At 40.2% G+C, this 144,179-nt stretch overlaps 4 protein-coding genes across 4 annotated transcripts; 2 read left to right on the forward strand and 2 right to left on the reverse strand.

Moving 5' to 3' along the window:
• The first annotated feature begins 27,892 nt into the window (after nt 1–27,892).
• On the forward strand, nt 27,893–43,913 carry LOC149285467 (protein SSUH2 homolog). The gene is made up of 8 exons (XM_089495384.1): nt 27,893–27,941; nt 28,634–28,732; nt 30,414–30,474; nt 40,377–40,463; nt 40,812–40,904; nt 41,539–41,644; nt 41,910–42,017; nt 43,773–43,913. The coding sequence occupies exons 1-8, from the start codon at nt 27,893–27,895 to the stop codon at nt 43,911–43,913; spliced, it is 744 nt and encodes a 247-aa protein (XP_089351510.1).
• A 1,909-nt stretch (nt 43,914–45,822) lies between these two features.
• On the reverse strand, nt 45,823–54,347 carry LOC149285468 (protein SSUH2 homolog). The gene is made up of 13 exons (XM_089495385.1): nt 54,320–54,347; nt 53,245–53,322; nt 51,937–52,009; nt 51,268–51,362; nt 50,594–50,674; nt 50,297–50,375; nt 49,747–49,876; nt 49,308–49,407; nt 49,098–49,222; nt 47,732–47,811; nt 46,792–46,897; nt 46,532–46,639; nt 45,823–45,963 (listed from the first exon to the last, which is right to left on the reverse strand). Exons 1-13 carry the CDS (start codon nt 54,345–54,347, stop codon nt 45,823–45,825), a joined length of 1,224 nt encoding a protein of 407 aa, XP_089351511.1.
• Nucleotides 54,348–71,210: 16,863 nt separating this feature from the next.
• On the forward strand, nt 71,211–77,960 carry LOC149285469 (caveolin-3-like). The gene is made up of 2 exons (XM_089495419.1): nt 71,211–71,321; nt 77,619–77,960. Exons 1-2 carry the CDS (start codon nt 71,211–71,213, stop codon nt 77,958–77,960), a joined length of 453 nt encoding a protein of 150 aa, XP_089351545.1.
• A 4,966-nt stretch (nt 77,961–82,926) lies between these two features.
• Nucleotides 82,927–99,913, reverse strand: LOC149285470 (mesotocin receptor). Its single transcript, XM_089495415.1, has 2 exons — nt 98,998–99,913; nt 82,927–83,177 (listed from the first exon to the last, which is right to left on the reverse strand). Exons 1-2 carry the CDS (start codon nt 99,911–99,913, stop codon nt 82,927–82,929), a joined length of 1,167 nt encoding a protein of 388 aa, XP_089351541.1.
• Between the last annotated feature and the right edge of the window lie 44,266 nt (nt 99,914–144,179).

Here is a 144,179-nt window from a genome sequence, read left to right on the forward strand (position 1 = left end):
TCAACGTTGACATTCCTTCTCCTGTTGGTTCAGGTGAACTATGGTTAATGTAAGTATACAGTATGTTATACTGTATGTGTTATAACACTGAGTTTGCTCCCAAGGTTCCACAGCTAATCAATGGTCCTCTGGGTTATATTTCTGTTCATGAGTGAGGAAGTGGAAGTTGGGTCTACCTTCTCCCTGTCCCAATATTATTACTGTAACCCACAAAGATAAGGGAAGGGAGAGCTGCTAGTCAACAAGCCAATTCATTATCTGAATAAAAAATAACTAATTATTTCTAATTATAAAGAAGAAAATAAGTGTCCAAGAAAGATTTTAAGTTAGATATGAGTAGTGCCAGTATGGTAGCACCCGACACAGATGAGTTGGGAATCGACACCATGAGCACAGCAGGCTGGATACACACGGCAGCTTGCTGTGATAGTGTAAGAGCGTAGAGTGTGGCCGTGTGTATGTAGTAGACAGCTGCACATAGCTCATTTATCAACCCCTATCTTAAAGTTTCAGGGTCATTTTTAATCTTAATTTGGCTTGACCCACATCCAGACGTCTACCCCAAATTGCTGGTCCTCAATGTATCTCAGCATTAAAAAAATGCATAATACAAATGATCCACAAGGTCTCACTACTTTACAGGCAGATCGACAATGCATAGTTGCCATGCTTTCACACTAACATTCCTAGAATTTAATGCGGGCATTGTAAAAAAAAGTTTTCAAGTTAGGGTTGTTAGAGTATCACTGATACATAATTAAAATCAATATGACAACAAATATCAATATAAAATAAACACTTGTGTAAAGTATTGAAGATCACAATGATGTTTATCAAAACAAGATTTAATAAGTAATTTATTGCATATTTTATTTTGTAAACTTTGGTCCGAAGTCAAAGTCTTCCAAAAGTAACCCAAGAAATATCAGTCCCAAGTAACACCAAGGTAATTGGATACACAGGACAGAATATATCTGTTATTTACATGAATTCGATAATCTCTATACTACTATGAAAATACCACAAAAATGCAACTCAATTTTGTAATGTATTTTAACATTTAACTACCTTCTCAAAGAGAGATCTGAGTATTTTCAAATAACATAGCAGTACATATTCAAATAGCAATGTATTTAGTGAATAAATATTAAATATATAAATACGAAATTATAATTTATGAAAGCAACACAAAGAGAGAAAACTCAAGACACTCAATCGTATTTTAGAGAATTCCTCCAAAACGCTCCAGAAAGCTGTAGACAGTGGTGTGAGTAACATCCCAACTATCACAAGAAAGTATATCACTTCTCATCTAAAAGTGCAAGGAACAATCAAAAGGTGAGGTCTACATAAAGTACAAGAATTTATTGGTTCATGGACTCTATCACATGCCATAACACCAACATTCAGCAGGTCATGTGGCTTCATCGCACCTTCGATCCGGGCCGGTCACATTACCCTACAGCAACACCTGATTGGATAGGAAGCCGTATGAACTTGGTTGTCTTTTCCATATACAAAGTAGCTGAAGTCTTTCTCTTTCCAGGTGTAATCCACCTTGACAAGAGGCATCCACTCAATGGTTTGTCTCTAAGAAGAATAAGAAGGATGAAATATAACAAAAAAAAAATTCTACAGAAATACTGTAGATGATGCTGGTAAGAAATATGGAATGGCAACGTGATATTCAAAGTTTTTGCTTGGAGTAGATGGCACTGTTGAGGAAGCGATGTACTACTAGACATTGGTCAAGCAATCAAACAAAATCCTACTCAGGATATGTATAGGGGTAACTGGAGTGAGATCTAAATTGTGACTTACATACACTTGTCAGTGGTAAAACACTCATGGTGAACTGGCTGGGTTCCATGAACCCATCATTCAAGAGGGAGGTCGAGTAATCCTAGCATCTCTTGAAATAGGTATAATGCGGAACTTAATAAAATAAAAATTGTTTGCCTGATGCTTTAGGCTACGTGACCACAAACATACCTGTTTCAGTACACGGTGAGAGGAAGATAATTCGGTATGGTGCTGCTGCAAAGCCATCTGTGAAACGGTATTAATGGTGGACACTTGAGCATTTTGCAGAGGAGCCAGCTAAGGGTAGAGATATACAAACGTTATTATACAACTATTTAGGATAATCAATTTAGAACAGTAACTACGCATTAAAAAAAATATTTTATTTAGAGAGCTGCTGTAGACATCTACAATACCCTATGGCAGGGGCGCCCAACCTGAGGCCCTCTAGCTGCTGCAGGACTACATCTCCCTTACTCCTCAGCCGGCCCCTTAGCTGAAAGAGCGTTATGGGAGATGTAGCCCTGGAGGGCCGCAGGTTGGACACCCTTGCCCTGTGGTCACCTAGTCGACCTATGCTAGGGCTGAACTCTATGCATAGCTAATGACTTTAGTAGAGGACCCAAAACACTTTGGCAGGTACGGTATCCATGCATACACTTCTTAAAAGTGTGTGATTCAAGAATGAAACATTCCACCCAGTCTTTCAACCGTATTGGTAGCAGTTTATAAAGGATATTTAGTTGCTTTTAACAGGATCATTACTTTCTTTTCTCACAATGTTTATATAACTAGCCATAAAACAAAAGCCATCATCTCACAAGTTCCATGGTCCATTCTTAGCTTAAAAAGTGGTGTGTGTTCACACTACTCTTATTAATAGTGTGATGAGTCCCCACTAGCTGGAATACATTGTAAAGATCAGTCAGACACAAAGGATCGGGGATTCTGTAGTGGAAACACAAAGCAGATAATACTATGAGAGAATCTTACCGCTTCTTGCTCATCCCCATAGATGTTCTCTCCCACAGCTTTCTTGAAAAGCTCATTTGGAAAATCTGAGTAATGTTCATCAATAAACTCACAGACGTTGTTCGTCCTCAAGAGAAAAGTAAACAAATCCAACACTAAACAACTTATCTGCTTTCAAATGGTCCCTACCAGGATGGGTACCATCCCCTTACACAGAGAAATCTTGTAGGCATGAATTAGAAGTATAAATAAGAGCGGAGGAAGCATTCATGAAGGATTGCAAGGGGGTAAGATGGGAATGAGGGAGACCAACTAAGACAGAGTTATAGTATTCGAGATGGGAGATGACGACAGCATGAACAAGAGCTTTAGTTGCATCCTGCACTAGGAATGGGCAAATTCAGACAATGTTTTTATCGTATAGACTACAGTTTTTTGAGACTAGGCTGATGTGCAGGGTGAGTGAGATGTCAGAGGTGACACCAAGGCAGTGAGGGTATGGGGACAGGGTGACAATTGCACCATTTACATTGAGGGATAATGTTGAAGAAACGTTAGCATTGGAAGGAGAGAAACTAAGAAGTTCTTTAGTAGAGAGATTGAGTTTTAGGAATCCAGGCACCCTCTATAAGGGAGTAAGATTGTGTGAGGATAGGTAGATCTGAGTGTCATCAGCATTCAGGTGGTATTGAATCCAAGAATGAAATTAGTTTTTCAAGGGAGGTAGTGTGAAGTGGATGTCAACATAATTATGTGCTTTCCGTATTCCAGATTGCCCTGTGCTCCACCGGCACTGTATGCCCCAAGCATGTTACCCAACATAGAAGGGACTTTGAAACACTTTGGCAAACATAATAATATATGTATATAAAAAAAAACAAAAAAAAAACAGATTCCATGAACATGTTACATGCGCTTACCATTTGATGGTTAGTTGAATGTAGGACAACATCTTCCCATTCCCAGAGCAGCCTATGCATGGCGTATTATTTTGCTGGCACATTCTACAACTGTTTGAAATAAAGTTATAATTACAAACTATGATACTTTATATACTTTATCCTGAAGCAACACGAGAACCTGAGCTGAACTCTAATTATTCGCGCAAGGAAAAGCTCAGATTTCAGACTTTAACTCATTCAAATAATTAAGTAAAGATTGTAATTAGGTATTTAAAAACACAACATGAACAACAATTATAGCACACTGCAATTAAACTAAGTATCATTCAAAATAAAGTGACTTGTAAGAAGCTGAGATTACTGCCAGGTGCCTCTGGATCGATAGATTGGGGCAATGTGTGACGCTGTTGGCCAGTGTCCTACAGGGCATTTGCCTGGTATGCCAGATGGGGGCCTGCATGAATTTACATTAAACAGGCAAGTCATATTTTATTTTGGGTGCCCCTGCTTCCCTTAAACACATTAATATGGGCTAGAGAGTAATTGTAAGAACCTTGGCACTATACAGAACAATACTTACCTTTCTGCTCCATTTCCATAGCAATTTTGGCACATCTCCATCTGCATACGTCGCCCAGTCCCGTTACACACCAAGCATGGCACCTGTGCATTCCACATGGGAAAGAAGAATTAGAATGTGACAATTAGAACGGTGACCATTTGGTTGTTTTAAACCATACAATAAAACTAAAAACCTTAAATACTGATTATTTAAAAAACAAACAAAAATAATGGATAATTATCAATACATATTGATATGGCAACAGCCGTTGGATAAGGATGTCAAGATATCCTTATCGATCAAGATAGGTTTCTCCTTAAGGGGTACAACATTAATACACAGTGAGCAATGGCCGTTGGACACTGAGGTGACTTACTGTGAGCTTTTGAGGAATACATTGACCTCATTAAGATATCCCCCCTTAGCCAAAAACCAACCTGTTTCAGATATATTCCACTCAGAGCCACCACAAGTCAAGCTTCTAACCCTCCTAAGATTTCAGAGTGTGCATGACACCAAGAATGTTTCATCATATCAGTAACAATATATTCTATCCAGTAAGGCATTTTCCTAAACCTTTCTACTTACTCTACTGGTTCCATGACATTTCAGACACAAATCTCTGCCAAGGCCCATGCACTTCTGACACGTCTGTGAGAGAAAGAGGCGAAAGGTTTTACCGAAACAGCTGGTTCCAAAACATCAAATTCTCTGAATTTCTCATATGTGTGCTCTCCTGTGTGTGTATTTTTACCTGTACGGAGGCTGTATGAGGAACCTTTACTATGTGAGTCCCATCTTTGAACAGAGATGGAGCATGCGCTGGTATGTCCCAGGGTTGAGGGGCCGTTCCATAGGATGAAGAGTCTACCAATTGCCCTGCACACAAAACAGTGCAATATCATATACACAATCCTTACACAGAATGGGAACCCATATTTCTGGGATGTACGATACTAGAGTCCTGTCTATATCGACACCATTACTGACCTGCATAGCTTTCAGTCACCCATTTACAGGCACGCGACTCAGTGAAGGTTTCAAGACGATACTGCAAAGAAAAATAAATACAAATCGTAATACATAGTTTACAGAATATACACTCACACCATGAGTGTAAGAGTTTAGAGTGCAGCCTCATGTACTTCATCTATCGGATGCTGGCCTTAAAGTGCCAGCGATGATTTAAATTCCTAGTCTGGCAACAGTGGGTGGAATGCTACAGTTTTCAGCTTTTTTTAAATTATTACAGACAGACGGCTTCTGTTGCCTAGGTAACTAAACATCACAAAAAAAAAACAAGACATCAAAAGCTGCAGAGGGTTCTTTGAACAAGAAGGCATGGTTTCAAGTTAGAAGGTAAAAACCTAAGGAGAAATCTATTAAAGTTATAGAAACAATCTGTAAAATCTAGAAATAAAATTCATGGATGCATGTGCATAAAGCTACACCATATTAGATTATAGATTATAGTTATTACAAAAAAATTAAAAAATTTTTTTATATATATATATATATAAATATATATATTTTTTTTTTTATTTTATCTTGACCCAGTCACGGCTGGATGAAATATTCTAGGAATTATATGCCTTTTCCTTAGAATGCAGAGCTTCCTTAAAGTAAGTAAATCCCAACCACATACCCTATAAATATTAAAGGGCTTAAACTCCCGGACGGTCATCTCCCTTGCTGGAGCTTTCGGATAACAGCATTTGCTGTTGGCGTATTTTAGAAAAGCCTCCTTCGCCACAGCTTCGGTGATCGGTTGGAAGCTGCCAAGCAAGGAGATAGCAGTAAAAAGTCATAGAAATATCTGCATGTGGTACATGAATTACAAAGCTGCCACAGCAAACACTTTTATAGTTATGGTTTCAAATGAACCCACCATATTAGAAAATCCAGGGCATGAATAGTTCCACCCAACGGATGCTATCAGAGTTTTAAGGAGACGATTAAGGCAGGTCTTTCATATTGATGAATATAAGAGATTCCAAAATGAATCATATGAATAAAAAGAAAAATCTTTAAAGAGATAATAAAATTTTACGACCAATGCAAGGAAGTAAGCTTTCACGGGTAAAACTCCAAGCTGGGGAGCGCAGGGAAGGCTTTAGCGTTTATGATTTGGGAAATGGAAATCCTTGCTTCTTCTGATTTAAATAGTATGGAGAATAAATTAATTATCAAGCTACTTGATGTTTAATGAAGATTCAGAAATAAAAAGTGTAAGAAAATGTTTTTATGAGCAGCTGTCCTTAATTGCAGGACATCACATTTAGACGTTAAAAGATGTCTGAGAAGCTTACGTCCACTTTGTGTCCACAGGCATTGGTTTTGAAGTAGGAATCGGGGTTGGTCGTGCTGGAGGGGGCACGAGTTTCTCATCTATAAAATCAGATAATATGCGAGATTAGAGAAGCAGATTCAAATTGGGATGCAGGTATATAAACGGGTCAGGTGAATCAATCCGTTGTTTGCTTTAAGTGTTAATACAAAATCTAAGACAAATAGGCAGCTTACCCATGGCTAAGTAAGAAAGACTGCCCATTTCTCTTACCTCCATCCAAACTGTTTATGCCTTCATACGCAGATGCAGTGCCCACAACTGCAGGTACCGAGGATGACTGATAGACAATGCCAGCTGATGGATGTGGAAGAGTCGCTGCAGAAGAGTATGTGTTGGATTGAACGTAAGAGGTTGGAGCCGAAGTTGGATTGGAAATGGACGGATTAGTCAAGTGAGCAGTTGTGGTTCGTGCATTGGTTGTGTTGGTTGATGGAGCTATAAGAGCATTTGCGTTCACATGTGCAACAGAAGGACCTGCTAAAGCAGCATCTGGCTCCACAGAAGTAGGAAAAGGGGCTAGAGCCGTGTTTGCACCTACAGAGGGGTGACAAGGAGCCATAGCCACCTCTGCCACTGCGGCAGGTCGAGGAGAACTCAAAGGAATATCTGTGAAGTTTGACTGATTAGACGATGGAGCCAAAATTGTGGATTCCTCCCCAGCTGAGAAAATATAGGCACATAAATTAGTTTTAATGTTACTAAAACACCATTTACTCTGCCTAAACAGTGAAGCTACACAACAATATAAGACAGACAAAAATGTCATAGACAATGTGTAAAAAATGTAACAATCATGAAAAATGCTACAATTCTTAAGCCACTCTTTGGAAGACATGTTTTCAAACCAAAGAAAGTCAAGGGCAAGATCGGAGGCTAAATCATTCTTCCTGCCATCTAGTTTTAATCAAGATACATAGCGAACCCTATTTGCAAGATCTAACAAAAAAACTGATTCCAGAAACAAAGGTGCGGTCCTAGTAATAACTGAGCTAAAACATTAGATGGTAGCAAATAAATACTCACCAGCTGAGTTGGGTATCATATTTTGGCCAACCTGGCACTGTTCAGCCAATGCAACAGAATTTGCCGATTCCATGGCTGGAGGGCAAAGACAGGATAAAGAAAACAAGCAATTAATACGATTAGGTGAAATCTCAGAGAAAATATCCGTTCCTAACCTCTTGCTAGGTTGGAAAGCACTTGCCTATTTCTACTCAATTAACCTTTACCTGACTCCTCCTCACCTGTTCTCCACCCTGGGGAAATCTATCATATCACGGTTGAATATATTATAGCCACCATTCATTTATTTTACTTCTTTGTTGACAGACAAGTTCTAACATACCCAAAAGAGGAATAATTATGTAAGATAAGCTACAAAATCACAAAGAGATCCAATGTCAATCTCTAGCCAACATAAACCTGAAAATTATAGACTATAAAGAGCTTGAACATCCAACTAAAGATGGGGTAATCCCAGAAGGCATCATTATATGAACATAATAAAAATACACAATATGCATGAACTGAACCCAACACTATGTGTGAGCCGCCATCTTAACCTGTTCCCTGGAAATGGATGATCAATCATTTGTATTACCTTATTACGTTACTACTCCCTTCTGGTGGTCCTTAAAGCCCTTGTAAGTGTTGTGTGAGAAGAAGGTTGAGGACTAAATTCTTAAAAGTCGTTAAGGAGACAGTGGCCCTTTTATATAACGCCCAAGCTCTTTTGTGGTTTTTAATAAAGGATATTTACCTTGTGGTTTAGAGGAGGGAATAAAACAATCTTCCTATAGTTTTTCAGTATCTTTTCAAGTTAGCATAGACAGTAAAATTGATCTGTAGATCTGCCTCTATAATTAAAGGTCAACAAGCTTGAGAAGATCCTGAGAACCTGCACTAGGGTCCTTTGGAAGTGGCACCAGGGACCAAGGTTCTCCTCAATGAGGCTGCTCTTATAAAAGTCATATAAACCTCTACCTGCAGACTTGTAAGCAAGGCATTCAACAATCATCATCCAAAAGTCTGTAAGAGTTTTGCTTTTTAGTTACTTAATCTTAAACCATGCAAATGCATCCATAATAAACTTTCAGCAAAGTTTAACGCAGGCAGATGAAGCATTAAGATGAAGAAGGGATATTACTGTCATATAACATCTTACTATCATATTCCTTTTCATGAATTGATACAGTTCTCTATGCAGAACACAGTTAAAGTACATTAATGCATTTAATGAATATTTAGATCTGTTTTTGTAATACAAAGCACTAGAGGCACTTACTTTACTCCGCAGGTATGTGCAAACACCTGGCTACCTGCATTAATGAAGCAGGTAATTGCAGCCACCTAGATTTGCAATGCATGGTGGGAAAATTGAACATAAAGGGATTTTTGTCCCCCAATCAGCCCTCACATTTAGAAATACAAACTCCGCAGGGATTGCTGAAAAGTTATAATCTAAAGGAAAGTGAGGGTTTATAATATTTATTTATGCCTTTTAGTAAATATTTTGTAAATTGTACACATCAGTGGCACTCAGTGGGTTAATGTATAATTTTCATACTTATCAACCTTTAAAATGAGTTGGACTTTGGAATTTTTAACAATACAAGTGGTCTTGTATTTTATTTGAAGGTATTCTTAGTAACATGGAGCAATCAGTGATGCATTTGCTAATTCCATAGCTTGCAGTTCTACAGCATGTTGGTGGTTTTGATACGTCTACAAAACAAGGGACGGATTTTTAATACGAACCGCTATAATCAGTAATTCTAAATAAATGTTAAACAACCACATTTCAGGGTAAGACAGTGAGCACCAGGTCCTCTATATCTAATATAAAGGTTTTCGCTTCTACCTTTGTCAGACCCTTTAAATGTATGGAGCGTAATAGGCGCTGCGGATATTGTAGGCGCCATATAAATAAAATATAATAATTATACATTAACAATTTGGGTGTTTTTTGCCTTTTTAAAAAGAAAATTAATATGAGATGATTTTTGTTACTTTGTTCATATTGTGGTATCAGGAGGTATCATTCTGCTCCTGCATGAGATACTGTCATAATAATGTTTTGGGGAGAAATACACCTGGGAAGCATTTTCCTATTACCTACATGGTCTAAAAGTAGAATTCCAATGAAATCTGCGCTGAAGGTAGATTTGCATGAAATGCCTTGGCTATGTCATTGGTGAATATCGGAAAAGGACATCATAAACATGATCAACTTAAAGGTGAAGTCTTTGTGTTTAACAAAAAAAAGTACTATATACAGTAATGTAGGTCTGCATTGGCACAAAACCTGGTTTTATCTCATTTTCTTCCAATAAACTTTATCTGCAGACCTGGAGGGCGCCATTGCTGTCAGTGGTGACATTTTGGCTGACTTTTCCTGTTTGAAACCACACTGAGGTGATGCTTTATGGCAATGCTGATGAAGTCCATTTCTTCCTTCAACTTTCATTAGTCAGAGTGTTCAGCTGGGTGTTTAAGTCTGAGTCATTCTATTGCTCACCACAGGCTGTATGATAAGGATTTGGGGTGTTTGTCTAGTAGATTGGGCTTAGATTACAGAGCGAGAACTCATACAAATGGCTAATATGAATATGTAGAAAAGTTTAAACCATTATCCATTCCATCGATGCTGGGTCTTGGGCATGGCCAGGAAATGGATTAAAATCAGCACTGGCCAATAAATGACATACATGCAGCCATATGCTAAACTTGTACAATTGTGTAGCGTGCAGCCACTTGTATCCAGCCAGCGGATTTGCTCAGTTATTGAATTGGCCAGCTCATGGCGGATCCTGGCGTAGCCTGAAACAGCCGTTGAGTCGAAGGAAGTAGTTTGGGTTAACGTTTATCCACATTCTATAGTCTGAGGAGCAGTTTGTCATATGTAGTACGCTATATTCATAGGCTAGCATAAATTAATTAAATCAGTGTGTCTTCTGCCAGGCGTCTAAAGTTCACATAGATCTTGGCAACTGCCTGATGTGTCTTATTGGAAACCAGACCTTTTGCACTTCTGTTGGTACAAAGACGATCCCTTCAATAAATACCAGTGATCATCTATAATGGTCCAGGCATATGTATGTTAACGCACCATAGTGCCAGTGGAATTATGTATCACACATACACATAACAAGAGTGGAACTGCCAGGGAGCCATCAGAACAGTTTAGGGGGATCCCCTGAATAGAGTCATATTTTCACACTCTCCCTGTCAAACTGAAGAACCCCCCCAATCTAATATTCTAAATTTGGTTTTATGGATTGCATTAACCCTTAGTAACATAAAAAAAGATGTGTTTTGTAAAGGAATGTATGAATTCCAGCACTTACTTTAATTCATACACATTCTCTATTTTATGCCATCCTTTGGTAGGCTCAGAACAGCTCAGAGATGTCATATGAAGTACAAGAGGGGAAATTGAGTGGATACAGTGTAACATTGTCACAGAACATTTTTTAACTTATACTTACACCTGTCTGTATTTGAAAATATCTACAAAGCTGTAGCACAATTAAGTGTCCATCCACAAACGTATGTCAGAACTTGTAGAAGATCGACTCGACAACGGTGGTGGGACTAGACACAAATATTCACCTTTATCAGAAATGTTTACCAGGCTGGACACTCTATTCATAAGCCTTAGTTTGAAATATATATTAAGATGAATGCAAATAAAAATGTGGGGAGGAATGGGAGAACTGAACAACCATTCTGAGCTGCTGTCTACTTTCAAGCCTCCCATTCACTTTTGCCAGTGTGTACAGAATACATATTGAATGTTGTCGAGAGACTACAGCATTCAAAAAGGTTGAGTTTACACAAAAGTTGTTTGACCTACTGGATTTTATGAGCGTTTGACCAGTTCTGGGTCTCTTTGCTGGTTTAGAAGGACCCACTTCATTTTGTTGAGTTAAAGCTCCTCTTCAACCACACATCCAAGCGGACTTTCTGCGAACAGTGGAGTTTCTGCAATTGACTCGTAAAACTAAGCGAGTTGAAATCTATCCATGGGGTTGACATGTTGTAGCAGAAATAACGTTGCCTGTTCGACAAGGAGGCCCTCCCCCCAACATCACAGAGCCCCACGCATGGACTTAAGTTATGCCCTCCATTACATTAAAAAAAAAAACGGAAAAAAAAATAAAAACACCACAATGCTCTAAAAAAAATGCCTTTATTGGAAATACAAATTCCATCGGTATAACAAAAGAGTTACACTGGTAAAAATAAAATTCTACAATAAAATGTTTTAAAACGAATACGATTATCTATTCAACTTTTAATTGTAATGTTTAACACCCCGTTGGTACATAAGGTGCCAATTGACATATTTCTCAAACTCGGGCAAACTAACGTTTTAGGGATTTTTTTGCATTTATTGGTTGGTTGTTTGGAACCAGTTACAGAATTACACAGCAGCATGTTTGTGCATACTTTTCAGTATAGACTTTTTTCTCTTTTCCATATACAAAATAGTTGTACGGTTTTTCTTTCCAGGTGTATTCCACCTTGGTGAGTGGCAGCCATTCGATGGAATGTCTCTGTTAGGAGATAGGAGAGATTGTTAGAGGTGTCACGATGATTAGGGTTCCCATGACCAAGTAGGTTGATGTTGGCTCTCCTAATTTATCCAGCAAGAATACCAATATATATAATTATATTATATAACCCAGGAACTTTCATACTAGTTGCATACCTGTCTGAGCACCCTGCACGTTGTGAAATACTGATTACGATGATCCTGCACACAGTTCTGAGAAGCCTGATTAATGGAGGCTTCCGGAAAGTTCACCAGAGGAGGCACCTAGAAGTAAAAACAATTCAATTAGATGTCTATGTGTTCATCGTTGTATTGCGTAGGGATCCTACCTAAAACAGACTGACCAATAGACCATGAGGGTAAATCACAGGCAGTTTTATCTAATTAGGTGCCCCACAGGCAATTACACGTGTTGGATTGGTCTCACCAGTAGACCACGTTGCATATTACTCATACTTGCCGATTGGGTTTAACCACTTTTGTAAAGATGGTGGAAGAGAAATGGATAGGATTCCAGGAAACCAATTTTAAAACAAATATCTATAAAACCACTTTCATGCTAATATCATATGCTAAAATCTGAGAAGATGACAGTTCCACTTTGAGACGCTATGACCTCATCTGTGGGCATGTTAAGTCATTTACAAAATGATCAGTCATCTTATTTCCAGCTTGGGTGGCGGAAGTTAAATTCCACCGGATAGTCCAACGTTATTTGGGGTATACAGTGTACTAGCTTGCAATTCTTATTCATATACAGGGCAAGCCTTTAATCATGTGGACAAGGCTGATATCATCTATAACAAACAAAATCTACAAAAAGACTCAGAGTTTAAGATGGCTGGAACAAAACAAAATGAAGGGGGGTTCCATAACAGCTTCATAAACAGATCATGCAAAAGATTTATACTGAATGTTCTTCTTACCATCATCTGTTCATCTGTGAAGATTTTGTCTCCTTTAACTTCTTTGAATTTGCCAATAGGAAAGTCAGAGTTGTGGTCGGGTATATACTCAGAAACATTATTTTTCCTGCAAGGTAAAACACTTAAGAAACGCGCCGGAGACCTACAGAGTAGACATCAGCTGTGAACTCAATTCCCTGGACAGAGCCCCAGCTTGCGCTAGATCCTTACCATGCAACAGTCAGTTCGATGAAGCTCACAACTTGTCCTTTTCCGTTGCAGGTTGTGCACGTCTGTACGTTATTATTGTTACACGAACTGCAGCTGTGTACAAATAAAAATGTCACTTTATTGTCTAAAATGTGTCCATTAGACATGTTTCCCCAACGCTGGCCTTCAAGTTAGGTTCCTCAAACGCTCCGAACACACTCTGGGTTTTTAGTGACTTCAGATAGAATGGAAATACCATATAATATTAGATTTCCTCAACTCATTTTTTATGAATGAAACTCTTAGCTTCACATGGATCTATATATCCATTCTTCTCAGAATGAACAGTTACTCTGACACAGCAATTAAAAAAATATACTCATACCAATAAGAACTGGAATACAAGGATAGAAAGTATGTAACTTTCTAGTTTCAACTGTTTGAGAATTAGCTTTAGAGCATGCCAAAAAGCTTGAAGGTGTATGAGGATTCATGACGATTTCACCAGCAGATACAATTCATAAGGATCGGGTCAACATTCTCAAAAAAGTATTTTTTCCGTCAAATGAGCATTCCACTAGCAAAGTCTACAAAAATAATAATACACATAAATAATGGTAATTTGTTAGGTTTCTTTTTAAGATTTAGATCATGTACAGATCAACAATGCAGCTCATTATGAAATCAGCCCAGAATTGGTTGGTCGATACAAATCGGGTATGGCCATACTCAGGATTTTCAGTTTGTACGTTTCTATACTTTCTGCTCACCAATGCTGGCATGCAAGTTGGGTTGGTGAAGACTGGGGGCGGGGGGGCGGCATAAAAAGCTACTTACTTTTCTTTTCCATCTCCATCGCATCTATGACACTTCTCCTTTTCACTGTTCTCTCCTTTCCCATTGCAGGATGAACACTGCCCCTGTAACAGGCAGAGGAGAGAGTGTCACAAGTAGCAGGTCTATGAACAGTGATAAAGTTGACCTCCATTCGCATTATCTTTTAACTGTCCTATAGAAGTAGACCATACTTTAGCCAAACAGAGTAGTTCCAACTTACCCTGGATCCGTGACATTTCTGGCATACGATTTTGCCAATCCCATTGCACAGTGGGCATTGCTGAAATTATAAATCGAGAAGACAATCAACCCCCTAACAAAGCTAGTTAGAGTTGAAATTGATGTGAACATTTGCCATTGGGGTTATGGAAGAGTTATTCATTGTAGAATAAGTGGCCATAATAAAAAACTGGAGGGTCAGAGGTTTAGATGTAGAACGTTTTCCTTTACAGAAAAGGTGGTAGAAAAATGGATCAGCGCCCCAGCAGAAGTGATTGAGCCCAATACAGTAAGGGAATTTAATCATGCTTTGGGCAGGCATACAAAGCTATCCTGAATCCGAGACAAGATGGAGGACTAATTAAGGTTTGAGTTTTTATATCAGGAATAACGGGCAGACTAGATGGGCCGAATGTTTCTCATCTGCTGTCAAGTTTTGTGTTTCTATATTTTGTAGGAATGTTTAATAAGGGCTCAGCTACTAAAATAGAGAGCAGAAGTCATGTTTATTGTTACCTTCACAGAAGAAGTGTGAGGAACCGGCGTTTTCTTCATCTCATCCTTAAACAGAGGTGGAGCCGTCACTGGGATCTGCCACGGTAGAGGAGCGGGACCATTGGCTGGAGAATCCAACGTTTGGCCTGTCAAAGCAGAGGAGAAACAGGTAAGCCCCACCCACTTAAGCCTAAAACTATATATTTGTATTCTATACGGTTTTTTTTGGTTTGTTTTTCTTGTTTTACTTTATGATGGATCAGGAGACGGTTTCAATATTAGGGCAAGCAGCAGAAAGGAGATTCTATTACATTCCTCATGCCTGCCTGATCATATGTCTTAGCCCTCGTTCCCAACAGTTTTATGTCCCCAGATGGCTTGTCATAGTAAAATATTATGTTTTTAAATACATAGTGTTATATTAACAAAAATACCAACACAATAAGCAAGATTATTAGCTCATTTTGTCTGTTGTATCTGAAGACTGTTCTGTATGTAACCAGATGTTTAATTTTACCTTATAAAATGCATTTTTAATAAGACTTTATGGTCACCCTACTATACATATTGTGCGATTAATTAGAATGTTTGAAAAACAAAAACAACCCCGAGTTTTATGAAAGCGTCATTGAAAGAGCTCTGAGTTTTTGATCATCGCTGGCCGTCATCCTACAAGGATTAATTAATACTGCGTGGACAGAGAAGACAACTAATACTTTAAAAAAAAAAAACTGTATTGCTCAATTTCTAGTCGAAACAATATTATCATTGAAAGAAGAAGCTGTCCTGCCTCTGACAGACTTGATATAAAAAAAAAAAAAAAGAGGAACATGGGCTTACAGCTAAATACCGTATTGGCTCGGATATAGGCCGCCCCCTAAAAGTTTGGTGCTTTTTTAAAGAAAAAGTTTTTTTCTTTAAAAAAGCACCAAAAAAACATGCTGCCACTCTGTCTCCCCCCCCCCCCCCGAGATATGCTGCCACTGTCCTCCCCCACCCCCCACCCCCCGAGATATGCTGCCACTCTGCCCCCCCTGACTTACCAGAGCAGACTCCCGGGTGTCTTGCAGGGCCGGCGGGGGACATCTACACAATACGCGTATACAACTTCCGGTGCCGGCACATCCGCTGAGTGCCGGCACCGGAAGTTGTATACGCGTATTGCGGAGATGTCCCCCGCCGGCCCCGCAAGACACCTGGGAGTCTGCTCTGGTAAGTCTTGGGGGCAGAGGTAAAACGCATCGTGCGGACGGTCATCGGCTGCGGCGATGCGGGTAAACAACCTCCGCAGCCGGTGACTGTCCGCACGATGCGCTTAGACAACCTCCCGTGCCGGCACCCCCCCCCCCGTGGGAAGTGCTGGCAGGGGAGGCTGTCTGAGCGTATCGGGGATTAGGATGCAGGTCCCCTGCACCGCTGCGGGGGATCTGTATCCTAACCCTGCTGCCTGCCCGGCGCCCGGGACTGCATGTCCCGGACGTCGGGCGCTAGACCCCGAATATAGGCCGCACCCCCACTTTAAAGACTTAAAGTGGGGGGGAAAAGTGCGCCCTATATTCGAGCCAATATGGTAAATAAATGAAAACCCAAGGGGCTGCTACCTCAAGAAGAGAAGCTGTCTAAATATGCATTTTAAAATAAAAAACAAGTGAAGGATGACAACGGATCCTGAATCTAAGACAAGACCAAGGACTGATTAAGATCTGAGTCTTTATATCAAGAAAAATAGGCAGACTAGTTGGGTCGAATAATTCTTATATGCTGTCAAATTTATCCCGATTAACACAAAATAATAATAAAAAAAATCTTTTAGAACCTTGTATCGCCCCCAACAAGACAGATTAGGCAACCAAAAATAAGTTAGACAAACACACAATGCTAGAATACTTACCAGTATACGGCGTAGTTGTCCAATCACAGGTACGCGCCTCCGTAAAGGTTTCCAGGCGATACTGTCAATAAAACAATACAAGATAGCTAAATTAAAAAATATTCGCAGCACAAACTCCATTAATGACATTTATTTACTGATAATATAAAGTACCATTCAGCGGACATTTAAACTCGCCTGCATATCTACGTAATGAGCTTAGTCATTAGTCGGAGAAACATTCTCAATCACAGAGCTTGCGTTCCTTGATTAGAGAATAGTTGCAATTTTTTGCTTAAAATTCTCGGCTAACGGTGAAACCAAGAAAGAATAACCGGGACTAAATAATATTCGGCGACGCTGGTTTGCTACCCTGGGTCTGCAAAGTTAACCCCTTTTCTTATTAAGGCTCTTAAACTGTGGGGTTGCCCTACCCAGGAAGTTCTAGAACATGCAACACCAGTCCAGAAATGCACAAATGGGGATGGGAAAAACACATACCCGATATGTATTATACGGCTTAAGGGCTTGGATCGCCATCTCATTTACTGGAGTTGTTCCATAGCAGCATTCTCCATTGACATATTCCAATAAAGCGTCTTTGGCATCTTCATTTGAGATAGATGGGACTCTGCGTGAATCAAAAGAAAAAACTCTGAAGAGATAATTTTTTTTTTCTACAATATTAATAATAATATATTGAAGGCATGAATTGGTTTATGAGACTCATATATATTAGAAACGGAATCTAAATCTGGGTTATTATTGTTTTCCCTATTTTGGTGCATGTTATTTAAAAGAAAATATCATTTTGCAACTCAAACTGCAGATTTATGGGTAAAAATAATGCAGTTAATAAAATATATTTTATAAAGACATGGTTATGTTTATCTAGCTGCTCCTGAACGGCTTCTATGTGAATCCATTTAATTATGCAGATTAATGTTTCAGAGAGTATAAAGTCACATTTTTCACTATACAGAAAGTGAAATTTGAATGATACAATATATTCTTTGAAAAAAAATAGTTAAAAAGGAGGCCATAGTATCTTACTGCCAGTTGGAGTCTGCAGAAGAAGGAATAGGAGCAGGACCTGGTCCCATATCTGGTGGAGGAGGTAGGAATTTTCCACCTGCAAAAAAAGATAATTTTTAAGTGAGAAGGACAGAACTACGTGGATTCCAATAAACAGTTTATTCATGCCAACTACTGGTGAAAATCTAAGAACCTGGCTCCTGATGTGTCAGGTTGTTGGAAGAACAGGTATTATTTTCATTTGAACATAGATAACGCCAAATACGCATTTCAGATATTTACTTACCGTTATCACCACCGAATATGCTTTCATATCCAGGCAAAGGACCAGGAAAGTCAGCAGGAGGAGCAGTCGCGGCCGCTGCAGGAAACCCTTGGGCAGATGAAGGAAATCCGGCATTGTTGACCGGTGGGTAGTATGTCGGAGCCATAGCAGGATTCATACCAGCCGGTGGAACAGGAGGTTGAGCAAACCCTAGAGTGCCAAAAACAAAGACAAAGTAAGAAAGTTTACAAGAGAGACATTGACAAAACCGGTAGAGTTTTCCTTACACAAGGAACTGAGAGTGATTGATGGAAACCAAATATAAACATTCATTTAATAAACGTGAAATGTTTGTGGTTCCTGAGCTGGATACTAATTAAAAAACAGTAGGTTCTCAATTTAGGTCAACGCATTCTGGAACATACAGCATGCTTTAGCTTTAGCCTCAGGAACATTGGATTTACCCCGCACATCACAATCTTTAACCACGGATTGCAAAGGGCAGTAAGGCACCTTTGAGTTCCTATAGTTTGCGTTATGTCCTCCTATGGAGTAGAAAGCTATTCCACTAACTTTGATGAGATAAGCATAACCCTATGCATAGAACCCTGGATAGAAGCTACTCTCCTGCATAATCCAATAATAACACAATTATAGGTCCTGCTCCACCTACTAATATTTTGTCTTTTTTCTTTTGCCAGGAACACATAATTGTCTTGTGACACAAAGGCAGGCACTGATCCGCGATACTTTGTGTGACTAAACTTATCTGACTCTTACCACCATGATTCATGGGGTACCCAGGTTGGAAGGCCTGTCCAGGAGGGGCTCCATAATTGAATGTATCCATAACTCTGGAAAACACAATAAATGCAACATAATTTAGAAAAATTATTTTTTTATTTTTTTTTTTATTTCAAGTTCAAAGTCTACAGATAAATTAAGCCACGTCAAATATCACATGCTCATAAAGTAACTAGAGAGAAATGTATTACTCAACATTAACATGTACAAGTTACTTTTTTTTTCGCAGTTGCGTACTGGTACACGGGGGCCGATACGCATTCGGAGAAGGGAAACTACCGCCCACCACGGATTAGATTGTATGTCAACAATGTGAAAGGGGAAAGAAAAGAATTACTGGAGACCAGGGAAAACCAGTTGTAACTGGAGAGTAATTAGGGGACTTGATAGATCATGACTAGTGAAGGTATTTATATTTAAAGAAATCCTCCTGTCTCCAGCCTGAAGTCGTTAATCTGTATCAGATCTCCCCAGCTAACAATACATAGTAAAGCTTTTTCTTATCTGCAATCGGCAAACAGGCCATAAACCCAAATTACAGGAAGTGTCAAATCCCACAAAACCTTGAAAAAAAAAAGAAACCCCTGAGGTAACAGCAGAATAATTAACCCGACCCCACCTTTATGACACAGAATATTAAGCTTTGATTTTTAAGATTGCCTAATGTGGGCCTCGTCTTAGTCTAGAAGTTCTAATTTTGTCATAATCAATGACATTGTCATTTTGGCGATAATCTATAAGAATAAAATCCAGTGATTCGGTAAAAAAAAAAAAAAGAATCATACGTTGCGATTAGCGGAATGGCAAATAAACGTATCCATGATGTATCCCTCCCTTTGAATTTACTTTTTTGGGTGTGGGAACAATTGACTGTGGAATTTCCAAATATTGCGTCACAATTTATTGTGTCACGACTTTTATTTTCACTTTGCCAAAGTCAAAAGATTTACAGATATAGAAAGGGACACCAAATAATCCCTGTTAATTAATAATAGAGATATTTTGGTATAATCATAGTAGTTTCAAGTAGAATTATGATGCTCTTTATTAGGTCTCAATGAAGGGTATGCAAGATCTGGCTGTTGGACTACAGCACCCATCATCCCTATTCACTAGGTTTTACATAATAAGGGTTATATTCTGCCAAAATATCCGGGTAAAACCTTTCCAGATAATATTGCATGTTTACAGCTTTAAGCCCCCACCCTGTCCCTTTCATTATCTAATCTTCTTTGGTATGCAGACATCTAGATCTTCCTGATAAAGTCCGTCTGTGTGGGTATGTGAAGTTATACAGACGTTCCACCAGCCCACCCAACGCCACACTATTAGAAATAGTTGTTTTATTTATAATGATATTTTATTTGCCTTCACAATTCCCCTCTTTGGCTGGGGGTTAGGGCAAGAAGAGCCAGTCTTCCTGATGGAGTAGGGGTTGAAGCTCATCTCAAGTAGGAGACCTTCAGAAAATGAAGACTGGGGAACGTGGTCCTTAATGTGGCCGTAACCTCTTATTTATTTTTAACTCAGAGACTAAGAGACTCAGAGCCCCCAGAGTCAGAAAGACCACTATTAAGACCATTTGGCGAGTTAATGCAACCCAATCATAGTGATTTATTATTTAGAGGGTTCCCAGGTTTGATGCGTAAGCTACTAGTTTAGTACATGCTAACCCAACAGTCTAAGTAGTGGCTTATGGGAAATGCATACCCCAGGTCTGTATCAACATACTAGCTCCCTGGCATGAACAATTATATGTCTTGTTAAAAGGAACATATTGTCATTGCAATATGGCTCTTATAGTATGTGCTATATGTGTGAGATACAACACATGGAACATCCTTCCAGGAATTCAAGGGTTAAACAAGCCCTTATTACATATCCAACATAAATCATGCATTCGTTAACTGCTTAGGAAAACTGCAATTCTTACATATACACATATTCTGTCCCAAAGAGCTTACAATCAGTCCAGGCATACACTATTATACCTAAATACACATGCATACCAAATAAATAGCTTGTAAAAATTGAACTAGATTATGGAGCAAACGCTAGTTTTGCACAAAAAGAAGCCAGAGACCTCGTCCATTGTTGGAAATATCAGTAGCCACACATGTTTTTAGAGCCCATTGGGTCACGCTGTACGTTACAGCCCTGCATATTAAAACATTTCAGACGATGTGGCTTTTAGGATTGTCCATACCGGTTTTGGTGGTCGCAGGAAGAAGTGATCCAGCCCTCTGCCTCTTTCAATTCCTCTAGACTTCCAGGAATTGTTGTGCTTTATCTAATCAATACCATAAGGGAGGGAGGCTATCCCGGCCCCTAATGCTCCGAGCCGCACAGCAGGGAGCGGCCTCATAGTCCACAGTGTGAAAAAAAAAAAAGACCAGATTTCTCAAATGAAACCCAGGGACATTTTTCATGTTTTAGTGATATGATTCAAGTTATCGACTACCGAGCAAAGGTGTGCGTCTTCGGAAAGGGTGTGCGTCTTCGGAAAGGGTGGTGGATTTTATTGAGAGAGGGTTGCTAGGTGGAACAGTCTCCCAGCAGAAATGGTAGAGGCTAATACAATGAGGGCATTTATTTAAACATGCATGGAATAGGCATACGGCTCCTGAATCTAAGACGAGACCAACGACTGATCAAGGTTTGATGGGCAGACTTGGATGGGCTGAATGGGTCTTACAAGTCATCAAAATTCGATGTTTCCAGAAATGTGTTATGTCTTAGCGATTACTATAAGAAACAAAGCAGTTTCCTAAATGAGATCTGGTCTGGTGGGGTGTTTGCAATGCCATTGGTTACTTTTAATGATATTTAGACAGACGTTATAGGGTTTATCAGGATAATGCGATGGATAAATAGAAATCATGGCAGAAGGCTTAATCGGGCGACTGTCCCTTTAAAACAAGGACATCTGGCCATCAGAACCCATAAAATGTTTTAAAATATAGATACTTAAAATAGACAATTATAATTTACAAACACACTTTGTGCAGTTTATAAACACAACATTGTAACATGTATTGCTGTAGAACCCTGCGAGATACTCAGACTAGTAAACATTCTGAGCAGAGGTCCTCGTAAGATGGTCATCTTCTACATTTAAGGGTTGATTTCAATAAATGTAATTATTTACTTAGTTCCTCTGCAGAGAGTCTAGGTTACTAACAGGTAAAGACGACCATTAAAATCTCACACGCAGAGCATGGTATAACAGAAACCCTTCTCCTCCACTAAATACCCCCCTCCCCCGAACGCCAGATAAGTATGGTGCTCTTCCCTAACTGGTGCAGCACGTAAAAGGTATGTTAAATATTTCCAAAGAAATATACATTGCTGAGAACATCCAAGGGCTTGACCCTCAGAGTTCTCCTCGTCCTGCTCCTTAATGCAGGAGAGTGTGAGTGGAGCAGGCCTCGTCTGACCAGCTCTCCACTGCTCCGCTCCAGCAGCGGATCGGGTCCTACACTGTGTGGACGTATAATAACGTACGGACACGCTCATCCGCACGTATGTCGTTTGGCAGCCTATATACCAGATAATATCTAATAAGCAGTGATAACAGCAACTCTCATCATTCTAGGCAGTTACTGTCTGGCTAAGCGTAATGGTGTTTGCTGTGTAATAATAGCTGTCGGAATCGTATTCCTCAATCTGTTTGTTATTCGAGGCGCCAAACCTTTGTGTTTTTGACACATTTTTTTTGCTTATGAATACTACACCCACCTTACGGAGTCAAACTCAGGTATCTCTTTTTTTTCTGGCGTCAGCCGTGCGGAACCAGCCTGGCCCTGTGCACACATAACCCGCATCTCACGTCTCAACAAAAGTATCCGTTTAAAAGGAGATCATAAAGCATCTTTACAGCTGCGATATGGGCTCCTTATGGAAACTGTTATTTATATGCTTAGTCTGCGTACAAAGGTGTAAAACCAACCCAAGTACAAGCCCTACTTACTTACAAGACACATGCACAGCAGATCATTGAGGATTCATGAGCCATATGCCTATCCCAATGCATGTTTAAATTAGCTCAGTGTTAACCTCTACCACCTCTGCTGGGAGATTCCAACACATATCTACTGCTCTCTCAGTAAAGTGAAACATCCTTACATAACCTCAATGCCTTTCACCCTCTAGTTTTAGGTTATGATCTCCTGTTTCTCCTCATTGGAAACATACATCATGACTACCCATGTCAAGGTTTCTTCTTTAGCGCTTCCTTTGTTTACACGCCGATGCCGTTTTGTAAGCCGGACCGTGTGCGTTTACTATGACCACATCTCTTGTTTAACGCATCATGGAGGACAGAACTCCTTTTAACATTGTTATACATATTACATCATTTCTAGTTAAAAACAGACAAAAAAGTCCCATAAATGTAACTTTATGGTCTACAACTTACACACCCACTGTGTCTCATCCAACTTATATATACATACCCACTGTGTCCCATACACATATACTATATATATATATATATATATATATATATATATATATATATATATATATATGTGTATCCCCAATGAGCCCTCAACTTATATATACATACCCACTGTGTCCCATATATATATATATATATATATATATATATATATATATATATATATCCCCAATGAGCCCTCAACTTATATATACATACCCACTGTGTCCCATATATATATATATATATATATATATATATATGTATCCCCAATGAGCCCTCAACTTATATATACATACCCACTGTGTCCCATATATATATATATATATATATATATATATATATATATATATATATATATATATATATATCCCCAATGAGCCCTCAACTTATATATACATACCCACTGTGTCCCCTATATACTAATATATATATATATATATATATATATACACACACCCACTGTGCCTACTTTAACATATATTAACATACGCATCACGCCCCTTCTGTACTGCAAATTAAATGTAAACACACAGCTGAAGGGGCTTCTCGTTTGCTACCCTTGGAGCCTCTTGGAATTTTGATGATCATTCAGAGTCAGGCTAAACAGCTCACACATTTAAATAATTATATATAAAACAGCCAAGTCATATTTAAGAAATATTAGCTAAATACACAATCAAATGTTGGGTTTGCAGGTGTGAAGAACTACAACTCCCATCATCCTCATAACTGCAGAACTTTAACTCCTACAACCGCAGCCCAAGGAGGTCTGAAATTAACTCATTCTCTATATTTAGTTAATTAGCATATTCAATGTACAAAACACTCTCCAAATAAAGAAGATGAAAGGTAAACTTTACCTATAGACGCTGACTCGGCTCAGTGCTTGGCGCTATATATAGGTGTTTATATATATCTCCCCAATTCAGAGTGTTAGTTATATGTCGCAGAGTCCAGCTCCAGAGCTGTGAGTGGGAGCGGCTGTTCTCAGTTCTCCTTCTCCAGTTACCTGGGAAGAATGTCAGAGGAGGGACAGGGGAAGGACATTTCACAAATCCGACCCCTGCATTTACTTCGATTTAAAGGGAGACCACGACTATAACAATGCTACGGTTCTACCATAAAAATACATTGTAATGGACTAAAATTACACTAAAAAGGGTATTCTTTTACTGCAATACTCATTTCTCTTACCTCTACGCTACTGGACTAAGACGGCTAGCTCAAATTATATATAAATATATATCAATACTTCACAACCATCCTGTTTTCCGTCGGACAGTCCCGATTTTAGCACCCCCCCCCCCTTGTCCTGCTAAGTCGCCCCATTGGCCCATTTGGGGAGATCCAATGATCATCCCCTACTGGCCCAGGGAGCTGTAAAGCGATGGAGGTCCGTGCTGTTGCATGCCTAGTTTTCACTTACCCCCCCCCCCGGATCATGTTACATATTATACATATGTGTGTGTATATTGGCTATTACTTAAACCTGTGGTTTGTGTCTACAATTACTTATCTCTATAAACATAAACGAAAGAGAACATACAAAAAAGTAACAATTTAATGATATACCTTTTATTGCTTATAAATAACAAGTTACAGACGGGATTAAAAAAAAACCAAAAATTTACACGTTGTATCCCGATATTATAAACGTCCTTTAGTGCTATCGAAACAGGATCTTTAGAAAAGTTGGCAGGAAATCTCTTTTCTTAACGGCAAGGGTTAAAAACACCGCTTCTGTTGTGAAACAGCTCAGCCCCTGCCATACATATAACGGTTATTTCCGTGATATGCCTTAGGTTAGAATATATGCCATAAACCCAAATTACCTTCAAAGTGATGGGAATCTCAGTTTGCAACAAGTTATAACAGGAATATCCGACGGAATAAGCCGTTTAGCAGACACTGCCTTCATACGTTTGAGTTTGGGGGGATTGCTAGCGGCATCAACGCAGCCAGTGAGACTGTTCTTGTTTTGTGCAGCTCCCTAATGTGTTAAAATCTTCAACTTTTGAGCAAACTCCCAGTTTAGTGAATTAATGCTGACGTCAGTTTGTTTTTTTTACAGTATTAACCACATTGGCCCAGGAGTCATATGATTTCCGCAGGTCGGTACAGTGCTGCCCCCTGCAGTGTGTGGAATGTATAACGGGAGACTCGGGTATTCGATTATCTCGCACAGTTTAAATGTGCTGATCAGCAATACGTGAAAATGATATTTGGTCTAGAAAGCATGGCTGATGTACAAGCAGTGCCTTCCTCGTCGGTAGCAAACGGATCTCTCACTGCTAGGAGTCATAAATGCAATGATTCTAATGGTCTGGCATGCTTTCCAAAATCCCCAGTGCCTTCTCGGAAGAAAATAGGGGAAGAAGTGCTGATAATTTCAGTTAATGTAGAAACAAGAACCGTTTGTGGGCAAGTGGGTTCCCCCGACAAGGCTGACTAAATACATACTAGTAAGATCATGGAACGCAAGAGAAAGGCATAATGGTATCTGCCTGCCGCCACCTATATCAGCTGATCCTGCTACAATCCCACTGAACATATCTCATGTACAAGCACAGACGGGTCTTCTGACATATCAGTAAAGCCACATATTTACCAACACTGTCGCCCCCGCAGCCGATTAAGTCCTGCAGTGCGTGGACACCAGGAGAATACGCTCGGCTGCACACATGTTATGTGGAAGATCAAATACACAATCAGTGTCAGACGACGGATGACTAAGCCGCCTTGCACTTGAAGACTAGCTGGTGCCAAATTACGTATGTGCGGCCACCGGCTGGATACCAATGGCCACACAATGACTGCGTTATGTGACTGTGTGCGTCTATTTCTGTGACTGTGTGCGTTATGTCTGGTAATAGAGGGGTTCAATTGTCCCCAAACAACGTATCTGTGCTATTTTGCCCCCACACAGTTTGTATGTGCCATCCATGCCCCCAAATAGCTTGTCTGTACCATTTTTGCCTGTACCATCTTTGCTCAAGCTTGTCTGCGGCATCTTTTTACCTAAACAGCTTGTCTGTGCCATCTTTGCCTGCAAATATCTTGTTTTCTGGCCTGTGCCATCTTGCCCCCAAACACCTGTCTGTGCCATCTTTGCCACCAAAAAATATGAGGGCCATCAGGGGGGGCAGACCATTTGTTCTGTAAGGGACTTCAGATAGCTGCTGCTATCCAACCCGGCTCCCATCTCATCATGCACTGGCGCTGAAAGGAAGCATTAAGATTAAAGATTAAAATGATAGAAAATGTAGTGTGTTGACCTTTCTGCTCGACGTTATTTATATACCGGTACGTTACTACACTCACTGAGTCACACATTGTAAGCTGTCCTCATGTGCTTTTTTGTTTGTGTGTTTCCTATTGGTAGGATTCCTCACACTGACTGTCGGTGGAGATACACTGTGGGAACGCACACATAAACTCCATATAACTCGTTTATTTGCAGAAGGCAATCCAAGAGAAACCGGCGTTCCCATAAATACATTCACATTTTTACAATCTAGGTGATATAATAAAATGAAATTGTGAAACTATAATTATTAGCACGCCCGTTTATCGCCAGACCGACAGTTTATTAAAAATGGAAAACGCGAATATGAAATGAGCACAGGGACTTTCCAGAAGATGTCCACTTTTCCTTCCACTAACTCTGGCTGATGAATACTGTAGTCGTCGGCATTGAGCGCTTTGGGGTGGGCACCATCATACCCAAGAAACTCCTAGAATTCTGAACTCCTAGTAAAGGGGGACATCTAGTCCTTCCTAGATGGGGACACTTTGGAAGTGTGGGTATGTCACTATATTACACACTGCAAACCTGTAATAAGGAAGTTAAGGGAAATAATTCATTGTTGAAAAAGTACATGGGTGTGCAGAGGTGAGAGTGTGTATGTTTGCTTTTGGGTCACATTAAAATCTGCCTCTTTAACATGATTTACAGAAACAAGGAAGCAGAGAGGAGTTATAAGAGGACAGCATTCCGAAGATGATCTGTTGGTCAGAAGAGAACATTCATTCACCTGTACGCAGCATGTGAGTAGAAGGTATATCATTAGGGTGATAGTAGAAAGGTATAGTGCGTTCTCTGTAGAATAGTATATCCGCTATAGAGGGTGTTCTTTGGGGTAAGTTTGGGGACATTGTTATAGAAACATAGACACGTAGAATTTGTCCATTTTTTCCCGATGTAAAGACCCCGATCTCAATCAGTCATTGGTCTTGTCTTGGATTCAGGAGCCATATGCTTATCCCATGCATGTTTAAATCCCCTCACTCTATTACCCTCCTCTACCACTTCTGTAAAGAGACTCTTCCACATATCTACCACCCTCCCAGTAAAGTACAGTAAATCTTCCTTACATTATGACCTGTGGTTTTTCTTTATGACCTCTTGGTGTTAGGTAACATAGTAACTTCTCTGTTGTTTCGTGTGGTTCCTGTAAATGACTGATATTTCTCTATGTTTGTATCCTCGGGTCAACTGTGTTTCTTCTCGTGTATGTTCACATCAGAATTCTAGGAAACATTTGTTTCCATCTGTAGTGATTGTTCCGTTTTTTTGTTTATTTAATTTTGTAATTGCATTATATTTTCCAGAAAAAAAAATATTCATTAATTAATTAATTAATTAAAGATTTGAGAAGCCAAGCGATGGATTCGAGGATTGTAATGAACCCAAATCTGCTTCCCTGTCCTCCTGGTGAGTTTTATTACCAATCCATTGGGTTGCAGGCAGGTCAAGAGGGCTGGATTGTTTGTAAGACAAGCACCGGACCGGACGCTGGTTACTCTAACCTTCTTTAAGGGGATAACTTTACCTATACCTTTTGTTAAGCATGGTTATGTAGTACCCAAAACACCTGAAACTTGCAAGCAGGACCCTTTTTCCTTTATGTTTATTGAAGTCGGTTCGAGTTTTGTCATATATGGACTATACGAAGCGCTGCGGAGATTCCTGGTGATATATATTTCGATATTTAGTCCCTGATGATGTCACAGCAGTTTTGGAGAATTACTGGAGAGCAGATTGAAGGATAGACGCAGGAAATCAGCACAGACAGAAAGACAGACAGGCAGACATGTCCTCGCGATAAAACATACATAGGATTTATTTCCTTATCCCCTTAAAACCTTTGCTTCTATCGAAGTTACAGAGTTAGAGTAAAAGTTAAAAAGTTAAAAAGTGGGATTAAATGTAATACATAATATTAAATTCTATAAATTCAATATTTATATATAATTTTAATATTAATATATATATTTTTTGTTTTGAATCGTTACATTTAAACATTTCATATAATGTATTCATTGCACTGTGTTTTTTTAGTTTAGCTGCACCTTAGATAAAGATGTTTCTGGATTAAAAACTAATTGAAAAATTGAATTCTCCAGCGATCAATGAATCCGCTACTTGGGCTTCTGAAGCTCCTCCGTCCTGTGACGTCGTGGGCACTTTACCTGGATATGAAGATCTGGCCGTTCCTTCTGACAGTAGGTTCATGGAAATTATCAGTGATATAGACATAGAGAATTTGATGGCAGATAAGAACCTTTCGACCCATTTAGTCTGCCCGTTTTTCCTGGTGTAAAGATTCAGTCCTTAACCGGTCCTCAGTCTTGTCATTCAGATTCTTGATGGCTTTATGCCTTTCCCCTTTGAATGTTTAAATTCCCTCACTGTATTAGTCTCTACCAGTTCTGCTGGAAGGCTGTTCCATGTATCCACCACACACTCTGTATAGTAAAACTTTAATTACAAACTGATTTGCAATCTCATATAACAAAGTTCTAACTTGGTCGAAAACATTAACAGCCAGAAGGATTCAAAGAAATCTAAAAGGCTTACAGAATCATTAAATTAAATTCCTTCAATAAAACTACCCATAAAATGCTGTTTTACAAAATGGTAAAGTATACCAGATTTGTTAAATATACTCCAATTTACTCTGAATAAAAAAAATAAATGAAAATAAGAGCTGTGTATTTTAGTTGCCGAGTTCTTGTACTTACAGATAAAATATTCTGTCCTCCTGCACCGTATACGGCCTTACCGCCTGTCGAGCCATTGATGGAAAACTTCAACTGGACGTAAGATGATAGCTTGAGTACCAAAAAACTGTTTTGGAGGCCGTCAGCCAATTGATTGTGTTCTCGCTCTGTAGCCCAATCTACTATACATACAACCTGGCTCCTTACCATACTGCCTGTGGTTAACAATGGAATGACTCAGTCTTAATGACCCATCCGGACACTCTGACTAATTAAAGTCCATTAAGGAACAGACTTCATTAGCATTGCCATAAAGCATCAGCTCAGTGCGGCGTTTGAGCAGGGAAAGTCACCCAAAATATCCAATGACTGAGCATCAAGGTTTGCAGATAAAGGACATTTATGGAACAAAATGTGATAAAACCAATGTTTTTGCTATAAATGTAAGTAAGGCAGAAAGAGGAGACTAGAGGTTTGGGTCCTTGGGGCACTTTAAAGAAGACAGGACACATTATCTGCAATTGTTGTAGGCTGCAGGTTGAGGGGGATTTTTTGTACTGTTATAAAATGTTTCAAGAATTGTCCTCTCTCTTCTTCAGAATGCCGTCTATCTCAGAAGATGTCGCAAAGCAAGCATTTATTGAATATGCCTCCAAAAAGTGCTGCTATGCTACTGCCCCAGCAAAAAACCTGGTCTTTAAAGAACTCAAAGCCTTCAACACCTACAGGGCATGTACCTCTCTTCTAGTTCCGTATTCTTCTATTTACTAAGACAACTTCACTTCACTCAGCAAACCAAATACTAATGACTGAATTGGTATTCAAAATGAGCGGTGGAACAGGTTCTTTCTTGCAGATGTCACCTTGGTTCCTCTAAACACAAGTCGAAACTGAAAGCACCGCACCCTGCTTCATGAATAGGAACAAAAGGGTTGCTGAACTCTGAATTTAAAGGGTGAAGCTGATTTTAACCTCATGCCCTCTTTCATCAACTCAACAGCGCCTGAATTGTAGCGAATTCCATCATCGCTTCATCATATGAATAGTTGTCGCCTTGTAATTTATCGGCATTTTGCTCGCTTTTCTATCTATTTATGCGCACATGTATCTATCTGTTTAAAGCTTCATGAGTAGAATCCTGCCAATTATTGAAATTATAAGTATGTCTTGTGTTTGTCCGCAGTACTGCCTGGAAACCTTCACGGAGTCACGGACATGGAAATGGGTATCTGTGCCATATACCGGTAAGGGACATCCTCAAGGCTTTAATCAATGGTTTCAACTCTATCACACATGAGAACTTCAAGCAACCACAATAGACAAGATATCGTTTCATTGTAACTAGACTTGGGCACCAGGGGGCTCTTCGTGTTCGTCTTCGTGCTCGTCTTCGGGGAAAAAAAAATCTTCGTATTCCGCGAATATTCGCCCGTTCCTGTCTTCTCTTCGGGCGAATATTCGCGGACATTCTTCGTGCTCGTTTAATCTTCGTTTTCCTCCTGGTTGCCTAGCAGGGGTTAATACGGGGTTAATAACACATCACAGCAGCAGCAGCTGCCGTGAAGGTACGTGTGTGCAGCTCTATTGGTCGTTTCGGCAGGGGGCTGGTCTGGCATCAACGAGTGAATTGCAGAACTGCAGAATGCACTTCATTCGTTGATGGCAGGCGAGCCCCCTGCCGAAACGACCAATAGAGTTGCACACACATACCGAGGTGTACTGTCCATAGATGTTTAATAAAAGAATAGGGAATATTTTACATTTTTAAATTGATTTTGGACCACTTTACATGCCTAACATTTGCTACCTATTTACAATGGCATACTTTGCAACAACCCAACTTACTTATTGGACAGGACTGGAAAATAGCAGGACTGTCCACCAAAATCTTGGGTGTGTTGGCAGGTATGCTGATGGAAAAATGTTGGACAAGAACTAAAAAATAGCTTAGGGTTAATGTACGGTTATGTTTAAGATTAGTAGCAGTGCACTGGTTTGGTTAAAGATGGATTATGTCTAAATAATAATAATTTAATTTTAATGTTTTTTTTTAAAAAAAAATAGGGGTTTATTTAAATGTATTTTAAAGTTAGATTTATTATTTAGTACTTGATTATATTTATTAAATGTTTATAGTAGCGTTACCTACCGAGCTATAACTACCTATGTGTATTTGCATTTTGCATACCTAGTTTAGCTAAATTAGATGGGACAGGACTGGAAAAAAGCAGGACTGTCCCTGAAAAAGTTGGGTCTGTTGGCAGGTATGTGGATGGAAAAATGTTATAGGGTGAAGTGTGAGTTATAGTGTTAATGTAATGCTATTAGTGAGTGAAGGCCAGGGCAAATAACAAGGAAAAGGTCCTTGTGTTTTGTGCATTGTAAGTGTGTGTGTATGTGTGTTATGTGTGATGTCACTGTGTGTTATATGTGTTATATGTGTTATTGTGTGTGTTATGTTTGGTTGGTTGTGTATCAGAAGGAAAATAATGAAATGGAAAAGGAAATGGGAAAGGCAAATGAGTGGGCAATTGGCGACCCGCTCACCTGTTTCACCCCAGGGCAAAGCACCCAAACACTGTCAGTCTTAGACGTTTGGCAGCAGACTTCCAGAGCTCAGACACAAGGCCCTAGCGTAAGCTGGCCACTCCGGCGGAGGTAGCAGGCGTTGCCACACCGCAAACAGAGGCAGCCAGGGGGGAGAAACTGCCCTTACCATTAGGGACATTTTGGGCATGACTCTAGCCAGGAAGCGAACTGGCAGAGAAGAGATGCTGGCACCACCACCAGCAGCAGCATTGAAAAGGCGAATGAGTGGGCAATTGGCGACCCACTCACCTGTTTCACCCCAGGGCAAAGCACCCAAACACTGTCAGTCTTAGACGTTTGGCAGCAGACTTCCAGAGCTCAGACACAAGGCCCTAGCGTAAGCTGGCCACTCCGGCGGAGGTAGCAGGCGTTGCCACACCGCAGACAGAGGCAGCCAGGGGGGAGAAACTGCCCTTACAATTAGGGACATTTTGGGCATGACTCTAGCCAGGAAGCGAACTGGCAGAGAAGAGATGCTGGCACCACCACCACCACCACCACCACCAGCAGCATTGAAAAATTGGAAAGGCGAATGAGAGGGCAATTGGCGACCCGCTCACCTGTTTCACCCCAGGGCAAAGCACCCAAACACTGTCAGTCTTAGACGTTTGGCAGCAGACTTCCAGAGCTCAGACACAAGGCCCTAGCGTAAGCTGGCCACTCCGGCGGAGGTAGCAGGCGTTGCCACACCGCAGACAGAGGCAGCCAGGGGGGAGAAACTGCCCTTACAATTAGGGACATTTGAGGCATGACACTAGCCAGGAAGCGAACTGGCAGAGAAGAGATGCTGGCACCACCACCAGCAGCAGCATTGAAAAGGCGAATGAGTGGGCAATTGGCGACCCACTCACCTGTTTCACCCCAGGGCAAAGCACCCAAACACTGTCAGTCTTAGACGTTTGGCAGCAGACTTCCAGAGCTCAGACACAAGGCCCTAGCGTAAGCTGGCCACTCCGGCGGAGGTAGCAGGCGTTGCCACACCGCAGACAGAGGCAGCCAGGGGGGAGAAACTGCCCTTACAATTAGGGACATTTGAGGCATGACACTAGCCAGGAAGCGAACTGGCAGAGAAGAGATGCTGGCACCACCACCAGCAGCAGCATTGAAAAGGCGAATGAGTGGGCAATTGGCGACCCACTCACCTGTTTCACCCCAGGGCAAAGCACCCAAACACTGTCAGTCTTAGACGTTTGGCAGCAGACTTCCAGAGCTCAGACACAAGGCCCTAGCGTAAGCTGGCCACTCCGGCGGAGGTAGCAGGCGTTGCCACACCGCAGACAGAGGCAGCCAGGGGGGAGAAACTGCCCTTACCATTAGGGACATTTGATTCATGACACTAGCCAGGAAGCGAACTGGCATCGAAGAGACACTGGCACCACCACCAGCAGCAGCAGCAGCAGAATTGGGAAAGGCGAATGAGTGGGCAATTGGCGACCCACTCACCTGTTTCACCCCAGAGCAAAGCATCCAAACACTGTCAGTCCTTGGCGTTTGGGAGCGGACTTCCAGAGCTCAGACACAAGGCCCTAGCGTAAGCTGGCTACATTGGCGGAGGTAGCAGGCGTTGCCACACCGCAGCAAGTGCAACCAGGGGGGAGAAACTGCCCTTACCATAAGGGACATTTGAGGCATGACACTAGCCAGGAAGCGAACTGGCAGAGAAGAGACACTGGCACCACCACCAGCAGCAGCAGCAGCAGCATTGGAAAAGGCGAATGAGTGGGCAATTGACGACCCGCTCACCTGTTTCACCCCAGGGCAAAGCATCCAAAAACTGTCAGTCCTTGGCGTTTGGGAGCGGACTTCCAGAACTCAGACACAAGGCCCTAGCGTAAGCTGGCTACACCGGCGGAGGTAGCAGGCGTTGCCACACCGCAACAAGTGCAACCAGGGGGGAGAAACTACCCTTACCATCAGGGACATTCGAGGCATGACACTAGCCAGGAAGCGAACTGGCATTGAAGAGAGACACTGGCACCACCACCAGCAGCAGCAGAATTGGGAAAGGCGAATGAGTGGGCAATTGACGACCCGCTCACCTGTTTCACCCCAGGGCAAAGCATCCAAGCACTGTCAGTCCTTGGCGTTTGGGAGCAGACCTACAGAACTCAGACACAAGGCCCTAGCATAAGCTAGCTACACCGGCGGAGGTAGCAGGCGTTGCCACACCGCAGCAAGTGCAACCAGGGGGGAGAAACTACCCTTTCCATTAGGGACATCTGAGGCATGATTTCAGCCAGGAAGCGAACTGGCAAAAGATACTGGCACCACCACCAGCAGCAGCGTTGGAAACGGAAAAAGGTGAATGAGTGGGCAATTGACGACCCACTCACCTGTTTCACCCCAGGGCAAAGCATCCAAAGACTGTCAGTCCTAGGCGTTTGGGAGCGGACTTACAGAGCTCAGACACTAGGCCCTAGCGTAAATTGGCTACACCAGCGGAGGTAGCAGGCATTGCCACACCGCAGCAAGTGCAACCAGGGGGAGAAACTACCTTAAACATTAGAGAGAAAAAATTTAACTTTCCAAGCTAAGAGCTGGGTAACCCAATTTGGGCAGATTGAATTTAAGAAAGGCAATCTGCTCCATCAGATGAGGTGCCATGCGTGAGCGCTGTGGACTCAGTATGTTTCCAGTCATAGAAAACACGCGCTCACTTTGAACAGTGGTTGGCGGACATGATAGAAGCTGCTGCGCAACCCATGAGAGTGCAGGCCACACACTCTTCTTTTCATCCCAGTAGCTAAGAGGATCAACATTAGGAGCAGAAGGAACTTCACAGAGGTAAAGTTTGACCATTTCAGCAGCACTACTCTCCTTTCTGCTGCTAGCTCTGTCAGATGGTCCAACTATACTGCCAAGTGCCTCTTCCCAAAACGCAGCTGCTCCACTCAGCTGTGTTGTGCTGCTTGTGGCACTGCTGCTGATGCTGCTGCTAGGGGTAGCAGACCACATCATCTCTTCCTCCTCCTGCACCTCACCCTCCTCGGACAGCATTCCCATTTTACGCTGCCAGTCACGCACCTTGTTGACCAATTGCTCCCGGTAGCTACTGAGAACATTGAATTTCAAAGCTAGCTTTCCCTTAATTCTTGGATCACAAAGGCACGCTAGCATCATTTCGGGACTCTCTTCCATTCGCTTGCGAAGGTGTACTTTTAGCAGATCCTTCAGCTTCCTGACTATGGCTGCTACGTCAGGATGTAGAGTGCCACCTTGAACAGCCTCACGGTTTCCAAGGAACACATCCATCTTGCTGCCTAGATGGGAGAACACTGGGATTACCTGGGCCAGACTGGCAGTGTTTGAGCTTAAATTTTCTGTGGCATCCCTGAATGGTTTAAGGACTGCCACTAGCTGGGCGATCACTGTCCAATCCTCCCTATTCAATGGAGAGGTAATCCCAATATTGTGCTCTGAGGCAAGATTATGGATTGCCCTCTGCTGCTCCAAAATCCTCTCTAGCATGTCTAACGTGGAGTTCCACCGTGTACTGACATCCTGACGTAGGCAGTGTACGGGAAGACCTGACCTCTCTTGCTCTTCCCTCAAAAGTTGGCTAGCCTTAACACTATGGTGAAAGTGCCCAGCGATCTTTCTGCAGCGGGACAGAACTACTGCTGCCACATTAGTTCCTTCTGACATTGCTGCCTTCACTACAAGATGGATGATGTGGGCTGCACAGCGCACACCAACAATATGACCATCTCGCAGCGCTTTCACCATATTGGCACCTCCGTCAGTTACCACAAAACCAACTTCAACATTGGTGCCCGCCTCTGCTCCCACCCAAAGGCTAAACATTTTCCTAATCGCATGCAGAATATTTTGGGAAGTGTGCTTTTCATCCATCACTTCTGCATGGAGAAGGAATGATCGGTAGCCTGCTGCAGCAACTTCCTTAGACACACCGGGCTGCCACCAGTGTGCTGTCAAAGAAAGAAAGGCATGCTGGGCGCTAGGTGCACTCCACAAATCTGTAGTGAAATGAACACACTGACCAGCAGCCTTGGAAAGCTCCTCTTTCACTGCTGCAACACAGGACCGATACAGCGAGGGGACAATGTTCCTGCTGAAAGTGGAACGTGACGGAACTGTGTATTGTGGAGCCACAGCCGCCATCAATTGTTTGAAAGGCTCCCCTTCAATCATGGAGAAGGATGCCCCTCCAACAGCAATGAACTGACCAATAAGTCGCGTTACTTTATTGGCCTGCTGTTTGGGCATCGTTCTCTTGGAGTGGAATGCCCCAAATTCTTCCAGGGTGGGCTGGGCATGCAGTGCTCCAACCTGCCTTGGTCTCTGGCTGCCAGCACTAGTTGCTGCTGCTGCTGCTGCTGCTATTGGCTCAGAAGAAGAAGCTGTTGGGGTTTTTCCACGGCCACCAGCTATGCTGCCTGCACTAAGTTTTACCTCTGCATCTTTCCCCAATAGCACAGCGTTGTGTTGAGTGCTGAGGTGATGCTTCATGCTAGCACTGGTAAAATGGCCAGACACTTTCCCTCTGCTTATTAGCTTCCCACAATGTTTGCACTTTCCATAGCGCCCTTCTTCAACATTTTCAAAGTGCTCCCAAATTGGGGCGCGCATAGCCTTGGAGTGTGCCTTGGGTGCTGCTCTTACTGCTCGGGGTGGATGAACAGAGGCAGAACTAGTGGTGGTGGGACTGGTGGTAACAGTACTGGCCATAGTGGGACTGCTAATTGCTTTAGATTTGCTAGGTTTTGCTGCTGCTGCTGGTGGTGGTGATGGTGATGATCGTAGCGGAGAAGGTGGAGGCTCAGGGGAAAATTGTGCACTAGTCATTTGGACACTGCTCCCTGAGGAATCTGATTCCTGACCACTCATCTCCTCTACTTCCTCTGGCTCATAGTCTAGCTCTTCATTAGCCAGATCGAATGGAATTCCTGCTAGGCTGGAGCTAAGACTGATATCGTCGTGAGACTCGTGACTAGTAGTAGTGCGAGCAGGAAGAATAGACTCTGCACTTGGCCTCTCAGTCTCAGGCTCCTCTGCTACCTCGCTAGGTGGAGTTCCACTATGTGTAGCCCTCTCTCTAACTGTCTTTACAAAAATTTTGTAAGGACTTGGTGGCTTGCTAGAGGTACTAGGAGGACATGGCGTGGCGGTACCAGTGGGAACAGTAGGCGCAGCACTAGTGGTGGTAGAGGCGGGGGTGGTGGTGGTGGTGGTTTTCCCTACAAAGGAATGAGATCGCTTTGGTTTGGGACCCCTCTGAGTCTTGCTGCTAATTTGGCTCTGCTTGGTACCTTGCATGCTGCTGGTGGATGGGGAAGATGCTGCTTGGGGCAAAAGGCACTTCTTTTTAGTCACTGGGCTGGTACTACTTGTGCTACCCTTTAACTTTGAACGTGCTTCTGGTGCTTTAGGCTTTCCGTAAAAAACCATAGAGCTTGTGGGCCTAGCCGCACTACTACTGCCTGCTTTTGGTGCCTTTCCTTTACTTGATGATCCTTCAAGCAATGCTTCCCCAAATGATAAGCGAGAGCTTGGCCTACTTGGCCGACTAGACTGACGCAAAGGCTGCATCTTAGAGCTGGTGGTGGTGCTGGTGGTGGTGCTGGTGGTGGTGGTGGTGGTGGTAGATGGAGCTTGTCCCTCCTTAGTCCCAAAAGGAGGATCCATTTCAAATTTTGTGTTGTGTGTGTAGTGTAGTGTAGTGTAGTGTAGTGTAGTGTTTAAAAAACTATAAAAAAAAAAATAAAAAAATAAAAATAAAAAAAAGGAAAAACGAATTAAAGACAAAAAAATTAGAGGAAGTTCTCTTCAGTGCTACTGCTTAAAAAGTAAAACTATGCACTACTGCACTGTGCTGTGTGCAATCTGCCAAAATCCTAAAGTTATTGAAATTATTAACTCAAGATTAACTATTTAATAACTAGCAGTATTTTATTTTTAATTTGAATTTACACGGGCCTAAGAGCTTAGCCTACCACTATGCTAGCCTAAAGCTATATTTCCTTACTATAAGTCTACCTCTAGGCAGACGCTCTCAAACCCACTAAGCTAAAGTGAGGTTAAATCAGATTCAGTATATGATTTATTAATTAATATTAAGTTATATAATATTAATAGATTAGAACTAATTTACTTATATATTATGTATTATAGATAGAAGAATATAGATTATGAATTAGAATTTAGAATTAGAATTACTTATATTATAGATTATGAATTAGAATATTATTATTTATAATATATTATAGATTAAGATTAAAGAAGATTAGAATTATTTTAGTACTACAGCTAGTAGCTTGAAGCTTTGCTTAGTACAGCTCGTCACAGTCAATTTTTCTTGAAAAGAATTAGAAATAAAATAAAATGTCACAGCAAAACAGTTATCTTCACTGCTTGCTGCACTCACTAGCCCAACAAGTTCACTTCACTGATGGACTGAGGTGAGCAAAACACTAAGGGTACTTTTAATAAAATTGAAATAAAATGTAAAATAAATGAGAAAATCTTTGCAAAACAGTTAACGTCACTGCTTGCTGATCAAAAAAAAACACAGCACTTATGCGGCTGCACTCACTAGCCCAACAAGTTCACTTCACTGATGGACTGAGGTGAGCAAAACAAATGAAATAAAATGAAAGATTAATTAAGAAAAATTGACTTGGTCTCTTACTGTTGCTAAAACAAAGCACAAACTATAGAGCTGCAGCACCAGTACTAATAAGATTAGCTGAACTATACGCTAGTAGTAATTAATTAATATTATTACTTTTATTTATAGCTAATTTAATTAACTATTAAGATAAGAAAGAATTAGAGAATTATTGATATTACTGATTTTAGATTAGACACTAGTAGATGTTCTGAATGTCTACAGTACACTCTACACTAGTATACTATTACTAACTATAACTGACAAATATATATATAATTTTATAATGAATTCAATTATTAATTATATTAATTAATATTACTGATTTTAAATTAGACACTAGTAGATGAATGTCTACAGTACACTCTACACTAGTATACTATAGTATATATATATATATATGACTGACAAATATATATATATATATAATATTATAATGAACTATTAAATTATAGATTCTATTAAATTGTAATTTATAAATTCTATTTAATTTATTTAAGCAGGACAGGCAATAGGCACTAGTGCCAGCCCAGGGCAAGGGCACCCCAGTGCCACTGAGGCACTGGGTGCACTGTCAACTCAACAGCACTTACACTAAAGTTGATGACAAATTAATTTTAAAAAAATTAAATTAATCAAATTATTATTATTAAATATATTAATTAAGTAGCACTGAAGTGAGGATGAAGTACACAGTGAGAAATGGCAGGCTAAGGCTTACCAGTCTCACACAGAACAGAACAATCTCTCTCTGTAACGCTCGGATGCAGCACAGCAGTGTTGCCAAAGCAGTCACAGCGAAAAATGAATGGATCTCTCAGGCAAGCTCTGGTCTTATAAAGGCGCCTTCAGAATTCAAAAAACAGCAGCACAGGCATTGGACGAGACCCTTAGCGTTACGTCACAAGAGTGAGCTGATTGGACAGACGAGGATCAGCTCACTCCTGTTTGAAATTTTGGCGGTTGCGCGGCAAAAACGAAGACGATCACGAAGAATCTTCGAATCTTCGTGATTGTGAGTCTTCGTCTTCGCCTACGGTTTGCCGGCACTGTATTCTGTTCTACGTTCCTTCGGAACGAACAAAAAAACGGCCTCTTCGTGCTCGTTTTCATGTTCGCCCGAAGACGAATGCACAAGTCTAATTGTAACACTATTGTATACTTTCCTCTCTCTTGAATGTTGGGCTCCTTGGTGCTTCCTTGGAACTCTTTTTCTGTCCTACTCTATCCCTTTGCTCTACTGGTGGAGACCTATACCGAATACCCCATGTATAATCTCATAAGTGTTTTTGTCTTGATTTTATTAATTTTCTTTGCCACATCACCATGGCAGGTAATGATATCTCAAAATGATGTCATGTTATAATAAATGTGTGGGTGCGGAGCTTAATATATATTATATATCCAGGTCAGGTGGTGGACTCTCCAGATAATGGGCCAGCTCCTGATGCCTGGGATGTACAAGTGGTTCCTCCAGTTCTTTTTAAGAAAAATAAGGTCAAAATGCCTATTCCTCACACATCTATAGTAAAGGTAATACAGGAAAACATGTTATGATGCTAATGACGATGGTGCAGTATTAGCTCCTACTAGACATTTGATTGTATATTCTCTCCGTTAGACTTGTGAACAATGCTTTGGAGGCAGGCAAAGATGTCTAAGCTGTTTTGGAAGTGGAAGTGTGAGTATTAACCGCACTTTCTTTGAACATACTTTAGTTTAAAAAAAATATGTGAACATGAATTAGCTATAAAAAGTGAATTAACTGAAAAAAGTGACTTCATTGCCCCGAAAGCTCTGTTTACCCTTAAAGCTACCACTGATTCACACCCAATGTGTTCCCTGTTGCTGTCATATATTACACTTATCTTTAGCATCATACATTGTATACTTTCTACTCTAACTATTTTTATCTTTTGGCATACACAGGTGTTTTGTGGTGGATGTGGTGGATCTGGAAGAAATTTTCAGAGTGAGAGATGTTTCGTCTGTGCTGGATCAGGCAGATCGACGTAAGTACATGGGATCTGGAGCATGGGATCTGGAGCATGGGATCTGGAGCATGGGATCTGGAGCATGGGATCTGGAGCATGGGATCTGGAGCTTTTAATGATAATAATAAAAGCCACAATATGATGGTTTCGATTTGGTGGTAAAATTAAAAGGTAATCATTATTTGGTGATATAGTATGTAAATGTATTACGTTAAAAAAAATGTTTTTTAGCAGGCAGTAAGTCTTATTGTTCATTAAGAGCCCCAAATACCCTTCCAGTCTGCGTTATATATATGTATATGTATGTATTATCTGAAGAATAGTATCATGGCTATGAGTTGGTTTCTTCTTTACATCCTTTTGTCTATAGCTGTTTTGGATGTGGTGGACGTGGTTCTATCGTCTGTTTTAAGTGTGCTGGTCAAGGGAAGGTAATGAACTACAAAGAACTGACTGTTAAATGGTGAGTTTAGAACGTGAAAAGTGTGAAACCAATTATCAAAAAAGTGAGAATAAAGAAAAAAAGAATTACTTTCCTTTCTTGAGATCGAGTTTATAGCTGCAGCCCTATGAACACTCTCCAATGAATGTTGAAAAAGGGAATACAAATTTGACTTCTGTCTAGGGGCGCTTAAAAACACACGATTAAAATGGTGAGTTTAACCAGATATGTTTTTGGTTCCTACAACAAGACCTCTTGATTATGTACAATATGTCTCCTTCACCGGCCTAAGAGGCTTTAGGACATGATGAAGCACTCTTTTTCACAAGTAAGGAGATACGGAGCGCTATGTGGAGCGATGTAGCAGGACAGCCGAATTCTGTACTCATAATCGCTTTAAGGACAGGCTGATATGTATATCCAGAACACAAATTAAAGGCGTAAGCTAGAACAGTGCCGTATATGAGTAAAAAAGGAAGAGACAATGTTAGTGACCATCCTGTATTGAGGTCAGCTTGCCAGGTTTACAGCTGAATCTATGGGGTAGGGAGATATACATCAACAGTAGCGAATGTATGTGAGCAGCGTGTCTGTGTGAAGGGTCGGCGAGGATGGACGTCTCATCAAAACATAACGAGAACTTAACTTTATACAGGAGGAATAATGATTTTGAATTTGTGGCTGATCATAATTCAGAATTTCCAACAAAACGTTTCAAGAAGGTGACCGGAAAAAAAGTTTTTTCGGATGAACAAGTATTGGTGAGAACATTTTCGGATCCTAGCTTTGCTTCCAGTGTTTGTTCTGAGGAAATTGTTAGCCCAAAATTAACAAATGTTATACATCACCACAGCTACGCCACACTATATCTTCTTTCTGACTTATTTTGCACTTTTACTCTTGACAATTGAGATAACCCAGGATGTAAATACATTCTTATAGAAATTAACGCAAAATGGCCAAACACCATGGCCATTTATTCGGCAACGATGCCTGGTACACTAACTTATTCCTTTCTACACACAGTTGGCGCCTGTGGTGAATTTCCTGGTGTCTGCCATTAATCAGGCTTCTCAAACTGCTTTGCAACAACATAAAGATCAATTCTCTTCTTCCGGCCGCATTTTAAGACAGGTATGGAATGTTCCAATGATGTAGTCCTGTACAGTATGTTTACTTATATTATGTATTGTATGTATTGTTCTGGTTTTGCACGTTTTTGCTATAATTCATGTTTACCTGGCATTTAGTTAAATGTATGTTTTAAAAAAATTGGTTTTATGGTAGAAAGTAGGTGAGGTTATACCTTCCAAAAAATACTAAAAAAAAAAAGGCACTGGAGTGCTTAGTGAGTATTGAGAAATGGTCCGCAATGGGTAACTCTCCATCTGTTCCTGATATCTGGCCATTGGGTGAAGATTATGGGTTCAACCAGTTGGAAAGTACTATTTAGACTAAACCCACCATTATACAGACTACATACTGTAGCCTGATTGGCATTGGATATCAATGTAGCTTGGAAGTGATGAAGATCTGTGGAACTCAATAAATTAATACCACATTCAAATAAAACTGCGATCATTCTGGTGTCTTATTTATTCTTAATGCATCATATAACAAGACACAGAGCCAGACAGGCTTAACATGCTTCAAAGAATAAATAATTACAAATAAAACATAGTAACGGTCTAATTTACTAGTGTAAAGGAATAAAATATATTCCAAAAAACTATGTTGAGGACTGAAGATACAGTTGTCGGCCAAGGGAACTTAGCGTAGTAGATGAAAGACAAATCATGCATAATATCCTTGGCATTTGAAAGGTGTCCAGAAGAGCCATCAGCTCAGCATTAGCAGAAAACTACTGTCCACAGAAGTCTGGTCAAAAGTGACCAAAAAGCCATATCTCTGATGTAGAAACAAGGCCAAGCGACTCAACTATTCACCAAAAGACTGGAACTGGGGTGCAGCAGAATTGCAGCAGGTGCTCTGGACTGATGAGTCAAAATTTTAAATATTTTTCTGTAGCAGAAGGTAGTTTGTTTGCCAAATAGCTGGAGAGCAGAACAAGAATGAGTGTTTGCAGGCAACAGTGAAGCATTATAGAGGTTCCTTGCAAGTTTGGAGATGGATTTCTGCAAAGGGAGTTGGGAATTTGGTCAGAACAAATGGTCCCATCAATACTGAGTAGTACATGCAGATGCTTATCCATCATACAATACCATCAGGGAGCCAAAGTAATTAACAACTATCTTCAGCGTAAAGAAGAACAGTCCTGGAAGTGATGGTGTGGCCCCCATAAACCCCTGATCTCAACAAGGATTACATGAAGAGAGAGAGAAGCAGCTGACGTGCCTAAATCCCCAGAAGAACTGTGGCTGGTTCTCCAAGATGTCGGGCATAACCTGCCTGCAGAGTTCCTTAAAAGCTGTGTATATTTTTTAAAGCATTCTGCCTAAACCTTTTGCACAGTATTGTATGTATTTGTATTTATATAATAAAAGGATCCCTTGCTGGCTCTGTGACTTGTTATTCGGTGCACTAAGAATAAATAGGACACTAGTTTGTGGACTTTATTTGATGGGGTGTTTGTTTATTGAGTTCCATATTCTTGAATGCTGGGTCTGAATCTGGCCCTCAATCTGCAGAATACCGACTTGTAACCCCATGGAGTATGAAACTAGTCCAGGGTTAAGACGTCCGGCTTCTATATGGTTTGTACTGATGGCCATTGTGGCAAGACATGCTTTTTAATACACAAAGCTCCTTTGGCCAGAAGCGAAGCACAGTAGTGTTTGAATAATATCTAGCACGGACATGGACACCATTAAGTGTGGTGGCAGCTTGATTCAGATAGTCACTAATGCAATAATCTTTCTCTATCCCTAGAGACACACCATTGAATGGTTGCCTCTCACCAAGGTGGATTACATTTGGAAAGAGAAAGAATTCAGCTACTTTGTGTATGGACAAGAAAACAAGGTTTATACAAACAACTATCCTCAAAAGTGCTGCTGCGTACTCCAATAGATGGACCCCATACTGGATACTTTGATGAACGATGTAATTAACTACATAAATGTAGATTATTCTAAAAGCAGTATTGCAATGTATATTTTATGATGATTATGTTAATGTTTGATATTTGCACAATTAAAATGTTTGATTTTTAAATATTAATGCATGTTGGTACATGACAGGTTATGGTTTCATTGAGCAGTCGTGTTGGATGTAAATGTCTGTCTACCACTTGGAATGCAAAGGGAGCAGCCCGGAAAAAGTGATAAAAAGCTATTGGCTCATATTTAGCCAATGGAAAAGGTCTATCAAAAACTCCAAAATGTACCTAATACAAGTAAAAATAAGAGAACATTTATAAAACCATACCAAACAGCATATACTCCAGTGTATGCAGTGCCTTCTAGTGGCTGAAATTTGAATTGCATTTTCTATGTTACACTATAATAATTCCTAGTAGAAAAAACACCAACAAATCAAGAGGCATATATTTTATATCTTATGCTTTATTCTACAGCCAAAGGTGGAAATACCAACATATCAGTGGAATGACCTTCATCAATCTCTGTACCCCTGAGTCATGCATTTGTTTTACATCTTATCCAAGCAAGCACACAATTAGTCTTACGTGACAACAGACTTGTAATATCAATTAATGATCTTCTTTTCTGGTGCAATATCCAGTGTAAGCATGCAGCAAGAAACAGTGTATTGGCTGTGTATTCTTGCTGCATGCTTACACCTGTTTGGTAGGCCTCGTATTACATATTTGTATTATTTGAGCCTGAGACTAGCTTAGCGCACCGACATTTTTTCTTTTCCCTGTTTGCACATATTTGAGGTTGTTGGCTCCTCATCAGTCTGGTTGCAGCTTGCTGTCCAGTGGTTAATGGGGAGGAGGTTTAATTGCACCTCCCCCAACACATTAATAAGGTTTTGGTAGCAGTATAAACTGCTTTGTGTGTCCACTATGTAGGAAGTGAGAGTAGGTTCTCACCCTATTGAGAGTGTGCCTTGACGTGGCGGGTGAGCTTAATTATGCTTTGGCCAATTCATATAACCAAAACCTCTCATTTATATTATGTTTACATATTTGTTGCCAACTTTATTAGGGTAAGAAGCGCAGACAGTTTTTGTTTTTTGCAATATCCAGTGTGTCTGGCAATGCTCTGGGACCCAGTTATAATGAGGATTTCTGGGGTGGATGGGGTAAAATAAAGTTCTGTTCTCTCCATTAATATTAAGTGGATAGGAGATCTGTCCTCCAGTGTCTTCTACTGACACTTGTTGCTACACTCAGAGTAAAGTATGCCTTGATCAATGTAAAGGTATACAGTTTATTTATCATTTACTGAGGGTCCTCCATAAATTTTATTTTATCTGTTTCTCAAGCAATAAGACGAAACAATTATTTTTTGAAGTTTAATTTTATTTGTGAGGTTGAAACGTTGTTTTTTTTCTTCCTTTAATAAATCTGCCTGACGCTGGAACCCTTGAGTGCCTGGAGCCTTTATTTATCTTTTTAATTTTATTTAGACATGTTAGTTTTAACTTATTTTGGGGTAAAATTGTATGGAGTGGAACATGGTGAGTGATTTTTTTTCAGCGCAACTCAAGAGTTTCATCTATAATAACGTCTGCCTTTGCTATAGCGCTAACTTCAAACATCTGCTCTTTAGAAATCACCATTCATGTCGACAAATTTCACCAAAAATATTCTTAATGATCTAATTTTAACTAATTGTTGGAAAACATGACCAGATCCCAGGCAATTGCAACAATAAAGTGGAATTAATTATTTTCCCAAAGTTTTCAGACCAGGAGATTTCTTTAGAAATGCATCTTTTAGAAAACTCTGTTTAAAGCTCCGTCACGATTATAGTCCTGATTTATGAATTTGGTGCTCCAGGGCGTGAGTTGACTACTGGATAACACAGTGGCACTTCTGAGGATAGTTGTCGGCGTAAACCTTGTTGTCATTTCCATACACAAAGTAGCTGTATTCCTTCCCTTTCCAGGCGTATTCCACTTTCGTAAGTGGCAGCCACTCGATACTTTGTCTCTGGGGAAAGAAACAGAAGTCAAAGAAAACGAAATAACTATCAATGTCAGATTCCTAACCCCTCGATAGGCAAATACAAGTGTTGGTTAGAGGATCATGGCGTAACCAGACCAAAACCACATTCCCAAATCAAAATGAACCTCAAAATCTACTTTTACCCCTCGGCAATTAACCTCCAAACGTACTTTTATCATTCCACTCTAAGTACTCATCCCCTTATGTCTAACGGTCTGTGAAAGTCAAGGACTCTTCAAACGTTCTGTCCTCCAGAATATCACATATTATTGTTACTTTGTAATGAGGTTTGATTTTTTTGTATTTAAGTACATTTCTATAGATTTCTATATTTATAGATACGGTAAATTTATACAGTTATTTATCTATATATTCGTATATATATATATAAAATATATGATTCCGCTTTGGCGGAAGATATCCTGCTCATTTCGCACATATACCATGAGGGTTTTCAGATGCTTTGTATTCCTTTTCTACGTTAAACAATATTATACATAATCTGCAGGGTCCCCTTAAGTGACGTAATTGTGTAATTCTATCTCGAATGTACCTGTCTCAGCACACGGCACGAAGACGAGAATAAGGCATCGTGCTGCTCCGGAGCGTCCCGAGAAGCTTGGTTAATAGACGCTAGAGGAAAATTCACCAGCGGAGGAACCTATGCATGAAGAATTATTTTTTTTTATATTAATCTTGTTCATTCTACTCCAGAAAGACAACGGCTTATTTAGTTACTAAATATGAAATAGATATATTTATATATGTAATCTATATTATTATATTTATAATGTATAACAGATGTTGTCCTACCAAATTCTGTTCATCTGTGAAGACTATCTTTCCATTCATAGTGTGGACCAGTTCAGCAGGTATTTCTGAGTTGTAGTCAGCTATACAGTCTATAATGTTATTCTTCCTGCAAAAAACAACACCAATTCCATAATTTCCCCCATGATTGCTAACGGTCTGTTTCACCAGCTAACTGACCGATTTAGCAGCTTTCACCACATCCTCGGCTCCAACATCACAACTATGTTCTGCGTAAGGAGACAGTAGGTGGACACGTGTCCTTCATTAGAGATGTCGATACCCAGTGTAATCCAGCTAGATGCTTCTCACCCTATGTTCAATCCATATGTTCTCTTTCACACATTATGTACCGATAGGCTGTCAATGCCCTGATTTAGCCATTGGCTACACCACCAATTCACTATCTTACTAAAACCTTCCATTTGCACCCAAATCCACCTCCATTGCTCAAATATTTACTTGCAGTAATCCATCTTCTCATTCACTTACACACTAACACCACTATGATCCATTGACACTCTGACCAAACACCACGATCCCTTAATACACCAACCGACCTTTAGGGGTCTTTCCAACACTGACCCACACTAAGACCTTTTAACATGGTGACTCATCTACACAACACATGATAGATGCCCGGCGCATTCCATGGTGCTATTACAATGAGGGCACAATGCACATTAACATTTGCCCAAAGACATTTACCACCTGAACCTCAAATGATCTGTCAGGATCAAACTGCTCACCATGTTATATTCAGCTGGATATAAATCACAAGTCCAGCGTGTCCAGAGCATCGTGTACACGTCTCGCAGCTGGTTCCATTACATGTCGTGCAGCTGTGGATATAGGAGGAAAACCACGCAAAGAACTGCAAGATTAAAAAAAAATCAGATCTACTGTACATAATGAATGGACACTAAGAAGAAAACCCACTTACGTTATCCAACCGCCTCCGATGCATCTGTAGCAATTACCATAAGGAAGACGACCAATTCCACCGCATGAAAGGCATCTTATCTGTGATATACAGAGAACAAGTTTAACAAAAGTTAATAGTATGAATTTAATACTTCTGTTATGTATAAAGAGCTAATTATGTTCTAAATTATCTATATATTAAAATCAATTTATGTACTAATCCAAATAATGCAATTTCCCTTGTGTTTATTTATATATATATATATATATATATATATATATATATATATATATATATATATATATATATATATATATATATAAACTGTATATATAATGTGGTAGGCCTTCACATATATATTATATATTATGTATTAATCAGGTGAATAAGGAAAAATATTAGGCCAGAGAATATCAAAGAATTCCACTACTGGGCATGTGCTATACTAGTAAGTTTAATGGAATTTTCAGATACAATAAAAATTAAATTGGACCCCAGTGGATGATTTTCCTACTTTAAACTATATGTCATTGTCAAAAGATTGGGCATTTTATTAATAAAATTCTCTTCTGCCTTGCGTTCTGTCTTAAGCACAGATGGGTATAAATGTAATACCAATACCCTTGTATTCACTAAACCAGGATTTTGCAGCTTCCTCAACTTCACAATGACTTTACAAGGGGCCAAACTCATTGAGCTTTTCATATGAGAAGAGCTAAGCTGACCTGGCAATATGTATAGCTAAGTCTGTGAGATAACTTTTAAGGACTCTCTTCACATTTGTGAGACCAGCTTAGTTTTGCTTGCAGGAGAAGCTCGTGGGGTTGAAGGATCAGTTTCCGTGATACTAAGGAGGACCTCCATTTTTAGAGCAATGAGAGAGTTTGAGACTTTACTAAAATAATTTTACCACCAGAGAGGTGTGATGAAAATTTTAAACTTAAAATGTTTACTAATATTAAGTTTCAAACTCAGGTCTTTCGAATGATTTACAAAAAGTCTCCTTTGTAATAATTTACATTATATGTGTGGCCATCCCTTTACCCTTAACGTCTTCGTACCGTTCTTATTCCATAGCAAGTTGTGCATCTGATCCTTCCCAGAGAGCATCGTGAGCAGGCCTGTTAGAGGAATCGAATTACATTACTCAGACAGAATGTTGAGGCAAAAGAAGTCTCTTTCAGCTGGAGGATCTGTGAGGAACCTTTAAGTGGAATAATCTTTGGAGAACCTAATGGCTTTCTTAGTATCATGAGACACTTTGTGGAATGCAGTTCCCTATATGATCTTTTTCCATTAAAACAAAGGGTTTCAAACTATGAAGCCATTTACAAAATCTAGCTGCTCAATGTTCAGTGAAGTAATACTTTGGATATCAGTATACCTTCTTGGAAGACGTGTGTGGGACTGGTATGTTGAGCTCCTCATCCATAAACAGATTCGAACACTTCACCGGGATCTCCCATGGCTGAGGAGCAGGACCACTGGCTGGAGAGTCCACCACCTGCTCTATATGTAGATGGAGAGAATAAGGTGTTAGATTTCCCCCAAAAAAGTACTTTTGAAGTGTTCTCTCTCCTCACCTTCTCTTTACCTGTATGTACACCTGTTATTGTTCCACTAGGACACTTACGTTTATAAGGTTCCGTGTTCCATTTACAAACCCGGGACTCTGTATACGTTTCCAAGCGATACTGCAAATAAACACAACATGACATATAAACTTTAAACCAGGTCCAAGTCCATCTACTGTCCAAGAGGGTCTCAAAAAGAAAAGATCTTCATTCAAGATGATGCGTAACAATGTACCCAGTGATGTGCACAGCTCTATCTTACTGTTTACTATATAGACAAACTCTAAAACCCAAGACACAATTGGATAGCTTGAGAACCAAGCTGGATATCTAGTAGGTCATCAAGTAGTACATTCACCAATAAATAACACTTATATATACATAGAAACCAACTATGTAAACAATCCTTTTCTACTTTTGAGAGTGTTTAAGACATTTATGGTGTCTCTGGGTGCGTACCTTATACATTTTTAAGGGCGTGAGTTTCTGGATGACCATCTCTCTTGCCAAAGCAGTTCTATAGCTGTAGTGGTTATTGGCATATTCCAGGAAAGCTTGTCTTGCAATATTTTCTGTAAGAGATGCAATACTGCAGAAAGGAGAATATATACGGTTATATTTCTTTTTAGCCTTCTCTTTCAACAACTGTATATCTGGTTTTACAGAAATATATATATATATATATATATATATTACCGTTCCGTGCAAATGCTATTGTAAACTTTCTCATCTGTCTACATTATTCTAGGATAAGACATAGGGGTATATTCACAAATCGCAGAATTCTTACTGACTTAACAGTTATTATAATTTATAACAGAACTCAGAACAAAGTGTACACAATCCATAACAAGAGTACTGTATTTAATATGAGGACAATATAGAATAGAATTTGGAAGAAACTTGGTGGGAACCACGCACAGTTGATCTCTCTTGATTTAATGTTGGCTTAAGAACTGAGTGGGTGACATTGCCCTATTTAAAGAAAATTATTTTGTTCATATCTTACGTCCAGTCTTTGGTTTCAGAAAAGGGCACGGCATCCGGCCTTTGAGATAATTCTTCAGGAGGTGGTATGGACTTCATAGCTGCAAATAAGAGAAATTGCAATGTACAATGGGGACACTTAGATCTAAATAATGGTGGTCTACAACAGCAATTCACAACAAACGTTCTGCATTCTACCACAACCCTTGTTCCTAGACATATTAAGCGTTACAATATAATCAGGTTACGCAGATGATAATAACTTCCATTTTTTAAAGACACCAATGACATTTCATCATCAAAAGGTCTAAATGCTTACTATTATGATCAACCATATCTTCATATCCAGGAATTAGGTCTAGAGGTTCGTAGGAGATTTCCGACAGGCATTTCCCATTATCTGCAGGTGCAGAGAAGAACAAAGATTTTGTTTCCTTTAGCATTTTAGTTATTTTGAGGATTATTAAAGTGAATGTTAAAGTAAACCTAGTATCCTATTTATACGAAGTTACAGGACATCTGAAATAGTATCTATAATAATGAAGCAACATTTTCATTTTACCTACCATGGATCTAGTTATCAGAAGCCAAACTCTGGAGGTGGCTGAAGGTAAACCAACCTTGAGGAGGTAATGGAACTCAAAATCTTTTGGGGTTTAGGAAATTCTCTGCCTTCATGCCTTCATAGTTAAACAGCGGAGATGGAGAACCCCAAAAATGATAAGCAAGCATTTTAAGTGTTAGTAACATCTGTCCTAGGCTAAAGTAAATTGATGTTATATATTGAATGTATTACTGCAAATAAACAATTATTTAAAGTGTGTATGCATACTTTAATTGCGTATCTGAAAAATGGTAATTATTCATAATGCATGTGCAGATCTGGTAGGTTTAAATTAAGTTATATTCATTATAGAGTTTGCCTAAATGGTAAGATAAAATAAATCATTACAGAGTTTGCCTAAATGGCAAGATGAAATAAATAAAACTTACAAGGTGCACTAATAACCATGTCTGGTTTTATCTGCTCTTCAGCACCCTGTTCTTCATTAGTGGTTCCATCATGGTTTGATAATGACATGTTGTGGCTTGGGGTAAAAAAAAACCAAGTTCAGAATAATACTCAAAATAGATGATTCAACACAAAAGGTGAATATTTTGTTTTATTTTAGTTGAAATTATGCTCTGAATCTCCCTGGCTAACCATGTTTGGAGTTGTAGTCCACAATAACAAAGTTTCTAGATGCTCCCTATGGACTCAAGACAACTCTGTATTTAGTTTTCCATCATTACTAGTTCCAGAAGACTTTCCTAGACCTCTTTCTCAGTACTGCCATCTAGTGGCCTTAGGGGGAACTGCTCCATTTTTTATGCACTCTTACCAACACTTTGTAACAATTTACTACAAAATGGTATGTTAAAAAAAATATAAAAAGGTCATATATCTTACCACCAAATCATATGCATAGATGAAATGTCAGTCTAGTTAAGTTGTAAGTCAAACCATGGGCCCAGTTTTCCAAATCCCATTTTCCCTTGGAGCTTATAACCTAGTATGTGTTAATATAATTAATAAGTCTTATTAAGCGTGAATAGTGTCTTAGGTATGTCTTTATGTAACAATAGAAATACTTGTATGGTCATGTCAGGAAAGCTTCTTACTTAGATTTTTCGAGAGGCGATTCTTTATCCGTATTTGAGGCTGCAATTGGACTAGGAATCTGGATCATCTTATCTGCACAAAAAATAAATTGTGTGATCAAAGAACTAATTCCTAATAACTCTGAAATCACCCATCTCCTTTTATACTTATCTATTCCACAAATGTAATTATCCTTTTATTAAATATGTGATCGTAGATTGCAATATAAAGAAATGGAATCAATGCGGATATGGTGCATTTTAACTGTAACAAGAGATAATCATTTAGACTGAAAACTTGCACAGGAAGCATCCCTTTCATCTTTTATTCTATTTAAATATGTAAATTCTCCAGCTCAGAAGAATATGTGGGCGATATAGCCAATCATTTCTGATAAGCCGCTTTTGTAAGTTATGGAATGTATAAATTGGTGTTGCTGATTATGGCTATAATCATAGAAGGAATAATAGGCATTATTAATTGTTTATTTATTGTTGTATAAACTTGAATCAAGTAAAACAAACTTGTATTATATTATTCATTATATAAATAACGTATAGCTCTTTGCGGATAAACACACAACGTTATGTTTGCATACAACAGTTTGTGGAACAGGAGTGGGGATTGCTTGCACCAAACCTCAAGGAGATAATCTGACACCTGGATCTTTGACTAGTTATATAGTGCTGTAAACCCCTGCTCCTTCCCTACCCATCATTGGGAAGATTAGACAATGAGATGTAAAGTTCATAACCTCCAGCTCTTCTTTCTCTTAGTAGTCAAAAAATCTCTCAACATTTACATCCTGAAGAAAAACCAAAACATTTTAAACTAGAACTCATCCTACGTTCCAATAATGGTGTTTCGTAGTTCTTCGATTTTTAGCTATAGCACCATCCATCCCTCCTCCATGCCTTGAGTTTCTCATGATCCTCTTTTACACTACATTTTTAGCAGGTCCCTCTTTACTTTACTTAATCTTTCGGACTCTAAAATATTGCAGAATGTGAGTGGTTATTTCAAATAATTTCCTGCGGGCCACACAACATGTCATCAATGTACCAAATCTCATGGTGGGTCCTATATGTCAATATGAACTTCCTAAAACAGAATAAACTAGGTCTAGAATTAACTTATGGTGGCTAAAAATAGGTTTAAATAGATATTACTAATGATAATAAAAATAAGTAGTCACAGCAATGGTCAAGGACTATTCATTCATTCATTCACTTTGTCGGACCTGTATGTTTCATGTTGTGTTCTAGAATAGAAATAAAACCGAGACAATACATTTACTTAGAAAGGAAAGAGCATTTGCCTTTACTTACTGCTATCAGCGATGGCTTTTCCATCACCTGTAGTGACTTGTGATGTAGAGGAGGGAGCTGACAAATCAATGACATTATCTGCAGTGAGACAGACATAAAGGTACTTAACAATGAGCTATGATGATAAGTAGACAATAGATCAAAACAACCGGAGGAATCGGTTTTCGGCAATACTTCTCTAGTAGCTAAGAAGTGATAACTCACAAGGAGACCCAATCACCATATCCTGATCTGTTAAATATGAAGACCTCTGTACGTGATCCCTTTTCCTGTCTTTTGATTTCTTCATGTTCCTGGGGTATTCAAAATATTTTGGTTAAAAACAAGTTAGAAAGCAAATCTCAAGAAAATATGTTTCCTTAGAAAAGGACGCCTTCTTTGCTGGTGCTGGCACTGATGACAATGTTTTTTAATAAAATGTGTAATTATTTATTACCAGGTATGTGCAAGGTGTCTTATTGATAGGTAGATAGATAGATAGATAGATAGATAGATAGATAGATAGATAGATCCATAAAATAAAAGCACATAAGTAAGTTGTAATTTCACACATGGCAAGCTATGTTTCCGGAGCCCCTCTCGTGCATGCACTTGCATGGACCTCATGAAAGTTGCCCCAACCAGCTCCGCACCGTAGGCAGCTGCTTAGTTTGCCCATATAGTAGGGGTCTACTCTTTATGAGAGTTAGTATGCCTTCATAACAATATTTGCTGTATAACTTGCTTTGTTATTCATCCTATAACTATTCCTTCTAGAGCAATGGGAGAGTCTAGACTCGGGACCTTGAGGGTTGCAAACAGGCCATGGCTTTTGGGAATCCCAACTTGAGCACAGACATTGCAAGAAAAATAATAAGACTACTTGTTCTTGGTCAAGGACACAGATTTCCTGACCTGTTTGTGGTCCTCAAAGCCTGGAGTTGAAATGTATTGTTGTTGGATCCACTAGCAGTAATCCTCACCTCCTTTTCTCCTGGTCTTCTCTCTCAACTAGAACCCGATTTACTTGTTCAGCTCTTTCTCCTGTCAGTCTCGTTTGCAGTTAAATTGACCTCTTACAATTACAAGCACTTACTTGTTGCAACATTCCTCTGTTTCCTCATCTACGCAGTTTCACAACATTGAAAACTGACCTCATATCCTTGAGGAAATTGTGGTACACGGCACTGACACAATCACACAAAGTACACAAAGTACACAACCACGCCTCCATTATAAAGATCTCCTTATCATCATTCTACATCCCTAAATCTTTTTAACATTCACCAGGAATGTAACATTCAAGAGAAGTACAAATTACTAATTTTATTGTTTAATTGCCTTAAAAAGCATTTTGCTAGTCCAGAAGAATAACTAATTGACGAGTGGACTTCTGTCTCGTATATACAAATATACAAAGTTAACACAGCATTTATAAAACATACCAAAAAACTCAGAATATGAGTCATTCGGTTCGCCCATTTTCTTAACTGTTTTATGTTAACAAAAGCTTTTTTGTGTTGAAAAAAATAAAGGCTGGGTTATTTTTTTTTTATTTGTACAATTTTTATTTCACCAGGAGTTGGGGTAGCAGATCTATAGTGAGTTAAAGTGCAGCTTTCAGGCAAAGTCCTGCTTTAGATTGTAAGCTCTTTGAACAGGGCCCTCCTCACCTGTTGTTCTGTAAGTCAAATTGTTATATACTACTTTGTACAGCGCTATGGACATGGGCGTAGGAACCCCTAAAAATCTGGACAGCATTTCCCCCCATCAGATCCCTACTTTCTCCCCATCCGTCCCCCCGGTTCCTACGCCCATGGCTATGGAATATGATAGCGCTATATAAAACAATAAATAACGAAAATAATAATAAACCTCCATATGTTTAGGAGAGCAGTCTGTGTAATATTACAGCTACCCAGCAGATAGCAGCAGCTCTCCATATATATATAACTTCACCACTAGCTGCTTTTGCAAAATTGTTTGACATTCACTATTTTGTATTTTATATATAAATATTTTATCACATGGTGTTGACTACCTTTTTGGTTTTAATTAGCAGTGTTTGTTGTTAAAAATCAATTTAAATTGAAAGTTTAAATCAATTCTGGGAATGCCGCAGCTGCTCCCCTGTTATTCTGAATTCTGCAAACTTCCAAAGGCAGATTTTGTTCCTTTCTGGGACTAAGAATCGGTGAATATTTATACAGCTCAGGAGATGTATCCCAGGGGGGGTATAAAGTTATAGGAACCTCTCTTCCACATCAGGGATCCCGTGTCGCTCCTGCTCACTTTGTCAAAGTCTTATTACAGACAAGGAAATACAATTAGAATAAAATTATATTTAAAGTCATTTATGAAGTCCTGGAGGACCAAAGGGTTGGTTCGTTGACCACTTTGTTCAAGCCTAGAACAAACCTAGAACAAGTTCAGAATATTACTCTACTCGTACTTGCCATATGCTTTACGGCAGCTCGTCGGCCTCCAGAAATATGTAATAAACTATATTATTACAAAATATGTTTAGTTTCTCATCACTTCTTTACTTCAAGCTACCATGGTCCGCAGGGTGCTAAGTGGCAGGAGGTGTTATTGGAAGCCAAGAGGAGCAAACAGAACAGTCTTCTCGTAGGAAGACCTATCAGAGACATCATTTTCAACAACATAAACTAGACTAAAGTAAAAATGCAAAGAAAAACAAATATTAACAACACTTTAACTCTTTACGGCTTTCTATGAATACTACAACATACAGTAGGCATGATTGATTCTTAACCCCTTAATAACAAAGCCCGTACATGGGATCGCACATTGTCCTTAAGGGGTTAATAATTGTTATATTTATTGGAATCCCAGCATTTGTTAGAATTTCTCATTCTACTCTGGAACATTCTCATAATATGCAAAATTTTAGGAAAATTTCTGTTCATAGAAAAAAAATAATTCTATGAACAGTCCCAGCTGTATATTTTTATTGGAGGATATAATAGAAAGTTTATTATTCTTTGGGGTCTTTTAAAGTACATTTTAGTGGTTCAGTTTATGCTGTGAAGTAATTTAGCTTTGAGCACATTTTAAATAAAGCCATAAAAAATTCTCAGTGGTAAGAACGTTATGTCCTCTTACTAAGTCTGGACTTTTGTTAATCACGTGCATTTGGGGATTTACACATATTTGGTATCCATCTAATCACGTGTTGAAAGACTATCTGCTATATCTGGGGAGGGTCATCTGTTAAAAAAAAAAATATTAGTGGGATTTTCATCCGATATAACTTAGTATACAAAGATGTCTGCCAAATTTTAAGTGATTCCGGTGTTTGAGAGTCTGAGAAAATATATGTTGTGTTATTTTATCGGCGTCACGAAACACAAAAATCTCTGGCAGGAAAATGTTATACGGATAGACATACAAACCAGTATTAACTTATTTTGCGTGTGCCTCCAGTATAATGAGAAATTAATAATTAAAGAAACGTAATTTTATGTCAAGTTTTTTATATTTGGGATTACTTTGCTGTGTAAAACATTTAACTTTTAATTTCAGTAAATTACTTTGAAAACAGAATGCATGGATCCACCCCATGGCTGTACATTTTATGGACTAGAACTACGGTAAGTTGACCACGATTCTGGCAACAGGCTGCTAGCCATGGCTTGGTTTGCTAGTGTGACGGGTGGCCAGTGGCAGAACGGCCGGGAGTCCAGATGCAGGGGTAGTTGGTGACTTAAAGCCCTGGGCAAGGTGAGCCCCAGTCTTTGATCGCCTGCAAGCAGCTCATAGCCAGGCAGAAGGGTAGTAAAAACAGGGGCAACAGGCAATAAAACCTGCAGGCAGCGTCTGGAATAGGAGCAAGCACCAGCAAACCCACAAATCCCAGGGATCATGAGAGCCAGTCCCGGGTTGCCCATTGGCCTCACTTTTGGTTTGTTAGATCTTAGATGGGTCATGTATGCAAACTTACACATCGCAGGACAACTGAGACTTGTATAACAAAAATGTAGTAGAAATGGTTGAAATGTTGTATGTGTATGTTAAAAATGGCAATTCTTAATCGAAAAAGGTGTGGATTCCTTATTTATGAGTCTTCATTTAAATCAATAAGAACACAACTTTGGGCATCTGTGGAAACTCAGAATGGTTCTAAATCAAGGAAGTAAAGGAATTTGCCCTCTGGTGTATTTATGTAACTGCAAATTATAATAATCCAAACACTTAAAACTAAAAATAGGGATTATTTCACCATATCACCTATAGAAACGTCAAGTAAATACCAAAAACACATACTTTGTGTCAGAAAATATGGTATAGATTGCAGCAATATCATTAAATATCCTTTAAGAATCTTGACATTATAAACATTCTGTCCTATGTCAGATTCCACATTAGCTTGAAACCTCTCTCTCGCTGTGACCTTTCCTTCAGCAAAAAGGTCCAGAGGAATGTGTATATGTGTGTTTACGTAATTCCTCCAAGTGATGTTTCAGAGTCAATGTATATAGTGAATGTCCCTGACATGCAGGTGGGTTTATCATGCTAACAGCATGGATGTGTCTCGGAAACCTGACGAAAACTGGCCAGTCTTCTGTCCAGGAGAACTAACAATAGAAGATGCTTTATTAATGGTCATCTAGAAGACACTTCACACCAGATATTGTCATGGTTCAGACGTCCAAGCGGTAAATAAGATTTTCTGCTTTAGTTCCTTAAACTAATAACCTCATATTTAGTATAAATGAGTTATTTGTCTCTCTTTGTTGCTGTATGTTACACATCTTCTTTGTGACATGAATGTTTCAATATCCATTACAGGTGTTTTAATACACATGAGATTTGATATATCCCATTTTTTTTTAATTTGTGTAGATGCATGCTTTATGTTAAATATCTACCATGTGAATGAACATATGTCAGTAATAGAACCGAGGCCATGTATATGAATGAAATGGCTAATGAGACCCTTACCTTTTCAGCCATAATCTTCCAGCCTACCTTAGAATGTTTTGGGATCTCTTTAGATGAGCCTTTCATCTGTGATAATTTCGAGAAGATACTGTACATAAGACTTATCTCAGTGGAAGAAGGCAAGGAATGGACTTGATTTAAATAATATGTAAGGAATGAAAGTAAATAATCTAGAATGATACCTCCTGTAAACTGTTCAATACCATTTAGCAATCTTGTAACTCATCATATAAGTATCTCCTTGAAACCAACAATTCCGTTCTTCTTCATATGGTGCTTTAAAGAAAAGTAATATATATATTATATATATATTTATGTTCTAATACCCTGGTGATATGTTACAGTTCTACACCATAAAACCTGCAGGAAAAATGTATGACTGAGGAGATGCATGACTGTTACGACTGTTACTGTGGTGGAATAAATCCAGATTGTTATAAGATTAATGTTCTTCTCGTGTAAATAAACAGACACAGAGGAACAACTCTCCCGGCACACAGTCAAAGCAAAGCCATAGACCGATATAATCTCAGATTTAGGCTTATGATTTAAATAGAAAAACTGTTTTTTTTTGTTATTGGCACTTTTTAGTGTTGCCAAGACATCTGGACTGTTTAATGTTTGCAGTTTACCTCCCTTGGGCCTTTCTTTGGAACCCACATTCCTCTTTACCTCTCTCTCTTTCCAAAGTCCAAAGACAGATTTATAATATGCCCATAAATGCCAAATTTTGCTGGACCAAAATAGATGTAACTAATATTCATTATGTGATTCCGATGAATGTGTTTTTTTTTTCTTTCAACAGGTTTGTTGTCTACACAGAGATAAAAACAGAACATATGAGAAAGTTTCTTAGATTCGATTGTTTATAGTCAGGTGTCTCCAACACCTACGTCCTCCCGAGGCTTTGGATCCTCAATCTTCAGTTAACAATCAGTTATGGCAGAAGGTGGCAGCTGATTTACTTTATATATTGCAAGGTGTCATTGTTCTAGATGAAGATGCTGAAGTTATGATGAAAAGTAGTAAACTCAGAATGGATACTTTAATATGAACATTCACTGCAGAGTTGGCCAATACAATGATGGAAGTAGATTTCTTACCTAAAACCACACATTTTCGGAAGCGTTTGCTTATAGGGCCAAGATGTTTTGTATGACAATTACCCAGGCGTTTACGTAGTAATTTATTTATTCAATGCGAATGTGAAAATGAGGGTTAATGTAAATGATATAAACCAGTATGGGTCAGTGTTACCTCGTAACAGCTTAATTTAAGATGTCTTTTGTAGAAGGCTTATTATATTCTGATATGTCCTATTTTGTGGATAAATGGAGATAGAGATATTGAAACCTAGGAGTGATGACTATAAAGAAAATGAATACCCTATCTCCCTAAGGTATTAGAAAGGTAAATTAAGATATAACTTAAGCTGTAATAAAGGTTATATTTTAATTAGTTTTTTTTGCTTAGGGCGATAAGGTGTTATTTTCTTTATAATCTGTTGTAGAAGGGTCCTTGGACTCCTGGCACCAATCTCACTGCCCATCTTCATCATGTAGCTTTGCTTTATTTAATATAGCTGTGTATTTTTTTCTATGTCTCTTTTTTTTTTCTTCAAAATGTTTCCACCACTCTTACGCGTGTCTCTGAACCGATGACTTAATCTCCATCTATTAAAACCTTTCTCCTCCATTAAGTGTTGGCCAGCATACTTTACTGTGACACTTTAATTTAGCGTAGTAGATTTATGGTGTTCTTTAAGGAAAACATTTCTTATGCTAAGTTCTATTTAAAGAACAAATAGACATGTTGCTTTTCCATCTACACATCCAATTTCGCACAGCGCCTGCTAGGATTCTGAGCAGGACCGGTACCCATCCCAAACCATAAACCTCGTGGACCCATCTAAGATTACGCTTTGCGAGCTCCTTAATCCAAACTGTAAAATAAAAAAAAATATTTAAATTCCTTTTCCTAAACATTTACAATAGTTTCAACAAAATGCTCTTCCATCGTTCAAAGTCTCCTTAACATCTCCTGCAACCCCAGGAGCTGAAGGCCACAGTGCATGGGTGGGCTCTGGATGTCAGTAGGGTTCCTTTAGCAGAATGTTATATTTTTTTGACCTCTTTGGGACAGTATTGAATAGAAAATCCTTTTTTTCTGAACCACTACTTGTTGGGTGAACTTGAAATTGATGGTGTGTATCTTTTCAGATTCATTACAAGACTCATATGGTATGACATTAACTAATGACAAAACTATGTGGAACTGGGGAGGATTAAAACTAGCCATGCACACTTATCGCATATACTGTAGATATAATTCTATACATGCGCCTTATTTAATATACATACCTAATACATACCGGGGGATCTATGTCTTATAAGAAAGAGTTAATAATACTAATAATGATGTAGATTTGTATGAATTCAGTCTACTTTTGTTTTATTGGTAAAAGCAGCTTTAAATTGTATGATAATGTCTGTTCTGAGTATTTAAGGTGCTAGCTAAGGGTAGTAGATACCGGACAAGAGGATTCAATACCTCCACGTGATGTTCAGGAAAGAACCACAAGAATCATTTCATGTATTGCTTTCCATCTAGCAGACTGTAAGCACTTTAATCACTGCTGTTTATTCCAGTCTAGACAGCAAATAACCAGTATCAAAAAATGTGTTGTTGAGCGGTTTAAAAAAAAAAAGATCATTTAAGAGATGTATATTTAAGACAGAATCTTATAAGTACCTGAGTGGTGTCATCTGTACATAATAGAAAGCACAAAGATGTCTGAATGGATTTGAAGTATAACATGTGTCTTTGAGATTGACGTATACATTATAGGGTAACTTGGTTTCCCTTTAAAACTTGCACAAAATGCATAAAAATACTGATTTTAAAATTGTTGGGATGAGCTCTACATACTGTATGAAATAAAAAATGAAAAATGCCAACTTTCTTCTGCTGATGCACTGGACGGCTGTGAAGCAATTCATAGAATTCCATCTCTGTGATGTAATGTAGGAGAATTGGCATTTTTATAACTGTTTAAAAAAAAAATACAACATTTAAAAATAATATTTTTCAATAGTTTCACTTATTCTAAAATAAACTAGCACTTGGACAATTAGCAACAATCAAGCTCACTTTTATGTCAATCAATGGCAAATGAAGAAAATGAGAAAAAAGTTAACAGTATAATTAAGAATTTTTAAAATAAGTGCAGTCATATAATAAATAATGGTATATTAGGTCACATAGTAATATCTACAGATATTTTGATCGGTGTTTCAATAGGTATAAATATATCATGTGCCCTGTACCTCTTACAAACTAATAGTGAACCAAAACAACCTGGCAATACTGTTTTTTAATGGTGTTACTTCTCTTTAAATGAATGAGAACGGAGTGGGCATATAGCTTGACCTACAGTAAGTGGCTCACTTGTACCACTACAGAAGAAAAATCAGTGTTTCAGTATCTTGTTTATAAGGACATTAAACACAAAAAATGCAGGGAAAATGTAATTATAGAAACCAACATCTACATTTCTTACAAAAGATATATGGACAAAGTATGTACAAAGACATTGAATGTCCATGCGTGGACTACAAACCTCCAGCACGGGTCTAATCAGTTGGCCCTTATTGACCTCAACATCAAAGCACTCATTCAAAGCACAGACGCTAAGTCAAAGTGTGACAAGTCTGCGTTTTTGTGACATGTACCGTTCCAAGTTGTAGTGCCTAATATTAGCATCATTCCAAGAGCCTTTAATCCAGGCAGATAATATTACACAGGGCATCTCTCAGCCTTACAGCATATACCAGGCATATCTATTTAAATGTCCCCGCGTATGCCTCCTAACGTTTTAAATACCTATAATGGGATACTTGAGTTTGGTTTGTGTTAAGAGATATAACTTGGTAAAATGCATTGCCTCGGCTTTTAATTCACAGGGTCTGGTCAGGGGCATTATTAGCTTTTCAATGACACTTTGAGCTACAAATATAACATTAGATTGCTGAAAAACGACTGCTCGGCACCTCTTGGCCCCCCCTGACTGACAGAACTCCAGGACCCGGTCGCAGTCGTGACCCCGGTAGTTCTGCCACTGCATGCATGTGATGGGTAGGGAGGGGTTAGGGAGGGAGAGGGTAGATAGTGAGAAGGGGGGTTGGGGAGGGAGAGGGTAGATAGTGAGAAGGGGGTTAGGGAGGGAGAGGGTAGATAGTGAGAAGGGGATAGGGAGGGAGAGGGTAGATAGTGAGAAGGGGGGTAGGGAAAGGGTAGATAGTGAGAAAGGGGGTAGGGAGAGGGTTGATAGTGAGAAGGGGGTAGATGGGTTGGGGTGGGCCCTTAACAGATTCTCGTACCGGGGCCCTGAGGTTTCTAGTTACGCCCCCGCATGCATGGATAGCACCACTTCATGTACAGCTACCCGTTCCCGTAGAGGAGGGAATTAGAGTGAAATTATGTTATGCACTACTTGTTTTCGCATTATACAGGGTTGCAGAATATGATGGCACTATATAAAACTATTAATAATAATATTCAGTACTCATTACTCATTACTTTATTGCCTATACTCACTCTTTTGTTCATGGAGGTATACTTATGAGCACTACTAATGAAGTTCGGAACTATTTGACCCAATCAACCTGAACAGATTTGATTAATAATAATTGCAGATTTATACTGAAACAAAACTTGTGGTTTGTTTAAACCGCTGTAAAATCATTTACTTTTAGTCTTTTTCAGGGTCTCGTGAAGCTGTTCTCTAAGGAATAATGGAAATCCATCACTCTCTGTTGGCAATATTTCAACAATCATGGCCAAAGGTTCCAAGGCCGGTTTGTCGCCGAATTTTCTCAATCTGTTGATCCTCTAAGCAGTTTGGGGAACTCTAAAATGATTATTTACATTAAAAAATATAATTTTATAAATCTGAGTGGTAAAAAACAGACCACCCTTGAGATGCAAATCAGAAAGCAAACATTTTTATAAAGTATTTTTAATGACACAAATCTAGAGTAAATATGACCTTCTGATCTAAAAAATATTATTTGATAATATATATATATATATATATATATATATATAAAGCAAAAACACTTATTCAGCCATTAATCATGTCCTAGTTTATTTTATGTGGCTTGCATTGATGTCGGCTACTAAGAATGACCCTGTACTTAACACCAGTGAGTCAAAGTAAGTTTTATTATGGACCCTATGCATAATGTTTCAGAAATGAATTATTACATAACAAGAATCCAGAATCCAGAGGTCAAAACATGTGGTCAAGGCCTAAGGAGAGTTGATGTAACCCACTAAAGAAAATATCTTAAACACTCCCCATATTAATTTGCATCGGTTTATTTCTCATTTGTAGTAGACTAAGCACTTGCGACACTAGAAGGATTTATGACGCTGTCACCTTCAATTGTTTATTCAGGGACATTGGGATTAATGATTACAGGGGAACTGGGCCACCTTCAAAAATGTTTCTAACCCTGTAGGGCCTGGTTGTGTTCAAGCAGTATGGTGCTCCACAAGATAGTCTAAACCCTACACCATTGTTTGTTGAAGAACCATTATTTCACGGTGTCAAACTACTGCAGCCATTTTTAATGAGGACCTCCTGCTAGTTTTTGATTCCTTCAATGGCCTTCACTCTCAGTTTATGCCCCAAATCAGTCCGATTAAGACTTTAAAGGATGGAATGAAGGTATGAAGGTCAAGTGAAGCTTGCTGTAGCCCACTCCAGCGGCGTCACAGCCCACTACACTAAACTACCTTGCCTGGTCAAGAGAAATAAAATAGCCATATGTTGCTTCATTGCTTCCTTGTTCATTATTCATAAACTTGATATATTGTATCAAACATATTAAATTTCAGTAAACACAAGAAGCAAATCCTAAAACATGTCTACAAAAGTGATTCTATTCCCAAAATGGTGTACAATCTTGGCTTCCTCGCTTTGAAACATTATATCTCCTTAAACTCTACATAAATTCCTTCCTAATTTACTTCCCATGGGAATCCCAAAAACTGGCATTCTAAGAAAATCTCCCATTCACTATTATTAATATAATTATTATTTTTGTAGTATGTTGGCATTAAATGCATAAGAATCTCATGTGGTGAGATGGAATAAAGTTTCTCGTGTAGACCCTAGGGTTTCGAGGGACATAGTGGCAAGTGGAGTCTCCGGCGCCCCCTCTATGCGCTTGTATGCTAACACGACAACCTGGGAGCAGTGCGCTCACCAGCTCAGGTCTACAGCCAAGCTGCCTAGACCCAGGGCCGGCCCAAGGCAAAATGCCGCCTAGGGCAAATTTTAAAATGCCCCCCCCCATTATCTACCCTTCCTCTCCCCCCCCGCCGCCCCCCCCCCTTGTACTTACCTTTCAGCAGTCCTGCGGTGAGTCTCCCTGTTCGGTCTCGGTGCTGGCTTGTAATGCTGAGCGCCGGAAATCTTCCGGCACTCAGCATTACAAGCCGGCACCGAGACCGAACAGGAAGACTCGCCGCAGAGGAGAGAGAGAGGGGCACCGAGCGGGTACTCACAGCATGGAAAGCGAAAACCACTCGGCGCCCCTTTCTCTGTCTTTCGCTTTAAAAAAAAAAAAAAAAAAAGGGCTTGGGGCGGCAAAGTGCCGCCCCTTCAAAAGTGCCGCCTGGAGCGGTTGCCCCACTCGGCTCCATTGTCGGGCCGGCCCTGCCTAGACCCCTCATATAATACATAAAAATATCTTCTGAATACTTGGACTTACTAAGAAAAAAATCTAATAAAATACAACTACTGCCACTTCTTGGGCACATATCTCAGTGACGGACAGTAGGAGATCCCCTACCTTTTGAATACTTTAATGGGCTTCGCTCAGTGTGCTCTTTAGGCAGAGCCTTTTCTCTTAAGCCTAGATTAAGGACATTTACAGGTGAGAAGGTAGAAATACAGTTACACAACCTCTACATGTTCTGCTATAACATATCCTGAAGTTTTCTAGTGAATGGCTCTAGATTCAGTTCCTCCTCGACGATTTCTAACGTTACAAACTGCTCACAAAAATAATGTACAGAGGCAAATTGATCTACACTGAGAGTAAAATGGAACAATCAACAAGAAATTGTGAGTTTTGGCTTTCATGCAAAGATGTCAGAGGGGCCATTACTCATTTCATGAAGCAATGCATGCAACATGTGCAAAATTCTCCATCTATTCAAAAAGTATTTAATACAGAAACAGAGAAACTCTGAATAGAGCTTCAGTTTAGGATAAAAGACCCTACTGTCCATGCCGTGATGAAAGAATTTTAATTACCAAGACGTTTACCATAGTCTTTCATTGTGATGTGCCACACTGATGAAAAGGATCGATCCCTCATTCATCTTTCTGACATTATAGGGAAACTAGTATGAATGAAATAGAGCCTGACTGTTGATTATCCAGTTGTTTGCCTTAAAAGGGAAATATACAAGCAATCATTTACTTGGATTCCTTAAGAAAAAGGTAATTTCCTCTGCTGAAATGTTTGTAATGTTTAGTATTTTTTTCTTGAATAATTAGCAATATGTGCTCTACTCTGACACCATGGGCGTAACTAGAAAATTAAAATTGCCCCGCCCCCCCATCTTCAACAGCTGGTCTGGTCATTGCCCCCAAACAACCTGTTTGTGCCTTCTTTACACTCTGGCACACATATGTAAGCACACTTACACAAATTACACACACTTACTCATACTTACTAACACAGGTACACATTAATTCTAACACACATTCATGCTCACACACACAATTACAAATCCATGCTCACACACACTGAATTATACATCAATGCTCACACACACACAAAGAGCTCACCTCCTTCCCATCCCTGCTTATCTCTCACTGCTCCTATAGCTTTCTGTCCGCATACATGACGTAATGTGACCCTGATACGCCCCTGTCTCTCCAAGCCAGTTCAAAATAGTTTACAAAGGGCCCTTCAGACTTGGACCAGTCCGGTTCAGGTCTGAAGGGCCTTTTCTAAACAATTTTGACATGGTACGAAGAAACGGGAACAAGAGGTTGCAGGGCTCGCACCCGGCCCCCTAGAGGCACGGGCCCCGTTGCGTTCACTAATCTAAGTTTAAGTTTAAAAGGCCAATTGATCTTTAGAAAACCCTTTTGTAATTATGTTACAGCTAGAAATGTCCTTGTTTTCCAAGTGATCTCATCTTTTTAAACAAAGGTTTATATAAAATTTAATGAATGGACAAACTGGATCTTTATAAAAACACTTACTTTATAAGCCAAACATAAAAAGTAGCAAACTGGTATACATTAACAAAATTAACATGTATAGGACATGCTGACTGCCACACGCGTTTCGCACTTACTAAGGCAGTTAATCGTGGGCACTTAAACATAGAACATTTACATATTGTCAGGAACCAATTTTTCACTGCCTGAACCATGGCTTTTTTATACCTGTGGCGTTTACATCTGCGACCACTAGTGGCCACCCTCCACCCTCTGGAGCACTCAGAACTCAGGTGTGCCTTGTTACCTGGGTTGAGCCCTAGTCTACATCCAGCTGGGCCTTGTTACCTGGATTACCCTGCCTTTATGAACCTGCCCTGCCCTTCAGTCAGGGCCTTTGTATTGAAGTCTATGGACCTTCCTGCTGTGGCTCTGCACCTGTACTGTTCCTGGTTCCCTGCTATTGTGTCCTTCCAAGTGGACTCCCTGCACTGGTCTCCCTCCCTGTTCAATTAGTTAAAGACCAGTGGCATCTGCAGGGCAAGTTGCAGCATTGGGGTTTTAAAACCCCAATGCTGCAACTTACCCTGCCGATGCCACTGGTCTCCCTCCCTGTTCAATTAGTTAAATGTCCGTACGAGCGACTTTATTGTTCGCTCGTACGGACATTTAATTAATTGAACAGGGAGGGAGACCAGTGGGATGTGCCGGGTAAGTTGCAGCATTGGGGTTTTAAAAGTCTGCACGAGCGACCAACAGAGTGGCTCGTGCAGACTTTTAAAACCCCAATGCTGCAACTTAACCGGCACATCCCACTGGTCTCCCTGTTCTATCAGTTAATAAATGATAGAACAGGGAGACCAGCGGGATCTGCCGGACAATTACGGCACCAGGAGTTTAACAGTCTGAACGAGCGACCCTATTGGTCGCCAGCAGGGGGCTCGTCTGCCATCAACCAATGGCAGACGAGCCCCCTGCTGACGACCAATAGAGTTGCTCATACGGACATTTAAACTCCTGGCGCCAGAGCGGCTTTAACCCCGTTTTAACCCCTTAACCGGGGAAAACGAAGAAAACCCGAACACGAAGAATGTCCGCGAATATTCGCCCGAAGAGAAGACAGGACCAGGCGAATATTCGCGGAATACGAAGTTTTTTTTTTGCCGAAGACGAGCACGAAGACGAGTGCCCGAGTCTAGTAATTATGCAAAACACCTGTTCCCCTTTATTAACTGTGCATTATATTAACATTACGTTAGCTAATTAGCCATAGGCAGGGTTGGAAAACTATATCGAGGCAGAGCTAGGTCTATGGAATAGAATATGAATATTTCAACTGCTGTTTTTTATATTTTTATTTATTTTTTATATCAGCCTTGTCCATAGCAATCCCTATCACCTTAATGGTTTTTATTTCCGCCAGCAGGCAAGACTTTGTGTATTCAGGATATAAGGATCAGGTCTAACCTGTCACTAACTTTTGTATTTATGCAAAAGGACAATGAGGATTCAGAGCATTTTTTAACCTGAAGCCTTGTGAGAGCTTAATGCAAGTGATGGAATGGGGCTGAAAGTCATTTCTCACAGTATCGTCACCCTTGGATGCCTTTCCAAGCATACTTAAGACATGATGAAGATGTTCCAGCCCCAGGGGTTATGGAAAAGCATGGATGGCCAGATAAGAAGGTAAATCAATAATTAGAAGTCACGCCATAGTTCTGACAAGATACACAGCACTGTGCAGACATGACAAGCACTGCTAACTTTTCAAAATCATCCCAACAATTTGGGTCCTTAATTCAATATATTAAAAAAGTATTGTTCTCTTTTCAGATGTGAGAAAATAATAAGTATAGTTCTTATGGGTAATGGTTCCATAATTTTAACATGATTACATTTATTTATTAAAAAACCTAGAGCTTGTGCTTTCTATTCTTCCTTTGGAGTTATTGTTTTAAATATTTGGACTCAAAACATTGTATTCAAAACATGTATTTTGTGTTCTGATGTTATCTCGCGTTCTCCTCCTACACCCTGCTTCTGTAACAAATCAGCTTCCAAGAAATAATGGCAGTAAATTAAGAAAAGGGCATACATGGTTAATGGGGATGAAAAATGAAGTTGAGATAATTACTCCCAGATGTATTCAAAAAATCTTTATGTTACAGTTTCGTTGTTTTGTCCCTACATCCACAAATGCACTCATGTGAGTCAGTGGGGGCAAACTGCTGATTGTTGGGTGGTCCCACCCATAGATTAATTTCACAATAGAAGATGCCTTTGAATGGCTCGCCAAAGCGAGTGTCCGACATGTTGAAATGATAATCAGGATACAATACTTAGACTATTTAGAAGTTCACAATAAAATAGATATGTCATACCCTCTGTGTTTTGGAGCCTTAAGCTGTATAATGTTTTTTATTTTTTTTTTGCATTTTTTGAGAAGATCCAAACATACAATTGAATTGTCCACTGGCTAACTTAGTATGGCCTACTAATTTCTATAAAGTGGGCTGTTGACTAGTACTGTTCAGGCTTGAGGACATTGTTTTCTTGCTAGTGCCTCTGGCACTGGCAGGCAGTTTGGGGGGCACAGACAAGCTGCTTGGGTGAACAAATGGCAGAGATATGCTGTTTGGGAGCAAAGGTGGCACAGACAAGGCTCCTTGGGGGCAAAGGAAGCAGGGGTTGAAGTCAGGGGGTCAGGGTTCTTTTCCCCAGGTACTTATTCGGGCCTTTTAACCCTTTCTGTTTTTTTTAAGAATACTAATGTGATGTTCTGTTATCATTATGAACAATTTAATATCATTTTAAAAATAATAATTTGGGGCTATTTGGATGGCAAATAGTGTGACACAAGAGCTCGACCACACAATAAAATATATGGGGCTAGTCTCCAAATATTTCCAGGGCTGATTTTTTTCCCAGTCTACTATATCAGGGAATGGGGAAGGCTTCCATTATTCTATACCGTCTGTCTTAAAATATTTTCTTTTTTTTCCACGTTATTTATAATGCTAAATGAACAGATCTTCGTACATGCTAAGTAACAAAGAAAAGTTGCAATTCACTATAAACAGTGGAACACAAGCTAGCAGAAAAAAAAACCAATTGGTTTTGGATAAATAAAGATTTTATCTTTGCAAGTTCCAGCTGGCGTTTTTTTCCGTCGATTCTCACAACTGGTTATGAAGGTGTTACAGTGAATTCTATTGTGAGTTCTTTGCTGATATATTGTTATAAACCGATAGATACATGTGTATCACGTGGCTCCTCAGTTGCTTTGTTGAGTGTTTATTTTTGTCCATACTAGTGTTGCTCAGCACTGAGGTTTTTTGAGCCTCTACTAGATTACTATTCCGATCATGGTGCTCCGAGGAGATCATTTCTGGAATCCTTTATCCATACAACATATCAAGAACAAAATCAAAAATCCAATACACTTTATCTATATTGCACTCAGAAGTCTTTGATCTTTAGGAATCAATATTTGATGTATTTAATTGCATAAAAACTTGTATTCTATGATATAGGTGATTTATAACTAATTTTCAGATTTTGTGCTTGCTTTCCATTAGTGCTACAACTGCGGTCAGCAAGTAGCTTTCTGATAGACCAGTCAATCAATCTTTATAGGGGCCGGTATGTAATGTATTTCTTGATTCTTGAATTTTAGAGTTTTATTCTTACTGTAATCCTAAAAATAGTATAAACTCATTCGGGTCTTCTAGGCAAGGTGAGTGCGAATTACTCCACAGTATCTAGTGTACACTTTCCATATGAGATGGTCCTAACAATCACCAGTGGATGCCCAGGCTGAAAATACCCTGCTGTTTACCCCTATATAGTTAGGAGACGGTGGAAAAAGCACCCATTAGAATGTGCACATTTAATGGTGACCCTTCATTGCGAAATAGCAGCAAATTATACCTTAGACAAGTTATAAGAAAAGAGTTCTTTTCAATTAAGAATCTCTGGATTTGACGTTTGCCCCCCCCCCCCGTCCCACTACAGAATTCATCAAAGCTACAGAAACATTTGTATCTAGGATCATATTCTGTACATAGAATGCTTAAGCCCACTTAATTGTACTCTCTCCGCTAATTCTCTTTTACTGTCTGATGAGTAAGCAGCTGTTCAGCCATAAAATATGACTAGCTGTTTATGTTGGAAGGAAAGTATTTTAAGAAAAAGACTAGTCAATTCGATTTCTAAATGGTTTGGCAAAGACATCACATAAAATTGAAACAAGCAGCCCCATACGCTAGTGCACACATGTCTAATTACATGAAATAAAATAGTCTTGATTACAATTTATTTTTATTGTATGTTTTACAAACTCTAGTTGTCATCACCTTTTTAAGGCTGGATACATTCCAACATAGAGTAAAGAATTGGTGCAGTTTATCCACGATTTTAACACTCAAAGAATGAAATCATACAGTGAATCTGTTGACCATTTGTCTGTTATAGTGATATTCCTACATTCCATAGTGATTTTGTAAGCCATTATATAGAAGTATGATGACATGAGCTACATGACCTAGAGTGATCTTGGGGACTTATTTCAGTGTGGCCATAGATATGACACCAAGCTTAGTTTAGCCACGCAAGGCAGCTGTCTTATGGAATCCGGAGAAGGCTTATGTGTCAGATACAAATTACAGAACCCCAGTGCTAGCCAAAAAAACTCTTCAATCAGATACCAGTCCGAAACACGGGACTCACAATCATTTAACGGCCAAAGAGGTGTTTTTTTGTATCTTTTAAAGACATGGCAGAAGAGCAGTCTTATTATGAAGACCGGATCGGCAAAGAGCTGCTCACAAAGGAGATCGACCTTGTAGACCGAGATCCAAGGAGGATTAATGAAGACATAGTAAAGGTCTGATTTATTCTCACATGGTCCTGGTTCAATTATTTATGCAGTGAAAGATTTATTTGATGCACCAGCATTTTATTTACCAATTTTCTACGTGTGGTTGGAAAATCAAAACATATGGTGATGGTGAGATTGACAACCCACTGAATTGGGCTGAGAGTGCAAATATATCACTATAACTAGTAAAGGCTACAGATTCCATAGCAATTTTACTATATATATATATATATATATATATATATATATATATATATATATATATATATATACATGGTGTGTGTATGCATGTGTATACTTAAACGCTGTATAGATGTTGAAGCCGGTCAGTTATACAGACCGAAATACCTGGTATTGTTTCTATTGACCAATAATACAGATGGTGGTTATTACATTTTCAAATAATTGATTTATTTCGGGAGGTTTTGTTTTTCGTGCCTTTATAGCCACAAACAGCTGAGGATTTTTTTGACATTCTAGCTCGAGTAGAGGCAGTTCAACCTGTAATAGCTTCACATTGCTTAACTCGCTCATGTTCCAATTGATAAATGCAGAATATTTGGTCTTGAGTTGTTAGTATTTGTTCTACTGCCCTGGTGCTAGACAGAACTTATCTCCAAAGGCTCCAGTAGCTTTGTTTTAAAAGGGACTTTATTTGAGAATAAACTTGACCAGCCTGAATTTTTTTTTTTTTCTAAGTGCAGAACTGAAGCAATTAAAAAATTAACCTTTTTACACATTCCATGTGTTCCTAGAAAAATGATCATTAGATTCCCCTCACCCCACCCCAGGGTATTTAAAAAGAGTGCATCCTGCTGGGCAGGTTTTAATGCATTTTCCGTATGTATCACCCCAGTTGAAATGAAAATTCAATCCTTCAATACTAAAAATAATTGCATCTTAACTCTTATTTTGGACTGGAAATATTGATAAACTGGTTTCATTCTGATAACTGGTATTAACACAGACAAGGTTACCCAACTGCCTGGAGTACTCATTTTTATGATGGACTTAACACATTTCCTGCTCACAGTGCACATGCGCAGGATACTCATTGCCAGCCAACTTCTACAGTAGATATTTTCTTGTGTCATCAGAAATGCTTTCAATCGTGTGTCTAATGACATCAGCACTATGTACATCTAAACTCCTGGTCTTCTTTTTCATTGAAATGAGATGACACTGTTTCATTGGAACCTGTTCATAGGAGAGTTGTATCTTCAACTCATTTGTGTCTATTTACTAAGAAGTTGATGGTTAACTTGACTGACTACCGGGGGGGGGTGTATGTTTGTATGTTTGCATGTATGTGAGCATGAGTGTGTATGTGAGCATGAATGTCTATAGATAACTGTATGTGAGCATGAATCTGTATGTTGAAGCGTTTGTATGTACAAGCACAAATGTGTAAGTGTTTGTGTGTCAGTATAGATGTCTGTGAGCATAGATGTGTAAGTGGTATGAGATTTAGTGTAAGTGTTTGTGTGTTAGCATGTATGTGTTGTTTTGTGTGTGAGCATGAATGTGTAGATATATGTGTGGTGTGAGAGGGAGTGTGTGTGAGCATGGCTGTGTAAGTAAGGAGAGATGGAGTGTGTGTTAGTATGAGTGTGAACATGTATATTAGTGATTATGAATAAGTGTATGTGTAAGCATGTGTATGTGTGTTAGGATGTGTAATTGTGTGCAAGTGTGTTTACGTATGTGTGCCAGAGTATATGTTGCAAGAGGCAAAGATGATACAGACAAGTTTTTGGGGGCCATGATGGCACAGACCAGCTGTTTGGGGGAAAAGGTGGCATTTTGTGACATATTGCTTGGTGAAGTTGGGGGGCCCCAGGGCAATTTTTGCAGCAAGACCCTGTGGTCTCTAGTTACACCTATGCACAAGATGGAGGAGTTAAAAACAGATTTAAAAAAATCTTAGGGGAGGCAGGATCCCTACTGATCCCTAACTTCGGAAAATGGGATAATGAGATAACATATGAAAAATGTCTCAGAAAATTACATTGGAATTAAAAATAATTTTTTCACATGTTTTTGGTCATTGTTCAAGGAACCACAAAGCATGCTGGGAATTAATATAGAAAGCAGAATATGAACATTCCCCAGTTTTTATTATTTATGTAAATCCATTATGTAATAGTATCCAAACACAACTGCGGCTATAGTAGCGATAAGTATGTTAATCATTAATGAAAGAAGATTTAAACACAGTAAGCAGTGATTGCTGCGCTCAGCACAATATAAATCTACCAACCATTTGATCTATTTTTAGTCTATTTTAATTTATAAAATAGGTATAATTATTATTGACTTTGTAAAATATTTAAATAGGAAGCATTTTAGAAGTTATTAACCGTGAGCATCAAATAACAAGCCATAAGATTATTAACTTCAGCTGTATTCTGGTCCCTACTGACATGAAAAAAGAAAATCAAAATAGTAACAGAACAGAAAATTCATGAAAAATAGCAAAAATTGCTTGACGTATAATCCACTTCTGCACATAGTTATCTCAAAAGCTTTTTGGTTAAATAAGTATATTTATGTATCAAGTTAATTTACCTTCCTTCTGCAAGGCTAATCGCTACACAATACATCTGTACCAGGTTTTAAAAAGGAATAAATGTACATTATGGCTGTAATATCGGTCCTCAAAGAAACCTTGACTTGTTGCTATTTAAGGATACACATAATTGAGTCACCTGCATCGAAGCAGCGATATCAACCATAGCATACTGTTAGCAAAAGCACCAATTGGGAGTCTTATGTATGATCACAGCGGGGTATAATAGGAAGGCGTCAGCTCCAGACTGTGCGATTCTGAGAATCTGCCCCTTCACACTGAGATTGGGGCAAAAACCCTGAGACCTGGGGAAAATAATGAACGTTTCCAGGTATGCAGATCAGTCAGAAAACATACCTTTAATCTACCATATGATCATAGTCATTCTCCTGAACTTTACCATGCTTTAGGACCAACCCTAGAGACCTTCTTCTCCAAGAAGGACTGAGCCAGTCTTGCAGCAACTTTCAAGAAGCCTCATGCAGGACGTTATGTTTAATTCTAGGACTGCTCTGTCATTCTTAAAGGAGAAGCTCATAGAGGTTGGTCCTTAGTTATGCATAGTGAACACGACCTTGTATAGTGACTATGAGCTTTCAAGGCCTGACCCAAGTGTCATGGTTTTCTATTCCTAAAAAAATGGGAATGGTCATAATATGAGGCTTACACAGTGCTTCATCATTCTAGATATGACCATGCCAGGGACATCCATCATGGTGGGGTACATTGAGACATTCATCTATGGCAGGGGCGTCCAACATGCGGCCCGCGGGCCAAATGCGGCCCGCGTGACCTAGAGGTGCGGTCCTAGTGAGATCGGCAGCCATGATCACAAGCCCTGCCGCTTACTTGTGGGAGGGTCTATTCTCTGCTCCAGTCCTGCCTCCTCTGTGAGGAGAACGAGGGAGGCCACGCCCCCTGCCGAAGTCTGTGAGCGGCATCGAGAGCTGTAGTAGGTAAGGGGGTGGGGGAGGTTGTTTGAATGAGTATGCCTGTGAGGGAATGAATGTGTGAATGAATGAGTATATGAATGAATGAGTGTGTGTGTGATAGCATGGATGTGTAAGTGCTGGAACCTAGGCATGATGGGACTGTGATTGCTGTTAGCAATCACACTCCTATCATGCTAAGTCAGCCAGTACATGCTGAAACCTGGCTAGCTGCCCCCCTTGTGTATTGATGCTGCCAGCAGTATGGGGTCTGCACTTACAGCCACCCTGTACCAACATGTACTGGCTGACTTGGCATGATAGGAGTGTGATTGCTAACAGCAATCTGCTAACAGCAATCACAGTCCCATCATGCCTAGGTTCCAGCATTTACTGGTTGCCTGGGTATGAAAAGAGTGTGTTTGCTGTTAGAAATCAGACTCATATCATGCCAAGTCATATTGTTGATTTTTTTGTCCAATTGTGGTGTGTTACTTTTAATAAAAGTGTGGTTACACACTTGGACAAAAATTACTGGCACAATGCCCAGCCAACCAGTACATGCTGGAATCTGGGTATGCCTGAGATTGCTGTTAACAATCATAATATATAATTTTTTTTGTACAAATTTGGTGTGCAACTTACTTTTATTAAAAGTATGTGGGGGGGGTCACTTTCAGTTTCGGCTAAGTGAACCCTGAATTTTCGGTTTTGGTCCAAAATTTTCATTTCGGTGCATCCCTAGAATAAATAGAACTATTTCAGTTTTTACTTATCCAGAATCCTGAATTTGTAGTCCCAAAACTTTCTAGGCCCAGAAATCAGTGAGAGGAAAAGTAAAGGTTTTGTGTCATTTACTTTATTTTAATCTGCATATCTTATTAAAGGCCATATTTTCACACAGTGAAAAATGAGTGCGGCCCGCGCACGGATACAATTCTGATGAAGTGGCCCACTGCAGAAAAAACTTGGACACCCCTGATCTATGGTGACTGCAACAGGAGGAATCTGTGGAGGAATATCCATTTATCGTTATTTTAATTCTGATTACTCTAGCTAGACCACAGCTGTGACATTGAGGTTAAATATCATATGGCACTCTTATTTCAGTTTTTTTGTTACTGAAGTCAAATTTTGCTCTTATGTAATTGAAAATTACATAACAAAGACCAGAGGGACTTAATGCCCATTTATCAGCAAATTTATCACACTTCGGAGAGATCTGTGTCAGTCTGCTACAACTGCGGCTGTACCCCTAGTTTTGCCAATTCAATTACCCCCAAGGAGAGGGTAGATAAGAAAAACAGACAGAACGATGCCATTCTTAGTTTAATGGATGAACTATGGCCTCTTGCTTCATACAAAGTGACATTCGTATTTTGCAAATGTGACCTCACAATATCGTTTCCTTCAACGAAATTCGAGACCAACTTCCTGGCAGAAATTCACATCACGGACTTTCTAATTACATTTTGGTTTTAAAGGGCTATTCCAGAACTTTAAAAGGGGAAGTTTAATGCCTGCAGCTGGCTGACGAGGAGCATTAGTGCATGCGCACTGCTAAATAAGGAATGCATTTCTATATAGTTACACACAAAAAAATACATTAATGTAAAGGTGACCCTCAGCTATCATATGCACATGACTGATGGAGCGTCCCTTTTAGAATGAATGGATAAGAGATTTGTAGGGCAATGCGTTATGATTTGAGTAATGATTGTTCAACATAACTCATCAAGAAATACATTGTAACCTAGCATTAACCCTCTATTTATCAACGGAATATCGGTAATATATGCAACAGATAAACTAAAAAGTTCAGATTAATAAAATCTAACAGCAGAGGGTTAAAATATCTGCACTGACCGAGGCGTGGAAGAGACCAGACGCTGTGTGTTACATTTCATCTGCAGAGGAAACTCTTTCATGTTGTACAGACATAAAAATAAGGCCCCCTCATGCTTGTGTTTTTATGTCTTAATTCATAGTATAAGATTGCCCTGATGGGTACAATCATTGCGGACCATGGTTGATCCTCTACTTGTCTTGACCCCTCTATGAAGTTGGCTTCTGCTTGATTTCCTTGGTATAGGGTGCACTGATCGATACAGCCCATTACAGGGCAAAACGTTGTCACTTTTCCGGCATGATGTGAGAGATGGATGTGGGAATCCAAATAATCAGAGCTTGCATGTACATCTGCTGGATACTCATGCGTTACATAAAAAAAATAGACCATGTTCCAATATCTGGCACCTCAAGGTCCACACTGCGGTGGTGGCTTTAATGCTACATGCTTTATGAATGACAAGTAGATTCTGTAGGATTTCTTCTTATGTAAGAGGGACTGATTGAACTTCCTGGGTTGAACATCAGGAGGTCCTGAAAACCTACACTTTTGGCAAGCATTTAAGCATCTGAGATAGGGATTGTTGGAGTGGATTAATGCAGAAAAGGGAATTGCCAACCAGGAGACAAAGAACTTTCTAAACTATCATTAATGAGCATCATGGACAAAAAAACCCACTCAGAGGTGAACATCCCTCTGTGTTGTTTTCTTTCTTTTTGTGCCTAATTGCAATATGGTAACATAGGACACACCGTGCCTTTCCATGATCCTTCATGGGTTTTGTAATTAATGCCTTGGATAGGATTGGATAGTGTGTCATCAGCCATGTGTGCATTGGCTTGCTGTAATGATCTGGTAGAGTTTGCCTCCTGGGATTACTATTGGGCTTGGACAATTTCCTCCCTCACAAGATTCCCATGACACTAATACATCTCTTATTCCCCTTCCCATTTTAGGTGGATTTTGAAGATGTGATAGCAGAACCGCATGGGACTCACAGTTTTGATGGCGTTTGGAAAGCGAGCTACACCACTTTCACCCTGACGAAGTACTGGTGCTACCGCATCCTCTCCGCTCTCGTTGGGATTCCTCTCTCCATCATTTGGGGTGTCCTCTTTGCTCTGCTATCATTCTGCCATATCTGGGCAGTGATGCCCTGTGTAAAGAGCTACATGATAGAGATTCAGTGTGTGAGCAAGACATTCTCACTGTGTATCCACACCTTCTGTGACCCACTCTTTGAGGCATTGGGGAAGATCTTTGGCGCTATCCGGGTCACCATGCAAAAACATGTCTAAAATGCTTTCCTGATTCCAGCCTGATACTGATGTTTCGTGACAAACTCCTCGTTTGTTAGGCACGGGAGAAATGATGGATGGAAACGCCACACGCTTTATAAAAATGGAACCAACACTAGACAGAAATACAGAATTCGCATTAAATAAATCTGGCGTATTTTTGGACCACTTAGGTAACATACAACTATATCTTCTACCTTTTCTATTGATGTCCATTACCTATAAGTCTAAAATAAGTGAGAATGAAAACTTGCATTTAGCTGTTTAACAATTAAAATGATATTAGGGACAAGGAATCCATTGTTTAACTTAACTAATGATTGGTTTCTAGAAGCATTTTTCATGGAACAATAAATGCAATTTTAGGCAATTTTTCAAGTTACATGGTCCAATGAAGAGTCTTATAAAGAGGGGTTAAGAGGACTGAGAAAAAGATAGATTCTCTAAGTGCATACTGTTCATAAAGGTATTCATTTGTCTTGATGCCCGCTTCGGGTTTTTAAATATTGTTTCAGTTTATGTCAATAATATATCTGACAACAGCAGACAGATGGAATAGTTATCTGTTACGCGGTGCAGTGTAGGAACATGCTGGATGGCCATGAGACACTGTTACCAAAGCAAACTTACAAATACTTTGGAACGCGTCCCCCGCTGAGCTGCCAAATGGTTCCATGAATACTTTGAAGTAGCTGCAGTTCACTGTTGATGATTACAGATATCGTTACTTTCTGTTACCAGCCAGAGTATCAAATAAACTCTAGTAGACAGAGCCCAACATCCTGTAATTATGAGAAATATTACCGACAAACAGCAGCAAACTGATGGAGCCAAAGCTTAACCAACCGCTCAGAAATCATTTCCGCTCCTAAACATTCAACATTTGGATTTACAGACTTTTTTTCTGGTTCAATAGTGAGCTCTTATGAATCAATTTCTTATAGCTTATAGTTGGTTCTTATTGCCTGCCCTACTTATCCACACGGTGCTATCCTTTTATACAAGCAATGGTGGAAAAACACGAATGTAAAATGAATAAGGGAATACCCGTCACCTGTACTAGTTCTTCTTATACGTGGTGAAGGATTCAGTGAGGAATAAGGACTCCTTGCCAAAGATAAGGTGAGGATTAAGTCCTGTTTTGGCCGTGATACTTTTAGGACCATCACCAAAGCTAGAGCAGGTAACCTCCTACCCATAGTACAGTACGGAGCAGAGCACCTCTTACCAATGATATCAGTAGGTATATAATTCCTTCCAGGTTGTAAGGGTTAATAGTAATACAGGGAGGGTACATAGGGATGCAAGGGATAGACATATGGCTGTCTTGAGAATAACACTAGGGAGCAACTAAGTTCTAGGTTCTTATCTGCTGACAAATTCTTTAATTAATGAAATGATGACCCAGGGACCTATCCTAATGGTACCTACTCCTGTTTGTAGCAGCATCGCTGTATAAAGTCAAATGCTGAGGCTACCCAAAAATGATTTTCTTGGGAGTTACACTTTTATGAGTTTAAGTGCTGGTGGTACAATGCCAGTAAATGATTACATGTATTAGTCTGTAACTTATTTGTATAGGTGTGCTTTCTGTTGTATTGTTATAGGTGTTGGTTTTTATTTTATTTCATTCTGGATGTCCATTCTCAATTTTTCATCCTGTGTTTAAATTATTTCAGGTCATAAATTAAGATCACATATTTCCTTTAAAAGTAAGGAGTCATTTTACCCTGGGGAAATTGATATTGGAGGTTAAATACAGAATATTAGTCTGTTCCGTGTTTTGAAAATTCTCTTCTTCTTCTTCTTCTTACCCCACCTGTACAAAGGATGCCATAACTCCTAAATACCATAAATATTAATTTATAATAATATTTGCATAACATTTGCATATCCCATGCACTGGGCTAGACTGTCCATAAAACAAATTAGAACATCAGTGGCGTAATTTGGCCAAGGTCAACTAGGTCAAGGGGACAGTTCTAGCGAGGTGGCATCCCCTCTTTGTATAAGCAGTAGATTACATACTACTTGTTATGTCATGTCTACCCATTGTACAGCGCTACGGAATTTTATGGCGCTATATAAAACAATAATAATAATTACCCTATTGACCCATCAGGCCCATATACGCTATTGACCCATCAGGCCTTGTCAGCAGAGCCTCCAGAGCAAATCTACTCAACAAGTAAGAAACGTACTCAACAATGTATCCCTATGCTCAACACAGAGGACAGTGGGCGCAGAAGTGGGTCATGTGGGGCACTTAAAGGCAGCCAAAATACGTGACTGTAGAGCACTTCTTTCTTGAGGTGCCATGAAAGGAAAAGGTAGAGGAGCTTTATGGTCCCTTTGTGCAGTCATGTCTATACCCCTGTTTTATATGGTTCTGGACATGCAATGGAATGGACTTGGTTGTATGTCATCAACTTTAGCTTTTTTTCACCAATGTATTATTAGGTTTATCCCCAAATCTAGCTCTTTTCTAGCTTTTCCTCTATTTTTTCAAAATTTTTCTCATCCTATCCTATTTCTATTATAGGTTTAGTAAACACAAAACATACACACCCAAATAATTAGCACACCGAGTCTTGTCTGATAGAGCTGGATTTATTAAAGATCTTTATCATAAATTTTAATTTTTATTAATAAGAACAAACAAAAATATTAACGTCTCCAAATAAATCACATATCTTTGAATTCTGACGTAAACGTGTTTTTTTTATAAAAAAATATTTACAGTGCGTGGAGAACTAAGTGGGACCCAAAGATCTTTGGAAGCAAAACCATTTATACCAGATGTAAGACGGGCATTGCGTTAATGTTAAACTATCCCCAGTCACATTGCTGAGGGGTTAAGATAGAGGCTATTTTGGTTTGAAAAGGGTTTGAGAGCTGATATAAGTAAAATAAAACAAACTATCCCCAAAGTGATTCTTCCATCAATTCTGTGTACAGTTTTCAAGCCGACTGTTCCATTTAAATAGAAAATAAACACACAATTTTATATACATACATATAGAAAGCATATATTTTTTTTACACTCTATTTTGTAGGTTTTTTTGTACATAGGATAACACAAACACAATTTGCCCCAATCATATGCATTCCAAGGTACCCACCTACCCATCAAGGCCCACCAGATGCATTGTAGTAATCAAGCCTTAGTTTTCCACCATGTGTCAAAAAAAAACCTCATAAATCATAGGCAGCATAACATATTTATCTCCTAAACCAACCTAGAACTAGACACAATGCATGCATGACTTTTTCTAAAAATAATAACCCCAAATCTCCCTTCAAGACATGCCACCAGTTCATATTGTGTATCCTATCCCAAATTAAATACCATTGGGGTAATCTCTAAAGCCTGATCGTTTGGTCTCTTGGAGAACTTAATGGGAGACAACTGCTCTTAAAGTGATGGATTGTGGTGGGCAGTCGTTCTTGCTCTCTATGTTTGAACAGCTTGAAACATTGTACCATGAAGTCTAGAAGCAACAAGTCTTAGTGGGGTCAGATATCTCTTGTACGTTCAACTCTAAAATCCGAAAAAAGGTATGGCGGGAGACAATTCTGCGGCACATGCTAAATAATTAGCTCCCATGAACCCAAGTACATTTTATCTTGAATATCACCACTGAGTCTGAAAAGGTTGCCTTTTAAAAGGGTAGTCGACCATGTGGGGATATTTTCCAGACCATTGCTTCCAATGTAGCTTTCCAGACCAACCATTGCGAACAGTTCTACCCTCTTTTGTCCAGATGAAGCTGTCCTTCCTTCTCCTTGGACCAAGTAAACACCAAGATACAATGTAGCAAAGGACCCCTTATTACCCAGCCTAGTCTGTGAAACTATGTATCCAGCACCTGCCATTTGAGGGCCTTGTCTGGGCGCCATGATTTGCTTTCAGAAGATCACATTAGACTCTGATGATACATGTGAAATCTCATAGAAAGATACCTGAGCCTCAAAGCTAATTTTGTGCATTTTTAGTTTCTAGTTGCGCTTCAACAGTGAAAGAATTATACAGCGTGAAAAGCAAAGATGTCCTGCAAATAACCCAGCATTTACCCTTCTCCTGTGCGATCTTGTATGTCCCCTGATGTCTGTCTCTTAAGACTAGGCCAGCAGATTTCTCATTGTGGCAGATTTTGGTAAAAGGTGCTAAATAGAGGCACACATATTAAATTAGCAACTTGAAGAACCAAGGAACCGTCAGTTCATCGTGGCACCCCAGTTCATCGTGGCACCCCACTTCCAAAATTCTTGCCTGCCCTGATTAGCTACATGCCATACATGTCAGATAGGCTATACCGTGCGTGCTGCGTACAGAATTGTGTGTGTAAATATACCACATATGAAGCTAAGGTGCCTGGGTGCTACATGTGTATTTTACATTCAAATAATGGACAATAGAAAATGTGTTCAATCAGTTTCCATACAGTGAGTTATTATACATATAGGTGGTTGCGGTGTGTTTGGATTTCTTTTTTGTTTATCTGGTATACATCTAATTTTGCTCCAAAGACGTTTCCTAGACCCCCTTGGTTTGAAATGTATGCGTTCCTACGATAATAATGACATTTTTGAATTATCCGGCCTTTGTTTGAAGGTTTTAGTAAGAGCCCTTAAAACGAATTAGTGTCAACCTTAAAAAATATAAATAGGATTATCTATTGTTAGACAGGGTTTAACAGTTTTCATGTGGTCATTTCACCTTTTGGTCCAATGGCGTGTTGGTTTATTTATCTTTTCCTCTTTTTTTTTTTTTTTTTTTTTTTTTTAAATTAAACCCCCTAACAACAAAGCCCCTAGGGAACAAGAGACAAATCCTTGTCGTGTATTAGACTGAGCTATAGACTGAGGTTGCGTGTGCATGTGGAACAGTCCATGTATTCCTCTATATATCACAGGTGTACCCAACCCTGTTATATGTGAAGGGTGGTCTCGCCAGCTGGGAGACTCATGCAATGGTGGGCTGCGTAATGCTCTTCTGGCTGGAACTCTTGCGGCTCAGTACGAAGGTCGAGGAGTTGCTCTTCCTGCTTGCACTCAGGTCGCTTCCTTGCTGTCTGGACTTCAGGTATCGGGCAGAACAGCACAGGAAACGCTGCAATAAGTCGTGGAAAAGGTGGCCGGTAAATAACATGTAGATCCAGGGGTTGCAGCAGCTGTTAAGGTTTCCCAAGAGCATGGCGATGACAAACATGGAGGCTGCAGCGGAGAGAGAGAAACAAGGAGAAACCACATTAGTAACTCATCATTGTATAGTAGGCCAGGGTCAGCTGTGGGCCAGATGGTGCCTAGGGGCTCCATGATAGTTTATGAGAGTAGCAGAGAGGTTTATTCAGTTGCTGAATCACTCTCCTAATTGTGGAATACGTAGGACCGACCCTGACCCTATAACAGTTTGTCATACATAGCCCTGCATTATGTATAATCCAAACTCAAGAAAAGTCAGACCCTGGCACAGTTAATGCATTTTGTATTTTAAAGGATTTTGCTATTTATTGAACAAGCCCCGTATAGTGGAAAGCTGGCATTTTGGAACAGAATAGCCGCGTGTCTTGCTATGTTGAATACAGGCAGGTTTGCAGAGTGATTCATTCACGGAGGATGTTATATCTGCGCGTGGATTAACAGCCAGAGTATTTCATCTTTACACAAGGATTTACAGAGCTGTGTCACAGAGATGGAGAGCGTGGTCAGACAGAGGAGGCCGTGGCCTCTTTAAGGACACGCGCCGTATTATGTCTCCGGACAGAACAAAAGAAAATATTCACTTACGGTCCAAAACCTATTCTGCATGAGTCATATTGGCTGGGAAGGAGGAATGAGAGGGGCTTATCGGGTCTGCCATGTATTTCCATGGTGACAGCATGCCATCATACCCCAAAACAGCTGCCTGGCAGCACTGAGCCGTCACGGCCCCCCGGGAGACTATATGATCCCCTCTGTCCTGTATACGGCACGTGTATCTCTGGAAAGAAACTGCGATGCTGAGATTAAGCCATTGGTGTCAACTTGAATATTTATGGAGTGCCTGCCTAGTCTGCAGAACAGCGTCTTCAAGATGGTTTTCAGGTCCAAGACATTGTAGAAAGCTATAAAGAATCTTACTTTACTGAGAAGTGTGGTAGATAAAAAGGGCAGCCTCCCAGCAGAAGTGGTAGAGGCTAATACAGAGAGAATTTAAACATGAATGGCACAGGCATATGGCTCCTTAATCTCAGATGAGGACAACGACTGATTAAGGTCTGAGTCTTCACATCAGGAAAATGGGCAGACGAGACGGGCTGAAGGGGTCTGTTCTGCTAGATGTTTCTAATGCTTTTATAATTTAGTTTCGCGAATCCATTAATAGAGAACTCAGAGAGCCACAAATATAACTTCCACCGTGTAGATCATTATGCTGTCTGTTCCATCGGATGCATTTAATTAACTTGCACCTTATGGCAGAAGAAGGAACTGGCACTTTCTATAATTAGGAACAGCCTTTAAAAGTATAAGCTAAGTGCCGCTGGCCAAATAATAACCAATAAATAAACCCAACTAAGTGCTGTGTGTGTCAGTTAAAACATGATATACAAAGAAAAATAACGATACTCGACAATGTCTTTTGATCTGAAAGCGAAGTCCAGTCCAATCTGTTATACATTATTGAGAAATGTGTTGCACGTTTATCTGGAAATGAACAATAACTTCCTTTTATAAAATTAAAGGGGACCGTGGTGTATGAGAAGTGAGACTAATGGATAGAGGCATGTGTATTTAGGCCAATTATTCATGGCAGTCCCTTTCCTTCACTTCATTTGCCCATTTTCCTCATTCTACGCATTTGTTTTTACTTTACTGAGAAAGTGGGATCGGTAGGGGTTAAAACAGTGAGGGAATTTAAATAGGCACGGGATAAGTATATGGTTAGTCTGAATCTAAGATGAGACCGACGACTGATTAAGGTTTGAGTCTTTACAGCGGGAGCAGACTGGGTGAAATAATGGGTCAATAAACAATACTAATGGGTCAATAAATAATAATACAGTACAGGGCCTCCAATGATAAAAACGAATTTGCTAACTCTGTCCTATCCATGCCACTGACCTGGTACACAGATGCACAAGATCATGGAAGGGGTGATGAGATGCTCTGCAGAAGCACCCATTTTTTTAGGAAAACAAAATAGTAATCAAAAACCTTTTGCTACAACTGCTCCATTAAGGAAAAGTAATGTAAAAATGTGGTGCCCCTTCTTACTATCATTATACCCAGAAGACATGACTTTCTGCGTAAGTGATAGAGCTGTCAAAAAATGTGTTTTCTCACGCTGCCGCTGCTATGAATTATTTCCCACGATACTTACCAAGTTGCTTGTCTAGACATTCAATAATGGACTAATAGCTCACATCACCCTCAGAGAGGGTTAAGATGGCTTTGAGAATTTGGAAGGGTTAAAACACGCTAATCCCTTCACGGCCTGCAGGTGGCAGCAGGCTTCTTTCTACAGGTCGGTATTCCACGCTATTGTGCATCAGAGTGCGGGGGACTCGTTAAACTACAAACCAGAAAATATATAGTAAGGATCTGCAGGAAAATGGATGCATAATATTGGGAGGCTGAGCACTTAGAAAGCCACAATCTATTTAAATCTTGATAAGACCAAGAAAAACAAAACTGCTTCACATTATTTTTGGCTACTTGTCCATCAAATGCTACAAACGATCCTGACCGTCTACTTATAAATATAAACCATCAAGGTTCACATTCTCTAATCCTGATACAATTAGTGGCTTGGTACTTCTACCCATCTCCTGGACCAAGCATGGCTGCATTATGAGGCTTCTCACAATACAAAATAAAAGACCCCCAACTAGTCTGCCTGTTTTTCCTGCTGTAAATACATTAATACATTAATATGATAGGTAGAGAGAATCCCTTCAATCTGTGTTAACCTGGGAACCCATCGGTCCACAATCTGCATCCCTCATGTGCAGGGGCGTAACTAGAAACCACAGGGCCCTGGTGTGAAAATTTCCCCGGGGCCCCCCAACTTTACAACTTGTCAGTGCCTTCTTTGTCCCTTGCCTCCCCCCTCCTTCCAACATACACTTGGGCACACATATGCAAGCGCACTTACACATATTTCACACACTTACTCATAATCACTAACACACACATACACATTCATTCTAACACACAACCCATCTCACCCACTTACACATGCATGCTTACACAAACACCTAGACATCCATGCTCACACATACACACACCTACACATCCATGCTCACACACACACCTACACATCCATGCACACACACACTTACACATCCATGCTCACACACACACACATCCATGCTCACACATACACACACCTACACATCCATGCTTACACACACACACCTACACATCCATGTTCACACCCACAATTATACAGCTTCCTGTTCGGCTGCTTATGGGACACGTAAAGCAGTGCAGTCCAGGTCAGAAGGGCCCTTTCTAGACTATTTTGAGACAGGAGCAAGGGGTTGCACTGCTGCAGCCCCTGTAGTTACGCCAGTGCTCATGTCACAACCTGATAGCGGATAAAAGTTCAGTGTGACCATTAAAATCGTGATGAGGCTAGTCTGCGACAAAAGCTGCGCAGAATTTTATACAACACTGGATTCGGTTTTGCCAAATGTGTAAATTGCACATAAGATGAGCCATGTCACAACCTATCCTGCATGACGCAATATTTATATTTGTCCAGTTTTAAATTAGCAATCCTGTCAATCATAGCTATGAAATGTACTATTTTTTTTTTTTGCCTCTAGAAAAGGTTCACTAACATCCAAGAATAAACCACAAGTGACCTGAATCATATGGACAATCTCAACTTTTCCAGATTATTACTTTGGAGTTTAAAGAGAAACTATCATCTTCAAAATTTTTAGAATAACTAAATTAAGCTCTTCTATCTGTGTAATTAATTTTGAGATGATCAGTTTAAATGTAAAGGACGCCAGGGAAGCTGAAATATGTGCCGAAATGCAGAAGAAAGAGCATTTCTTGAAGTCATCTACCTTCTTCTCATTCTGCTATACAAATGTTGAATAAACCACCTTCAATGAATTAAATACAGATAATGGGGAAATAAATTATTTTATGGGGAGGACCCTGGGAACAGAAATTTAAAGGGACAGTTTACGGTTCCTGACTGCTCCAATAAAGAATAATGCACATAAAAAGTACTCTGTGTTAGGGCTGCAACTAACGATTATTTTAATAATCGATTAGTTGGCCGATTATTTTTTCGATTAATCGATTAATCGGATAAAAAAAACAATACGCAAATTTTTTGTTTATTTAAAATAATTTAATGAACTGGATGTTAAAAAACAACTTAAAATTTACATTAACATTCTTATTTTGTTATGATGTAATAAAAAAACAATATTTTCAAAGTACAAAAACCCAAACACAATATTTATGAAACAAAATAACCCCAAACATTCTGAAAAGAGGTGGACTATTACTGTTCAAGAAACTTTGCACCCAGCACTTTGCACCCGGCACTTTGCACCCGGCACTTTGCACCCAGCCCTGGCACTTTGCACCCAGCACTTTGCCCCACCCCTGGCACTTTGCACCCGGCACTTTGCACCCGGCACTTTGCCCCAGCCCTGGCACTTTGCACCCAGAACTTTGCACCCAGCACTTTGCACCCAGCCCTGGCACTTTGTACCCAGAACTTTGCACCCAGCCCTGGCACTTTGCACCCAGCACTTTGCACCCGGCACTTTGCACCCAGCCCTGGCACTTTGCACCCAGCACTTTGCACCCAGCTCTGGCACTTTGCACCCAGAACTTTGCACCCAGCCCTGGCACTTTGCACCCAGCCCTGGCACTTTGCACCCAGCCCTGGCACTTTGCACCCAGCACTTTGCACCCGGCACTTTGCACCCAGCCCTGGCACTTTGCACCCAGCACTTTGCACCCAGCCCTGGCACTTTGCACCCAGAACTTTGCACCCAGCCCTGGCACTTTGCACCCAGCCCTGGCACTTTGCACCCAGCCCTGGCACTTTGCACTGTGCCCCTGCACCCAGTCTCCAACTCTGCCCTGCACCCCCACCCCCACTCTGCCCTGCACCCAGTCTCCTGCCCTGCCCCCACACTCACACCCTGCCCTGCATCCCCACCCCCACCCTGCCCTGCACTCAGTCTCCTACCCTGGCCTGCCCCCCCCACCCCCACTCTGCCCTGCATCCCATTAAACCCCACCCCCACCCCCGCGAACCGCTCTGTGCGAACGGAGCCACTCGCACAGAGCGAACCGCAACTAAAAGAAGGCGCGTGTAGCGGAAGCGGGGAACGCTCGCGGAGGTAAGTAAAAGGAGCCGAGTGCTCCAACAACGAATCGATCACTCGATTAATCGATAACGGAAATCGTCGACAACGATTTCCGTTATCGATTATTATCGATTTTATCGATTCGTTGTTTCAGCCCTACTCTGTGTACACTGTGTTCTTCAAAAATGGACAAAAATGAAATAAAAACTAACCGGAGGTAGAAGCTGCAGCCCTACAGCAGCCCTCCTCCACTGTAGTCCAATGATTCTTGTCCTTGATTGGTTGCTTGAAGCAGCCAATCATTGGATGGAAAGTACTTCCCATGAAATCAATATGAGCGCTTCCCCACATGTGCACAGTGTCTTAACCCTTGCAGTGGTCGCCAAGCCAGCACTGGAGTTGAGTGGCGTAAGTATAGACTGTGCATGGAGATGTGTTTGGCTGAACATTCTCCTGCACTGCAAATTGTGAGGTTGAGGCAAATGCATATGGGGAGATTCTACAGAATCCCCAAATACATGAGCAAGGGAGACACCATGAAGAGTTAAAGCATTCCCACACCTGTCATATTCATTAAAGAACATATGATGGCGGGAGCATCCCTTTAATATGGTCCCTATTATGTCAAACACACAAGGTCCTAATACACATATATTACCTGTTGTTTCTGTCAAATTGTTACTGTAATCAGTAAAATAATATTTTCGAAATTCAGGTCAAAGGAATACTTAGTCACGAGACAGATCGTGTGGTTCCATATGTTTCTAGTATATTTATGTAGAATGTTTCAATATGAAACAGTGTTGCAGAATTTTAATTCTACTCCAATAAGGAAATCTATTGGTTCCACCTTGTCCTCTATACGTGCTGCATTGCTCCCTAATCATTTCCTTGGCTTCAGGAACTTAGTTGTTTCCCTGATTTGTCTTGCTAGTCCCTGGAGTTAAAAAAAACAACCAACAATATGGAATAAAGATGATTTATCCATAAGATCAATTCAATAAGAGCAGAGGTTAACAGCCGCAAAATGCACTGTGAACATATAGACAAAAGGCTGCACCTTAAGGCTAAGAAAAGGTTCCTTTCTAATCACAGAAATATCTCACTGTTCCCAGCTCCTAAAGGATGTCAGATGTGATAATCAGAACAATAACTGGAGGCGACTGGTGGCTGATAACTGAATGATAAGGACTGGCGCCACCAAAATGCTATTGCATGTATAGCTTAAATGGTCTTAAATAAACCGCTGGAGACAAGCCATGTTAAGACCTTTGTATTAAAAGTTGTCAATCACTAGTGAAGCTAGAAACTTCATAATAATTCCTAAAACGAACCAGGCAATAAATTCCCTACCTGCTCCTTATTGAGTATTATTTGTGTAAGTTTCACACTAGAAAATAATGTTTATAAATAATGTGGATTAACGATGCTGTGACTTTCAGTGTTCAGAGTTAATTGGGAACTTTAATTATATATTATAAATAATTATATATAATTATAATATCCAGCAGTAGCTGCCGTATAAATTAATGGTGTGATTGAGCACTTTGTCCATGTTATTAAATGAAACGCAGTAATGCACTGGATTATTATTTACGTGATGTCTCTGCTTACTCTACGATCTGATGTTACGGTTCCAATGCGATGTAAGGGGCTGCACACAACAGGCAGCTCTCATTGAATTTAGAAATCATATTTCTGTAGCCCCCCTCTTATCCCAAGGACCCCCTGTCTGGCCAGACCTCAAACAGATATAATCCTTTGAGATATATGCAGTAAATGTATTAATAAGCATGCATGCTGGAAAAAGAGGAAGCCTTGATGACCCCAGTATGTACCAGGGAGGTGGAGAGGCTTCAAGTGGAGCATATGACTTACCATTAGGATTTTTACAAAGGTCAAAGTGAGATGATGACGCTGCATTAAGTGGATGAGGGCTTAATGACTTTTCTTAACCAACATTAAGGGTTAGTTTAAGGGCAGTCTGTTAATAGGCTTTCTGCTCCACTGTGGTCAATGTCTTCTCCACCAGCCAGATCCACTACAGTTAAATAAGAACTATTGTTATAAAGGTAACTACTGCTTTAGGGTATATTTTCCCCAAGGACCATGTTAACTCAAATGCACCCTTAAGGTGAAAAAAAGCATCTCTTTCTTCATGACGATCACCTGTATTCGGGAAACTACTCAACAGAGTTCACCAAGACCAGTTTCATAGCAGAATTCTAATGGCTATCCGGGGGGGGGGGGGGGGGGATTTTGCGGAATATGCCCACTTAGCGTAAAGTCTACTTTCAATGGGGTTAGCAAATGAGTCAGTGGTTGGTCATTTGTACCCTAAAGTTTGTCAGACATGCGCATATGCCTATTATAAGGAGTGGCAATGATAGAAAGAAGAGATCAATGTACCAGGGAATCGACGATAAAAATACAGCATGATACAATCAGTATAAAATCATAGACAACCTACGCATTTGTATGCGTTACAATAGGTTCCCACTGCATTGCCGTACTCCTTTCACTATCACCATTAAGCGCAGATTTGCCAGTAAAGAGATGCAGCTGCAGCCTAGTATCTGCAGAACAACGTGCCAGCATGCAGATTGTTCGCAAAGTGACAGCATTTGAAGGGGATGATCTTCTCTTCCCCTCTAGGTGGGCAGCAGATGTCACCCACAGAGGTTCCCCAATTACAATTGTCCTCATTACCTATGCTGACTACTACTAAAGTTATCAATCTGATCGCACAGAGCTGGCTGAAAACACTGATCATCCACAGGAAATAACAATCGCCGGAGAGTAAAATGCATTAGTATGCAACGCACCGTGAGCAGGACCTACCGTGACCTTGGTTTGAGACTGAGCAGAAACGCAGTAGAGTGCATAGACAACAAGACCATCCCGAAATACTCAATGAGCCATGATTACAAATACAATCCTTCACACTTAGGCGTAAGAAAGGATGCTTGGGATAAATAATTGCCTTATTCTATAGAATGAGTATAATAATCTAGAGACCAATCAATTATTTGACAATAACTCATGGTCCTGAAATCAAAATTATGTTTGGGATTCCGATTAGAAATAATTGAGGGTCGTTTGTTCAGATCAACACAAAACGTTTAGCCCATGAATGAATACAGCAGCATTCAGTAGGAAATCCAGAAGAAAGAAATTCCCCATAAAATTTTTAATGTCCCTGTTATAAAAAGGGGTCTATTGGCATACAGTTGGTTGTCAATCATGCCTTCTTTTTTACAGTCCCCAACGTGACATGTTTCATCCTCAACCTCCACCTATAGCCAAGACCTTCAATACCTATCCAGGGGGGGGAAGAGAAGGACAATATTTAATGATGAAGCAGTTAGGTAAGTAGTGACCAACTAGTATTTTAAGGGCTTCTCCATGGCTTTTATGACAAATCAATATGTTAGCTGGCAGCATGTACGATTTATGACCACTGCGGGGAAAAAATTGGACAAGACCATGGATGATAATAGATTCAATGCTACCTTGTAAAATAACTCTCAACACTACCTTCTCTCTTCTCATATGCATTCATTAGAATAAAGAGCTCACAAATGCCAGCTCTGCAAAGGACAACTAGGGCAAGCTCTACCTTGGGTATATGGACAGGGAAATGTTAAGATTTCTGTTTACATTTACTCGTTAATTCATAGATATAACAGACACCAGATAATATCTCTGACTGTAACAGAACAATGTATACAAGCAGCAGTAAAAAGCCAAGACTTTGGCCTATCTGCCAAATGGTAGATGCCAAGGGACCACTGACCAGGGTCAGATGCTGCTCCTCCACCTGGAGATTAACCACACTGACCCAAAAACCTTGTAATCAAGTCTGATTTCCAGAGCCTCCGCGTGAAATCCTATCTCCTCAACTCAATATTTAGTGAATTAAAGCCTGGGGTTTCAGTTACAAAGATGTTTCCTCTCCATCCCATAGATTTAGGGATTTCATGAAATTCAAAATGAATTCGTTTTTGTCGTATTGCTATTAATGCCCTTGTTCCTATTAAATAATTTGCATATTGACACAATGGGGTTGTCAACAAAGTGATGCTATCACCATAGCAACCAAAAGTATATGTCTGATGATTGCGCCAATGAAACCATATGCAACATTTCCCGGGTGTAAACTTCAACATTTAGTTAGCGGGAAACTCCTGTTGATGATTGTTCCACATATAGAGAGTCGCTTCCCAACCCTCTTGCTGAATAGTAAACTCGTGGACCATGTACCCTTTGCAGCTGTTTGTAAAATCATTGTTTGGAGTCATAGGCACTTTTAACACAGCGCAAAAGTATTTTAATTGAAAGCTGCTGATGGATTGCACAATATGGTGGCTTGATCTGGATGGAAAGCAAAGAGCCAACCTATTAGGAAAATGTTATTTTTGGGAGGTGCACACAAGGCCAGTGAGCGGGGAGAAGTTATTCCTCACACTGATGTATTTGAGCTGAGCAAGTCTCGGACAGGGATGATCAATAACTCTGTTCATGACTTTGTGAAAGAAGCACTTCTGTTTTGGGAGTCCTGGCTGTGACTTTACACATCCCAAATAATGCAGGGTTCCCATTGGCATGGGTTGACTCAGAGTTTTTTCCAGGGCGCATATAGATTTTACATGTTGCAGGCCACTAGTTGTGGCGGGGATCCGTTCTAGGATGGGGAGTCCCTCTTTGGGGCATAAATCCCTCTCTTTTCCGCCATGTATTACTCTTAGAACTTTTACAAGAATTAATTAGTGTCCCTTTAACTTGGACATGCCGCTTTTCTGCCTTCCCTATAAGCATACTTGTGAAGTGTCGCTTCTCTGGTTCTCCGGGTCACAGCAGCGAGGTCTCGCCCAGTCCATTGACGTTGACTGTAACGCTGACTGACGTCAGCAGTCCTGGCCGCATCCCGCATGGGTAGGCTCCGGGTAGTCGAGCCCAAAGGTTCCCAGGTATGCATATAAGGAACAGGAGAGGGAGACGGGTGCGAAGCAATCCTAGGAAGTGCCCAGGTGTGCACATATACAATTCATGTGTTACTGATCTTCGCTGCCCTGCAGTAAGTGGGATGTATAACCGAGTAACTGGTTCCATCTGTGATTTTACACAGCCCACATAATGCGGGGGGCAGCACTTTGTCGGTCAGGAATATGTACAATGTATATGTGGAATACTCCACTGGTTGCTATGGTGATAAGCCCATTTTTGAAACTTTTTAGATTGGCTAATCAGTCCCTAAAATATGGTGCAGCCGGTGAAGTTGAGGCTCATTAATTTTAAAAATCTTTACGCTATCAGTGTTTCATTTTACTCTAAAATTTCAGTTGCAGCCACCCCCAGGTGCTCGTTAAATAAGATGTATTAATTCTCTAAAATGTGCCAATAATATATTCTGCTTGTAATAAAGATTAGCCAACACCTCATTAAATGGCAGAAGAGCTTTGTACTGTTCACTCAGAAGTTCCTTTCATTAACATTGACTCCAGGGGTGAGCCACTCAACGCGTGGACGCCTTACACGCCAGGATTTCTTAATTTCCCTGCCTGATCACAGGTAGGCTGATGACTGTCTGGGTATGTTGGTGAGTGGGTTATGTGGATGGGTAGGTATCTGGGTTATGTTGGTTGGTGGGTGTGTGGGTTATGTGAGTGGTTTGTGGGTTATGTGGATGGGTAGGTATCTGGGTTATGTTGGTTGGTTGGTGGGTGGGTTGTATTTGTGGGTTATGTGGGTGGGTGTCTGGGTTTGTTGGTTGGTGTCTGGGTTATGTGAATGGGTGGGTGTCTTGGTATGTTGGTGGGTGGGTTATGTGGGTGGGTTTCTGGGTTATGTGGATGGGTAGGTATCTGGGTGATGTTGGTTGGTGGGTGGATTTGTGGGTTATGTATGGGTGTCTGGGTTATGTTGGTGGGTGGGTGTCCGGGTGATATGGGGGGGTGTCTGGTTTATGTGTGTTGGGGGGTTGTGTGTTTTTTGGGGTATGCCTGCCCCCTCCTGAGGTGTGGCTCTGGATCTGCCCCTAGCTGATCGCTCATTAGTGATAGCATGTGAGATGAAGGCAAAAATGCCAGTTATTTAGGGAATGTGATCTGTGTTTCACATCTGATGGGGCATCAAAAAAAACTTTGCAAATTGTGTATACAAAACACACAACACAGTGCTGTCAAATAAGGGTTGCACATGATGCCAGCAAACGCATGTTCGACTGAAAGTAAAATGTTTTACTTATGAACATATTTCCTGCTGTTTCTATGCAAAATATTGGCGCTTTTAGGGCTGTAGAACCCTGTGCACAGCTGTTTTGGGGTTTTCCGCAAGGTGAGTATGTCTGTGTTAAGAGTATGGTGTTAGAGTGAGTGAGTGTGTAGTTATTAGTAAACTTAGTGTTAGTTTAGTGTGTGTTAGTGTGTGTGTTATTGGTGGGGCTGATTAAATCCCACACCCAAGGCCCAGCGATGCTAGTCCCACCCCTGCATAGGGGGACTGGTCCTAATGAAAAGGGACATTTGGGAGGTCTGTGTACATGAATACATATAACTGTACATGTAGTATGTCGAATAAATGTTAAGTTGGGACCGGTGAAAACGCCGGATGACATTGTTCTGGTTGCAGTAGGAATCTGGTCACCCTGCCTTAGGCTTTACCTGAAGTCTGTGAATCACTTACTGTGTCCCGACTGAAAGTGGGAAGTGTTTTCAAATCAAACAAGTAGATTGTCCCGCTTATTGTATTATAAAGTGAGCGGTAATCTGAGTGTTTTTCTTAAAATGCAGGCAAACCAGTGTAATCAGCAGAGCTTATAAGAACTCGAGAAAATCTTGCTTTTGAGAAATGCTTCTCATGAGGATCATTTTGATAAATACAACCTTTTATGTTCCCCCTTATCTCATGGGAGTGGAATCTGTCCAATAGATCAGCTTGGCTACTATCCAGCAAACGATTAACGCTTTTTAAATGTTTGGACGTTGTGGCTTGAGTAGAAAACCAAACGCTTCCAAAATGCCCTTATATCCAAAGTATTCAGTGGAACAGTGGAAATATCTAAATCCTCAACTGTAAAACTCCAAATTTGTGCCTCATTTGCCATAAAGGGGTATCCCAGTGTCCCAGGCTGCCCTCACACTATGAGTGGATCTGAGAAATGCATTTTGGGGGAGTTCTGGAGAATCCCTTGAAAATGCAAGCTGCACATTTTAACGGAATCACTCAGCTATCGCATGTGTTAAACTACATACGATCTTCGGCTTTTATCGAAGTGCCATTTATATACCCGCTTTAAATTCTTTCCAAGCTACTCAATGCCGTGCACACGTGGCTAGCCTGTGGCAAACCGACCCTGGAAATTGTTTGAAAATGTTGACAAGTACGCTTTCATCACAAGTAGCAGATTCCAGGTCGGAGAAGCTGTTTCTATAAATTGAAATCGGCTCAGTAATGGACCAATATGATACCAAAACCTGGATGACAACTTTTGCCTTTCCAGAGACACTTCTCTAATAAATAATGTATTGGAGAACCACGTTTGGGTGCAAACAGATCAAAGAGACCTTGTTATATCCACAGAGCCGTCAACTTTTACAGAAATACTACAAATTCCACTGGAACTGTCTGAAATGTGCTTGACTAAATTTAACTCGCTTTTCAGACAGCTGGCTTACCACACTTCCGTCGTTCACCTGGGCCGGTAAATGAAATCATTTGAGATTTATTCCGAGGCTAATTTTACCGATTTAATTTTATTTAAGGTGCCATGCTGTAAAGAATCAGCTGCAGCTCAATACCTGTTTTGATCTCTGCATAGATTTTCACCCCTTAAGAGAGTAAAAAATAAAACCACTTTTGCCTTCTCAGTCATAAGCAATAGCTGAAGATGTTTTGTTGATTTTCCTGGCGTTCTGGAGATGAATCTGCCGTTTTGAAGTAGTCTTAATTATGTGCAAATGAAATGAATTTTCCATCAGTTTTTCAATAGATGAGGGTGCATAGAGGATTGAGTCGGATGAAGGAAGGAACATTTTAACTAGAGAAGGGAGAAGTGTAGCTATGGGGGATGGAAAATTTGTCTGCCTCATTATCTCCCCCATAGTTTGATTTTTATAGCAACACCCATGGAACATTTTTTGTTTTATAGAATCGATTTCATAAAAACTGATCATCTCTACCAAACCTACTAAACAACCTCTCCAGATGCTGGTGGAAACCATAGTAGCTGGAGTGCCAGGGGTTGTCTATCTGGTGGCCAGCAGGAGACCAGCAAAGACTGGACAGGAAAGCGTCTCAACTTCTAAAATCATAAGGCAATCTGTGCTCATCAAAACTCCTGCCGGAAATTATGAAAGCTATAACAACTGCTATAAAAACTGCTATAAAGCTACCTTTTGGCAATAGATGATTGTCAATATGGCACATTTAATGGTCTGTTAAAAATGTGTTTGTTCTGTTGAGGAAATGATGATGTTGACATGTTTCTGCAGGCCAACACAATCCACCATCACAGATATAAGTGAGTTTGTAACATCATGATCCATATCTATGCAATTAAATAAGAATCTCTGAGCTGGAAGCCCCCAAGTCTAGGCTCATACTAATTATGCAGTGCGTCGTTCTTGAAAATGTTTAAAAATAGCATGTTTCAGCATACAAAACTTATGAACTGAGTTAGCTGGTACCCCTTCATGTTTTAGATGCATGTATACTGTATGTTGCTTGGATTTTAAGTGGTATATAAATTAAACATTGTGTTGTGTGCAATTGCATTAAATTATCTTGTTTTCCGGTACTAAGGCACATCCCTTGGAATGATCAGGCTGGGACCCTGATTCATAAAATCTCCAAATATGTATATCTTATTTTGCAATATTACAATACAATGTTTATCCTCACACATTCCAGCCATAAAGTGTTACTGCAGCTATTTGGCATTGCTAGGAATTATGCACCAATCCTATTTACACACAACAGACAAGAATGTTTTTGGTTTTTTGCTGCAGAAAAAAATAATGTAATAAAATGTATCAAAACCTGGAGCTACAGAGAAAAACAAGCTAGCCACACAACTTCATTAAGGGGTCGCAGGAGACTTTGACGCACGCAATATGAGTCATGGTAATTTTTAATTATCAAATTTATTGGTGAGAAACATTATTTACAAGAGCTGTTCCTTTATTATGGCTGGTGAGGTGTAAGACTGGGCATGAACAACTTCTCAGGTAGAGGGTCTTCAACAGTGACTTGAATGCTCAAGGAACCAAGTTATAGACCAATTATCACAATGTCTCCATGATAAGGAACTTCTGGTATCTACAGCTTTATCTAAATGTGTGAAGATGTTGGTTGTTTAGATTTGTGTTGATTGTGCTACTGGAGAATCCATCAGATGAATTTATTGTACAGGATTTTTATGGACTTTCTGTCAAGTCTTCTCCCTAGGCGTAGACTCTTAGAGCTTCAAACCTAATAACCCTTCTATCCTCAGAACTTTGGGAAAAACTGTACACACAAAATATAAGTTTTATTTTGTAGGTCAGAGTATCACATTGGTTTCTAGGGTCATTGTTACACAATTATCACAGAATTTCCTCTTTTATTTATATATTATATATAACACTTTAATCTTGACAAGAACTTGGCTGTCCTCAACGGGTTTGGGGGCAATTGAATAATAGTTAATATTGAATAATCAAACAGGAACTAAATAAGGCTTTTCCAAATATAATATAATGTACGGTTCTAGTAAATATTGTTTGTTAATTTGTGAGACAACATTCCGTGTGTTTATTTGTAGTAATTTACTACACCAAGCAAGCCTACACAAAACCGGTAGTGCAAGGGATTTTGGGTAGATCTATGCAAAACAGCTTAAAGATCACCTCTTTTGTACTAATTTGTAATATGTAGAGTTTTCAATAAATGCCTTTTTGACCTGAGAAAACCATTTTTGCAGTATTGATTTACTGCTCAATTATTATTATTATTGTTTTATTATTTTATTTTTTAAGTGCCAACAAATTATGTAGGGCTGTACAACATCTAGTAATACCTTTATTTTTACAGTAGATTTCAAAGCAGCCACATGAAAAGTCCAGGTCTTCTTTGAAGCTACTGCTAAATTGTATCTAACAATGATTGCTTGGACTGAAAGAAGACAATTATGTATGCTGCTCCAGATCACTTTATGCAATTAGACCAGGAATCATAGCCTCCTGATTCCATTCTGATTTAAGCCACTGTAAAGTAGTTCGTGGGGATGGGTAGAGACCTAGATGTCAGTACTGAAGTAGACAAAGTGGACAATCGCCTGTAAAAAGGATTATGGTTTCTAGTATCTACTTTGAGTCTGCTGCAGAGAATGTTGGGCTGGTTTGTTGGGTGAGTGGAATCCTGGATTATTCAGCACATTATTGTCCTCAAGGTAAATACCCCTCTATATTCACCAAGAGGACCAAATAACCCACCAATTTTTATATTAAGTCGTGGTAAACCAGAGACAGATTTTCTCAAGGACAACAAGTTATTGCAGAGAATGGCTGTATAATTGGGTTCAAGAAAGAGAGTGGAAGACTCTATTATAGATGTTTGAGAACAGGTGTTTGTGCATTTTGTGTTATAAACAGAGCTATTTGATCTTTAATAATATATATACCGACCCATCATTAACTTGAACAGAAATAAGATCTAAAGCATCCTACCTTCTTTTGGAGCTTCAGGATCCCATACCGACCACATCTGAGCAAAGAAGAAAGGGGTCCAGCAGATGATGTAGGCTAAGACTATGATGAAGGTCATTTTGACTGTCCGGATCTTGGCCTTGGAGATAAGCCTGACACTACTCACTCTTGAGATTGTAGCCCTCCGGCTTGAGCTCAGCCTAACGTTGCTTTCACAAACGGTCTTCAAGCGGATATTCTGCCAAATCTTAAAGCTGATGAGCCCATAGCAAATGCTGAGGATTATGACAGGGATGATGTACACAGATAGTGTTATCCATGTGATGTAGGCTTTGGGTCCCCAGGGCATGATAAAATCAGATTTGCAGTCATAAACCCCGTTACCAACGTCCTGTAGGGAAAAGATGAAGGTCTGGGGTATGCTGAGCAGAAAGCTGACAACCCAAGTTAGAACCACATAGACACAGTCAGCTCTCCTGTGCAAAGATCTCAAAGGTTGGCAGATGGCAAGGCACCTGTCCAGGGACATCAGCAGGAGCATGTAGGTGGAAGCAAACATTCCAACCACTTGCAGGTAGGTGACCAGTCTGCAGAGGAAGTCAGGGGCATAGAACCTGAAGGTGATGTCCCATATGAGCTGGGGCAACACTTGGAATAAGGCGACCACCAAGTCAGCAATGCTTAGGTGCTTCATGAAGAAGTACATGCGGGAGTGTTTGTGTCTGTTGATGTGGATCCCGATTAGGACACAGATATTGCCAACTAGAGCCAGGAACAGGATCAGAGCCAACACTGCCACCTCCACCTTAGCCACATCTTCATTCCTCTTCAGAGGGTCCCTGCTGGAGGTGTTATCTTGAGTCCTGTTGTCCTGGCTAAAGTTGCCCCATGGTGAGTTGACCTCCGCACTAGAACAGTTAAGGCACAGGTCCTCCATGTCCAGTTGATTAGAGGCTGAAGACCAGGTGTTTACTTATCCGGCTTGTGTATCATCCCATACAGTAAAACATCTCCCCCTCTACACCCACCAACCCCTGGGCAGAGGGTTAAGTTGTGGGTATTGCTCTTGGTGCTTACGCCTAATATCCCTTGACAAGCTCTACTGCCTTCAAGAGGCAGAGGTGGTATTTTTCAGCCCCTCCCTCCTCTTCGGGATTTCGGACCCCCTCCTTAAATTAATGGAAAATGGTTTTGGGAGGGGCGGTGTATTAATGTCCATTCATATTTAGAAGCGCAATTACCTGTTAGCAGTTCAGGGAAACATATGCGTCATTTGCACTCTTTTTCTTCTTTAGGAAGCCTGATGAAAAACCAACGTCCAGGAGCATATTTTAAACCCTTTCAGCCAATGCCAGGACCATTAACCCCTTCTTAACCTCTCTTTACTTTGTCCCCTTGTAGGTTCTAAAGATTGTACCCTCAAAAGCTGCTGTATCCCTCTTAGCACCTTGTCCAGAACTGAAGGTAGTCTACCCACACGACCAGTACCCAGTACAGCGCACTCTCCTCCTCCTCCCAAGCCCCAGTTTGGAGAGAGATTCTCACCTCTGTGAGATGTTTGAGTAAATCCCTCCCTCCAAATGCTTGGCTCCATTCATGCCCAGTATGAGTCTGCTGTTATGAGAAGCCTCTTGCCTGGCAGCATCCTCTCTGCTCCACGCTTTGCTTGTAGACTGGGAGAAAGTGGAGCCAGCAGCAGTCACAGAGAAGCCACATAGAAATTAATATATACTTCGGGCAGGAGGTGAGAAGATCAGCGGCAGTAATTACATGATGGCCACTAGATGGCGCCTCAGCACACGATTTTTCCGCAGCTTTTCGCATATGGGTCGGAGTGAATCGCTGCAGCTGACTGTCAGTATGGTGCTGATGCATACACTAGGTAGGTTTACTGTCACACTATGACAACAGACACTTGGGGAGGGGTATTTAAATATGTCAGACAGCTCCCTCCCCCAAAATGTGATTTGTTAGTCAAAATGCCATTGGAAACATATTTGTAAGCTTTGATTCATAAATTCACTTATGATAGATGAAGTGGGAATTTTCCCCAATGACCCCTCAGCCTTTGTGCTTTAGCCATAATTCACTCCACTTTTTCACCTGCCCCCACCCCAATCCCCAGGTGTCATCTGTGGAAGTGTTTTGCCATGTAAAGTGTTGATTTATGTACTATAGTTTGTGCCAGTGTGTCAGTATAGTGCCACACATGTATGAATGATGTCTTAGGTGTTTTTATTATTGACTGTACATGCACAGTACTACGCAAACGCTTTATGTAAAACTCAAAATAGACATGTTAATGGTTTATATTTATAGTTTAACAAAAGGCAAGGTGAGTGAACAGAAGAAAATCAAATCCACTTGCCTCCAAAACAGCATAAATCTTTCTAGGTACGCTCACACAAATTCAGGTGTTTTTTAGGATATAGTTAGTTGTATGATTAAACAATCATACCAAATAGGTGTTAATGATCATTGATTTAATATGTAGGTTGAAACACAAACATTAACTGAAACAGAAACAGCAGTGTAGGAGGAATACAACTGAGTGAGGAACAGCCAAACCCGCTAAGGTGAGGTTGCAAAGACAGTTTCGTGTTGAAAGTCATACACCACGTCAAGATTGAGCACAGCAACAAGACACAAGGTAGTTATACTACATCAGCAATGTCTCTTCCAGGCAGAAATTTCAAGGCAGACAGGGATTTCCAGATGTTCTGTCCAAGCACAAAGAAACGAGCAATGTTGAGGACTGCAGACACAGTGGTTACATAGTTACATTGTACAGGTTGAAAAAAGTCCTAAGTCCATCAAGTTCACCCTTCTACCTAACCTTCCTACTCTTGATCCAAAAGACGGCAAAAAACCCCTATTTAAGCTACTTTGAATTCTGCCAGGAAACTTAGTGCAGCAGATATAAGACACATCATGTATATGTCCCTTTTTAATTAGAAGGTGTCCAGCAGTATCATCAGCATTGGCAGAAAACAGCAGGACCCTGGTAAACCCATCTACTGTCCGAGAAGTCTGGTGATAAGTGGTCTTAATGGAATACTTGTGGCCAAAAAGTCATATCTCCAATGTGAAAGCAAGACCAAACCACAGGAACTGGAGTGCAGAAAAACGGCAACAGGTGCTCTGGAGTCAAAATTTAAAATATTTGGCTGTAACAGAAGACAGTTTGTTCACCGAAGGGCTGGAGAGTGGTACACAAATTAGTGTTTGCAGGCAACAGTGAAGAATGGTGGATGTTTCTTGCAAGTTTAAGGCTGCATTTCTGCAAATGGAGTTGGGGATTTGGTCAAAATTAATGGTCTCTTTAATGCAGAGATGTACAGGCATATAATTATCCATCATGCAATCAGGGAGGAATCTGATTGGATCCAAATTTGTTCTGCAGAATGACAATGACCCCAACCATACAGCCAAAGTAATTTAGAATTATCCTCAGTGTAAAGATGAACAAGGAGTCCTGGAAGTGATGGTATGGCCCCCCCGCTGAAACCTGATCTCAACATGATTGAGTCTTCCATGAAGCGAGAGAAGCAACTGTGGTGCCTAAATCCACAGAAGAACTGTAGTTAAATCTCTAAGATTTTTGGAACAACCTAAGTCACAACAAAGATACACAAAATATTGATTTGATTTAGATTTTTCTTCTGTTCACTCACTTTGCATTTTGTTAAGTGATAAAAAACAAACACATCTATTTTGACAGCATTCTTACTTTACACCATATTGTCACACCTACCTACAACCTTTGCATAGTACTGTCCTTTATGCCTGAATATAAGGGGTTAAGCTGTTGATGATTGTGCTCTGTGCTGCACCACAGTATACTTTGTATATAATATGAATGGCTTATCTTAGACTAAACGCAACGAAGTTGTTTCAAACCCCAGAATTCTGTTGGGTTACAAATGCTTTTCCTTGGGCTGCATCTCATAAAGTGATTTTTGTAGAAGAAGAGGTATATTGTCACACCAGTGGTGGCTGTCCCCTGCAGGGAGCCTGTGTTCCAAACACCCTGTATGAATGTAGCAAGGTCTATGATGTTACTGGTGTCCCCTGCTGTCAGGGGCATCCACAGGAGGGGGCACCTGCTCCCCCATAGAAATCCCTTGGCAATGCCTATGACAATTTGCCAACGCTTGGACAAGGCTAAATTAGACACGTTTGGTTGGGCTGAGGTTGTTCAGCTGGGTATTATTAGTCATATTTAGTGGCTTTCTGACTTGTTACATAACTTGTTATGAAAAAAGTAACCGATTTGTAACAAGACAGTTGTGTTTTGTTTCATCAAACATTTGCTGTGTGTCATGCAACATATTTACATTTGTGGAGCTCTGTGACACATTCCAACTCCTTAAACATTCTAAGCTCCCAGAAAAGAGAAACTTCAGAGGAGGAAAGGAGGAAAGAGAAAGTTTTGGACCCGCAAAAAAGAAATGCATGGGAGGTGTGCATAAATAAGAATATTGAATTGGGTCCTTTCTAACTGTTGGCTCAGGAGCTTACAATTCCCTAATCTGTCCCATGCTGAAAAGCCTTTCTTGTGCGTTGTACACAACAAATATATAAGAAAAGTATGATACGTAGACAGTTATGGCAAGCAAAAGGAAGTCTGGAGATTAATGGGGAATTTACATGGATGCAATCATTGCGTGTGTCTTCTGTTTTGAAATTTTTGAACAGAAGCCAAAATTTTAAACCATATGTACTTTCTTCGGCCAGTAGCATCGTGTTTAATAACCACTCAGTTCTAAACTCTATTAAATATTTTGGGATTAGGCATTTTTCTCTTGGCTCTTATGTTTTTTATATCTGTCATCAGCGACAATCTTCGGGTGCAGGTATTCATGGTGCTTACACACCTCTCAGTTTCAAACAAGCTCTCATTATTCACAGAACACATTATGGTATCAGGTTGAGTAAAAAAAGAATCTACTTAACCTTTGGAGAGTTTACCCAGACATAGATATGATAAGCATGTAAGTTTAGTTAGTAACCCCATCGATAACTGGAGCGGCACCATGTAGATTAACCTCATAAACTTCAAGGCTGCTGTCTCGGGCCCCTTGAAAATTGGGGCCCCTTAACATGATGAATTAAAAACATTTGTACAACCAAGGGCCATCCTGATTTTGATTCCTTCAGGGACATTTGGCTCTTCATCTGGTTTTGTAGTCACCAACATCAATGGGTTTTTGCGAAGATGATTTATGAAACCTAAAATTTACATTGTTGTCCAACTGCTTTCCAATAATCCTCATGTTTTGAGGATTCAAAGGTTTAATGTCTGTTTAAATTGGAAAAAGCATGTTTTACTGTATTTCATAATATCTTTAACAGGGCTGGGAACCAGGTGCATGAATCTGAATGATGCACAAACTATAGCGTTAAGAGTTGAAAAGCACTGACCAATGTAACCCTTTAGTGTGCACCGGTCTTAAGGTGCCAGTGCTGCTTTTCAGTCTCCGTATGGATCCCCCCCCCCAGCGTCACACTCCCATTGTGGTCCATCTGGAGTGAGGAAAGCATTATTTACTGGTTTCTTGTGGTGCCTGGGACTGGCCACCAGTTATAAGCGATTGCAGATTATGCCAACGAAGCGAAAACATTGAAAACTTGTAGTTGCAGATGGAGGATCGAGTTTGAGGGTCCCAACAAATATCAAGTGCCCCTGGGCTCTACATCCCCTCTTGGATCCACTTTTCAATCCTTTGTTTCTGTTTTTTAGACTTACATATGTTGATGTGAACAAAGGATTTATTGGAAAAAATACTCAATATTCCATTAATTGTGATTGTTGTGTTTCTTTCTCTGCTTGTTATTTTACGTAATCATTTGATTTTCTGAGTATGAGAGAATTCCTAGCAAAAGTCCCACAACTTCTCTACCTCCTTCCTACCAAAGCCCCCCGGTGTCATCTGAGGTCATATCACACTATAAAAAAAAACACATACGTCGGTTGTAAATTCCTGAATGTATAATGTGTAATGTATATGTAAAACAGGAACCAAATCCCGCTGACCCCTATAACTGTATTATTCTCCGATGACACATATCACTACCTATTACCATCAAACTCACGGTGGGGTTAACCATATACGTTTCAACGCCAGACAGCTGATTGACACATTTGTGAGGGCAAACATTCAGCAACTTCCAACAAGCAAAGAGGGGGAATCTTCATGCTCTCTATACCTATAAAGACATGAAGCAAATACAAATGAGGTTATCGTGGTGTACATGGAGTAAAAACCAAACCTAGAAGCTCTTGCACTCAAAGGGTTAAGATTCTTAGATGTCTCACAATTGCTTTCAAGTATTGTAGTTCATTATTTTAGGATTGCATGTAAGGATTTGCTAAAAGTTTGAAAATCACTTGATTTTACTAATTATTGTGACTTTTATTTTAACCTCTGTGCTGTAAAGAACTGATCCAATGGCACCCATTCTCAAAGAGTTGGAGTGGATGAAGAAGATGGGGCCGATAAAGGAGACCTGCTTGATTTTTGTTGGATATTTTGCACGTATAGCTATGATATAGATAAGTACACCATGTCTGTTCTTGTTGCATATGGCGAATATTTAAAAATGCCTGTCTTCTAAAGCACCTGGGGCCATGATGCTGTTTTGAGACTGGAAATGAGTGATAGTAGGGCTCTTAATAAAATCTTCAGGGGAATCAAGTGGTTATATTCCCGGGCGGCTGGTGTCCTATGGCCACATGTTTAATCAGCCATTGGGCTTAATTTTAAATGATTTTCATCCCCACTCTGTTCCTGGTTAGGTGACCAAACACTTCCAAAAGCCTGGTCATGGACACTGGTGACTTTCAAGATCTCCTGCCTCTTTATCCCAACCCAGAAGCCACCGCTAAGCTATCATACGGCTCCATGACCCATCAGCAAGAGGCTGGTGTGCAGGACCTATTGGGTAGCATCTGCCTGGGGTGACTTGCCAGAAATCCCTCCAAAAAATGCTCCCAATGCATCACCGGACAGGGGTGCAACAAAATCCTCAGCAATACATGGGAGACATGCCCATGAAATCCGTGCGAGTGGCTTCTTGTCTGTGGCGCCATTTGTTTGAAGAACGGCCCAGGGACCTTTTGCCCGAAGTTCAAAGCATCTGACTCAGATATGTTTCTTTTTGATATGTTTTATTGATGTGTTTACACATAGAGAATAAATGAAAACATGCTCTTGTATAATTTGAAATTCATTTATTTCATTTTTTTGCTGGCTTTCTTTAAGGATCTCTTTAAATTAGCATGGTACAGCTCGACTAATGAATCAAAGGCTTTAAATTAGCAAACTTCTTTTCTTTTACGTCAAAACTTTTCAGACTAAATACACAAATAGAATCGTGAGTGTATGTGATTACTGGCATGAACATTGTTGGAAGTCGTCTTCTGCCTCAAAGGTGGTAGGAAACTGTTCCATATGTGAGGCATGATCTGGTCTTTGTTCCTGGGCTTACATGAAAAGGAAATTCATGTTATCAAACAAAGTTAGCTAATGAACCGGTCTTGTGCATGCAACAAGGGTTAGGACATGCATAAATATGGATCACGAAGGGGCAATTTTGGGATTAGAGTGCACAAAGAAGTATTAGATAGAACGTGAACTCAGTTGGAAGTGTAGAGCAGTCGCAAAGGAAAAAGAGGTTAAGAGTTGAGCGTCCAAGGATCTGGAAGAATATGGTCTTCAAAGACATCATAATAGGGTACAGCGCCAACATCAAGGGAGGAGAAGTCTTTGCTCTCCTTGATAAAGACCTCATCGTGAGGTCGAAACGTTGTTGGTCGTCTCTTCCAATAAATCTGCCCGATGGAACCCATGAGTGCCTGGAGCCTTTTTCTATTTTGCTCTTCCAGTAGACATCTCTGCATTGCTCCTTACACATCCGTGCCGTGCTGGGATGTGACATCAATGTGCAGCCATTTGAGGGCACGAGTCTTAAGACATCTGCTTTTCTTCCTGGATATATATAACTCTCACATGCTGTTTAAAAGCACATGTAGAATTTTGTCCGGCTGTATGCTTGATGTATATTCCCATAGAAGGGAATTATTTAAGTCGTCGTAAGTGTTCTAATAAGATCTCCGCTGTGAGTCATTAATTGATTTCTCTCTGTGAACACATGGACATTATATCATGCCAAGCAGTGCTTAACATGTGCTGGTCAGCAGCACGTGAAATTTTATGTGCCCAGGAATAATTATATATATCTCACAGACAGAAAGAGTTGGATGCTTTTAGTCTTCATCTAAAACATCTCATCTATTAGATTTGGTAATGAATCCTTTGAGAAAACTAAGTTTAAGGGTTAAGATTTTTTCTCCAACCTTGGCTGATCTTCTAAGCATTCAACTAAAAACACCCCAGAAGTGCTGTTGGCCCTCTGTTTGGTAACACATAATATCAGGTGTTGTACTGAAGCTAACAAAAAAAGGTAGGAGGTCCACAAAACAAACAAGTCATTTGAATCAAATATAATATTTATTCCAAAAGTAATATAGAAGTTCAAAAGAAGCTTATTTTTCTTATTTTTTTTCATTTATTTTATTTATTTATGTTTGGCTTACTTTTTTTTTTTTTTTTTTTTTTTTTTTTTACTTTTTTTTTAATAAGTATGTGTTTTTTTATTTTAATATCACTTTTGGAATAAATATTTTATTTTATCCAAATGACTTGTTTGTTTTGCGCACCTCCTTACTTTTCCTGTTGGCTTTAGCCTTGGAGCGCCGCTCTGTTTAACACAATTTTTTATATCGGTTATGAAACCTATATAAATGTGCCTGACTTTAATTTATTTTCTGTTGAACTGAAGCTCCTAGAATCCTGTGTTGAAGTTTGCCATACTAAAAATAATGTTGATTCCATTCTTGGACCGTCCTTCTCGTTAAGTCAATCTCTCCATCGTTTTCAGCTTTTTTAGCCTTAAATCAAGAAAATATATGTTTTTGGGGAGAAACATGACACTCGTAGAACGCAATAACATATGTCCTTACATTTAAGCCAGGGGCCAGCATGTATGTTCGTGGTCTCATGCATCTGCAGACATGGCAAACAGCGTTAACTTGTATTACCTACTGAGCTGTCCCAAAAATATTCTGTTTAATAAATAGTGTCGTATTACTGTGGTCATCCTGTCTGCACCCAGACACTTTTATTATACTGTGGATAAATTGGCAAAACACGCCTCTGTTTTACATCTGCTGCATTCTAGAGCTTGGAAATCTTTCCATAATAACTACGGTCCAGAAAGGAACCCTTTTGTCGGGAACCCTTTTGCATGCTTCAGAGAACAGCTAATTTGCAATGAGTTAGTGGGTGAACACTAGCGTCCGAGGAAGGGGGTAGGAGATTAATCAGAGATGTTCTAGACATGGCCTACAATAGAGAACTAGAAGCAAAAACACATGCACGTTACTAGGCATAGTAGATAGGTATTGTCACTTTGGGTCAACCAGCCCTGTCGAGCTTCTCATCCAAGGAAGGATCGGTCATACCCTCAGTTTAAAAACAAATTCCACTGGACCCTGGAGAGGAAAGCAAATGAGGTGTGAGTATGTCCCTAATGTCATGCTGTGGCTCATCGTAAGGTCTACCAACTTCCAGGGTCCTCAAGTGGTACTGTAGTCTTGGTTCTTTGTTTAGGTTACTTCCAGGCACCAGGCATTCCGGCCAGCCTGAAGGGATAGATATATATTAGTTTAGAGATAATGGTTCCTTTAAACTAAGGAGGAAGCTTTCCTCCTCTCTGATTCTAATAGCTTCTAGCGGTAAGATTGTTTTTTTTTTTCTTTATTACCACATTAAGCAATTTTGAAACAAAGTACCTCTGGAGGTTAATTGGTTAAATGGCCCGGAGACTGTGTAATAAGCCATAGTTAGCCTGTTCGACTCCAGCTGTTAGTTAAACATGACATGTGTAACGGCCGGGAATGGTCAGGATCAGTAACTGAGGATCCACAGTGCAGAACCCAGACACGAACCAGAACAGGCGTCTGGGACACGGGTATAGCAGTCCACAAACGAAGCCGAGGTCAAGGATTGGAGAAGTCAGGATAGCTGTGAGACGTAGCCGAGGTCAAGGATTGGTGAAGTCAGGATAGCCGTGAGACGTAGCCGAGGTCAAAACCAGAACAAACAGGATAACTGAGAAGCACGAGCAGAGCCCAGAGAACAAGCAATGAATCTCTTTGACAGGCAGCCAGTGGACAGCTAAGGAGCCCTAAAATAGGCCCCAGGCAGATAACCCCGCCCCAAGCCAAGTGCACAAATAGATGGAGAAATGGCCTGCACATGCGTATACTGCCACAGGAGTAAATGGTCGGCTATCATTGGAGTGGCCTGCGCATGCGCAAGGTCCGACGGCATCTGCGGGAGGTTGCTGCAGCCGTAGCCATAGGTAAGGTGGTTACAACATGTATCAGGATGCAGCAGGCGGACGGGTATTCTGAATGGAGCTTATTTCTTCGGCCCAAAGAGCCAACAATCGATGCACAGAAAGCAGAATTCCAGTTCTAGTAACGATAGGTGGGACACCATCCTCAAGTTGAGAGGAGGACTCGGATGGTTGATGGTCGGGGGAAATTGTTATCCCTATCGGAGGAGTGAAGGAATAGGATCTCTGTCTATCTGTCGACACCAAACTTTTCCAGCACAGGTCTCTCATGGTATGTGGTCCATCATGGCGGAGACTGCAGGAGACAGGCCTGGAGTAAACACAGAACACAAAGGGCAAATGTCTGGTGGGCAACCAAACCACCACTTATACTTTTTGGGCCTAATACCTGTTCAGGTCCAAATGTGGGATCCGAAAAGTGAAAGCCACCCCACTACGATCTTTACAGGAAGCCATCGTGGTTTTTTCGTTTTTAATACAACTAACAAGAGTTTCATTGACATACAAATGTATAGAAGAACTATACTTTCTTGTAACTACAGGGTTCCGTACAAAGAGTTGGTTGAAATTCCACATATTCCGCTCAGCATTATTCTTTATACAGAGCCCATATTGTTTGTGAGATGTTCCATAAACAGGAATATTCTGAATGATGTTAATAATCTCCCAGTTTATATAAAACGTTGCTTATGCTATTATTATCTCATTTCACAGGACATGGAAATAAACAATAAGAATCCTTGTTCGGATATTCCGAAAAATATTTAAAGGGATAGTACAGCAAAGTTTATTTTAATATTCTGTGTATACAGCCTTCAAATATTTGAAATGCTTTGTTGTTGATATTTTTGTGAATGGAACAATATATTTTATACTCAATTTTATACTTATAAGATGCGTTACATTTATATCATCACTATGTATCAATCTCATTCACAGTCCTGTAAATGCTTCGCCGATATACAGTGACCTCTGTGTTAAAAATCTACAAAATACTTGCCATAAACCTCGATATACTTTTTTTAATAGCTTCTTGAATGTATTTTTCAATTGTTGGTGTTTTGTTCCTAATCCTTTGATGACAATAACACTAAAATATGTTCAGGCTACATTGATATAAACAGTAGAAGATACGTGTCCAAAGACTGTTTCATTTAGTCAATGAGTCAAAACTCTGTAGAATCGAAGCCATAAAGAGAAAAATGAGCCACTGTTTCTAGCAGTGAGGAAGCAGACTCAAGCATATGGTCCCATAGAAAACATATGTATAATATAATAACACAGAACGTTTGGTTTTTATAATATTAAGATATCTTGCGCAATAGTACCCAAATAGTACACAAACATTTCTTCAACTTTTTATTTTATAGACTTTACTGCATTTTTAAAACCATGACAGAAAAAAAGAATATATGGACAAATACATCTCTAGGTGGACTCTAGTGCTGGGATGGCCAGTGGGGTATGCGAATTCCAGAGCCCCCTTTCCTCTTCTCTTTGAACCCTTTGGGACCTCTCCACCCACCACTCATCGGACACCTAGGAAACATCTGTAGAGTACTTGGTCTTTAGTGGACTTGTCTTTGAGTAAGATAAGCCAAGTACTGCTCAGGACCTTAAACCGGAGAAGTAGTAAAACTTGTTATTGTGGACAATTTGGGTACAAAGCATGGCAAAGGGTTACACCAAGGTACCATTCTAGAGGGATCTGTTGAGAATATAGAGAAGTCCAAGGTCAAACACAAAATAATCCCAAAAGAACATCGACTGCAAACTCAAAGTTACAGCAGACCTGGCTCTGCCATTTGGTGCCATACTGGTTTGGGGCTATTGAAAGGGTGTCCAAGTGATATGGAGGCCCAAAAGAACATTATGAACAGAAGTGATAACCCTCTTTCAGATTAGTGCCTGAGAGGTTTAGCAACTTCGCTGAAATAGTTGCTGCTGCCTTTTGGGTACAGTGCCTCAAGCCGTCGTTTGAATCAAAAAAACAAAACAAAACCCAAACACTACTCCATTGAGGTTGTTTGTTTTATGTTTTTCTCTTGTTTTTGTCTTGTGTCATGGAAAAATTACTACTTTTATATTTGAAATTAGAAATAAAAGGTAAAATAGTTTTTAATTTTACGTACAGGGTCTTTCTCACTGTTCTTAACAGCAACAAAATTTCAGAGGTTTATGATGTCTTATAAAAAAAAAGCTAAATCCAAATAAATTACACGGCTATTGATGCGGTAAATTAAGATGATGATTAGGATATTATTCCAGAAATCAGTGTGGTATTGTTAATTCGCTTGCTTATATATGCATAGGTACTTATTCCTTTAATAATTATGATGAGTTGTTTAGCTTTTTGTGTAGCACATTTCTGTATTGTAGTAATTAGTACAAATGTTTCATTTCGCAATTTCAGCATGGAAATACGCAAATCGAGTGAATGCTAAACACTTAAAACTTATTACAATCACACATCACCATCTGAGTATTTCTGTGGGCTACACATTTTGATGAAGAAGAATATAGCCCCAAGGATGACACCATCTGTATTGCAAAAAAAGATTGTAGAAGTTATGGACGTACCTGGAAATTTCCCAGGGGAGGCAGAGCAATGGCTCCAAAGGGGGACGGGTTAGCTATGAGAGGGACATGGCGAGACCTGTTATATTAAAAAATAAAGGTGAATTAAGTGGGCAGTGGGCGTGGCTAAATGCTTCTCCCCTCCCCAGAGGAAAAGGAGGCTGACTCAGAGACCCAGGAAGCAGCTCTTCACCCGAAGACCCCAGGTCAAACCCAGAGTTCCCAGGTATGGTTATTAGGACAACCTATGGGTTGAAATGATTCTGTCGCACCATTAAAAAAATGGTGTCACCATAAGAACCAATGGAGTGTTCCAATCAGCAAGTACATGTCTTTGGTTGCTTCTTACCTTTTACCTACCATAACTTATGTAATGGTATTTCTTAGCTACCCCAAGCCTCAACTATTAAGCCAGTATCACAACCTCATGCTGACGAGTCCCATAAAGGACGAAACAGCTGTCCATGAGCGGTGATCTGGCTATTGTACCTCTTCCCGAGTTTTGTCTAAAGGCTGTCTTGTACAGCGGGCAATTACTTCCAAGGGATCCATGTATAAAGTGGATATAGAGGCAAAGGTGATAATTGTTAACCTTATTTGCGTGCGCCTACCCAGAATGGTTGTCAAAGGATCATGAGATTTCTGAGGGAAAAACAAGCCTTCTGGCATGTCTGGTGTCTGTAGATGAGTGTTTAATAATACTTCTACTACTGTTGCTTCTTATGATAATAAAACTTCTCAAGCCCCCCCACACACACTTAATCCTTCCAACCTGCTATTACGTTCTGGAGGATTGATAATGTCCTGGGGTGGGCTGGCACATGGATATTTTCCCCAGTCGTTATCAGATGCTATTTTGTACATTTTCCTTGCAATTCAGCCTATATCTCTCAAAGAACTATGGCAGCAGCAACGTTAACTTCACAAGATCACCCCCCCCCTTTACACAATTCCTGTCCTGTTGTAAACTGACCCTTTCCTTTTGCTAGAAGCCTATCGGTTCTGACAACGTTTGTAAGGTGAGTGAGAAGAAACAGGAAAAACTAATTTTCTAAGCTTTTGACATGGATCTCAACAGCCTTGAGATAAAACTGCATTTAAACCCAAAATTAACTCTGCTAAAAGTTGTGTAGGCTCCCACTCCCTTTTAAAAGGTTTACCTTGGGCCCACCTGTCTTGCCCAATATGAAACACTTAACCTGGTATAGGTGATGACCATAAAGGATTTGGGCAATGGAAAGGAAAGGGAGCTGAGAAAACTGGTGGCCTCCATAGAGTCAGTAAAAGTGAGGGTTTATCCTTAAATCCCCTGGCATTCAGCTGTAATTCTTACGTTTTGGGAGGTGTGTAAATGTAGGCCTGTATGGGGTACTTGAGGACATGATTACAAAACATTGATCAAAAAAACAGAAGAACACAGACCTCAGAGGAAACCGTCTATAATTCATTCCCAACAATCAAAATAAACTTGTTTCTTAAAGTGTGTTGTTACCTGCCTAGCAATTATTCTGAGAATTATTCTGTACTCCTGTCAGATGGGCTGGAAAAAGGAGAATGTGAACTACATTAGGTTATTACTCTTTATCTGCCAAAGAGATGATAACTTTTTTCATGATTTAATACAGTATTAAATAAAAGAAATGTCACTGGCCATTGGTGACCAGAGTTAGCTGTCCTTTAAAGAAAATTGCCATTTTTGGAAATACTGAGTTTCACTTTAATATAATTCAGCCGAATGCTTCTTCTGCTTAGAACTGTGCATGGGCAATGCCGTCTCATGCAGCCTCCTGGTCTAATAAGTGTGCAGAATGCATGAAGGACACTGCCTGTGGTCAGACAATATCCCCAAATGCATGCGCCTTTATCTCTCTTTTAATTTCAATCGAAGTGCTTTTGTGCATAGTGATTAACTGGGACTAGTAGCCCAAACTGGTGGGAAATATATGAGAGTTGCACTGAAGACTCGAGGTAACGCTCAGTTCGAGGTAAGGGGTAAGAAGAGCTGTATTGATGATGGGAGAGGGTGTGTGTATGTATGATTATTTAAGTGCATGGTGTTACCGTAAGTGTGTGTTAGTGTATGGTGTTAGCGTGTGAGCGTATGATGTTGTCTGTTACTATAAGGCTTTAAGGTGTGCATATGTTAGTATAGTCCTACAACATGTGAATCTATGAGGTTAGCATGTCTGTGTATGAGCATATGGTGTTACAATGTGTGTATGAGAGTGTGTGGTGTTAGCATGAATGTGCTAACATTTGGTGTCAGCATGTGTGTGTATGTGGGTCTTACTGTATGGTGTTTGCATGTGTGTGTGTCAGTGTATAGCGGCAGGGGTGAGCCTTGGGTTAGTGGTGCAAGAGAGAGGAAGGAGGTAGTGTGTGTATGCATATGTAGGTGTTTAGTGTGATAGTAAGTGGGTGTTAACAGATATTGTGTGAGTGGGTTTTAGTGACAAGTTCAGACACTGACCAGCCTATTGAGTGCCTCCAGCCCAGGGAGCCTAATCTCTCCTTTGGGTGATCTGCCCCTGGTTGTGTGGCAAATGGGCTGTTGCCCCTAGACCTGCCATCCTAGATAGTCTAGTTCAGAATATGCTACTGACTTTTAAATACTTTCTAAAACAATGCCACATCTTGACAATAAAATATTATTTTTGGGGGGGACGGCAGTGTTGGCCTTTGCTTACATTTTGCTCACATTTTACAAAGCCTTTTTATATCGGGTATTTCAATGTCGCTAAATGTAATCTCTGTGAAGAGAGTAACGTCGTAATGAGATGTTTGAACTGCAAACATTTTGGCAGGAGAGCAGCCAGCCAAATGGTTTGGGGTAAAATGATAATCCCTGTGCACAGTGCGCTGGGAGAATCTGTCCCGGAGAGGATTAGCACCTCGTTTACTGGCAGATTCTCCGCTTCCCTTACATTTTACAAAGCTCGGCACATCAGCAAATGTCAGAACGCGCTCCAGAGTGTGTGGGAAAGCCAGCGCTGGCTGCACGGGATCTCGTTCTAAGCTCGCACTCTCCTGGTGGCTCTGCAGGTCACTAGTGGTTGTTGGACCACACGTTTATTCTTGGACATTCCAGATGTTGGCTGGGGAAAATGGGAGTTGCAGTTACAGAAACAAAACAAGCAGTTTTGTATCTCTGTATTAAAGGGAATATGTAACCCCCCCCTCCATATATTATGTTTAACTGTTCTATAAACCAAATAACCCCATGTAATGATAAATACAGATTGAAACAATAAATACACGGAAGGCTGGCAATTGCCCCCTTGGTCTGTTCTGATTTGAAAGTTTTGTGCCAATACCCAAACCCTGTGTCTCTGTGTTTAGTCTGCAGTTTCTCATCCAGGCACCAGGGAGTCCAGAGTAGGTCTTTGGGCAGCATTTATACCCTGACTGTGTACTTTTGGTGCTACTTGTATGCAGTCTGTTCTGGCAAATCTGCAGTAGACAGGACAGGATGGTGCACATTAAGCATTGTTGTCATGTCATTTTGGGGCATCGTATTATCTGGCAGATTAGCACCAGCCCTCCACTGACCATTCCCATTCACATTGTGGATCTTTCTTTAGCGTCTAGAGCAGCGGTTCTCAACCTGTGGGTCATGAACCCTTTCACAGGGGTCGCCTAAGACCATCGGAAAACACATATTTCACAATATATAATTATATAATTTTATGGTTGAGGGTCACCACAACATGAGGAACTGTATCAAAGGGTCGCGGCATTAGGAAGGTTGAGAACCACTGGTCTAGAGCCTCCACTGGGACCAAGAAGCATGAAAATCACCATTGGGGATATACCACTGTGGCTCTGAGTGGTATTCATGTGCCATTGAAGGAGAACCAGGCATTAGAAGCTCCATGGATTCTGGAGGCTAATCATTCAAGGGGAAATATTCAACATTCATTCAGCTTTACACGTTACATTACTAGTGAACCACAGGGTCACAAAAATACCTTTTCCGTGACACAGAAATCCTGACATTTTCTTTGGGACTTGAACAACATGATTGCTGCTTTTTTGTGCTGTTGAAGACCTTCAAGGAAGGAGAGGAACCCATGTCCTCCATACACATAGGAGAAATGATCCCTAACCAGCTAAAGATAGGACACTAAAATCATACACTGAACCGAGGAACCCATCTGCTCCCAAACAGTCCCCGTATCAAGAATAAAACTAAACTAATCCTCTCTTTCCATCAGTAATCAGAAGCAATCACCCTTTTTATATGGGATAATGAACATAAACCCTGAAACGCGTTTCCCCGCTCACCAACGCGGCTTCGTCAGGGGAACTTGCAGCTTGTCCATATTTAGTATTTGGGACAGACTAATTCACAATTTTCTATTTTTTATTCTATGTACACCAGAGAGCCCCTTTACAACAATGCTTTCTCCTTCAGTCCTATTCATCGTAGGTAGTAATCCATTATATTAAAAAAAGTGTTGAAATCCACGCTTTCAGGATTAGACTCACATTAAAAAAAAAGGGGAAAAGAGGAACAAGCGGTCAATTCTGAGGTTAAACCATTCTAAGGCAGGAGCAGACATCTCTTAATCTAATGTAATTCATCACATGCATTTGTAGAGAAAACGTGGCTGATCTTCTACTGAATGATGAGCGGATGTTCTCCTAGAACCACTTTCAACCCACGTGACAGCGTTCTGGCAGAACGTACTGCAGCTCCTGGATAAAGAGTCGTATTTTTTCCAGGAATAGACAAAAAGTATTTCTCCAGCTGTTGCAGATTCCATAATGCCCCGAATGCCCTCGGCTGGCTCTTTTAGTGTTTGTGATAACGAGCAGAACGTAGGTTTCTGGTTGACTGTTTGTTTTTTGTCACTGGCTTTTTTTCCAAAAGGGTTATTGACTTTTTTTCATGTTCAAAGATAGCTTGATGATTGACAGCGTACAATCAGTAATCTCTTTTATCCTGCCAAAAAATAGAAAAATTGCATTTCTCAAACCTCAAAACAAATAAAGATCTATTGACAGTGGATACTATGTAAGGGACAGTTACGCTTTGAACGAGTGTCACCGTACGGGCCAGGTCTGAAGGGACCAGTGCAGTCAACACACAGTGTATCCTGATACAACATCTGGAAAAGTGCTCTTATCGCCATAGTAACAGGAGCATCCCATAGGTTGCCATGATGATATACAGCAACATATTCAGGCCTAGTGCAGCCGGTCCAGCGGTCAGTGGTCTAACTGCTGCAAAACTGTAGGCCAGTTCATCATCTTAGAAGGGAGATCTCCGATCTGAGGCGGCGAGGCTTCCAAAGACAGCATTATAAGGTACTGCGCAGCTTTAAGGCACGGGCCCCAGGATATGACCTGCACTCCTCTGTGAATTATTGCCCATAGAGGGGGCATCTGGGGTGTAAATATGCCTCTGGTCATAAGGTGACTTTTAAAACTGCATCAAAATCACTTTTTTTCTGCATAACCTCCGATGTGTCATCTGTCACACAGAAAGAGAAGCGATGAAAGAGAATCCTGTCTGTTGTAACAAGACTCCGTTAACGCGCTCGTTGCTTAGGTCTGAGGTCTGGATATCTTTATATCTCCAGCAATGGAAAACAGAGCCGAACAAAAGTGCATTAAAAAAGCCAGCAGCTGCAGCTGGATCAAATCCTGCGACCTACAATCTCTTTTTGTGTTGATTGTAGCAGAAGTTGATATGATATTGGCTAAATAGTTACAGTTTGCTGTTGTGTATCTTCTAGGATCCTCTGGGTTTGTTTCATTTGCCTGCTTAGGTTTCTGTCCAGCTCTATAGCAGAGGAGGATTGGCAAGGAGAAAGGGAAGACAGTTGCCCCATGGGCCTTTCTACTTTGAATATTTTGAGCCACTGCCAGAATAGTTTTTGTTGTGTTTTGCTTCTGGTTGAATGCTGTAGTGTTTAAAGTAACATGATTTTCATGGAGCAACTTCACCATGTCTGGATCCATTCTGTGCTCTTATTATAGAACCTTATTCTATGCAGCCCCCTTTGAATGTATTTTAGGCTGAAGTGGACATTGGATTGTATCCCAAAAAATGTTCTAATCTGCTGTGTTAAATGGTCCCTTGGCTGGGTCTCCCCCCAGGGTGAATGATGCTCTCCCCTACTGCCAATGTCTGTAATTAATTAAGGCTGATGGATTGTAAAGACCTTTCTGAGACACCACAGTAAATGTCAGAGAGACCCCGTTGGGTCTGCATAGTGGCCCCTATCATGTAGGAGAATTCCTAAGCAAAAGAAATGCTAAAAATGTAGGTAGGTGAACAAATGCCCAGTGGGCTGCTGGCTAAGGGCTCTCCATACTGGCCCAATCTGCCGCTCCAGTTTAAGGTGCTGCAGTGTGCGGCCACCGGCTGGAAATAGATTGTAAGCTTGCGAGCCGGGCTCTCTCCACCTAGTACGTCGGTTTCTCTTAGTCTGTCAATTCTCGTCTTGTCAGACCCCTTGAATTTATGTATTGTATTAAGCGCTGCGTAAACTGTTGGCGCCATATAAATAAGAGATAATAATAATAATAAATACACAATTTCCAATTGCATTTGTTAATCATATTAAAACACAATACCCAGACCTGCCATAAAATAGTTAATTCCACGCTGCTGCTTTTAATCACAGCACCGGTTTAATGTCTGCGATTTTATAGTAATTGCATGGCGATGGTTTTATTGTTCTCCGCTTGTGTCTGCTTTCGCGTTCCCCTGCGAAATGATTTATATTGCTTGTTTCAATATTCGTTTATTCATTAGCTTCTCGCACAATTGCCTGAGTCCCTTAGAAATACATATTTCCATCAAACAGAAATGGCTAAAAATAATATATTTGTTTTTTTTATACTAGCTGGAATGGATATCCTCTATTTACCTGCTTGTGTAATTGATCACAGAGAAGACAATGCTTAATACTGGGACGGCGGGAGAGAACACATAGGAGAAAGACATTTATTAGGAAATAGATATGAGATTATGACATGATGGGGATTAGAATGGAAATTCAATAACGGTCATCATAAACCAGCATCTGCTTATTATTAAAGGGGACTGATACCTTCAGAGCTTTTAGCATAACTCGGTTCATTAAAATATCTTCGGCTTATGGCTTTTGCTCTTCATTTGGAGAAATTGAGAGAGATTTGGTTTAAGAGTAATGGATTATTTTACTTTATGGAAGCGGATTTGTTGGAAAATCTTGTAGAATGAACCAGCCGCCCTGGAGCTCTCCTTTCTCTTCATTCACCTTCTATCGGGCTACTAAATCCGTCGCCAACAAGGAAGGAACTTAGAAATCACTTGATGGGGAGGAATAATCACGGAGAGCCAGAGAACGGGAAGTTAAGATGGTTGTTTCAAGACTCCTAATATTTTTCTGCTTATTTTAATCTGTAAGGATAACTTTTGGGGTTTATTTAGTGTACCGAATTGTAAAATATAATATTTAGGGTAAGTGATGGATCCAATTTAAGATTGGTCTTCAGGAAACATTCACATGCGCGTAGATGCTTGTTTATTATCATATATGGACTTATCACAAGGGTTAATCAATAGACTTATTGATATATTTGATTTTGCCCTAAATTATTATCAGGTCAGGATGATCCTTTGCTGTGATTGATTGGAATTACTCAGAATATTAATCCTTACACTGGAAGGAGGTAACCAGTTAATATAAAAAGGTTCCCTTTGAGACATTATTGACTGTTAGAACCTGCTAATAATAGCAGGTCATCGCATCATCAGAGAACACCTTATTCCTAACGAGAAGAGACAAGACTTTTAACACTTTATTGCATTTTTTCTCTGAATATCTGTTTATTGAAATATCATTACATTTAACCTTCATAACTTAACAATAAATGAAGGAACGTTCACAAATCACACAGCGTCCCGAGTAAAAGCTTGATCCAATCCCCATTCCTAAACTGCATAAATCCATTTTTTTTTTACAAATTTTGTTTGATTGATCATCGAAGGGGAAGAAAAACAGCCACAGCTGCATCCCTGCTCTTAGCATAACTAAATTCATTAATTGTAACTACTGGAAGTGTGCGTTCTGTTTGTCAGTAAGTGTTTTAAGGTTATTAGTTTAAAAATTCACATAATGGAAACTAATATGGGTGGCAGCCTGGGGCAAGTTCAGCATTATCTGATCAATGTCCTGTCCAGTTATATGTTGTATAATGGTATACAAAAATGAACGTATGAAGCACGACATATTGTCTTTTACAAGAGTTACTATAGATTAACTGTAGGTATCCCAAGCTGTTTAAAGCAGAAGTGAAAAATAGGTTCTGTAAGTACATAGCAGAGCCCGACGGCATCGGGTACTTTAGGGCAGTGGTTGCTAAATGACGCATACACTGTCTCTGGCTGGATATACGTGGCTGCACGCTATTCTCTTACACTCTCGCAGCTTGTGGCCAGATCCAGGACTGGTACATTGCAAGCATATTTTATTTTATTATGATACCGTCTACTCAGTCTTAGAACGTTTCATCTACTTCTAGGGACTGGACTGCTTTAAAGCGTCACAAGATTGGCCAGGTTATAACCTGGACCTAAATCCACAGGTATAACTATAGGTTCTACAACAGTGTCTATAGGGCTCTAGCTGCTCTTTAACCCCAGTAATCCCTGACCTCGGTGTCTTGGGAAGGAGCAGATTTCTTGGGACATTACCAGGATCTGACAATGCTAATCTTTTATTAAAGGTCCTTAATTACAAAGGTATTAAATTAGCAGTGTAGGTGGAACGTCACCTTTAAAAGTGCCTTAGAACTGTTTAATCATCTAAATTTGTTAACACAAATATTGATTAGGTTGTTGAGTTCTACCTTTAAGCCAAATTTGTCCTAATCAAAGGTTAGTTGCGAACGATAGTCAGAGTTTCTGAATATGTTGGTGTTTTATAAATAAATGATAATAACATTTAATTGAAGCCTGAATGGCTGGTCATCAAATATTCATGAAGCAGAATATGATTAGACTGCAAATATACCGGCGGAGTAGGATAAGCTTAGAGTGCCACATGCAGAGATATTAAAGGGCTGCTGTTTGATGTATCTGCTGTATTTTTAAATCACTGCCGGAGTATAAATTACTTCTAATCGATGTTGTGCCCAAACAGCATTATAAAAGGTTATTATTTGGGCGACACGCTTTTCTATATCTCGCTCAGTGCCGGGCCGTCTGGCACATCCATTTGGAAAGAGTGGCCATTGCTTTGGCACTTAAAGGATGGTCTACAGTTGCATGCTGGCTCGTAAATACTTGGTGAATAATTGGTCATTATAGAGAACAAGTTTTCTAGCCGCTGTGGGCCAGTTTCAGTCCTGTCCGACAAACATGGTTCTTGATGGATGTGATTTAAGATTTATTAGCATTGGGGCATATTCCTTCCATGTGGTGTTTGCAGGAGAATTTGATGTTTTAATTCCTTGACTTCGCTATGCATTATGAAGGATTAACCCCAATGATCTTCTTTTTTAAGGTAGACGGAGCAGACCCTGCATACTGCATGAGATGACTTATCAAGACACCTCTTCAAACGATATATGCTTTAGCTCAACTCAGCTGTTTTTGCAGATGTTCTCTGGGGATGGCCCTCCATAATGAAGTGAAATCTGTAAGGTTAGATGTTCAGTTCACCTGCAAGTTTCAGAGCAAATGGGGCAGTTGCCCCTGGAGTTATCCCTTAGCAACCACCCTAGCCTGAAGGAGATTCCACATGCCGCATTACCTGCTGGTGGGGACCACTTGGATATGCCGGCATATACTGTGCCCAGCAGCAGGCGGCAAACAGACCATTAAGGAGGCAGCGTGGGTGGAGAGATCTTTGGTGACAGCACTGATGCCCCCCCACACCTAGGTATAAAAGAGAGGGGGCATGGGAGGAAAGCTTGCCCTGGGACCCTTTAGATACAAAGGCCGCCCTTTCGGCATATATTTGGATATTTTGGCAGACCTTTATGTTTAGTAATTAAATTACAATGTGGCTCTCATTCTTTTCTGAATTATAATGAAGCCTGGCCCAAAATGTAATGAAACAGCCATTTCTTCAATGGGTGCCGCCTTGCTTAATGAAAGCATGGGATGGTTTGTTAGAAATACATTTCCGTGATACATACATGGCTGAAAAGATACAGTGAACACCCTGGTCATGCGTTCATTGGGCCAGGTGCATTTGTGCCCACAAAGAGAAGAATTAGAGGACGTTATAAGGAAATTAACCTGCCCAATTATAGCTTAGTATTGCTCGCTGTCAGGGATGCACGCAAGCACACAAGTAGTAACAATAAATAAATGGAGCCTGACTCTAGTTATTTTCAGAGTGAACAATTAAACGCGTATAAGTAAATCCAGCGTCTTTACACTGTTCACTACGTATCAGTCTTTTCATTTAATCATTCCCAGGAAGGGCCTACCTGCTAATATACAACAATAGCAGCAGTAATATCGTTAAACATCTTCTACTGCTCCTTAAAGGCAATAAAATCAGAGGAACATTTTGTCTTGCCATATCTGCTAATTGTTATTTTGGCAGGAGGAAGGATACATAAAACTATCGTTATCGCTCTAGCTGTTCATGGCCTCCAGGGAATGCTCGCTCCTGTAGCTTCCCTATCGCTGTGGAATTTCAGAGTGGATCTGCTCACTGAACGCGGGAGGGGTAGAGCCTGCAGACGGCATGTGGACGGAAATGAAATTCATTGCGCATACACTTTAGATTAGCTTCTAGGAACAAGACACCGAACACCCCCACATACCTCCATCAGGGTGCTATTCACGTTTCTTTAAGATCTCTCACCCACTGTGATCAGTAAGCCACCGGCTTTAAGAACCCCATTAGGATTCTTTGAAGAACCATTGGAATTGTCGTGGCCACCAATTACAGAAGGCTATGGGCAGCAGTGGTAGCTAATCACAGTCTGGTTGAGGACCAAGGGTGTTTATTTCCACAAGTGGGATTTAGCTCTTGTTCAGAGGCTATTAATGTGGGTTTGTGTGCAAATGGGATTTTTGGGGTATGAGTGGGTAGCGGGTGCAGGTGGTAGATAGAGAAAAGATGGAACATTTAATCTCACAGAGGCCACTATGCATTATGACAAAGCAGTACCTGGCCAATGTGTTAAAGGACTGACTTTTCCCTGCAAGGGTGACCACACTTCCCAGATTTCCTGTGCATATAAGTGGATTAAATATAGCACTGATAAGATGTTTGCAGACACCAACGGTACTAGCAAGTGACAAGCTGTTTGGGGACAAATATGGCACTAGGACGCTATTTGGGGACAAAGATTGCCTTTGGGGTTAAAATTGGGGTTAAAATTGTACAAATGACCTGTTTTTTGTGGGACTCATAAGCCTCCAGCACCCAGAAAGTAAGCCTCAACAGCTAATAATAACAATAACATGAAATATTAAATTAAAAAGCTGTTTTAATGCTAAAATATACACTAAATTTTTTTTTCAATTTGGACAATCCAACATTTCCCCTATTTCTTCTGTTTTGTTTGGTCAACCGAAGTTCCTGCTCATTGAGAAAACAATAAAGAAGAGATGTCTGACGTGTATAGCCTTTATGACCTTTATGTAGCCAGTGAAAATGTCCGCCAGTCCCAAGCAATAGTTTGATGCGATGTACTCGCTAAGGTTGGTGTCCCCCAAAAACTCACGGGTTGCCTTTCATTATCAACTTACCTTCCAACTCAGTAACTAAACCCTGATAACATGCATTTACATTTCCCAGCGATTTCACTTTAAGAAACACTAGGTTTTAATTTACAACAAATTCATTGATGTCCCCTCGGCAGAGAGATCAGCGCTTGTTCCGACCCCATTTCTCTCCTCCTGTAGGAGACTTTTATTGAAAATTGATAATTTCCATTTGATTGAAGTTTGTCCGGGACGACATTTCTTTGGTTTAAGTGTTAATTGGTCTAATTAAATCTGAAGGCTTAGAAAATGAAAACTGTATTTTATACGCGTGCTGCAAACAAACAAATACAAATGAAGGCGGCAGACAGTCATTCCGGCTGGAACTCTGAAACATCAAATGAGATCCTGACGGAAAGGTCTGAAGCAGGAGACAGACACCTCCAGGCAATCATAACACATTAAAAAAGAATTTTTATCCTTTAAATATCTGCAAGCTGTTTAATGCAAGTGAGACTAAGGAAGGGAACACATGATATCCCCCTGTAACAATATTAAACAGCCAGAACACACACACACTTCCTGATTTTCATATTTAACATAAATAACATTTAACTTGAACATGAGTTTGTATGTATTATGTAGAAGTAATTTGCCACTTATATCATTGAAGTTTCATTTCTTTATGTGCTTAAGTGAAATGCCTATAAGCAGAGGAGGTAAACTAAGTCCCAAATAGAATCTTAACACAAAGATTTACAAAAGGATTGTATTTATTGGAGATGACCTTCAAATATACAATCTGAAAATGACGAAAGCCGTAAATACAATCCATCACGTCATATTATAGGCATGAAAAGTTCCTGAAAGTGGAATTGTGTTGTACTGAGCTGTTAACCATCTGTGAAGATGTCTCTGTTGTGTACTTTGTGTTGGGTGCCGTGTTTGTGTTGTGTGTCATACTTGATGGCGTATTCACTAATCCCTGGGTTTAGCAAACACTTGTTATTGGTAAGGGGGAAGGGCGACAGTTTGTTGAGTATTATCTAGTTTCCACAAATCAGATCACAATAATTTAACACAGAAAGAGAAAAAAAGTAGAATTAATCTTTAACGCATGTCTTTTGTGAAAACTGGCAGGCCTCTTCAACTACTGAAGAAGTATAAAAAATACACGAAAAAAAGAATTACGCATCTAACGGTTTATAGCACGAGAATGTTTTTGTTTTAAAAAAAACAGTAAATGTTTATTTTTCATTCATGTTCTAGGTCACAAAAATTGTATAAAATATCTAACTTGTTCAACAGTCCGTACTCAAGCAATCGAGCAGGATAAAATGGCACTGAGCAAGTTGTCGGGAGTTCTCTGACCTCATAAGATGACGGGCATGCTCTGAATGTAATGTGTAGGATTGCTCCTTAAACCCACTGTTTACAATCTGAGATGAGGCTTTATTGGTGATATGAAGACACATCCTAACGTTGTCTTCATAGTTTATCGGAGAAGCTGTACTTCTGCTGCCAGGTACGGTTGGTTCGGGAGAATCGTCTTAATGATTTGTAGGCCAAGGACTGTAGACTTTTTTCTCTGGCTGCAGGTACTTCTAAGGTGTCGAGTGGCGGGTTATACTTTATTTCTGATGGCGCTTGGGTCGCGATGATTCTCGTTTATCAGGTTTTGTTTTCATACTACTTGATTTTCTTTTTTTTTTCCTGGGCACCACATGGTCACTGTGGACACAGAATAGAGAAAGAGTAGCATTAATGAACATTTTACTAGTTTTCCACCGACATCTATTTAATGACTACTACTCCTGCTCCTGCATTTCAGGATTGACCAATGCGTATAACCTGCGGTCCTCCCGCCATTATAACTGCATCTCCCATCACGCACAGCCCAGCGCTGTAAATTACAAGTCCGGTCCCTAATGACTAAACCAGTCCAGCTGCTAAATTAAACATACTTTTTGTTGGACTAGTGATGATGGGAGTTATGGTTCATCAGTAGGCAGGGGGTTAAATGCTGTTAAAGTCAGTCCCTGGAAATTAGCATCGCCCAATACTCTGTGCGGCTCTATTATAAATGCCTGTATTGTTGGGATATCGGCTTTTATACATCACAAACATAATGAGACTAATGATATTTCTACTGGGATGTCATCGGTTTAAGTAAAAACAGCCTACTGTTGTGAATTCATCTCAGGGCTCAGTAGGCTTCTGCCGCTGCATGCCAAGTATCTTAATGAGTCCCTACATGCAAAGAGTTACATAAAAACCTTCATGGAAAGGATCTGCTCAGAGGACACCCAAAAAGTCTGCTGTGACACGTTGGCATTCAAACATTTATAGGGCAATATAAAACGGGTAGGTCTGACTAGCAGTCCTGTAGTCTCTATAAATCCAGCAGGGTGCCAGGAGTTGAAAGGGTTCTTCCATGTTAGCATCAAACGGTTAAATAAATAATAAAGTGAAATTGTGCTTATGAGTAAGCGCCAATATGGGTGCGAAACGCGTTCAGCTGTATTTGACCCGTATCCTCCTTACACAATTTCACTTTATTAAATATTTGAAGCTTATTCGCTTATTTATTTAACTCCCTTATCTATGCTCCTCAAATACGAGCCGCAAGTCTCCCAATATACCCAAAATAGTATTTTCTGTGCATGCAAACTCCTCTCATATGCATGACTGCTGCAACCCACAGCGCATAATCCCCAGGGGCAATGCAGCCCCTATAACCCCTGCACCCAATTACCTTGCGGACTAACCCAAAGTGGATAGAAATCTTTAATTTAGATGGTAGTCCTGGTGATATCTCCTGTCTTATCAGTGCCTCAGAGTTTGTCTTCACAGCTTATTCTCCACAGATATCGGGGGGGGGTCTTCCTATTGCCATTGGGACAAATAATTACAAGCCCCCCTCTGCTTCATACCAACTTTAACAAATGTTGCACCCTCTGACCTGAAGTCAACCTTTTTCAAGAAGGAGATACCAGGCAGCAGCCCCAGAATTGTCCTGACACCGACATCTATGTACTCAATGTGAGGGTCTCTAGAGATTAACTAATCCCGCAAAAGGCGCTTCCAAGGCATTTGAGGACAATGCCAGCCGTTAAACATGGCTAACGCTACAGGCTATTATGTAGCTGGAATTCTATTTTTCAGCAGTAAAAAATCTACACTGACGGGGATAACATTTTACAAAAGAGGATTTTATTACTTTACGCTACTGTGCAATGTAAGGTGAAAAAAAATGTGGTTTCTATGTCACTGAAAGTGTCGAAACAGATGAAACAGCTGCCTTTTTCTGGCCATAGAAAGAAATTCCACGAGCAGGATGAGAATACAAATAAATAAATAAAAAGCTTTAAAAATAACAGACATGAGTTCAGTAGAGTCTTAAAACGTTATTTCAGCCCCGGGTGCAACAAACTATAGAAATATATCTTTGAAGCTGGTAATAGATTCTCTTCTCTGTTATGTTTCACCTGAGATTGAATACAGCTTAAGGGGCTACAGTTCTGTGTTTTAAGTGCGGATAATGCTGTTGAGGGCAGTCGCGTTAGTCCAGTGGTACGAATGAGAGAAAAAAAAAGTATTGCAGTTTATCATATTATGTATTGAACTAATATTTTCTTTTTAGTACAAGATAGAGCGTGATAAAAACTTGTTAAAGGGGGCTTGACAGCTTTGCCGTGTGTGCACCATGGTTTGCCATACTGTACTTTGCATGTGTGTTCCTGTTTCCCAATGTAATCTACGGGTACTACATGTAGTGTTCCCTCCTGCGGACCGTACTCGTCTGAGCCGACATCGGAAGCCAGAGAATAGCCGCAAATACAGAAGCATTTTGCTATCTTTGCTATCTTTCTGACAATACATGGCTTGCATAAGGATGTTTGATGCCATTTGTGGTATCAATATTTACATGATTACATCACACACTGTGTCATGTGTGACGCAATCGGTGGCATGTTCTAATCTCCGAGAGCTTTGCAGGTCGATAAAACTACGTCCTCAAAAGGGGATTAGAAGAAAGAGAGAGAGCTCGGATGAAACATAGAAATATTACATAATACGCCGAAACAATTAGCCGTGGAACGGGTTGGCAAACACTCCTCTCATCTTTGAAGATTGTTCTCTACAAATGTATTTGTTTTGATGGAAAATTCCCAAGAGAGAAAGGAGGACGGCAGGTGGAGAGATGGACATCGCTTAATAATAAAACTGTCTGCTGGAGCTAAACTAAAGGCTGCTTCTTAAAAACTGGCAACGGTACGCAGGCATTGACCCTTTCTCTGCTGGATGAGCCGTAAGAGAACCTAATGCAATGTATTCTGTAAAAGGGATATTTTGATAGATTGGTGGCGTAGTTGCAGTGGGTACTTGGCAGCTGTGAACTGCTTCCCAAATCCTCCAGTGTCAACATACTAAGTATGTAATAAATATTCCCAGTAAAAAGAAAAATGTAATAAAAATACACCCGCTAACAAACGCAACAACCCCAAAAAAACAAACCAGAAATAAAACAAAGCTTTTCTTGCCCACTTCTAATTCTTCACCTGTTACAATAAACTAAAAGTATACAGAAAAGGGGAGCACACCCTAAAAAGCATTTTACATTCAGATTCCGGGGTGCTGCTGGTATGACTAACATGTACACAGAACAAACACCCAGACTAAGCAATACACGGCCATATAGTCTGACGGAATCCCCAATGGCTTTTGGACAACAATTGTGCCGATTCCAACTGTCCACCAGCCATAAGATACAAAGTAATGGTTAATGCAACGGTCTTACACAACTCATTGTGTTTTCTTTGAATACAAATACCTTGTATCTATATTCCCCAGGAAACTGTTATCATTCGATACGTTGACACCATTTACAGCATTCAGTGTACATGATGAGTCCATTCCTAAACAGACTTACTCTAACACTATAAATACAGAGAAGGCGAGTGGAGTTTGTTAGAAGTGATCCCATTATCCCCTCCTGCAGAGCATGCGATTGCAGCTCATTTCTTTTTGGAAACCACATTTTCCACCAGCACCACATCTAATGTCTTTTAAGACAAAATAGAGAAAACAAGAAAAACAAAAAGGACATTTTTAAGGTTCTCAAGAACCTGAATCAATTGTTTACATCAATTGTCTACTAAGAATTTCTTTTCTGTGTTAGATTAATGTTCATGTTAGTGGATGTTGACCGTTTGTAGCATCCTTTTGTGATATTGTGTTGAGGAGATAGGACTAATTGTTACATTTGTCATCTTTTTGCCAGAGGTGAAATCGCACATCCTCCACTCCTGAGACAAGAATTTGGGGTTCTGCCACCTCTATTCAGAAGATCCTCGTTAACACTGAAGTTACACGAAGTTGAGATGTTCTACGAGGTTCAGTCACACGTATTTTGTTTGTGTTTAGCCGGCAAGCATCCGGTAATGTCAACTAACTTTCTGTAAACGATTTTTATTTTTGCTGGAGGCAGCTATTTAAATCCATGGACAAAAGGAAGGATGTATGTTCTCTAAGAATAGCTTACTTCATTCACCCCTCCTTTTCACGTCTGAGACAAAAATACTCTCTTTCAGTGACCAGTAACACACCTGCACCTCCACCGTGGTAACACTTAGCGTTTACTTACCCTAAAGGCATAGTAAGCAGTTTGTTTAAGAGTTCTTTGCAAGATAGTCGAATAACGCGATAAGGCAAAGACCATAAATGCTTATTCCCGAGACTGAAACGCTGTGACAGCCTTAAAGCCAAAAGTACTACTTCACACGCAATACTGATTTTCAGCAGAGTCTGAATAAGCTGGCGACTCGGTTTCTTTGACGGACAGTTAAAGGACATTATTGTGTTTCTACGTTTGCTGCGTCTAACGCTACCATGCGCGTGGAAGCAGTGTACCAAGTCACGGCTCAGACTTGGGGGACCTCACGCCTTTCTGCTTTTCCTTGCTGGAAGCAGAACGGAAATACTAGTCTTCTAACGGGTTCCAGCTACAAAAGCTCATTGGAGTCTATTCACTAAAGAGAGAATTGACACAAGAGTTGTGTTTCAGGTCTTTGACATCACTATTTATTATGACGGTACAAGTTGAGCTACCTTCTGCGGCAGGAAGAACCTGGGTGGCCATGTATAATGTACAGTTAATATGTGAGATTTCCTTAGTCTCCTAACGCATTTAACTATACATTATCCAGGGCCAGCTCGGCTCTTCCAGAAACCTACCATCATTGGTCATTAAAGAATAGTAAAGCTACAGAGTTAGAAACACAACTCCCCCTTTAGTTAATAGACCCCGATATCTAGAGAGTCTTTTACACGCTGCTTGGCTCACAAAGATTTCGATGAAGTGATGTGATGGTGGACAGCACGTGCAAAAGAAGGAAATTAGAGTTTTCCAAAATCGAGTTTTGTTTTGAAAGATTGTTATCCCGATGGGTCTTTTAACAAATGATTATAGTTAAACTTAGGACTCTGGAATATAAAGTCAAACTTTGCATTGGAAAAAATAAGAGATAATCTGTCTGCCCAGGGATGTCCAAATTGCATCAGGCTCACTGACTGGTATTCTGTTAAATTAGAAAAAAATGAAATTGAAACCAATCGCTCAATTTTGTCAAAAAAAGTGTTCCATGTCGCGGCTGCACAATGCAGCAATTGCGAGGAAAAACGATCCTTGCTGTGCAGCTGACTTCTTGTTGTGTCAATTGCCCGTGTAATTCGGCCATAACTAAATTATCTTATATTGCCGTGGGTGAGAGTGATAACTTACTATTCATCTATCCAGAGTTTCTGGACGATACACAGGAGTGTTGTATCAAGTGATAACAGTCTGACTGACGCCAAGCATAGTACCGATCAAGATATATCACCGTAAAAAGATTGTAACCCCCCAAAATAGGAGCTGTCTGGTTCAACAGAGAGACAAAAAGTGGGAATAAACAGCAGCACTTATTTTGACCATCGCTAGGACATTAACATTAAGTAGGGTTGGGTGCGATCACCTGGAGAGGGCACCTCGTGTTCACTCTGAAAATATGCTTTTGAAAAATGCATCTATATTAAATGTATAGATATGTTTATCTGGAATATGGCAGGTGGTGGGCACAGTTTTTAATATAAACGTAACATATAAACTATGAACACTAAAAACCTGTACTAGAAGCTCACAATCATCTTTGGAATGCTCAACATGTTTCCATAATGATTTTAGTCTAAAATGGAAAATAGCATATCCGAGACATTTTAAAGGAGACCTTGAGAACTTTAAAACATTTTAAAAGCCCATCTCTAATCCAGGCAGCCGATCACCATCAGCCCTACACAAACGGTAACAATTATGGTCTTTCTGGAAATCGAATTTAAAGATATCCTTGGGGCATCAGTATTAAAGCAGCCTTTCACAACGGAACGTAATGGTGAAATGGACATGAATGAGCACACGGACCACCAATCGGGGACGTAAAGTGTTCAGCAAAACATGAAATACTCTCATCCAGTCTGGGGCTGAATGTATCTGGTTATTTGTCCTAAAGAGTCGTGGTCAGGCCTAGACAATTCCAGCGGACGGTAAACGGCATACAAAGGACCATACAGACAAGGAGTAATTCTGGAACAGATTCTTTATGTGGAACGATCGCCCCAGAAACCAACAGAATGACCACGCAGTAATATCGATTCATTAGGGCTGCAACTGCAATTATTTTCATAATCGATTGGTTGTTCGATTATTTTTTTGATTAATCGGTTAAAAAAAATTTTTTTCGTTTATTTCAAATAATTGAGAAAAATGCATTTCTTGTTTTTATTTCCCAACCTGCCCCCCCTGTATGCCTTATACCCCCAGATATGCCACTCCGCCCTCCCCTGATATGCCTTATTTCCCCAATACGGGGGATATGCCACTCTTATACTCTCCTGATATGCCTTATACCACAGATATGCCACTTTGCCCCAACTATGCCTTATACCCCTTTATGCCATTATGCCCCCCTGATATGCCATATAACCCCCTCATATGCCACTGTGCCCCGCAGATATGCCTTATCCCCCTTATATGCCACTCTGCAACCCCCGGACTTACCCCCCCCCAATGCTCCAGATTCCTTGGTGTCTAGTAGGGGCAGCCGGTGAATGTCTGCTCTGAAAAAACCCTCATCTTATATTCGATAAAATAAAAAAATAAACTAATCGATAATGAAATTTGTTGGCAACGATTTTCATTATCGATTATCGATTTTATCAATTCGTTGTTGCAGCCCTAATCTGTATATATATATATATATATAACAGGTACTGAAGAGCCCCCTGACCCTCCCAAATCTATCATTTATATGCCATTTTCATGAAAAGTTCAGGGGGGGCGACACTGACGGCCGGTATCTGACTGCATCTTGTGCTCTCGCAGATGTACAGATAAATATGTACTGATAAATAAGAAGTTGACGGTGACTCTTTATTACATGAAGCAGCTGGTCTTAGTTTGTCGTAGATAATTATGGCTCGCAGATCATGTACAGATCAGCACTTGCTTTGAAGGCACCTAATTTATTGTGGCCAGACCTCCCCTCTCACAGGGGGCGCTGTGGGGCAATAGTGCACATAACATGAAGCACCACGCTTTTATTGAGTATACGATCAATTAGCCTTTTAAACTTAAATCAGCAAACACAAACTGCCATTGGGACACAGGAGTGATGGGAGTGATAAAGGGCCATTGGAACACAGGAGTGATGGGAGTGATAAAGGGCCATTGGAACACAGGAGTGATGGGAGTGATAAAGGGCCTCTGTAGCCTCCAGCTACAATAGTCATTTACAACATTAACCCGGTCAGTGCTGGATTTCTGACCCATTTCATGTTATTTTAATGGACAAAATGTGCTTTTCTTTCAAATACAAGGACATTTCTAAGTGACCCCAAACTTTTAAACATTAGTATATACAGTATATATGTTTCCAATTCCAATACACTGGAAAGTGCAGATTATGTTTTCTTCATTTTTATGTTTATTTGGAACCGCTGCTTAACCTGCTTCTGATAAATAAACATAATACACAGGATGCATAGTGTTATCCATTGCTTAATTGAGACAAACTGTGTATATTAGACTATGGGTAGGGCTATATCATACCTTCCAACATATTACATTTATGATTTTGTTTTATAGGCTTTAGAATTGTTGTGGATCTTTGTATCGTCTGCAAAAAGACATAACAGACTGCACCAGCTTCAATTTTTTTTGGGCCAGAGACATGTAAAAGGAACCAATCACACAAAGGAATGGGAGACAATGAATGATTTATTCATAACTATGATGTTTGTCTCAACCTACAACCAAGAGGAGGTTCAGATGTTGTCAGGTGTTGAAGATAAGTTTTTCCTAACCAGTTCTTCTCACAAACTACAACCTAGATGGAGTTCAGTTTTGTTCAGGTGTTGAAGGTGATGTTAGGTTTAACGCCGCTCCCTGAGGTTCAGTGCGAGCAGGCGTGTCAAATGCTGCCACATTTGTGGCTTCCTCAGATGTTTTGGGGGAAGTCAGACGTGTAACTAAGGTTTCTAAGAACCTGAGCTCTGGAGGCCTAAGTCTAGGGGAAGTTGGTCTGTTAACAATCCCTCGACTGATGTTCTGGTCGGCTGCTGGTGGTGAGAGGTGGGGTTTTTGCAGGACCTCCACTTTGTTCTTCAGGCTCATGATGACTCGATCGGCCCTTTGTAACTCCTCGTGGCTGATATTAAGCTCATTGAGGATGTCACTGAGTGACGTCTGGGTGGCACTGAGCTCCCTGCGAAGTTCAGCGTCCGCCTTCTGAGCCTTGTCCTTACACAAGCTTAACTCCTTCTCCAACTCATCCACCTTTTGCGTCAGCCCCTTCTCTAAGCTCTCCATGGCTGTCATCTTCTTTTTTAACACCTCTGCTTCATCCTTGGCAGCTTTGGCCTCTGACTGCTGCTTGCGTAATGCACTAAGCTCGTCCATAGCAGCTTTGGCCAGCATTTGCTGCATGCGAAAAGCACATTGTTCTTTGTCCAGATCAGCTTTGGCCTCCGACTGCTGCTTGCGAAATGCACTAAGTTGTTCGTCCATAGCAGCTTTGGCCAGCATTTGCTGCTTGCGAAATGCACTCCGTTGTTCTTCAATGCTGAGTGTGGCTTCCAACTGCTGCTTGCAAAATTCAGTCTCCCGTTTTGCCATGGAAACTTTGGCATCCAACTGCTGCTTGCAAAATTCAGTCCGTTGTTTCTCCATGGCAGCTTCGGTCTTCAGTTGCTGCTGCTCACAGCTGTGCAGTTGTTCCTGGAGGCCTGAGCATTTTGTGTCCATATCCCTGAGCTGCCTTTGTAAGGCCAATATTTCTTGGTCCTTCTCCATGACCGTGTTGCTCATGTCTAAAGCCAGCTCCATCCATTCTTCCTTCTCCATACTTGTTGAGCGAAGTTGGGCACTCAGGCTGTTCACCTGCTCCATGAGCTGTCTAGCATCAGGGATGGCATTCTCTCCTCTGGTGTCAAAATACAGCCTTTGAATTAGCTGTCGACCGTAGATCACTTGGGTCCGGCATGTTGGACATGGTTTTGTCCTGGCATTGCCAAACCACTGCGTTATGCACCTATGGTGGAATGTGTGCCCGCAGTGAGTCGCTGCCACATGGCTCGAATTATCGAAAAAATCCAGACAGATACTACAGCTTCCCTGAATCGGCATGGCTGCTGTTCAGAGTCACTTCACACTGTCAAAGAAAATGTGTGCGCACAGCCCTATTATGCCTGCTGCGAGTGTTCTAATGTGATGTCATAGAGCAAACATTCTATGTCACATGGCTTACAATGTGACAAGTCAGAACTTCTTATCGACGACTGGTCTATCGTTTGTGATGTCATAGAGTAACCATTCTATGTCACACGACTTGTGAAACTCTGAACCGCTTTTCTAAATGCTTCCTATTTATTTTTATTAAATATCATTGGTGATCATGTAGGTTCAAAGAACCATTACACTGCTGTCATTCAATATATATATATATATATATAGATAGATATAATATATACATATACACACACACACAGTGTTATAAGTACACACTACAGTAAAGCCAGTGCATTGTAGATACAAGCTATTTTCTTTAGAACACCATTAACAGTACTTCTATTTACTGAATTCAGCTAGTTTTGCTTATTAGCACAGCACTCATTAAGTAATAAGACTCATTCATTAATAAGGGTGGTGGTATTAATAATGTTTGTGGAAAGCTGGTACATCGAAGGTTTGAGCAATGAGAGTGACGGATACTCACACAGAAAACCGTGCCAAGGGAGCTCAATATTTAACCAAATGCATCTGCGCTAAATACATCTGCTGTTATAAGCATGAAGTAAAGGCTAATTAATAACTGAGGAAACCCGGGGAGGTATAAAAGAAGATTTTATTAATGCTGAAACAGTATTCTGCACCATTGGATAGCACACAATCATTGGGCTTTACAAGTCAATATAAAAATAAAAAGTAATGACAGATTCATAGATTTTGAGGTTTTTTTAAACCCCCAGTTCTGTTATTTAGGTTATAAATAAGTGAACTCTACTTTGCAAACCCCCCGTTATGCATACTATCAGCGTCTAAAGGCTTACAATGCAACTACACAATTCATTCAAAAAACAAGAATTAAAAAATGGCACAACTTTTTAAATATAAAATGTACATCTTTGCATTGCATCCAAGATTGCGTAAATGAAGTCAGCCCCCTAAACTGCACTGTAGCCAATCCTGCCGAAAACACCTAAATAGTGTTCATTTTTTAATGATCACACAACAAAATACCTTCATCACCCCATGATCTTGCAATGAAAAAAAAGGCTCAAGGGTTAAAGGCATCCTACTCCACCTCTGTTTTTAAAGAACTGGGTGATGGGGGTTCTGGGGTCTGGTATTCCTGATGCTCTAGCAGAGGAGCCACTGCAGGAACCTCTAGCAGAGGACTCTGGCTGGTCCGTGAACTGTTTGGGACTCGAGAGCAGAGGTGCTTTCACATCTTTGCAACGCATTTAGCACCAGACTGCTGGAGAATAGAGGTTTGTGACAAGGCCCCCTTTGGACCACTAGGAATTGGGGTCAGATATCCTTGGGGCATCAGTATTAAAGCAGCCTTTCACAACGGAACGTAATGGTGAAATGGACATGAATGAGCACACGGACCACCAATCGGGGACGTAACGTGTTAAGCAAAACATGAAATACTCTCATCCAGTCTGGGGCTGAATGTATCTGGTTATTTGTCCTAAAGAGTCATGGTCAGGCCTAGACAATTCCAGCGGACGGTAAACGGCATACAAAGGACCATACAGACAAGGAGTAATTCTGGAACAGATTCTTTATGTGGAACGATCGCCCCAGAAACCAACAGAATGACCACGCAGTAATATCGATTCATTAGGGCTGCAACTGCAATTATTTTCATAATCGATTGGTTGGTCGATTATTTTTTTGATTAATCGGTTAAAAAAATAATTTTTTCGTTTATTTCAAATAATTGAGAAAAATGCATTTCTTGTTTTTATTTCCCAACCTGCCCCCCCCTGTATGCCTTATACCCCCAGATATGCCACTCCGCCCTCCCCTGATATGCCTTATTTCCCCAATACGGGGGATATGCCACTCTTATACTCTCCTGATATGCCTTATACCACAGATATGCCACTTTGCCCCAACTATGCCTTATACCCCTTTATGCCATTATGCCCCCCTGATATGCCATATAACCCCCTCATATGCCACTGTGCCCCGCAGATATGCCTTATCCCCCTTATATGCCACTCTGCAACCCCCGGACTTACCCCCCCCAATGCTCCAGATTCCTTGGTGTCTAGTAGGGGCAGCCGGTGAATGTCTGCGCGATCCGCGTTGTTATCTGACGAGGGGTATTTTTCAGAAAAACAAATTTGGTCTGAAAAAACCCTCATCTTATATTCGATAAAATAAAAAAATAAACTAATCGATAATGAAATTTGTTGGCAACGATTTTCATTATCGATTATCGATTTTATCAATTCGTTGTTGCAGCCCTAATCTGTATATATATATAACAGGTACTGAAGAGCCCCCTGACCCTCCCAAATCTATCATTTATATGCCATTTTCATGAAAAGTTCAGGGGGGCGACACTGACGGCCGGTATCTGATTGCATCTTGTGCTCTCGCAGATGTACGGATAAATATGTACTGATAAATAAGAAGTTGACGGTGACTCTTTATTACATGAAGCAGCTGGTCTTAGTTTGTCGTAGATAATTATGGCTCGCAGATCATGTACAGATCAGCACCTAATTTATTGTGGCCAGACCTCCCCTCTCACAGGGGGCGCTGTGGGGCAATAGTGCACATAACATGAAGCACCACGCTTTTATTGAGTATACGATCAATTAGCCTTTTAAACTTAAATCAGCAAACACAAACTGCCATTGGGACACAGGAGTGATGGGAGTGATAAAGGGCCATTGGAACACAGGAGTGATGGGAGTGATAAAGGGCCTCTGTAGCCTCCAGCTACAATAGTCATTTACAACATTAATCCCGTCAGTGCTGGATTTCTGACCCATTTCATGTTATTTTAATGGACAAAATGTGCTTTTCTTTCAAATACAAGGACATTTCTAAGTGACCCCAAACTTTTAAACATTAGTATATACAGTATATATGTTTCCAATTCCAATACACTGGAAAGTGCAGATTATGTTTTCTTCATTGTTATGTTTATTTGGAACCGCTGCTTAACCTGCTTCTGATAAATAAACATAATACACAGGATGCATAGTGTTATCCATTGCTTAATTGAGACAAACTGTGTATATTAGACTATGGGTAGGGCTCTATCATACCTTCCAACATATTACATTTATGATTTTGTTTTATAGGCTTTAGAATTGTTGCGGATCTTTGTATCATCTGCAAAAAGACATAACAGACTGCACCAGCTTCAATTTTTTTTGGGCCAGAGACATGTAAAAGGAACCAATCACACAAAGGAATGGGAGACAATGAATGATTTATTCATAACTATGATGTTTGTCTCAACCTACAACCAAGAGGAGGTTCAGATGTTGTCAGGTGTTGAAGATGATAAGTTTTTCCTAACCAGTTCTTCTCACAAACTACAACCTAGATGGAGTTCAGTTGTGTTCAGGTGTTGAAGGTGATGTTAGGTTTAACGCCGCTCTCTGAGGTTCAGTGCGAGCAGGCGTGTCAAATGCTGCCACATTTGTGGCTTCCTCAGACGTTTTGGGGGAAGTCAGACGTGTAACTAAGGTTTCTAAGAACCTGAGCTCTGGAGGCCTAAGTCTAGGGGAAGTTGGTCTGTTAACAATCCCTCGACTGATGTTCTGGTCGGCTGCTGGTGGTGAGAGGTGGGGTTTTTGCAGGACCTCCACTTTGTTCTTCAGGCTCATGATGACTCGATCGGCCCTTTGTAACTCCTCGTGGCTGGTATTAAGCTCATTGAGGATGTCACTGAGAGCCGTCTGGGTGGCACTGAGCTCCTTGCGAGATTCAGCGTCCGCCTTCTGAGCCTTGTCCTTACACAAGCTTAACTCCTTCTCCAACTCATCCACCTTTTGCGTCAGCCCCTTCTCTAAGCTCTCCATGGCTGTCATCTTCTTTTTTAACACCTCTGCTTCATCCTTGGCAGCTTTGGCCTCTGACTGCTGCTTGCGTAATGCACTAAGCTCGTCCATAGCAGCTTTGGCCAGCATTTGCTGCATGCGAAAAGCACATTGTTGTTTGTCCAGATCAGCTTTGGCCTCCGACTGCTGCTTGCGAAATGCACTCATTTGCTCGTCCATTGCAGCTTTGGCCAGCATTTGCTGCTTGCGAAATGCACTCCGTTGTTCTTCAATGCTGAGTGTGGCTTCCAACTGCTGCTTGCAAAATTCAGTCTCCCGTTTTGCCATGGAAACTTTGGCATCCAACTGCTGCTTGCAAAATTCAGTCCGTTGTTTCTCCATGGCAGCTTCGGTCTTCAGTTGCTGCTGCTCACAGCTGTGCAGTTGTTCCTGGAGGCCTGAGCATTTTGTGTCCATATCCCTGAGCTGCCTTTGTAAGGCCAATATTTCTTGGTCCTTCTCCATGACCGTGTTGCTCATGTCTAAAGCCAGCTCCATCCATTCTTCCTTCTCCATACTTGTTGAGCGAAGTTGGGCACTCAGGCTGTTCACCTGCTCCATGAGCTGTCTAGCATCAGGGATGGCATTCTCTCCTCTGGTGTCAAAATACAGCCTTTGAATTAGCTGTCGACCGTAGACCACTTGGGTCCGGCATGTTGGACATGGTTTTGTCCTGGCATTGCCAAACCACTGCGTTATGCACCTATGGTGGAATGTGTGCCCGCAGTGAGTCGCTGCCACATGGCTCGAATTATCGAAAAAATCCAGACAGATACTACAGCTTCCCTGAATCGGCATGGCTGCTGTTCAGAGTCACTTCACACTGTCAAAGAAAATGTGTGCGCACAGCCCTCTTATGCCTGCTGCGAGTGTTCTAATGTGATGTCATAGAGCAAACATTCTATGTCACATGGCTTACAATGTGACAAGTCAGAACTTCTTATCGACGACTGGTCTATCGTTTGTGATGTCATAGAGTAACCATTCTATGTCACACGACTTGTGAAACTCTGAACCGCTTATCTAAATGCTTCCTATTTATTTTTATTAAATATCATTGGTGATCATGTAGGTTCAAAGAACCATTACACTGCTGTCATTCAATATATATATATATATATATATATATAGATAGATATAATATATATATATACACATACACACAGTGTTATAAGTACACACTACAGTAAAGCCAGTGCATTGTAGATACAAGCTATTTTCTTTAGAACACCATTAACAGTACTTCTATTTACTGAATTCAGCTAGTTTTGCTTATTAGCACAGCACTCATTAAGTAATAAGACTCATTCATTAATAAGGGTGGTAGTATTAATAATGTTTGTGGAAAGCTGGTACATCGAAGGTTTGAGCAATGAGAGTGACGGATACTCACACAGAAAACCGTGCCAAGGGAGCTCAATATTTAACCAAATGCATCTGCGCTAAATACATCTGCTGTTATAAGCATGAAGTAAAGGCTAATTAATAACTGAGGAAACCCGGGGAGGTACAAAAGAAGATTTTATTAATGCTGAAACAGTATTCTGCACCATTGGATAGCACACAATCATTGGGCTTTACAAGTCAATATAAAAATAAAAAGTAATTACAGATTCATAGATTTTGAGGTTTTTTTAAACCCCCAGTTCTGTTATTTAGGTTATAAATAAGTGAACTCTACTTTGCAAACCCCCCGTTATGCATACTATCAGCGTCTAAAGGCTTACAATGCAACTACACAATTCATTCAAAAAACAAGAATTAAAAAATGGCACAACTTTTTAAATATAAAATGTACATCTTTGCATTGCATCCAAGATTGCGTAAATGAAGGCAGCCCCCTAAACTGCGCTGTAGCCAATCCTGCCGAAAACACCTAAATAGTGTTCATTTTTTAACAATCACACAACAAAATACCTTCATCACCCCATGATCTTGCAATGAAAAAAAAGGCACAAGGGTTAAAGGCATCCTACTCCACCTCTGTTTTTAAAGAACTGGGTGATGGGGGTTCTGGGGTCTGGTATTCCTGATGCTCTAGCAGAGGAGCCACTGCAGGAACCTCTAGCAGAGGACTCTGGCTGGTCCGTGAACTGTTTGGGACTCGAGAGCAGAGGTGCTTTCACATCTTTGCAACGCATTTAGCACCAGACTGCTGGAGAATAGAGGTTTGTGACAAGGCCCCCTTTGGACCACTAGGAATTGGGGTCAGAGTAACAGGGCCTGGTCTCATCCCCAATATACATCCCCAATTACATCACAGGGCAAGGGTTTCAGATTATCACTGCACTTGAGAACCAGTAGCCACTTGCAGTCTATACTACTACTACTATACTTACTACCACCAACCAGACGCTTTTCCAAGTAAAAACATATATCCATTCCATCTGTTTTTTTTAAGGAAAACTGACCATGCCCAACTGAATCATGGAGACATCTAGAACAACTGCACATGATGTTGAGGACTAACTACGGGTTAATATTCTGCTTGGGCCGTGCTAGGAAATAATTGTGAACCATTAATAAGGAGCACCAAAAGGTGAGCGTCTTATCCCACAGCTTTGTGTGGGTGGGAAAGGCCACTTGTTAGTCACCGCTGTGTGTCTGATGTGTGAGTGCTTCGAATCGATGCACGCGCTCCTGCACCTGCTTTAGTCACTAAGTATTGGCTCTGCAATACCAGGGAAACAAAGGAGAGACCATTAAAACCAAAGCCTCGCAGCAGCACGGGTATTGCCACTCTGCAATCAAACACTCATTCTGACTGCTGCTCATTAATCATTCTTTCCCTGCTCTAAGACACACTTCAAATGTCACAAAAGCAAACGACAATGAGTGGAGGGGAAAGCATTGTGTACCCCTCGCTGCAGAGGACATCAGAGCAATGTGTGTTAAGCATTGTTTCTCAATGTTCCAGACTAGAACAAAATTCCTGGCCTACGACGGCCAATGTAACCGAATCGCAGACAGAGGCACCTGAAATTAATCACCATGACTGTTCAGGTGAAGACACCATTAACACCCAGTCTCCAAAGCCCAATGTCTACCCCAACCTGCACTCATTCTCCTGTCCCCATAGTTTACCTTTAGGTGAGCAGCTGTCTAGGGCCATAGGCATTTGTCTTCGCACAGGAGCATGGAATCTGACATGAAGGATCTTGTCACCTGGTGGCCATTCACATGCACACATATAGGTCCAGAGCAACTGGTTATGATGTTATAACTAGGACTGAGAGGCAGTCACAATACAGATATGCTAACCACGGCTTAGATTTCCCCAGTACTCTATAGACCACTAGGCACTTGGGCTCCTGGCACTTACAGTACAATTGCATGACTTGGAACATCATGTTGTTAGGGCATGGCACTTATATCTTGGAGGATAAATGTGAGCCATGATAGACACCACTAACAATAATATCAACTCGGTAACTCGGTGAAACTTCTTGGCTACATGCATTATGAAGGTTGAACCTTCAAAAAGAGTTCATTTGGCCCCGCATAATGTAGGTAGATTTCTTAAAGTCGCAGATTTAACTACAGATTTTAGGAAACAGGAATATTTTGTGAATGTTGGATGACTGCAAGGTAGGCATAGTTATGAAGGAATCCTTGGGTCACCGCAGCTTGATACATTATCTGAGGTGCAAATTTTGACCTCTTAAGTAATAAGCAGCCATCATACCTTGGCTGTGGATATTGGCAGGGATAAGAAATGGCAGCAAAAAGGAACATTTTGTTGAGATGAAGACCAATCAATCACCATTGGCAGTTTTTTTAAGCTGCCTCATATTAAGGAGTAGAAAATTATACAGCAGAATAGTCACTGATGGTTGGTTCTCATTGGCTATATCAATAACTGAGGTGTGCACAGCACTGGACTTTAAAGGCTAAAAAATAGCCACCAAAGCCTCAACAGTCTCAATCCCTTAGTCCTGGGGTATTGTTGTCTTTATTAAGGTATTTATTCACTACAGTGCAAATAGCACTTCAGCTTCTCTTGCAATATAGCACAATAATCTTATAAAATGAGATTCTTCATTATATGTCAACTCATTGCTTATCTACTAAACCCTTAAATCAGAGTTTGGATTGTAACCAATAGAGAACTATTACAGGGTGTCGTTTGAGTGTAAGGGCGTGTGGCTTTAGAATGCAAGCTCTTCATCACTTACAAATATATTACACACAAAGATGGTGTCACCCTTAATAGTTGTATCAGGGATACTTTGATATCATTAGTGATTTAATAATGCAGACAGAGGCTTTCATTACGGTTCACAGCTGGTAATTAGAGGTCTGTGATTCATTCTCACATTGTTCTGTATAATACCTGCGCTGCCTACTGCATTCCACCCAAGCCTCGGCTTATCGGAGGAGACAAAGGGTCAGAGTCACAGCGAGGAGAGGAGCTCTTTATTATACAAACATATTGCCTAATGTCCTAGCTGTCAGTTATATGACTAAGATTCATAGTGCCACTTTAACTCCTTCCACCTAAAAAAAAAATGATTGTCTCCAAAGTTAGCAATAAGAAATGTGCAAGAATATTCTACTGGAACGCCACAGAATAATAATATTGTGGTTGGATTCCATGGTAATGTGTCCACAATTTCTGGGTGATATATTAAAAGCCCATATACAGATGTAGCCCCCCCCTAATATATCTTATTTTCATAATTATGTCCCCCTTTCCGGTATAATACCTTCCAAAGTGTTGTGGGATTTGGATTGCTCAAAAAGATTTAAATAAAATCTGGACACATTCAAGGTATTTAAATGAAAAACAATTAAAGTACATTTAAATAATACTCGTGGAATATTCGTGTTTTCCAAAATCATCTAGTAATATGTTCTAGATTCGAACCGACAGCACGTGTACAGTTTAAGCGGGTTAGTAGTTGTCATGTAGACTAGTTTGGTGAGTTCATTCTGGACTCATAAATGACACATTTTCACGATTGTGGCGATATGTTTCACTATCAACAAGTATAATTTAAAGAGGAACTGTCACATTCTAGATTACACCCAATCCTAGACCTTACATCTACATGCATTGTGTTTAACGGTGCAGCAGTACACGAAGCAGCTTTTTACATCAATAATATGTATTTTTTTATATATATTTTTCTGCAGAGCTGTATTTTAAATAACTTTCCAGAAGAACCACGAAGGTGCCGTTTCTAGTGGTAGGGGCGCATGCGCAGAATCAACACAATCTAACAAGAGAGCAGCAAGTACTTTGGCAGTAGGGTTCTAATGCAATCTTCACTGGAGGATCATGGGAAACGGAGGTGAAATTTGCATTAGATGATTGTCGTGGAGACAGAAGTGATATCAGAGCTGGAAAATATGTCAGAATAGGAGAGAGATGTTCAAAATAAAATAAAATGTTCTCTATTTAATTGTAGTTTATCTCAGATGTGTCAGATTCGCTTTAATACATTATTTCCAAGAAGGGAACATTTCTAAAACAGTCATCATGCGCAAGATTTCTGCTAATTGATTGGGTCACTCAATGATATATATTCTCAACTCAACAACATCATAAGCAATGGAAACTCACAGGGTGTCAAATTAGAAGCCACCAGGAATAAGGAGAACTGAAAAGGAGCTTGCCACAGAAATAGAAGCAGCTTTGTATACATTATACAAAAAGTATATATATTGTTTAAGTTAATACTTTTGATGGGGTTTTATTACAGATGGTAGGCACAGCTTTCTGTTGTCTAGAGACCCACCGATGCAACCCTACAGGACAGTAGAAACATAATTGATTGTACTGTTGAATCCCGAAAACCCTGTCCAGATACAATAAAATGTTTCCTTATCAATAATTTATCAGGGAACATCTAATTGTCATGTG

Source organism: Sceloporus occidentalis, unplaced genomic scaffold, assembly GCF_023333645.1.
Source record: "Sceloporus occidentalis isolate IW3139 unplaced genomic scaffold, rSceOcc1.0.p SCAF_79, whole genome shotgun sequence".
Lineage (NCBI taxonomy): Eukaryota > Metazoa > Chordata > Lepidosauria > Squamata > Phrynosomatidae > Sceloporus > Sceloporus occidentalis.

Coding starts and splice junctions, on each gene's coding strand:
- LOC149285467 (XM_089495384.1), top strand. CDS start 27,893: ATGGATTCGAGGATTGTAATGAACCCAAATCTGCTTCCCTGTCCTCCT. Junction 30,475..40,376: donor GGTATCTGTGCCATATACCG/GTAAGGGACATC, acceptor TGGCATACACAG/GTGTTTTGTGGTGGATGTGG. Junction 40,905..41,538: donor AAAGAACTGACTGTTAAATG/GTGAGTTTAGAA, acceptor AACTTTATACAG/GAGGAATAATGATTTTGAAT.
- LOC149285468 (XM_089495385.1), bottom strand. CDS start 54,347: ATGAGGAAACAGAGGAATGTTGCAACAA. Junction 51,363..51,936: donor TCGCCTCTCGAAAAATCTAA/GTAAGAAGCTTT, acceptor TTTTACCCCAAG/CCACAACATGTCATTATCAA. Junction 49,408..49,746: donor CGCCCTTAAAAATGTATAAG/GTACGCACCCAG, acceptor GTTTATTTGCAG/TATCGCTTGGAAACGTATAC.
- LOC149285469 (XM_089495419.1), top strand. CDS start 71,211: ATGGCAGAAGAGCAGTCTTATTATGAAGACCGGATCGGCAAAGAGCTG. Junction 71,322..77,618: donor TTAATGAAGACATAGTAAAG/GTCTGATTTATT, acceptor TTCCCATTTTAG/GTGGATTTTGAAGATGTGAT.
- LOC149285470 (XM_089495415.1), bottom strand. CDS start 99,913: ATGGAGGACCTGTGCCTTAACTGTTCTAGTGCGGAGGTCAACTCACCA. Junction 83,178..98,997: donor TCCTGAAGCTCCAAAAGAAG/GTAGGATGCTTT, acceptor TCTCCGCTGCAG/CCTCCATGTTTGTCATCGCC.